Consider the following 140427-nt stretch of genomic DNA (forward strand, 5'->3'; position numbering starts at 1 on the left):
GTCCTAACTCCACTTGAAGTTTGTCGCCCCATTTACGCGATCCCCTGTTATACATGACGTTTCTGAACTAGTACATTTCGACAAAAAATATACTAAAAATATTACTTGAAGAAAAAAAACTGTAGTTCGGAGAGAAAATCCAGTCGTAGATTTGAAATCAGAGAAACGAATGTCTCTAAGATCTGTTAAATAATCTTATTCAAGAGAAAAAAAATCCCCAAAGCTATTAATGAAACTAATCTACACGTGATTGACTATCATAAAACATACTGTACATAAATTTGGTAAAACAATTAAATATTGTGTTAATTGAGGCTAGATGAAGTGTCACTACTGTCTATTCTAATATTTCTTTTTTTTTATTTGTTGAAAAAATCCCTTCACAACAAATTAAACTAATATTTTTTTCGCATTTATTGAATAAATCCTTTCACAGTAAATTTAGTTGAGAAATTGCATATTTTTGTAAAATGTTTCATTTTTGCTGAAAAAATTTTTTTATTAACTTAATTTATACGTGATTCATACCCTTATTTTTATTTAACTTATTAAGAGTAAAATTCTTCTACAAATTTTATATTTATGAGTTATATTTATAATAAATATTCTGATTTTTTTTGTACTTTTCCATGATTAAGGTATAGTCGTAATTGTTAAGGGACAGAAAATATCTAGAAGTAAAACTTTATTCAACCAGCAATTAAATTTTGCTCATTTTACTCTTTTTAAGATACATTATTAACGACGCTTTTGAAATTCTTATTTCTCAAAAATAAATTGCACTGATTATTTTAAAATAATATAATTTGAAATACCTGGCTGTGGGAATGTTGATGCAGCAATTATGCAAGAAATTTAATTTCTCGGTTTTTCTTGCTTGTCTGACTCAAAAAGTGAATAAAATATCTTACCAGACCTTCTAAAAATTTTATTAATTTATTCTTGTTAATATTTTAATAAGTTTTGGATAGCAGAGATCGACATGCCTCATTGCTCCTCATATTTCAATTTTATCATCATCAGCACTGTAATTATTAGAACTTGATGGCTTATCTATGGTGCACCACATGTACACCATTGTACCACGTCCATATATAATAATACTTAGAATTCTAGTACAACAAACTATGTGTATTGATGGAAAATTAATTACTCGGTTATTTCATTTATTTCCTTAATTTATTTTTGTGTTAAAAATATTTTATGTTAAAAAAAATCACTGAAAAATAATCAATGTCAACGTTTCTCAAACAATCGCAACTATCCCCGTCATAAAATGCTTTAAAGCGTCTTTAAAGTTAATCCTTGAAAGGGTCGTAACTTATTATAAAAGCACAATCAAATATCGAATGTGGAGACAGTAGGGACCCGTAATAAAAACATTCTTACCTTTATGCTGGTTTTAATGCGAAATTAACTTGCAGTATGAAAATTAACTATATTTTGCATGTATTTAAAAAGAAAGAGGCAAAACTAATATTGTATTCCTGTTTGGTTCAAATGAGAGGCTTTTTAGTGGCCATATATAATACTTGTACTACTTGTACTTGGAGGCGAAAGTGGCATATAAAATACAGGACAGCAAATATGATAAAATTAGAAAATATGAAAAGGCTAAAGGAAAATATATTATACACTACTGGCCATTGAAATTGCTAAACTAGGAAGATGTCACGTCAAAGTCGTGAAATTCGCATGATAGATAAAACACGATGTATTATGCAATCGACTAGATGTTCAGCACATCCATGTAGTACCAATGGCAGAGGCGGCACCTACAATGCTTATAAAAGCAGAGGTTAGACAGAAATTTTCTCATACTAAATTTGCATTTGAAAGTTATTTTCGACTTAAAAAGTTGTTGTAATGCCTCGTACAAAAAGAAGAAATGTCTACCTGCACGAGTTTAAGGAAAGATTATAGCTTACCGACCTTGTGGTTTATTGTACTGCAATATAACTGCTCATGTTGCCCGAGATCACTTAACTGTCCACAGAATATGGGAAAGGCCATACAAAACATCGTGCAGTTTTTCAGGGCTTCCTCACTACAAACAGTTAAGAAGACAGACATTTTATCCACATGACTACTAGAGAACACACATTACGAACCATGTGTATGAAAATGGAGTCCTTCGTGAAACAACTAGTTTGTGCTCAAACAGTTCAACAATGTTTGCAGTGGTATGAACCACCTGCATGGCTGCCAAAGCTTTTACTATCCTCGACGCTGCATCTGGGATAGGAGCACCTTCAATGGTGAGATCAATGACCAACTTTCAAATCTGTAAAAACGTAGATGTTAGCTTATGTGTAAAGTTGTTAGCTCTGTATACTAAAGCATGATGGCCACATCCATGTTTAACAGCATCATGATAAACACAACCATGTCGCCATCAAACATGGCTCCAACTTGCATCGTCATACTGGTTCATTACCCACTGTCGTTATTTTGGGTGTTATAGGATACGTTAGTTGATCATCTCTTGCTTGCATTCCAGGCACTAAACACCAACCTTTACTTTTAAGAATTGTTAAGACCAGGGGTTCCGCTCCATTTTTAAGGTATCTCTAATGCTATTTTTCAACAGAATAATACACGACTGCGTGTTGCCTGTACTCTCCTGACTTATCTCGATACAAAACATGACCGACAGTCACCATGGCGAGTTGTTTAGTTACACGTAGTTAATGGTTGCCGAGAGACTGACTCACCCCCACTCACAAATTACTACTGTCAATAAACTGTGACTTAGTCATAGAACTGTATTGATTTAAGCCCCTGAAAATGCCATACAATCTCCGTTTGACTCATAGTGCTGGTGGATAAAAGCAGTATTTTTGCTTGAGGTGGCAATTTTTGCTACTGACTTTTCAATATTCCCCTAGCTTCCTATTCTTAAATTAGAATTATTTCTATTCTTTATTTGTTTTAAATTAAATCTAGAAATACTATAAATGAAGTTAAAAACTTTTAGTTATAGTATTTTAAGTGATAAGTTAATATTTTTTATTAACTAATCAAAGCTTTAGATACTTATTTATCTAAATATAATTCGGCAAGCACTAAAGTTCCTAATATAATAGTGACGAAGAGGTTGCTAATGCTGACGCCTGGAATAATTCTGTTATTAATCAATCAAAACTTCTCGGTAAATGTTGACTGATTGGAATAACTGTGTAACACTTTCATATGCAGTTGAAGGACAACACACCTAATTGTTAAGAGGTCCTTCCTCTCCAGACCAATTCCAACTGTCAAGAGGGTGTAGACGAGAAGAGAAAATTCTAAATATACATTTAATACTTTTTATTTAATTTTCACAAATAAACTAATGATGGATATTTTCTCCATTTAGCAGTATATTTCTAAGCATGTAAAATACTAAGCCACCACCAAATCATACTTTAAGATATAAAGCTTGCGATATTTTAGATTCTCTATTTTTTCTGACAAAATTATGCCAATACAATTCTGAAATCAATATTTTGATAGGTACCTTTAGATTTGATTTTAGATTTTTGATAAGTATTTTGATATGAAATTAATGTTAAAAGAATTTTTTATTGTAATCCAAATCGGTTTTCATGAGTTTTAACGTAATAAAATTAGTTTTTAAAAAATCTGAAAACTGAGAAACGTGAAGTTTTAAATTACTGACTGAAAACCACAAATCACTTCATTTTGTTGCTTTAAAGTTTTGAGAAAAAATTCAATTCAAGTTCTAGAAATTATCGGGTGATATTTCTCCTAATCAAATAAAGCGAAACTTTTATTTCCTACCTTTTTTGAAAAGTATTGTGTTGTCTAATAATGCTATATCACTAAAAATTTGTTAATCACAAAATATATCAAGAAAATACAAAGTAAAGTTTGACTTAAAATCCAAGGGAGTGAAGGTAGAGGCTTCTTAAGTAGCTTCTTATAAACATAGTTTTATAATGAAAATATTAATTCTCAATTTACTTTTTTAATTACAATTTTTATTTATTTTTATTTATTTTGTCAAATAATAGACCATTGTATGTTATAAATGCATATACTTATTTCATACTTTACTATTCAATTTTGATATGCATTTTTTTAGCTAACCAATAATAAGCTTAAATTGTAAGTTTATAAAGCTTATATAAATCTATACGGTTATGTATGTGCCCCTCTTGCATACGGTTATAGGCCTAGTGTGAACATGTTCATATTATGCTTTCAGGAATAAAAATGTGGATCAATCACTAACACTTCATTTACCATGTGCTAACCTTCATTTATTTTGAAAAGTATTTAATTTATTTACTATAATTTGACAAATTAAGCTTTTATTCAAATTAAATTTAGTTTTGCACTGTTAAAAATTTAGGAAAAACTAACACTTTAACTACCATTATTTTATCATTCAAAATGTTAATAAGCTATGGAATTTTATTATTCCTGTTTTATTATTGCTTATTTTATTCATAGTAGCCATAAAATGCGTACTTTAGAGAATGCATGTACTATTCACATAGATAATTAATATCGCCTGCTTCAAAGAAGACATTTACTGTTGAATTATCATATGCATATGCAAATTAGTGTATTAGTCTAATTTACTTTAAATTCAGAAATAGAAAATATAAATAAAAAAATAATTCTTCTTCAAAAAATTTGAACAAACACGTTAATTTGTCATATGCACATACAAATTAGTATAATTGTCTAATTTGCTATAAATTCAAAATCAGAAAATACATTAAAAAAATAATTCTTCAACAAAACAATTAAACAAACCCATTAGTTAGTCATATGCACATACAAATTAGTATATTAACCTAATTTTCTATAAATTTAGAAATAGAAAATAAAATAGAAAGAAATAATTTTTCAGCAAAATAATTGAATCAACACATTAATTAGTCATATGCACATACAAATTAGTATATTTGTCTAATTCAGAAATAGAAAACATAATTAAAAAATAATTTTTCAACAAAAAAGATGAATAAATAGCTAATAATTTAAAACTTACAGAGCCACGTTTTAGATACTTATCAATTTAAAACTAATCAAATAATCACGGTAATTTGCATTATGCAATATGTATAAATTAAAAAATCAGTCTTAATTAGTCTAACTTCCTTTAATTTTAATCAGTCTAATTTCCTTTCGATCTTTGAGAGAGACCTTATAATCAAATTAAAATATTTAAAAAAAGACGTTTTTTGCAATAATATTTAAAATGATCAGCTAATAATACTAACTAAGCAAGGTCCATATATTTCTAATTTAAAGCTAATTGAATAAATCAACCAATACATAATAAACAGAACATATAATACAGTATAATAGTCCCATTTCCTTTTTTAAAAAAAGTTTTAATTTGATATACCACCCGATTTAAAATCTAAAACAATAAAAATGCAAAATTTATATTTATAAAAACTTCAATGTTCAACGAGGCAGCAAATTTTATAATTAAGATTTAAAAAATTTGAAGTTCATACTTGTAAGCATAATCGATTGGTAAGAATAAGCATTAATTATGTTTTTCTTCGAATATAAACCAGTGAGTAATCGTTCGCGTGAACAGTAATTTTGTTATAAAACTTGTCAAAATGTCAAAATCTTTATAAATAAAAAGGGGAAATATAAATAATAAATAAAATAACTTTTTGTGGAGAACAACCGTTCAGCAATTTTATAGGAAAAATAAAAATATGAAAATCAAATTTGTCTGAACTAGCATCAAAGCATTTAAATAAGCGAGGTAAAATAAACTAAAAATAAATTGCTTCACGAAGGATTTTTGCTACGTAAACCACTTTTGTTCATTAAAATTCATATCTGTCATTAACTTATAAAATTTTTTTCAGTTTTAGTTTATTTACATCTTTTATCTGTGATATTTTGTTTACTGTCATAATGTTATAATGAAATTAATTAATTTTCTTAATGTTTCAAACAAAGAGCTCACAGGTTTTTTAAAGTTCTTTTTTTTCTTTTTGAAAGATCTTTATTTTTCCTCAATATACGTGTCTGACATTTAAACTTTTCATCTTATCTAAAAGGATAAGGAAACAAAATATTTAAATTTTATTAAAATTGGCTGCTTTCATACGTAAATTTTTGAATATAAATGAAATATATGTTAGCTATATCACAAACATCACCACCAACAAAAATTAATTTACATATAACTTCGTATTAATTTATCTTAATTTTTTATTTTACACATTTTTGGGTAGTTATGAATTTTTTTTTATTTTTGAGAAATTGATACAAAAATATCTGATTTTCATTTTTGTGAAATGATTATTTGATGGCTTAACGGAAGGAACAAGAAAATTTTTAAAATCCCGATATTGTTATTTTTACTTGATTCGAAATCTATGCAAATTTTAGAAACTTTACTAGCAGATAAAAACTTTTGCTCATGAAAACGACAAAGATCCAGCTCTTTTTACAATGAAGAGACTTGGTAGTTTTTTTAATCATCAAAGAATAAGCATTTTTATCTCTATTAAGAAGGAACATTAGTATAAAATTTTCAAAAACAAAAAAAAAACGATATTTTACGCAATTTAACTTTATGCAAATTTTAGTATGCTTTCCTGTAAGTACGAAAGCTAATAATGAAAACTAATAATGAGGTAAGTATAAAAGCTAGTAAAAATCGCAAAAATGGCAAAAATTTAACTCATTTAATATTGAGGTAATGAATTAAATAATTGAGGTATTTGATAATTTCCACCCTCATAAAAAATAAAAATACAAATATTTCATCTCTATTGAAGAAAACCATCGCTATGAAATTTTCAACAAAAAACTGTATTTTACAGAATTTAGCACTGTGCCCTACCTGCAAGTAACCGCTAAAGCTCAGGAAAATTATAAAGGTAGACATTTTACATCTATAAGATTAATTATTTACTAACTTTAAAGGCTAACTTAAAAAAACTCGATAATTCCTTCAATGTTCATTCGACTTACCTAGGATTCAACGCCACACAATATAATATGGCCAATTTGGTTAACCGGTTACTATTAATTATGACAGCAAGTTATTAATAATTACCTAACAACTAGGACTACCTAACATTTAATGACATACATATGTTAGGATCAGTATGATTAATCGATATACATTTATGACTACCTCAAATTTTTAATAATAACTAAATAGCCAATATTGCTTAAAATTTAATAGTATAGATGGGCTAAGATCAATATTGTCAATCGATAGTTATTAACCAACAGAAAATATTTATAATAGCAAAATATTACAGTAAAAGTGATTAATTAATGAGTATTTCTCACATTGACGGATTATTATTAATAATGCTAATGAAGTTGACTAAATGTAATAAATTTCAACTCGTTTGGCTTTAAACTATGGGATGAACATCTTAACCTAACTTTAACTTATTTAATCCATTATCATAAGTTTAATTTGAATTTTAAAAAAAAGCAGAATAACAAGTTGAAAGATTTATTTAGATTAAATATACTGATTAAGCATTTTCGCAGTTGTACTATTATTAAAAATAAAATACTTGTTTTATATAGATTAAGCTTTCTTGGTGAAGCATTCCTTACATTGATGTTTCTTCAAAACGGATGAATTTCCACGCATGGACTGAATAATGCGTGAAAGAATTATCGCGTATCATTCGATTAATGTAATGTTACTGTATAGGACGGGGTTTCGATCCCCGGCGTCGGCTTGAATTCTAATATGCTTTAGATCGATGGATACCAGCTTGTCCGATAAATAAAGGTGGTCATCAAGCACTGTTGACCACATTGTCTCGCTCTTGACATGGCTCTTGACAATATGCTTGCATGGAATATGCTTGATTATAATAATGTTTTACAAAACGTCGAAACATGCACAGCAAATATTGATTACTTAGCAGAGAAAGAATAAAAATATGCTATTAAAAAAATACCAATAACAATTGACAATTAGTACCTATTCAAACACTTCACCCAGGGCCCAAGTTCCATAAACCCCAGAGAAAAAAAAAATACTGACTCGGAATTATTAATAATAATAAAATAAGCCGTTGAAAGTGAATTGTTTATGAGAGTTCACCACATTAATGGATCATTATCAAAAATTTCCGAACTTAATTGTTAAGTAAGTACTAATAGTGACCAGTTAAGATTAATTTTTAAACACATTTACTGAAAGACTTGGTTATTTTTAATAATCACCAAATTATTAATCATAACCAGGTTAATTATTTTAGCCAAAACATATCTATATAGTTTAGTTTCCGTCTCCTGTAGAGTTTTCTTACTGATATCAATGTAAGATTTCCTGACTGATATTAATAGGTCTTAATTAAATTTGTGTTAAACTTCAAATTTTGTGGTATTATCCAGCTATTTTGCTTGAATAAACTTGTAAAAAATCCGATTCACAATGCAAACTATATCTCAAAAGTGTGGCTCACTATATATATAGGAGAAGGCATTGTTATTAGGGGCAGTTTAAAAACGAATATTTTAATTTTTATTTGAATGAAGATTCCAGTAGAAATGTGAGCAATATCTTATTGCTTTCAAATTAAGGAATCTACAAGCACTTTAAAATTAAAAATATGCTATTTTATAAGGGCTTAATGAATTATTTTTACACCCTTACAAAGTATCCCAATGTGCAGCATCATCTTGTATCTTGGGATGCTGGGTGTTATACCTTGGATGCTGGATATTATGCCTTGGTACGAAATGAAAAATAAACGAAATATATCAAATAAATCTTATTTTAAGAATACAAAATTCAGAACATTATAGAAAAAATAAAAAAGGCTTCTTTATCTACCAGATTAGTCCATGGACATATCATATGCACTGAAATTCACTTGAAACTTCTGACGCACAGCCTCCAATACTCGAATGCCTTCACCCTGTTGCTGGGGGTGGAGGCAATTTTCATATTATTTCTTCTTCATCTGTTCCATATATAGTTTTATTTCTTGAAAGGAAAGTGTTCGTTCCCATCTTAACGAGCACAAAATTCCATTCATTCCCGTTTTAAGAATTTAATCCCATTTTTTGTTAATCCAAATCAAACTCATGATAGATTAAATGAGTTAAAACTCGATTTGCTCATCCAATAGTTAAAAGCTAAACGCGTTGAAATTTATTACATTTAATGAACTTTATTAGCAATTATTAATAATAACCCATCAATATGAGAAATATTCATAAATTAATCACTTTTACTGCATATTTGGTTGTTATAAGTGATTTCGGGTAAGGTTACAGTTGGATTTTTAACTTATGAAATATGAAACATTGTTGTACAAATAGTTTGCTTTTCGCCATAGCTGGAAACGAAGGAAATAAAAATAAAAATATGACCACCGAAGCCGACATCTTCAGGGGGTACCGGCCCCGGTAGCCATAAAACAAAACCTTTTCCATTGAGGGAGAAACAAATGCCTAAAGTAACTCCCTCAGTACTCTGAAGGTTTTGTACAGAAGTCCAGGAAAAAGCATGAAATACAATGAACCAAGTTAGAAAAGAAACTCAAACGAAATCATCAGAAAATAAAAACTCACTTTAACTTTTTTCACTTTTAAGAGAAAAATATTGTTATAAATAGTTATGTTGAAGTTTTGGATTATATTAATAATAATGATATTTCCAGCATTAATACTTTTGATTTCGAAAATTTGTATACAAGTATACCACATGGAAAGATTACTGAGATTTGTGACGGCATTTATGATAGGTATTTATTTAATGAGAAAATTGATAAGTCTAATTGGTTGGATTTATGTAAGTTTAATCTTTTTGAGAATGTTCTTTTTAATGGTTTAGATTTTTATAAACAAATTATTGGAATTCCACAAATTAATTCCTCTTCTGGTGTTTTTGCTAATATTTTTTTGCATTTTTTGAAGCTAAATTTCTTGAACATAATGAATTCAATGCTTTTAGATATATTGATGATTTGATTTTGTTTAATTGTGATAATTATAATTTTATTTATAGTATTTATCCTAAAGATTTGGTTTTGAAGAAAACTAATGAGAATTGTTTAAATAATGAATATTTAGATTTTAAAATTGATATTGTTAACAATTTCATTAAAATAGTTGTTCTTGATAAAGGAAAAGTTTTTAAAATGAAAGTTATCTTTTTCTGCAACTTTAATACTAATTTGTGTAATAAAATTTTCATTAAAATTGCACAATTGGTTTAAAATTTCACAATTGGTTAGGATTAAACATATTTGCAATAATGTTGAAAGTTTTCGGGAAGCTGTGAATAATTTTTTTGAATAATTTGAGTAATAATGATTTTCCTTTTAATTTTTGTAGCATTTCACTAGTATAATAAATTTTACGACATGAACATAAGAAATGTTTGTGAAATATTTTTTACGGCTTTTATCATTAGAAATCTTTCTGAAATATAAAAAGTTTTCTTATGCAGTGAAATAAGATCTAGATAAAAGTCACATTAGAAATAAGTCACATGAAATAATGAAGCGGTATTGTTTTTAAAAAAATCCTTCAACCAAAGACTTTCAGAAACGAAATGATGTTTTGTCGACGATCTAATATTACATTGGTTCCTTTGCTGAAATATCTCCTTTATCCACTGTAATTTCTTTTTCAAAGTGATTAATAATTCTATTTATGTATCTTAGATGAAAGCGATAAAAAACTCAAGAATTTTAAGATCAAATTATTTATGTTTCAAATTTAAAAGAACTGTAGGAAACGTCATGTTTTTATTTGCATTTGAGCCATGAAAGACGCAAACATTCATCATGATTTATAAAAAATAACTTTTAAGCTAGATATGTAATTTGCATCATGAAAAGAGAGAGAAAATAAAGGAATCATTTGATTGAAAAAGGTTTAAAAATAAAAACTTAAATTCGAAAAACGAGAAAATCATATTTGCATTTTACATTCTAAGCATTTAATTACAGCTCTTTCAGTACTTAAAAATTAATCACAATCTAGAGTTTCTATTTTATATAATATTCATTTCGTTTGATGTTTTATTCAGAGTAACAAGTATAAATTTAACACTTTTTTTAAAAACAAGTAGCTAGTGTCTTTAGATTTTAACTGAGTTGAATTAAGCCCAACATTTTTTGTGCAAATTGTGTCAATCAAATGTATTATTAGTAACAAATAGTAGGTATATCAAACATACGAAATATCCATTTGTCTATACGTATATATATATATATATATATATATATATGTGTGTATATATATATATAAAACTTTTTTTGAAACGGGCTTTTGTATTTTAAAGCAGAAAGTTGGAACTAAACAATTGTGTAATTTGTTTGTCAAAACTTTATCATCTTGTGCACCAAAAAAGTGTTTAAAATGGAGCTATCACGTAAACAGATCAGACAGATTATGCACTATGAGTTCCGAAATAAACTCAGTGCAACTGAATGCCACAAGAAAATGTGTGAAAGTTTAGGTTTCAATACTGTTTCTTATGATGATACAGTAAAAGTTTGGTTTCGAAAGTTTAATACTGGGAATTTCAACATTGAAGATGAACCACGTTCTGGCCTATTGAGTTTGATTGTGACCAGCAAATTATTGTTCAAGACAGAAATTTTTCAACATTAACAATTGCGTTAGAGCTTGACGTTTGCCAAAAAACAATAGCAAATACTCTCAAACGCATAAATCTAACATTTAAGTTTAACCGTTGAGTGACTCGCGAATTGACTGCTGAAGAAGAGCAAGAGAAAAGCGGCCTGTTTGGTTCTGGTCAGAGATCAAAGAAAAGAGGACGTTCTGGACAGAGTTGTGACCTGTGATGAAAAATGCTATACTACAACAATACTAGCCGTAAAGGATGGTGGTCAGCATCCGGGGAATCAGCAAGTTCGGTTGCAAAACGAACGCTAACTAACAAGAAGGTCCTTCTCCGTATCTGATGGGATTTTCGTGGAATTATCTACAAGGAGTACCTGAAAAGCGGGTAGGCTATCAACAGTACAATATGCAGCGATATGCTTATCAAAGTTAGCGATGCGATTCGCGAAAAACGAGAAAACGATCTCAGAAGGAAGGTAATTCTCTTTCATTAAGATAACGCTCGGTCACATGTTAGTGCAATGACCGGCATGACGCTCCACACGTTGGAGTGGGATTTGATGCAACATCCACCATACAGCCCAGACATGGCTCCTTCAGATTACTATCTGTTTTCATATCTGCAGCTGCATCTTGATGGCACAATCTTCCGTTCAAATGACGAGGTCATAAATGAGGTCGATTGCTTTCTCTACTCACGCACCCCCCAGTTCTTCGCAGAAGGGATTGAAAAGTTGCCAAAACGTTGGCAGACTATTGTTGATTTGAATGGAGATTACTATTCTCATAGCTTTGCTGATTTTGTATGTATTTGTCATTTTTCAGGATTTTTTTTTTTTTTGCGGAAAACTTTTTACTCAACCCGATATTATTAATAATAACCGGCTTCTACTTAGATATTAAAAAAGTAATAATTTCCTATCATACAATAATTTTGTTTTATAATTTAATACCGAAATGTAATAGAAAAGTAATTCAACGAATAACATAAAGTTTTAAGAAGGCATTTATTATAATAACTAGGACGGAAAAAAAAAATTTTTTAAATAATTGCTTATTTTATCTAACAAGTAAATTTTTTAATTATTTATATGATTGCAAGTTAGTAAATATCTGTATGCTAATGTATATGTTCTGCAGAAAAACGACAATGGTAGGATTTTTATTATCAAATTAAGGTTAAATAACCAGCAACAGTCGGTAGTACCAATTGACACTAATTCTTACGGTTAGGAACAATTCTTCACCTTGATGGCTTTCAAACAGTTTACAAATTCTGTGGTTAAAAACCGCTATGGTATGTATAGTTAAAAGCGATATAGTTGTATGGTAAATACGAAACTTTATAGTTTTGTATCCATTTACAACTAGCATAGTTTCAAAACCGTTAACTGGGCTTTGAAGTTAGGTTATGTAAGGCTTTTTGCTAGGTAATGGATATTGGAGTTAAATTGTGATTGAGTTGTGTTTTGTGAAGTGAACTGTGAAATGTGAACTAATTAGTTTATCTGGAGAGATAGAAAATTCTAGATTTTACTGCGGTAAACAGCTCTGTGGTGTTGCCATCCAGCGGGAATGATAGTTCCGAATTCCAGTATTCCAGAGGCACCATTTGGGAATGCGAGAAACTGTAAACTCTTCATGAGTTTAAGGAATGGCAGAAATATTGTAGTGTCGACACTAGGATAACCCCCATTCAGCCAGTTATTAGATTGTCAGATTAGCCCTCTGTATTGGCTATAGTATATTACCCAGTTACGAAAAACTATGCGACTTCATTAAACGAACCTAATTGGCACAGATCAAATTCTGGTTGTTTAACCGTATTAGGTGAAGACAGTCAATAAAAAAAATTTCTCACGGCTAAATACCATTTTGTTTATTGTTATTTGACTATTTTGAATTGAATATGATAAAATAACCGTTAAAAAATTGTTATTTAGCCCTTTTTCGAGGAATGTCTGTGTATGTGTATGGTAAACATGAAAGGTTTAACAAACTAGACATGGTTGTAATTTTTTAAACATGCTAAAAATTCCAAGTGTAATTTGATACCATTATATTACGCTTGTCATTCGCCTATAACATTATATTTAGTCAAGAATATGCTGAGTTCAACCTCTCTATTTGATGCTTGCGACCATTATAAGAGGTTTGACGTACTGGAATTAAATTTCTCATAAAACCCATGAAGCAGAAATTTAATGTTTAAGTAAATGTTAAAAGCAATAATTGTGACCAAAATATTGCAATTATTTATTTATTGATGAAAAATAATAAATTTTAATCAATACTGTTAAAGCAATTCAATTCGAATTATTAAAGTGACCTCAATGAAGACTATTCTATTGTTCGATTTTTTGTTTGTTTTTAGTGTTTTTCTTAACATTTTAAGTTTTCTTTATTTATTTCTTGTTGTATCTCTTCTCGATTTCCTGCTTAACAGTAGTCAAAACCCTTAATTCCAAAGGGCCAAAACTCCCTCACTAGCCAGTTTGTTAAAAACCTTTTAAAACACATTAAAGTAAAAGTAAACAACAACGATATTGCCTATCAGAAAATTAATCTGAGTGCACTTTGAATTAATTTTGTCTATACGTATATGTTAATGAGTCAAGGTGGTTTTGATTTCATCGACATAGCATATATGAGCATTTTTTTTCATTCTAAACTCATCAAAAATTTAACTTAAGAATCTGAAATTTTTGCATTTAACATAAACCATGTATGGCAGTACTTTTACTTTCGTTACTTGTACCGCCGATACAAGTAAAAAGTACGTAATTTTACTTATACTTCGTTACTTTTTAAATTTAGTACTTTTACTTGTACTTTCGTTACTTTTTTAGGGAAAAGTACAAGTATTTGTAACGGAAATGTCGAATGAAATCGTTACTTTTTTCTAAAACTCGGTAAACTTTCTAAAAATAAAATGCTTTCGAAATGCAATTATTTTGCAAAATGAATAAAAATATTAATTAGCAAGGTATTTTCATTCATTTTCGCGTTTTATGCATTTGTTTAATACACTTTAAATAAAAAATTTTGGATTTTGTTATTACGTTTTTCAATTTTCTTTTTGAACTCACTAATAATACACTTTTGTCTTAATACATTTTTTGCTGAATACATTTTTACCTAGTACATTTTTTAGTAAAATTATGTTTATGCCCGACCTTGTCAAACAACGCCCTGTCAAATCTCCAAGAACTTCAGAACTATTTGTGCTGGTGAAAATAATTATAATTACTATTTTAACTCCTGAAAACTCGAAGGCAGGGCCGGATTTACGTATAAGCTAAATAAGCTGTAGCTGGGGCCCTGAGATGACAAGGGCCCCCAGATCCTGCTATACCCTCTTTTTTTAAAGTTTTATTCGGAGCTGGGGCCCTCAGAAGCCCAAAATGCATTTTTTTTCCTTTTTTACATTGTCGGACATAATAAATATAAATAAATGAATGAATAAAACAAAAAACTTCTTTGTCATTAGTAGGGAACATATAATATTTCAAGAAATTTGAGTATTAATAAATTATTTATAAATAAACAATTTTTCAGTTTAAAAGGTAGTTTTTTTTTGCCCCATCATTCGATCATCAGACTATTTAATGTATCTGTTTCTAAGGATCAGGATTCCCTTTTATTTTACTTTTACTATTTGTGCTGGTGAAAATAATTATAATTACTATTTTAACTCCTGAAAACTCGAAGGCAGGGCCGGATTTACGTATAAGCTAAATAAGCTGTAGCTGGGGCCCCGAGATGACAAGGGCCCCCAGATCCTGCTATACCCTCTTTTTTTTAAAGTTTTATTCGGAGCTGGGGCCCTCAGAAGCCCAAAATGCATTTTTTTTCCTTTTTTACATTGTCGGACATAATAAATATAAATAAATGAATGAATAAAACAAAAAACTTCTTTGTCATTAGTAGGGAACATATAATATTTCAAGAAATTTGAGTATTAATAAATTATTTATAAATAAACAATTTTTCAGTTTAAAAGGTAGTTTTTTTTTGCCCCATCATTCGATCATCAGACTATTTAATGTATCTGTTTCTAAGGATCAGGATTCCCTTTTATTTTACTTTAAAATTGTACAAATGATATATTTAATGCTTTCACGTGATATGCAGCAGTTTTAAACAGCACTTTAAAATATCCAAAAAAGGACAGAAATTGTCAGTTCAAAAAAAGATTAACTAATACTTTTGAATAAGAATTTAAATAACTACACACATTTGTTTTGCTATCTCATTCTATATAGCATTATTTAGAGTAGACAGTTGCGCGTGGGTGTGATGATGACGTAATAAAAGAGGCATACAAAAAAAGCAAATTTCATTTCAGTTAAAATCCTCAATATTAATTTTTAAACTCCTCGAAAATTTAGTAAAAGAGGTAGACAAATTAACTGTCTCAAACAAATTAATATTAATTAAGAACGAAACAAAAATGCTAACGAAATATGCTGAATTACTAATGAGACCGGGATGAAAGACATCGAAACCTATTTGATTCAATAGTATAGCTAGAAGGTGTTTCTAAAATTCTGAAATCTATCGGGGTTTAATTTTTTTTCTGTCACAAACTTTATCAGTAATTAAAAATAATAAATTCGTAAGATTTCAATATTGGCTCTGTTTTTTCGTTGATTAAATGTTATGGGTGTATTTTAAAACATTTCATTCTATAATAAGATAATTACTCTACATTTGTAATTACCTAAAACTAATTGCTAATTGATATAAAGCTTTAGTGTGTTCCATTGATATGTTGAATGCTCGTTTTGTCTGGATGTCCGGGACGCGAATTGACAAAACATACCGTAGATTGCAAAGGGTTGGCGAAAATTTCTATTGGCGTTAAAAGAGCGTTCTCGCAAATCGCCAAACAGCTGTGTGCTTATGATTTTGTTTTGTTTTCGGTATCCCATAACATTCAATAAGTTAGATATGGGTGCGACATTTTAATTAAGCGGGTCTTCATTTGATTCTTCTGCATCAAATAAAATATAAAGCGTATTTTTTTGTTATAGCGCTGACATAATCGTTTGTATCTGTTGACTAAATTGTGTTTATTAGCGTTTTTTAAAAGGTCGTAATAGAACTAAGATAAAAAAAATTACACATTATTACATATTCTATAGTTTTATAACTTCCATTAAATGTATTTTGAGTAGTGAAATTCTTTTCCTACTCATCCACTAATTCGAATTAATATTTTCACAATAACCTTTAATCCTTAATAATGAAATGGTTATTGTAATAAAGTTTGTTTACTTAAAGGATTAAAAAAAAAATTATTGTTTAGCAGAGACTTAATTTCCAATTCTATATTCATTAATTAAACTTAATGGTTCTTCTCAATAACCATTAACAATTTTTTCAAAATTTTATTTAATTTTCTGTTATTATGGAATTCTATCAATAGTGCGAAAAGCTGAAATTTATAAATGTATAATATTTATAAATGTTTAAGAGAATTTTTAGTAGCTATTTTATACTAATTATTTTAATTGAAATGTTCATTATACGCAGTTTTATAATAATAATCGTAAAATTCATTGAACAATTGAGTATTACATTTTAAAATGCAAGTATAATTTAATAATTATTTCATTTTATAACTGCAAAACGGTAGATAAGTAACTTCGTTATAAAGTTTTACATGATACGAGAATATTATACGATTGCTTTATAATGAAAGAACAACAATTTAAGTTTTAAACTTTTTGTGGAAAAAAATTGAAAATTTCTCCTGTCAACGGTGTTAGCGATTAGAGAGTCTTTTATCGTTTAAATATTAAGTCAGTATTGTTCCCTTTTAAATAAAAATGCATTTTGCTTCGGAAAAAAAAATTACTTGAATTTTGTCGATAGAAATTCCCTAATTATAGCAGCAAAAACTTTTAAATTTCTAATCAAACTTTCCTTCATTATAATTTTGTGTAAATAATTATTATTAATAATATAAATGACTATTGAAAGGAGTTAATTGAGAATGTCCAATTTTAATGAATTAACTGTTTACGTAATCAGATTGATAATTTTTTTCATAATTTACAAATAGAGAAAAAGTCTTTACAGTTTAAAAGTGAAGAGAAAAATATAGTTGAGATTAAATTTATAAAGTAAGCACAACCCGAAGGAGATTGAAGTAATGGCTATAAAATCGAAATTTCAAAAGAAAAAAAATCACGTTTTAGTGTACAGTGAGCAGTAAACAAAAATCTAAAACTGACTTTTGATCTAACGATCAGATGTTTACTTTCTAGGACTCAATCTTAATGGATCGAGAGGGTGAATTCAAATATGCCGCGTAATTATAGCAGACAATATATTTTAAGTTCGGAAATCAGACACTAAAACGAGCCAACTTTGAGAAATTTTTTCCTGCGTATTCGGATTTTTGATCCCCAGTATATAGGGGTTGCCGCAATCTGGAAATATTATCCCAATAGTTTGGTCAGGAAAGCAATGCAATGTTAGAACCCCTTAGTGTTAACCTTACTTTTTGCGCATTTCAACATATCTTGGGAACTTTCCAGTGAACTTTTAAGTGAATTGAAAATTTTTTGCACTCAATGTTTTAATGTTCATTTAATTTAGAATTTCTTTCATTCCCTACCACAATTGTAAGATATTTACTTTTCACCTAACTTGTAAAATTAAAAAGTTTAGAATTCTTTACAAAATCACTCAGGCGAAGTGATTGCCTTTTATTTAATCTTATTTGGAAGGTATTTTTCTTAAAGTATTTAATTAAAAAATTTTATCATTTTAAGTTGAAATGAATGTCGCCCTGCTTTGCATAGTTCAAAAATTATTTCAAAGGAAACATAGCTCAACATGAAACACTCAGGACTTACAATTATAAATCAAACAATCACTACATTTATTTATTAAAAAACACTCTTATAAACTAATAATAAATTGATCTAAGTCCTAAATGTGAGTTCTATAATATATAATTTATTTAAACTCAGTATATACATCTGACCTCTGTTGTCGCCAATGGCTCAATTTTAAAATATAGTTTTTCTTTTACAAATTTTCGGATATTTTCATATGAAGGATAGTATTAAGTTTGAGAATTAAAAATTTTTGTTTAAAAAAGTTGTTAAAAATTATAATTATTATTAATACTTGACAACAGGAAATTTTCAATTAAAGGTTGAAGATTTTTTTAATTATGTTATTTTTTACTTCTGTTATTTTTTTAATTATGTTTTTAATTACCTAATTCATATAACAGTATTTAGGAATCTATAAATTTATGCTACGTATGATTGTTGCAGAATAACCTGCACCCAATATATGTAAATAAAACATATATTTTTAAAATTGCGCATTTTCTATTAATTGCATTTATTGTTCTTATACTAAAAGAGTATCAAGGTATCTATGACCTCCATAATAAATGAAGTATTTACGGACTTTTATATATATTAAGGAATTGAGTCAATTTTTCACGAAGTTTAAGATCTCATCCCATTGAAAAAAAAGTTATTTAATAAATATTTTTTTACAATAAATGCTTCTAGTAATAAAACAAACGCGATATAGGTCATTGAAGAAAAATCCCTTCATTTATACATTTTTCCCTTCTTGAAATTATTTCACATATTTCTTTTTTCACTAGCGAATTTCCGACTACTTTAAAATTTTAAAAATATCGATTTTTTCATTTGCAAGAAATTTTTACTTTAAAGCGTGATAACATTTTTGAATACTCCAATTTTTTTCCTAATAAATAATATGCCTTTGTTAATTTCTAAAAAAAATGTTTATGAAAAAGTTTACATTATTCTTTTATCAATACAGTTATTACATATATCATTATACATATATCATTCTTTAACAGAAAAAATCACTAAATTAAAACAGGTTATGTTTTCTTACGATAAAAGTTAAATAGAATTAATTCTTCAAAATAGCGTTCCAATAAAACATGGTATTAAAATGTTAATTTATTATTGAACCAATCACAAAAAATAACGTATTTTTATTTCTTCACAAACACAATTCTTGTAAAAAAAATTAAATCTGTTATATCAAAAAACTAGATCATTTTATAAAATATAAACTATTGCGCTTAATAAAATATAAATACCGTTTATTTGTAACGTGATCCTCAGAATAAAAAGTTTATTATTTTTTTTAATTCTCTACTAAAATGAATTAATGAGTTATTTTTATTCATCATAGCTAGTCGAGGAGGAGAAAAAAAATATCGAATTTCACTGTTTAGGTTAATGTAATTTCGCTCTTCCACCACATTTACGCGTAATCCATCGCCAATTCCACTTGCAATCGCCTAGTTTATAATCTACGGTATGTTTTGTCGATTCGCGACCGGGACAGTTGTTCCTTCACATCCTAGCCACTATACACCATCAAGAACAGAGCTGATACTTTGAACCCGTATGACATTTATTCTCTCTGATATTTAATAGACCCTTTAATAATTCCTTAAAAATGTAAGACAAAAATTTACATAAATAATGACAATTTTTTTCTTGCACTAAAATTTAACAAATGTACTTAAAATAATTAAAAACAAAATAATGAAGAAATATTATCAATATAAACATCAATTAAATAATATCAGCTTACGAAATGTTCTTCTTATTTTTACAAACAGTATTAATATAACGGCCCTCACCTGCTCCAGGGACTGCTGCATTGGGTTCAGAATGACAAGGCTATGGAGTTGAATATTAGTAGTCGTGAACTCGAAATTGGGTCGGTTGTGCAATGACTGTTATAAAATAAACTAATAAATTTGGCCGGGATAGCCTGGTTGACAGGACGTTGGACTCGTGTTCGTGAGAATGGGAGTTTGAATCCAGCCGGCAGAAGAATACCCATGTATAAAATGGCGACTGGTACATGTTAAATCTGTCGGGGTCACAAAGTCCTCCAAATTCTCATAACAAATAAATACCTCTGGGTACTAATCTAGCAGTTCCCTTGTCTTCTGGATTGGGTTCAAAATGACAAGGCTACGGAGTTGAATATTAGCAGTCGAAATTGGGTCGGCTGTGCTATGACTGTTATAAAATAAACTAATAAAAAGCCTGGTTGATAGGGCGCAAACTCAAAATTGAGTCGGATGTTCACCGGTGGTTATAAAAAAAATAAAACTAATAATCAAATTGTATTTTCTTGTTTTCTTTCTACGCACATTCAAAATTTCATGTTTCTAAGTCTTATAGATTTTGTAACGTAAAAGACAATTGAGAAAAAAATTCGCAAAAAAATCATTAAAAATTGCAAATAAAATATATTTAACAAATTTTTACTCTGTGCTTAAAATGTGCTTCTTTTGTAACTTTTTCCCCTAATTCAAAAAATATCTGCAATAAAAGAAAGGTTCTACATAATAGTCTCATCACAATTAATATGTTTAACAATAAAGTTAGTAATATTATCAAAATTTTTAATAATATAATGTTAAGTCTCAACAATAAAAAATAGTGACAGTTTACTTAAGGTGTGTAGAAATGGAATTGAACTTATAAGGGCCCCATCATTTTCAGTAGCTTAGGGCCCCACCAAGCTTAAATCCGGCCCTGCTCGAAGGTATTAATTTAGCCGCTGATACTAAAATTCGCTTACAAATTTTAATTATTCCGTTAGGCAGAAATGTTCGGAAAATTTTTTTCTCGCATGACTTCAACATTAGCCATTGTTACAAATAAAACTGCAGACTGTTCTGTTTCAGCTCATACTGCACATTCAATTATTTTTTACTAGCTCAAAGATCACAAAGCTATCTGAAACCCCGTGCTTGCTTTCTTTATGTTTGTGCTTTTAAAACGCGTTTCTATAGAGTAAAACAATTTTAAATCAATGGTAATTGAAATAAATAAAAATAATAAACTGAAAATTAAAATCAATAGATAAAATTTCTTTTTCGTGCAAATCCATAAAAAGTTTGATATTAAAATTATATTTGATTTTGAAATTATATTATACGATTATATTATAAAATTATATTATAATTTTCCTCCGAATTTAAAAATAAATTAATGTCCATAAGTTTTAAAATTAAAAATAATTAAATAAATAACAACAATTTTGCGAAAACATTAAAAAACATAAGAATATTATTCAATAAAATTTTAGGTTACTTTGAATTTTCGATTTCCTAGAAATGTACTTTTAAATAGTTACTTTTTTTGTTTAGTACTTGCACTTTTACTTGTACTTTTTACTCGTTACTTTTTAAAATAAGAACTTTTTACTTTTTACTCGTTACTTTTTTTAAAAATACTTGCACTTTTACTCGTTACTTTTTAAAAGTAACGTTGCCATATATGACATAAGCACAGACATTATTTAAAAGCAAATACTTTTGTGAAAAAATGCAAAGAACTTTTATTGTGTAATATTTTTGGAGCAAAAATTTGAAGGAAAAAAGATGAAATCACATCTTACGTGACTTCTTATAAAGCTAATGAAAACCATATTATTAAATTGAAAACATTTTTCATGGGCAGACACACATGATCTTTTTAAAACCATACTGGCTTAAAGAAAGTGAAATTAAGAAAAAGTATATTTTTAAAATTTAAAAAGAATACTTTTGTTTTGATTTTCGTAAAGCTTTTTTATTTTGGACGAAAATAAATTCTTTTTTTTTTACAAATAATCAAGTGCTAATAGGAATTTAAGCAACATTCTTTACTGAAACCAACTACCCAGTATGAACTTAATAGATTTATTAGAAATCAAGTAATCTTGTACAGCAGGTGAAAAAAAAATTTAATAGAGAAAAACAGATTAGAAGAAAAAACTTTGAATAATAAATAGATTTTAAACGAAATATTGACGATTCTAATTTAGAAAATAGATGCGTTATTTTCCGGTTCGGTTTTCAGTCAGTGTTTTTCAGTATTTTTGCAGTAACTTTAGAAATTTTTTAAGTATTACCTTTAACTTGATGTCAAATTGCTCAGAATAAAACATGGCAAAACATTTTTTATTTCAAAAAAATTGAAAATTTGATTACGAAATACCTTCTTGACCCCTTAATGACAGATGGTACATGAGAGAAGAACTTACAACAAAAAAATATTACTTTTTCTGGACAATGAAATCACATGTGATAATATCGCGTGTTTGCAAATGTCTAATGGAATGAAACAAAATAATATTTTAACAAATGAAAGAAATGACTTGAAACACTGTTACAACCAGGTGGTAATCAGCTTAATAAATGTTTAAGTATGTAAAAATAGGATGTGAGTAAGACTTCCCATGTTTCCCCCACACGACATAAATCTAAATAAACCTATTAACCCTCATTCGGGAATATACAGGCTAATTGAAAGACAGTTGTTTTTGTATACAATAAAAAAATTTAAGGCAGTAGCAAAATTTATTAATTGTTAACCACTTTCTGATGAATTAAACCACAAAATAGTTGTAGTCATAAAATGCATGACTTAAGTTTGCTGTTCGTTTGGTATAACATTTTAAAATCAAATTGATAGCAAATACGAGAAACACTTTCAGAAATAAAACTCACACTTTTGACGATTCAGCAGCCCTTGAGCTATATTAAGTTAATTTTGAGAATTATTTCGTCACGAAATCACGTAGTTTGCGACGAAATGAGAACTCTCAAATTTATGACGAAAATGTTCCTCAACTCGAAACCTCATCCAAGGGCATTGTGGGAGATTGTTAACTAGAAAGATGAAATTAAGATGAAGACTAGGTGATCGAAAATAAAATGATGAAATAAGCCGACCCGTGTGTATGGCTATCAAGGAGTGCCTGGAAGATTCCGTGTTTGAATCCCGCTACGGGCAGTGACGTAATTTATCTCTCTGTTCTGTCTTTCCTGGGTTGTTAAGATGACATTGAACCAGCTATATGGTGACTACGATAAAGATGTTAATAATTAGAAAATATTATTAATTATAATTAGAAAAGTTGGATACAGTAGATACTTCGAGGGGGGTTGAGAAAAAGTAGAATAACGAAATATTTCGTAACTTTAGACGAAATTCATTTCCTCGTAGAAGTTATTGACGATAGTTAGTTATTTCGTCACTTTGACGAAATGTTTGCTGGAAGCATATACCAGGAAACGGATTCGTCAAAAACAGAGAGTGCATATTTTTGAGTGCATATTTTTTACAGTGAACAGTTCCAAATTTTCTATTTTTTTTTTTTCAAAATTTATTATTTGGGTCTTCTCATAGTTTCTCAATAAGGTATTCGCGCTAATATCTTTTTATTTTTTGTTTCCTATTTACTCGCTGTGCAGACACAGCGAGTAACAGAGATGTGTTTTTTTTTTCATTTTAATTCGGTTGATTTGCATTAATAAACATCATTATTATTTCAATCTATATGATTTTTTAAACTATATTTCATACAGTTAATAAAAAAAACTTTAAAACCCTAATAAGTGTTGGTTGGTCACGTGAAACATTTCTAGAGTTGCATTGTGTGGAAAAAAACAGGTATGTTGACAAAAATAAACCGGATTTCTTTTGGATGAAAATTTTAAAAATTGATGTTTTTTATTTCCAAAAGTTTAAACTGGCATTCAAATCAATACATTTTCATTTCTCAGCGAAGGTACCAAATTACTTTCGTAAGAAGCATTATGGTTACTAAACTCATTAACTTTTTTCCAGACTTTTTTACTTATTTCTTTATCTTTGATAGTAGATACTGATATGTATCAATTTGCTTTTGATCATCTTTTATTTATCTTGCTTAAACAACTTGTAAAAATATGATATTTTTAATAATAATAATATCTATTTTTAGTTCATATCTTTTGAAGTAATTTTAATTTCCAAATCAATATGTATATTCTGTAATTCAATATAAATTGGGAAATTAGAAAATAACAACATCTTATAATTTTTTAATAAATTTATTTACTTTAAATTAAAAATCAATTTTATTAAAATTTTTGCAAGATTTTTTGAGTTAAGTTTTTAGAAGAAAAATACACTGAAGATCTTTGCAATTAAATTGAAAGCTAAAATGAAGAATTTGCCTACTTTTTATATTGCAATTGTTAGATAGCATGCATAAATCTTTGAATTTATATTGGAAATAAGCCAGCTTTGTTTGCCTTCAAAATTCCCTAAGTGAAAATTCCCTATTTTCTGTCTTTCAAGATCTGTTAGCTATTTGCATCTCTAAACTTATCTCTCCAGCGAGTACACATTATTTCTAACGGAAGATATGTAGTTTATATGGTTTCAGATACACTTAGGTAATTTAAAATAAAAATCATTTTTAATAAAATGCTAAAATATTAAAAATATTTCTTAAAACTCCATTTATTATTTAACTAAATAAAACCTTGAAATAATGATAGAAATATAAATAATATTTAATCAATATACATTTTTTAAAAACACAACTTTTATCAGACAAGCTTTATTTAGTTAAAAAATACTATTGGAACTAAAATTCGCGTGCATTATTTTTACATAAAGTAAGTAAAGTTAAGTTTATTTCTGCAATTATACATTCATGCGTCCACTGCATGATTATTTCGCTATTTTTTTAGACTCGCATACCACTAGTTAATCCCACAAATTTAATCAAGAAGTTATTTTTCACATTTTACATATTCATTTACCTAAAAATTACTTTTTTTAGAAAGTAATAGTTATATTTTTCCCGCAGTTTATATTTAAGTTTAAAAAAAGGGATAAGTTATATTATAAATTTAATATAATGGAAGTCAAAATAAAATGTTTTAAATTATAAAAAACATAATTAATATGTCACCTGAATGTTTATTTCACTATTGTTTGAGGTTTTCATGCTTTATTTGTTTAATCAAGCAAATATTTTTCGTATTTTAAAGATTTACCTACCTAAAAATTACCTTCATTTGATTTTAAGAGCAATATTCATATTTTTCGCTAAGATTACAATTTTTAAGATAAAAAAAAAGATTTGGAAACCTTAGAGAATACTTTATACTATTTTTTAACTCACCAAAAAAAGGAAGAAAAAGGAAGGAAAAAAACTCAGTTTGAATAATTACGCCAAATGTTACTTTCTCACATCCATTTTTGCCTAAAAACGCTTCGGAGCAGTTGTTTAACACTTTTCATAAATAAGAATATCACCACCATCTCTTGTAACATTTGAAAAATTTCCTTTCATCTTTTTTTCAGCAGGGGCTTAATATTTTCTCCTTACTATGAGCCTCAAACAGCTGCAAAATTTGTCTATTTTTTCCCAAGCTAACAAACAATATTTTTTACCAGCTTTTCAAAGTGATGAAGTAGACGAAAGAAGAAAAAAAAAACTTAGCATCGCAAGTTAAAAATTCTCCTTCTTCATTGTTTCCAAACAGCCTGGTTGTTAAAGAAAAAATTTCCTCAAACAAATATAAGCGGAGAATAGAATCCAAAGAAACGAGCCTTTGGTATGACATTTTTATAACATAAGCAGATAAACTTTAAGTGGTTCGAAGAAGAAACCGTCATTTTTCCGAAACACAAACCTTCGAAAAATCGAAAGTAAAAAAACAGCCTAACTCGCATTTTTTTCACATGACTTTACTTCTTGACCTTTTTCTCAAAAACTGAGAAATTTATCACGTCGATCACAAGCCATTCTCCACTTTTTCAAGAAATATATATATTACAAAACTGAGACAGGAGTAGTTGATTTTTTTTTTCAATTTTCTATTTTTGTTTTTTCTTCTACTTTTTTTTTGTAGTTACCAGAACGTCTCTCAAAAGTTTTTTTTTCTTTAAAATCGTATTTCGTAGATGAAATAAAATATTCTTCTTCGAGTATTTTTCGTAGCCTGTAATTTGCACTGTGTAACGATTGAAGAGAATCTCGGTTGTTGACTATTTGCTTTTGGATCTAAGCACAGTAATGTAGTAATACTTGAGGGGGCTTTCTATTAAAGAGCATTTAAGAAAAAAACATTTCTAGTCTGTTTTGAAATAATATGAAGTACACAGAAGCAATATGAGCATAATTTTTAAACTTAATTACATGATAATATGATTTACCTTACAGCGAAACATGGTTCAATTTTACTCTCTTAAAATATTCGGTTCAACGCTGAGCCATGATGAGGCCTTGGTGCAAGTGCGCTGCAAACTTAATAAGCTGTTTTCTTGAACTATGTATTTTATTTACTTTTTTTATTACTGGAGAAGTAACTTTTTTCTTTTAATTTTCTATTTTTGTGTTTTCTTCTATTCTTTTTTTTTACTTTAGGAGCTACCAAAATGCTTTTGAGAAGTTTATTTTTTTCCTACAAAATCGTATTTCATAGATAAAATAAAATATTCTTCATTCAGCACTTTTCGTACTCTGTAATTTTCACAGTACAACGATTTGATTTTATAACCGTCTTTGAACAGCCAACCAAATTTTCAGTTCACGACTACCCATATTCAACTCCGTATCCTTGTAATTTTGAACCTAATCCAGAAGACAAGGGAACTCCTGGATCAAGTATTGGAAGAAGAGAATCTCGTTGGTCGGCTATTTGTTTTTGGATATGAGAACTGTAATGTAGTAAGTAATACTTGAGGGTGTTTTCTAGTAAAAAATACACAGTAAGAAACCATGTGAGCATATTTCTTAAACTTAATTACTTGATTTAACTTGCAGCGAAATATGGTTCAATTTCACACTTTACTACACTCTTAAAATAGTCGGTTCTACGTTGGACTATAATATTGTTGCTCTGATATAAATGTGTTGCAAACTTAATAGGCTGTTTTATAGAACAATGTTTACGTTCAAGTTAGACCATGTAATCAAATTTAAGAATGGAAATAATATGGTTCAAATTAGTACCATTTCAAAAATGCAGAAATAAAGAAGTCAAATTTTTGAAAATTTGCAATGGGGAATCATAAGGTAAGGATGATGAATTTTTAAAGGAAGGATATATCATTTCGCGATATTATGCATGCCAATTAATACTAAAACGAATATTTTAATTATATTTTAATAATGTATTAGATGCCGATATACATTACTGCATAATTCGATATACATTACTACATATAAAATATAATAATTCGATATGCATTACTACATATAAAATATAATAATTCAAAATATAATAATTCGATATACATTACTACATATAAAATATAATAATTCGATATACATTACTACATATAAAAATTATTCACAAGACAGTTATCACTGAATAACAAATGCAAACTCTTAAAGTCAGAAAGCATATTACTTGCAGTTTTTTCCCCAAAATAAAAATTTAAAAAAAAATCGTCAACACCTGAACATATAAAGATTTAAATGTAAGAGAAGCTTTTAACTTTAAACATTTTAAAAACATCATACATTTTACTCGATTCTGTTGTCAAAATACTTAAATACATTTTCCGAAGCTTTTCTTTGATCACTGAGTGTAATTTTATTTTTATATTATCAAATTTTACTCGAAGAATAAAAGGAAAACATCACTTTCAATCTTTAATTTAATTTTCGACAAGATACGTACTGTTATATGTTTTAAAAATCTTTTAAAATATATATTCAATTTTCCTCTATTTCATTTCTTTAAAGATTATTTTGTAAGTTCCTTTCCGCTTAAGGTGCGTGAAAGATTTAAATGAATAATAACTTTAAATCATTTCTTAGTTATTTATTCGCAATAAAATTAGAAATTATAAAGCATATATCGCATAATATATGCACCCCTTTAACGTATAATTATTTTAAGCTTAACAATAACAAAAAAATAATTAACTAGAAGTATAATAAAACTATGACAAATTCCATTGAAATTGTTAGTTAAAATCACTTAACGGGCTTAGGCTGACAACTTTAATAGTTTATTAAAACAAGATAGAAAATTACATGTTAGTTATCTCTCATATCAAACTTGTTGTATTATATTTATCTTATATAACCACCACGGCTCCCTCCCTCCATATTTCATTTTATAACCGTCGATCCAATTTTCGGATTGATGACTACTAATGTTCAACTCCGTCGCCTTGTAATTTTCAACCCGATCCAGAAGACAAGGGAACTCCTGGATCAAGTATTAGGACAAATTTACCTTCATGGAAAGGTATGGATTTACCTTTATGGACTTTTTGGATGGAACTAACCCGCATTTGCGTTACATGGAGAGGAAGACCACGAGAACATCTCACAGTTAGCCTGACTGCAAGGTGACTCTAACCTCTGATCCGTCTGCCAATGATTATATTTCACGTCAGCACTGTGGTCGGTGCAAGCAGGATGCGGAATTCGTATCGACCAGCCATTGCCGGTACTCGAACCCGGTTCACCTTACTGGAAGGCGAGCACTCAATCCCCTGAGCCATCGCGGCTCATCCCCTCCATATTGGTGATAACGAACACTCAACTCATTCACTTCCACACATTGTAACTCCACACTACTTCGTCACGCTTTGATTCATCATACAAATCACCTGAGTTTCAAACATTTTCAAGGCTCAAATTGAACTTAGCTTTTACGAGTATATTGATAATTTACTTTCAGTAGCCATATATTTGATGAGAAAAAATATGCAGGCAAATGTCCATTTTATAGTCCTGGTAGCGTTGCAGGCATAATTTTATTTTTCGTTCAGTGATCAAAACACTTTCACTGATAGTAATCTAGAACATCTAGAAATGAAATATATTTGATTATATGTTTTTATCAATTTTCTCTTAATTGCCAGTAAAAAAATTAGGACTGTTCCTTAGTAAATATTTATTCATTAGTTCAAAGAAGTTTCAGCCTAGTTCAAAACATGAGGTACTGTTTAACAAAAGCTTTGTTTAAAAAACTTTATTATTTTTTTTGTTTATTTACTCAGATTATTTTAAGTTTTATGAGTTAAAGAAATCTGCAAGTAATTTCAATGTGCTGTTTAATTTGGTGATAATGATTATAATTTATATTTAAAAAATATTGTCGTTAAAAAATGAAAATATGAAAATAAATAAAAAAATAAGTTAAAAAATGTCTTAGCATTTTCAGTGTACAGTTTAGTTTACAACATATGAATTTTAAATGTGAAAAATATAGATTTTTCTTTAAAAAATTTGCTCAAATGTACCCCCTTTTCCCCTAAACAACTCATTTTTTCAATCAAAAATGCAACTACAGTTTTTGGATTCTGGAAGTTTATAATTATTACCATGATACGCAAGGTACTGACTTTGCAAATAACATACAATTCCTTCTTTAAAAGTCATGTAAAAATATATATTTCTAGATTTTGTTAATGATGATTTATCGATGGTAATGACTTCTAATAATGAATACAAGGAGAAAACCAAACTTTATGATATTTCAGGATTTCACATTTATCACTGCGTAATACCAGTGCTACAGAACAAATCTAGCTTTTATCTTTCATTTAAAACATTCCCAAACATTATGAAAAGCTAAAAGGCTACTAATAAATAATCTTTTAATGAAAAATTGCGAATAGAATACACGAGAAAAATGCTTTTTAAAATTTTGTATCAGATATTCAAGAGCCACCAAATATCAAATGAATAAAACCATTCCTCATTATTGAAATTCTATTCCTTAATTTCAAATTTTACTATCCAAGTTTTATTTTACTTTCCAAGATTAATTTCTCAGGAGGAAATATACATGAAAAATATTATTTTTATCAATTTTCTGCATGCATATACTCTTTTGTTCAGACAATACGTTTAGATTATTTTTATGCTAGCTATTCAAATTAAGTTCTTTTAAATTAAAATGAAGTGTTTTATAAATTACGAGTCTTATTAACGACGTTGCATTTGCGAGATAAAAAAAAGCAAGCTTGAAGGGAAGGAAAAAAAACAATCTTTTCAAAAAGATCTTCTTCTATTGAAAATTGTTTATGTATCAGAAATTTCTTGATTCAAATATTTTTGTATTATGGTAATTTACCGAGTGAATTTAATCTAGCTTTCAAACTTATAAAGCAGAAAATTACACATTACAATCAGCTTCTCTTTTGAGGGAGTACCTCGTCAATTTATAAACTAAGAAGAGAAGAACTCGGACTAATGCACCGAGAAATTTCTCGAAAAATAAAAATAAGCAAAGAAACTTGCATTTTCGAAAGCAAGAAAAATGTTCCTTTCTAGCGAAAAATCGGTTCTCTAATTAGGTTCTTTTTTTTATTTCAGTCCTTTTTATCATCAAAAAGAGATCTATGCAAATACAGCCATCGCCTGTGGAGGATGTTCTACGACGAATCGCATTGTGAGCAATTACAATTAATTACGGGGGAAGAAGAATTCAAAACATTTGCCTGGAGCTAAATCAAAAGGCGAACTTTCTTCGCTGAAAACAATAGCAAAACGAAAGAGGTTGCTAAAGTAGATAGAATAAAAAAAATTATTTCAAAATGCACTAATAATCACGACTAGTAGTATTTCTCCGCTAGCCTCTAGCGGTTGGAGCCATTCCGATGAATTGTATAACATCAGCTTCGTGAAAGCTTCGCTACTTTTGAATCTGTGAAGCAGAATTTTATACTAATTCAGTATGAAAAGCTGTCTGATATTATTTTTTTTCTTCAGGTGTAATCGACTATATGCCCCTTTCGTAACTAACCAATAACGTTTTCTAATACTAAAGAGTATAGACTCGAACTCGAATATTAGTTGTTCTACTCCTGGGAAATGCTTTTTTTTCCCTTTAGATAAACGATGGACTTAAAGCATCTATCCTAACAACAAAAATTTAGCTCAATTTAAATGTTCATTTAAAATGTAACAGATACTTATAATAAAAGTATTCTAAATGTAAAATCTGCATTTCCAAACATATATACCATTTTTTATCATAAAAATATATATATATTGCGAAAATGCATAGGATAAAAATATATAGGAAACGCATCAACTAATTCACCATTTTTTATTTCAAGTAGCTGAATACATAAATTACACACATTCACATTTTCATAAATTGCTTTTCATAAATTGCTTTTCATAAATTGCTCTTCATAAACATAAGTAAGGGAGAAAGGTTTACTAGCATGAATATCCCTTCTGGAGTCTTAGCTCTAAACGTGCTTTTATTTTCTCTTTTGTGAATATCTTCATACGTCTAGTTTAAAGAGAAAAAATAAATGCACCATTTGACTTCAAAATCAATCTTTTTTTCCTTTTTAATTGAAATTAATATTTTCCAGTTTTTTTTAAAGTGCTAATTCCTATCATTTCTTTGAAAATCCCTTTTACGACATTTATTATTCCATTATTCTGAAAATTCCTTGTAAAATTCCAGTGAAAAGTATTCGTGTTTATTAATAATAAACCATAAATAAAAGACTTTTCAAGAGTAAAATTTTTCAAATTTGAAATGTGGTAGATTTGAAAACAGTGTGAAATTGCATAATTTTATAATTTAAAATTACATTTAAAATTATAAAAGCTGTAGTTATATGCTGGGTACACATCTATTGTTTAAACTATTAGAATTTAAAAAAAGCAGACCTCATAATGAAAACAAAGTAAATAACGTTAAAAGTTATGAAATGTAGAAATTTCAAGGAAAGGATTTAAAAAATTTTATAATTAAAAATTTTTAGCTCTGATCTTATTTAAAGGTGAGCTTGGTCTTGATACCGAGTTCATTTAGGCACGGCCACTTACTTTTTTCTATCTTCAGACACTATGGCGATGTGGATCTTATGGAAATGTAGATGTGAAGGAAACTAGAAAATTTTCTTGTGCGCTGATTCCAGTTTTCTTCAAGAACTATGACCATAAACTGAAAAAAAAAACTATTTTAAAAAATAATTTGTTGTACAATGAAGACACAAAATCATTGCTTAAAGCAAAATAACTGCTTAAAAGTTTCACACATTATATTTAAATAACTTACATACTCTCTAAATATTATATACTTACATACTCACTTATATTAACTTACATACTTGCCACATCACCAGAGTGCAGTTTAGGAGACATCTCAGCGACGTCAGCAATAATCTTTGGCAGACGGGGTGGAAGAACTCAAGCAACGGTCGCCAAACCTACATCTTCTATCCAAAGGTGGATACTAAGCGCATTATCAGCGACTTCTATCTCAATCTATTTTATACAGGCCATGGAGTGTTTGGTGAATACCAAGCTCGTTTTTTCAAAAAAACATCCAGCTGTAAATACTGCTGTAAATTCCAAACGATCACACATCTGTTAACTGAATGTAATAAATTCCCAACACTCCGTGGCAACGCTTTTAAAAATTAGGGAAATATGAGGTCATGGTGTAAGACAGAAAATCAAAAACAGATTATTAGAAGTATTATCAAACTTTGTATTAAAGACATTACGACTCCAGACGACCTCATGGACCCCCTGGACACCATTTCTTAACCTTTGCTACTTTTAACTGGGAACTCCACCTCCTGTCATTTTGGCCAAGTTGAGTTTTAACTTAACTTTTAGATAATAATTTCAATTGTTTTGACTTTTCTCATCGCCGTTTTTATTAATTTTTTTTGCCCTCTGTGATTCTAAATTTTATCTCATCAATTTTAACTATACCATTTTAGCGTCCTCCGACATCTTGAACTTTTAAATTTTGACAGCTTTTTTAGCTGTCTCACTTTTAATTGTGGTGATTTTGACAGTTTACAGCATCATTTTATGATTTATTGTATTTTAACTGTTTTCATCACTGGGAATTGTCCCTATTGTAAAATCCTTATAACTTACATCTTTGTCATTTGGCAATGTTATATACACTCCTCAAAAGTGAAATTGCAACACCAAGAAATAATGCACGTAGCGTCATGCAAATTTCAGGAGCCATAGTAGTGAGATGGATATGCAAATGATTAAAAAAACAGACTAATAAAATCATTATAAAGAAATTTATTCAATATGTAATGTGGCCTCCTCGGGCAGCTATACAGGCCTCAATCCGGCGAGGCATGCTATCAATGACTCCATTGATGGTTGGTTAACCTTTGCCAAGCCGCATCCACTGCTGTGTGCAGATCATCGACGGTTTGCGCCATTGGTCCTCTGTTCATGCCACGTCCAATGAGATCCCATAGGTGTTCTATGGGATTCAGATCTGGAGAGGCTGCCGGCCAGGGAATGATATCAAATCCAGTCAGGCTGTTAAGAGTTCGCCGTGCGACATGCGGCCTGGCATTGTCTTGCTGGAATACCGTGTTGGGTGCGCCCTGCAACAAGGGCAGAACAACGGGATACACAACTTGTGTGACGTAGCGGCCCGCTGTCAAACTGCCGTGAATGTGTACCAGGGGCGTTCTGCGATCAAACATTATGCCACCTCAAACCATGATGCCCGGTGTAGGACCGTTGTGACGCTCGGCGTAATGGGATGGTTCGTAGCTTTCTCCGGGTCACCGCCATACCCGTCGACGGCCGTCATTTCTCCACAGACAGAAACGAGATTCATCCGTGAACAATACCCGATGCCATTGGATGGTCCAGGTACGATGACGATGACACCACGCCAGGCGTCTAGCCCTGTGTAAAGCGGTCAACGGTACCCCTGTTGCTGGTACCCGTGCACGTAATTGTACTTCATGCAATCTGTTGCGTATGGTTTGGGTGGACACAGATCCACCTGCTCCTGAAGGCAACCGGCTTCGGATGGCACGTGCCGTGGAGAAAGGGTCTCGAATAGTCAACTGGCGAATACGCCGGTCTGTGCGCTCTGACGTGCACCTGTGCGCACCACTTCCTCTTCGGTGTGCACGTAGACCTTCCTGAATCCATCGTGTGACACAACGTTGGATGGTACTCACGTTGTGCCCAACACGAGTTGCTATTGCGCGCAGCGACAAACCAAGTTCATGGAGTTCGATAATACGGTCACGTTCCCCGGTCGTTAACTGATGGTATTGAGCTCGCCGACGTCTCAGAGGCATTTTCTACGCTTTTTCGAAAATCGCACATGCTACGCAAAACCTCAGATGACGTTTATGAGAAGGGAAAGTTGCTGGCCTTTATAGCCCGAATATGCGTATCACGTGATGAGATGCGTGCGCAAATTTAATCATTTGCATATCCATCTCACTACTATCGCTCCTGAAATTTGCATGACGCTACGTGCATTATTTCTTGGTGTTGCAATTTCACTTTTGAGGAGTGTATTTTCATACCTATGTTATTGAGTTCACTTACTTCCGTAATAATTCCTTCTATTGTTCTATACCTTGCACTACAGCTGTAGTCTGTTTGCTGAAATGTTCAAATCTCCCACTATAAAGCAGTGTTCCATCGACCTCGGTCACATAAGAAGGATGCTGCTGGAGACTAAATTTCATTTTTTCTACGTATTTCTATTCCTGTTACATTATTGAAGTTGCAAACTGATAATTTCATGCAAATTTTTTTTCTTAAATAAATGCCATTGATGGAGCTCCGATCGGTGTTTGGGCGGCAGGGCGCACGTGCCATGTGTTCGGGTAGCCGTCTTCTCGGAGGGACTGTCGTGACGACGAGTTGTCTTATCCGAGTGCCCAACTTCTGGGTGGGGTGGAAAATACTAAATTCTTAACTTACAAACTCACTAAATTATGTATTACTTGCGTATTTTACTAACTAACATAGAACGCATCGGAGGATTTTTTTTCTTTCAAATTCCTTCCAAGTGCTGATAATTTTTAACAGCGTTTGGCATGTGAAATTAATGTTATTTAAAAAAATATATAGATTAAAGTTTCAAAAGTAACATATTTCGTACGAAAAAAAATTTTTGTTTTTACTCTTAAAGGATCTCATGTTACTGACAATAATATTATTTCTTCTTTAAAATCCTTTTGAGACTACTCTCCAAAACTTTAAGAAATTCGGTCTTCCAATTTTATAGATCCTTCAGTTTCTTTTATTCCATAAATTTGTAAAATTATTCAAAGGTTTTATATTTTAACCAAATCGCAAAAATGACAAGACTACTTTATTTTTCAAAACCATAACTTTACAACCCATAGAGTCGTATAGCTTTCTGTGTGAAATAAATTTTTAACCGAATTATTTAGATTTTGCAACGAAAGAAAGGATTAAATTAACTATTTTAAGTGAAAAAATTCAGGCCAAATTATTTTTTAAGAGTAGTGGTGTTACATTTATTACCTGTTTTTTTTAAGAACAATAAATAATAAATAATTATAAATAATACATTTAATAATAATAAATTTAATAATAATAAAGCATCAGAGTATCATACCCTATAACTTTTTTGAGAAAAATATTTAATGTCTTCAAATGTCAAGTTTTTTTTTTATTAATAAGTCACCTCTATCACACTGAATAAATTTTTTATCTGATTTTAGGTATCAGTATTCCTTTGATGACGTCACATAATGCAGTAGTTAAAACACCGGCACATCATTAGATTCTCCATCTTTGTTTTTATTAGGAAATGTGTTTACTTATTCAACAAAATCTTTATGAACCCTGTTGACTGGTAATTATGGTTGTATTCATGATTTTTTTTTTCTTGTGAACTAATTTAACCTTAATTTCATCCAGAATTGACTTTACCATAATTTCTCCTCTGCTGATGAACAACTCCTGATGAACTCTGATGTTACTTCTGATGAACAACATGTTTTGATTTTCGTTATCAAATTTCGTTTAATGAATTTCTGCATCCCCTCTTCCCCTCTAAAAAATCATTGAGAATTGAAATAAAATCTGTAGTCCAGTTTAGATAACATTAAAAATCATCAGTTTAAAACAAAATAATGACCTTTGAAAATATTACGCCAAACGCGATTAAACAATACAATAGTTTCATCAGGGGGGAAAAATATTTAACTTATAGAAAACCAGTGCATGCCATTTTGTTTAGTCATACAATTTTTTATTAAAATCTGACAAGTCATTAAGACTAGATTTTTTATTAATCAATATCATTAACATTTCGAGAATGATATTTAGGAACTTCAAGAAATCAACGTGTGTAAAGGGAAAATTTCAAGTTTTCTTCTGCAAAAAAAAAAATTGCTTTTGCAATACTATACAAGAAAAGCTAATTAACAATCACTTTTAAAGACGCAAGATTTTTTAAAAAATCTAGGAATTCGTTTTATATTATTTAAAAAGATATGAAACTAATAATTATCTTTAAAGCAATGAAAAAATAAGTTTTCTGAATTATAGAAAGAGATACGATTTCTTTTGGTTTGGTTTTCTTCCCATTGAACTTCAAGTGATACTAAAGATTTATATGGTTTTTTTCTTTCCGTGATTAATTTTTCCAACTTTTGGATAATGTATCTCAAAAACTAAGGCAGATTGCAGCGTGAAGATTGGTGAAGGCATAATTTTAAAAAAAGATATATTGACGCATTTTCAGAAAATTTAAAATTTTATTTTCGATTTGGTTGCATAAGTATTTTAAAAAATGACAAAAAGCGTATACAATTTTAATTTTAATATTTTTGTTAAATACTAATAAAAAATAACATACCATATTAAAATATTTTAATAAATAAATCTAAAATGTTAAAATAAATACTTAATATAAAAACAAAATCTATTCAATTATGTGAAAGATAAGAAAAGCTTATTTACTTATTTATTATACACACACATTTTAAATTTCAATTATTTTTTAAATGTACGAAGGTTTTTATTAAAAGATACATGAAAATCGAAAGACTCTATGCATTAAGGCAAAAAAATAAAGCTGCATGATCAAAAATGTCAACTGTAATTAAATTAAATGAGAAAAATAATTTGACTAAATGTATTAATTTAATTCATATGGTAAATTAATTCATTTAATTAATTATTATAATTTGTCTAATTGAATGTGGTAGTAAAATTTATACGGAAATAGATTACTCCAAAAATATGACAAGTACCAACCAAGTTTTATTTGACGCATTACTATTAGAAGACTGCTGCGGGCAAAACGCGATAACTATAAGATCTTTTTAAAAAGATATAAAATAGTTAACTAAAAGAGCTACAAATAATTTTATATACACCTTATACTTTCAAATTCTTAATATACTATGATATTTTAAGTAAAAAAAATTTATTTTTTTTTATTCGAAAACAAAAACGTAGCAAGTTCCTCATCCTATCTGGATATAGAGCAAGACAAGGTAGTAAGGATAAAAAATTTTAAAAACATGTAAAAATAATGGAAATGTAATTTTAAGTGTTAACGATGGCAGTCTTAAATTACTTAAATTACAGTCTAAAAGGAAAGCGTGAGATTGTACTGGTAGGCAAGGCGGTACAAGTATTAACACTGTGCAAAAGGTGGTAGTGCATTTTCTTCGAACCATGCTTAAACTAATTGAACATTTTCTTGTGATGTTGCTCACCCATTTAGTCCCAGGCACATGATTAAGCTTAGAGAAGTAAGATTACTTGCGAAATATACTTAATTGACGTTTTAGTAATCTAGAAATAATTAAACACATTTTAAGCTCTTACAAACTTTAGTTGTATTGTTAACCAGTAAGTATATCCCACATTCCTACCTTGATTACAAAAGTACCCGAAATTGCAATACCGAAGAAGTTGCAAAACCAAAACTACTTTACCTACGCTCAAGAAATCCAGGCTAAAATGAATTATTATTGTCTAGTCGTACTCATTTTCACTAGGTGGAAACAGCTCCTTCATAAGAAGAAACATAAAACTTCACTACGTACCACGTTGTGTCCGTGTTTCCCTATCAAGATTTGTCATTGATTTTTGTGAATATTAAAAAGTAATGTGTTAAGTATTGAAAGTAATGCAATCGGAAAAATTTACAGCTTTTTTTCAATTTTAAAAACATATTTTCTACTAATTACCTCGTTTTAATCCATGTTTTTTATTTTTTTTAATTATTATTACTTTTTTACACATGTTATGTTTATATGATAGTTCTCATTTATTTAGCTCTTATTCTTATTTAGTTCTTATTCTTATTTAGTTTTTATTCTTCATATTTAGTTCTTATTCCTATCTACATATTTTTGTTGTTTTAAACAATTATGCAATATTGACGAAGCAAATCATAATGTTTATTCCACAGTTATGAATTTTATATTGGCGTTCAAGATGAGCTACAGGTGGCTCAGAGCAAAGCTCTCTACCTATGGCAACGCTTCACATGCTTCCACCATAAGCGTATGGATAGTCGTAGGAGAATGAAGTATGTTAGTTTCTGTCTGAATTTTCAAACACATAACATTTTAAGTTAGGATTGTTTATGGAACTCAAAACTGCACTAAACATTATTTTTAAATAAAGCGTCTTGAAAATTTTAAAAGATATTTTTGTGAATTAAATGCGAAAAATATTATGACAAAGGAAATTTCGTAAAAATTCCCATGCAATTGAGTAGAGGAGGAGAGGGAAGGGAGGAGGGTCAAGACTTAAGAGGAGATATTAGGATAGAGATAGCCAGTCTATTGTTTGGGCTCTGAAAACTTGTTCAAAGATGAATGGTAAGGGGGTTACCTTTTTGGCGAAACTTTCATAGCTGGCGGTCGCATCGTGCAGGACTATTTTTTAAAGTACCTGAAGTTTTTTTTTTTTTTTTTTTGAATGCTTTCCTAATTTTTTTCGTGATTGTAAAAGATAAGTTTTCTAATCAAAATACATTATAATATGCATGCAACATTTAATTATTTACTTTTAATTGCTTAATCAAAAAAAGATTATAACATTAGTTAAATATGATTTTACCAAACAATGAGGCTGCGGTCAGTGTGCGGGTGGGTGACCACTTGGATCAGTCTGCGTAGGGACCGAGGGTGTGCGGTATTGGTCCTCGTTAAACTGTGCTACCGTAAAGTGCTCGACTTCGCGCGCAGATCGTCGGGCTATCGAAGCGGGGGTGCCATCCCCTCCGCGGAGGATCAAAATTGCGATGGCATGTCTTCGGATCATCCTTCGAGATGCTTCCCAGATCGTCGCCAATAGCCCATTGTGCAGCTCTAGTGCGACGTAAATTAACAACAACAACCAAACAATAAAATAAAAATAATGATCTTTTGCATCGAAGATACATTTGAAATTTCGTAAAATATTAAGGGAAAATTTCAAATGATAATATGTATTAATTATTTTTATCAAAACTTCATAAGAGACAAAAAAAAAACACTTACTTCCATAGAATTTAAGGAACAACAGGGAAATAATTAGATATCTACATTTTGTTTCAAATTATTAAAACAAACATCATCATTCTGTTTGTTTTATATCACATTATGGCTTGAACTAAAAAATATTTTTTCTTAGTCTATCTTTTTTTCTATATACTGAAATGAGAATATATAAAAATCACAAATGGGAAGTACATTGAACTTTTAAAAAACATCATCATTCCCGTTTTTTATAACATTCTGGCGTATGTAATTTGTAAAGTTAGGAAAGACATTGAATTTTTAAAAATATATCATGTCTATTTCATATTACATTCTAGCATGAATTATAAAATATATTTCTTCAGTATCCTTTTTTATTCTACCAACTTTAGTAAGACTTATTTTTAAATAGTAATTTGTTAAGATAGGAAGTACACTTGATTTTAAAAAATACATCAACATATCCTTTTTTATTACATTCTGGCATGAGTTATAAAATATGTATTCTCAAACTCATTTTTCATTTATAAATTGGTTTAAGGAAATATTAATAAAATAAAACTTAAAAAATATTGTAAAGATACAACTGTACGGAATTTTTAAAATTACATAAGGTGATTCCATTTTAAAGGGATAGTTAGGAATTATAATTTTACAGTTTTTTTAAAAGTATTAATAAAATTATTTTTATGAATTCAAATTTGATGCCAAGTTATTTCAAAAATAGTTACTTAATATTTTCCTGAATAATAAATGTACACTAATAAATGTAAGTGTAACATTTCCTAAATAAGTAAGAATATCCAATAATTCAAACCATTTTTCCTATATTAAAATTTTTCCTATATAATAAAACAATTTTCTAATTGATAAAAAAAGTATTTTTCGACTTATATTTAATAACGGAATTTATTAAAAGATAATTTTATTTTCGATCCATAAATTTATTTATGATATAAAATGTACATCTATGTATTTATAAGTTTGTACAACTAAGATGTATAATTTAATTCGCTTGAAGTTATTAAAAAAATTATTTTAATGCATCAATAAAAGTCACAGAGTGAAAATAAAAAGCGATTTATTTGCAAAATATTGGTGTAAGAAAATGCGCTAAATCCGATGCACGTGCTTCATCAAAAAAGCAGTAAAAATATCAAAATATTTATATCTATAAGAAATTTAAATGCAATAAAAATACCTACATATGATAACTACATTATAGTATGTTAATTTCAACAAAAATATAAAAAATAATAGGTATTTTGCTTGTTAAAAACCAATTAAATTAATTCCTTAACCTGAGGCGCTAACATACCAATTACAAATCAAATAAATGCTTAAAAGTGAATATAAAAGAAAAAAAATCTTATTTGTAAAATGTAAAAGGTCCTCCTTTTATAAAAAAAATTTTCAAATCCGTATGCACAACAGTAAACGACCATTTTTAATAGAATTTTATCATTCAAAACAAAGCTCAGCAGTCCACCTCCATAGTAAAAGACTGGGGGTAGGATTTACTGGAAGGAAAATCGTCCTGGAATCACGTGACAATGTTCTTTGCAACAAGGGAAAGAGGACTGGTTCCATGTAAATCACTCCTCTAAGGTCAAGACATGGAACCGATCTTCTACCCAGATAACACTTTCGAGTTTTGCGATCACGACTATTAATGAAGTACTTTTGAATCATGTACCTTTTATTCAATATTAAGAGGTAAATATAACATCCTAAATTATAAAGCAGAGATTTGAAATCAATTATTATTATATAAAATAAAATGTTCGAACTTGCGGTAGCGAATAATTCTACTTTAAATAATTTTTTTAAGCTAACTAGCATGTATTTATTAACAACGGATCCTCAAGCTGATAGTAATTATCAGAAACTAGATGAAAAACACATTTAAATGGTAAAAAAAATATTGTAAAATATAATGAAATAGTACCTGTTAAAACTTTTTTACCTGACTAGCTGAATTCTTAAATCGCCGTAAGATGGCGCATTGTAGCTATAGAACACCGATTACGATAAACTAAGGTTTACTCTTGACGTCATTGTATATGTCACACAGTTGTTCCGTCAAATAATTATCCGCTCTTTGTTTGCACATGCAATCACTTTAACCGTCGCGAGTTTTAAAAGGTAAATAGTAAACAAAAGTTTGTTAGTTTTGATATTACTAATTAAAAGTTTAAAATTTCTGTATATGAGCTTATAATATGACAGGTATGTTTTTACATTTAGAGCGTAGTGTAATCTCTTGAAGTTATATGTCATAAATCTATTATATTTATTTCGTGTCAAATAATACTTAATATCTGTGTGTTTCGCCGTGAATAAACTTTGTCATCATTTGCATTGTTCGAGAAATTAATTCTAAGATATTACCTATTGTTTAATTTAACGCTTCTATATTTGTATGTGGAGTTCCTTAAAAAGAAATCTTTCGTTAAATTGGATTATTCAAAGCATGAAGTATTTTAATAAAAGAAATATGTAATTAGAACAAGCTTGTTTCATCTTTACTATTCCATTGAATGAAATATTCCTTAATAGTTTCTCTAATGTAATGTGGATATTTTTTATATGTTGCAAACAAAAGTATTTCCTATAATATAAATTTTGATAGTATCCCACGTTTCGTCATTAATTAACAAGGTTTATTACTATTATAATTTATTATAAAAAAAATTTCCTCTTTTGATGGCATAAACTTAAGAGTGGATATCGGTGCCTGTTCACATTACTATAATCGCAAAATAGATTTTAAACTACTGTGACTTCAAGTAATAGACTTCATGTTGATCCCCTTCTGTTATTTGCTTCTTTTTTTTTCCCCTTTTTGGATTTTTGCGGACTACTGCCCAGAAGTCCCCAAGACTTTAAATAGGTTTGTTCCAGTGAAAATCATAAGCCTTTTGACAATATAATGCCCTTTTCAGTTACTTATGCTATATTTATTTCAAGGTCTAGAATGAATTCTGTATGGTCATATATGATCTGAGTTTGTACAATAGAAAGGCAAAAAAAAAAACAAAAAAAATTACAAGATAATTTAGAGACAGGCGTAATTTAGAGAGATTGTGACAAATTAAGTTTACTCTGTTTGGACGAGTTCTTATAAAGTATATGATTTGTACTTGTATTATGTAGTAATACATGCAAACATTGCTACTGGTTTTACAAAAATAATAAATTTCCTGTTATAGAGGTAGACGATAGGAATATAAACATCGCTGATATGCAACTTATATTTACATCTACTCAAGTACTTTCATTGCAATTAATAAAAAATAATTGACATAGAAATCTGATATTAAAAAAATGTACCATGGGAACTCAAAAGTATTGTGAATTCATTTAGTGTTTATTATATGATTTTTCAAATTATTGAATAACGCTTAGTATGGCTATATGCATTTCTTCATTATTTATTTTCAAGTTCGATTTGCTCATCCGTAAAGGCTGAAAACTCAGCTATGGAAATAAAAACCCTCAGAACTTCTTGACTAGGAACAGAATACACAGGTCTTAAATAAATCCAAATCTCTATGAATTCTTCATTGAAATTTTTTTTTAAAATTGCAACAGAACTCTAAAAATATCAGTATAAAGCTTGAAATCATGGATACCTCACATCACATCTTCTCTCTCTCCATGCAAAGTAACCATAGCACACACTTTGCAAACTCCTGTATTCTTCATTCAAGTTTGAAAAGAGCAGAAAAAATGAAAATCACTTTATAAAATTAAATTGATTAGTTTATCTTTTTATTGGTATTGTTACTGTTTATTGGTATTGTTTTATTGGTTTTTATTGGTATAGTTACATTGAGTTGAATAGGAAAGAAAAATCTTTCTATAGTTTAAACATAAATGGAATTTTGTTTGAATAGCTGTTTTGCAAAAGGGAAAATTACGATTATCTACCTAAGTTCTACCATTTGGAGTGGTAGAACTTATGAAGCTAAAGAATGTAATGGTACTGTGCTTGTGTGGTATTATTTGTTATGGATTTGAAAGTAGAAATTTATTCTATTATTATGGTGAATTATTTAAAATTATGGTAAGATAAAAATTTGATTTTTGCAGCATTACAAAGTTCTTAAAGTTACTCAATGAAAAAAAAATTAAACGAATTGTTCCTAAGAGTTTTACATAATTATTGAATTAAATAGTTAATTTTAATGACTAAATTTAAGGTTGGGTGATCTTAATGAATTTTGGCTGTGCAACAAGCTTTATATTGATTCAATTGCACAGAAACAAAAGCCTTTTTCTTGCTACATGTTTCGATTGTTCAATTGAATTTAACATTTCTGTACCTATTCAACCAATGGTTAAAATGTTGGAAACGTTTGTTTAATTTGTTTTTGACTCATTTATAGAACTATCCAAGTGTATGAAAAATACCAAATGTATTATTCTTTTAAAGCATTTATTTCCAAATTATGTATTTTTGAAAATTCAAAACTTTTTCACAGTTTTTAAACAACTCTAACTTCGGAACTAATTGTCCTAATTAAGGATCTAATTCAATTTTATGTCATTTTATTCAGTTTTTAATAGCATTTTGGAAAATATATAGGCCAGAATATAGCCAAATTATTGTAAAATAAAAATTTTAAGTTTTTCTGAAAAATAGATCTTATTTAACCTTTTTTTAGCAATGTGTGTGCCAAATTTTAAGGTGGTATTCGTTTTGGATCATAAAGAAAAACAATTTTCTTGGTTAACAATGATGTATCTTGCAATAAAAACACATGCACTATCTTAGGATCAAAATGAGTAAAAAAAGAAGTGTTTGTTATTATACTTGCTCATGTTACTGCTTGACTTATGTCAATGTTTAACTATAAAAAAGATTCTTTATGATCCCAGAAGAATGCAATTTTTCTTACATAATTTATCATTTATTTATTTATCATTAACATATCATGTAGATACCTTTAATCTATTATATTCTTTTGATAATTATTTTTATACTGTTTTATTTGCTATTTATTTTAAGAAATTTCCAATTTTCTCATTTTGATTATATAGACTTCTATAAAATGGAAAAATCTTTTGCTGGTATCAATTTTAATTCTTCAGAAGGACAGATAAAAGATAGGCCTTTAGATGCTAGTGAAGTTCTTGCGGCAGCTCTAGAACAAATGGATGATATCATTGCTGGTAAAAACATGAAATATTTTTATTGTTTTAATGTATGCTGTATGTTATTCTAAAAAATGCATTAATGTTATGCTAATGAAGTAATATTTATTGATTTATTTTTTACTTCTCATACTTTTAGCAATTTTATTAACATAGTTCATGCATGATTTGCTAAGTACAAGTCTTAAAAATTTTTGACTTTTTTCCCTGAGGAACTGAAAAACTTTCATAATGCGGTAATTGAAATTTTTTTATGCTTGAAAAAGTTCTAAAAAATCCCCTTGTGGAAAAGGTACAGTCTAGTGGGGAAAAAAAAAACAGAAAAATATCTTTTACTGTATTAGGAAACATAACTATTTGATCAAGAACTATTTTTCAGAGATTCAGTTTGAAAGTTAATAAGAGGCAAAAGCGTGTTAAAGTTCTTTAACATACCCTTACTTGTGATTAACAAAATTGAGTCCCTGAAATGCTATTCAATGAAATAAGGCTAAATGAATGGAATTGAAATATTCTCATGAAAGTAGAATCTTGCTTTTGAACATAGCCTCTTTGATTATTCCAAGCTGAACTTATAAGTAGCTTTTGTTTTTTATATATTTATCTAGCTAGCTTTATTATAGGTATTTCAACTAAAACTTGTTGAAAATTGTAGCCACCTCTAATAAAGCATAATTTATCACCAGTTGATAGAGAAAATAACATATTTCAAGTGCATATATTTAGAACAGTATTGCTTACATATACTTCTTATGTCAAATTGTAATGAAAGTTTTCTGCCAACAAAGAATCTTAATAAAGTTAGGGGAAAAAACAAGAACATAGTACTTATACCTTACTATTAAGTAGTAATCATCACCCTAACCTATGATTTTCTGCCATCATTTTGGTAGTTTTTCAGAGCCTTCAGTCCAAACTTGGTGGCTGTGAATTCAAAAATAAATCAACCTCATTTAGGTCATCCAGTATTGAATCGAAGATTCCACCAGTAACATGTAACTGCAGGTGAGGGAAAGACAGAGATCCTAAGGAATGATGTCAGGTTTATATAGTAGGTGTGGAAAAAGATCCCATTCAGAATCCAGCTGATGAATGTAGACACATAGTCTTGCATTATCTTGATTTAATAGTACTTCTTGCTCATGAAAGCAGATTGGCATCTTGCTGTGCGCACTAATTTCGATGGTTTTATTTTTATCCAGATAATCGTTAAGGATAATGCCTTAGCAATCCCACCATATACAAAGCATTATCTTATTTTTTTTAGTCAAATTGAACTTTGCAGCTATGTCGATGTATAGAAACGGATCCTTTCCGTTTGCGTTGAAGTAAAACCCCTTTCTTTCACAAGTGACAATCTGATCCAGAGCATTGCCAAAGGTGAGCGGATCAGTGCAGGCCTAAACAAATCTATCCTTATCTGCTTAAATCAGCTCATGCAGCTTCCAGCTATTGAACTTGTACATCAAGTTTATGTGATGCATGGCGCTACTAATGAATACGGACGCTACTAATGGATAAGGAAGGTATCTTACTCCTTAGCTAACCCTCCTAAGGTTAAATACCAATTTTCTTCCATAAGTTCTTGCAGGCAGGCCTTAGTATCGTGTTATTAAAAATCATAGTCCTTGTTATTAAACATATGGTACTAAGCCTTCACAGTGTCATATGATACAACACTAGAACCTACACCTGTACACATGATTCAGTGACATTCTCTAGCTGACTCTTTGCTATATAACCAGAAGTAAACAAGGAATCTAATGTGGTAGCATGACAGTTCAATTTTCAGACTTTGTTCTTAATGTTAACTATATTTTTTTACAGATTTCACAACACTGTGTTCTAAACCAAGTTTCTTTCTTTCAAATGCCAAAATCATTGGTCAAAATATGAGCAAGCATGTCAATGCAAAAATTTATAAAAACAGAACAGAAAGGGGTTACATCTGTAAAGTTTACCAAAGTTATGTTATTTTTAAGAGCAAAGATAGTAGAATTTTATTTGTAACACTGATTAAACCAAAATCTTCCTAAAAATGTGTACACTGGTCATATACTATTCACACTTAGTAATTATCACCTTTAATAATTATTAAGTTTTGATCAATACCTTTAAAGTTTTAAATTTTGTCTGTCTGTGAGTTAATTCATTCTTAATGTTTATTTTATTTTCAGCTACCCAAGAACAAGATACTGAGTTTATTCGAAATAACAATTCCCAACATATATCTTCTGATACCAATAATGATATGGTTAATTCACAATCTGGCTTTAAAACAAGAGCACCTGATTGTAATGTTCAAAGTGATTCCATTGCCTTAGTTAATAGAATTCTGACTCAACTACAGGACTGTATCAATACAAATATTGATGCAAATGATAACATTCCAAATGATAAGCTTAACATTCCAAGTGCCAAATTTGTCCTAAACTGGCTTCAAACGCAATGCAAAGAAAGTCCTTCTGATGTTCAGGTTTGTTTCTTTACATTTTATTAATTTGATTTTTAGCTTTTCTGATTGTTCATTGTCTTTATGATGTTATATTTGAAAGTCTTATAAAAAATTATTTTCTATAGTAATGTGTCGAATGTGAAAACTAATTTAATTTAGATTGGAATGACAAATACTTCGACTATTGAAAAAAAAAAAATACAAATTAAATTTAAAATTAATAGTTCTTACTTTTACATTAATTGCAGTTTTGCAAAAATAAAAAATTATGCGTAGCCTAACTATTTAATAATAATAAAGTTCATGTGCTCACATCCTTGCTAATGATAATTTCTTTAAATGTTTATAAATATATATTCAAAAACATAGTTGCAATATTAAAATAAAATGTGCTTTTGGAAATTATGTTTATAAATTAATAGTTAGTAGTATTTTTGAGAATTTCTATTTCTTAGTGACCACTTTTTATAGCTGTATATAAAAATCAGCATTTAATTTCCCTTAGTTCTTATTATGAATTTTTAAGAATCAGATAACATTCTAAGATTTTTTCTTAATGCTATTTCTTAAAATGCTAGAATTTATCGCATTCCAAGTATCTGTCATTTTGGCTATAAAAGTTTATCAATAAAGCATTATAGTTAAAATAAATTTTTAAAGCTGTAAATAATGAAATTTTTTAATTATTATTAGCTTTGTTCTTTTTTTTTTCTTTTTTTTTACATTTTGGAATCTATTTCTTTCAATTTTATAATATGCCTGTTGGTTTCTTTTTTTTTGTGATACTTTTATATATATATATATTTTTTTTTACTTACCCTTTTCTTTTAAAAAAAAATTGGCAACTAAGAGCAGTTACTCATTGACCTTTGAGTGCTCTTTCTAGTTGTTGCACTGTTGACAAGTTTCAGACAAAACTATTTCTATTTTGTGATAGTTTATATGTGTGGAAATAATGATTTATTATGTGACTGTAAACCAAGCAAATCGAGAACCTTAACAACTTTTATTTCTGAAGTTCTGAGGGACAGACTATTTGTGATAATAACCATTGAACAGATATGATTGCACCTAATTTTCATACCTAAATTTTCATGCTGTTGCTTTGATGTTAAGTATTACCTCATGAAACATGGGGAAATTGGGTTTACTGTGCCCATCTCTTGCTAACTACCACAGAGTGTAAAAACAAGTATGAAATCCTGATCATAGTAGAATGGAGGATGCTACTTGTTATTCAACCAGCTATAATAAAGTGAAAACGCTTTAAACAGAACAAAACATTCAATTTGGGAAAAGAAAAAAAAAACTTTAAAGTATTGCCTGCAAAAATTTTAAATAATTTTGATGATGGTGACTTGAAAGTTTGTTTATCTGAGAAACAAAGAAAAAAAAATCCATTTCTGAGAAAGTGGATATATCTAGCATTTCTCAGGCTGACGTTTTCAGAACTCAATCTCCTAGGGAATGATAGGGCCCTATTAAAGAAATCTTGACATTTGTTCTTTTATGTATTTTTTTTTCTTTTTTTTTACCATTTTAGATAACAATTATCTGCTAAAATTTTATTTCAAGAATGTAATGATATGACAAATATATAGTGTAAATACAATTAATAATTATGATTATTTTTCAACTGTTCTTGGTTACTTTTTACTCATTATACCACTTGTCCCTTGCAAATCGGAAATTCATAAGAAGTCAACTTTCGAGAGAGAAAACATATGATGGACAAAGTTATTTCAGTTGTCTGGGATACTTTGCCGAGCGGCTTTTTTGAATTTTACTAAAAGAGAAAGCAATAAAAATGTATTGGTACACCATATATCAATTCTTAAATAAACCTTTGTATAGTCTCAAAATTAATGTCCTCTCCAAGTAATAGAGCAGTAAATAGATTTTTCATTTAAAATTGGGTTAGGTAACCTCAATTGATAGTATCCTTTTTAATTTCCCTTTTTCATAGACACTCTTAATGGACTACATTTTTGTTTCTCAAATTTATTCTTTCCACGTTCAATTTGACATTTATCTACGAATGATACCTTGCCTAAGAACTTGCATGGTTCCTTCACCATGGCACATTTTGAACATTAACAACTCAAAATCTACTGTTAATGAGATTTTTCTCATGAAAAAGCATTCAGCATGCATTATTTCCACTACATTTGTAAACTACTAAGATCTAGGATTCCAAATTTTTGGATCCTTTTTTAATAAAAGTGATACATATTTATTTAAAATGATACATATCTCCCATTTTAAGATATTGTACATAAAAATTACATATTTTAAGATAAATAAGAATTTGATTAAATAATAATTCAACAAAGAATTAAAAACAAAATCTTCATTAATTCTTCTTAAAAGATGAAAATCAGGTGTTCTTTTCAAAAAAATATACCATACGTTATATTCTTTTTGATGTGTACTAATTCATTATGCTGATAAGATCATTTAATATACTGTTTTACTAAAAGGTAAGATAAAACAAGTATCACTGAAAAATGAACGAATATTGTTATTAAAACTTAAAAAATTACTAAGTTTTATGTTAAATAAAATAAATTTGCACTTCAAATTATACTTCAAAAATTAAAACAAAACTTAGAAAAAGGTGGAAAGAAAATGCCCTAAATGAAGAAAAAAGTAAAAAATGATCTGTGTCATGAAGCAGATCATAAATTCTTAATCTCTTTATCCATCTATTAATAAGCACATTTGTAAACGAGGTGCAAAGCCTTTTTGAAAGGTGCTTTCTTTATTGGGTATTTGTAAAAAGTGCTCAATTTTCTCTTTTTCAATATGAAGTTTCGTTATCAAGATGATTGTTGCCATGAATTGTGCAAAAAGTGTGATTTTGACTATGTTCTATTCAACATTTTCACTATTTGTTCAACCACAATCCATTTCCGGCATACAAAAGTGTCAATTATTTATCCTGTTAGTTGAATTACTCAAGAGTCCGTATGCGGGTACACTGAGCTAGATTCGTCAGGAAGGATTCTTATACTCCTATGTGCAATTCTGCTCCATTTTGTGTGAGATTCTCGATTTCAGGCTTCATCTCTCGAATTTTTGTTAATTATGGCAATCAATTAAACATTACCGCAACTTTTTTCCTCAATAGCAAAGAAAAATTTATTTGTCTTGTTAATTTTTTCGTTGAAGCACCATCAATGTGTCAGTGACAAGTCAATGACATTCTTTACTGTTTTATTTCTGGATCAGTACAGTACCACAATCCTTGAACTTGACTTGGGGATCATTCGCTAATGGCGATAAATGATAAATATTTTCATGTAGGTCCATAACACTTAGTAATCACAGAGCTACATTAACTCAGCAACAAAACTGAAAAAAGCTGTAAGAAATGGTTGCATCTCTCCTGAACTACTGAAAACAGGCATTTCAACCAGTTCCATATGCTTACAAAAGCTTTTACTTTGGTTGTTGTTTGTAATCACTACAAAACTTCGTAAATCTAGCCTAAATATATTTATAAAAGACTAGTTTTTTTGTCTTATGTTTTTTTTTTTTTATGTAACTTTAAAAATATTCAGTAAAAAAAATATGAGAAATTTGAAATAAATTACAAAATTATTGTTTTAAAATGTGAAAAAATTTTTTTAAAAGTTTAGATAATGGCGACAAATGGTATTTAGAGTAGTTCTTTTATGCTGCGTGTACTCAGGAAAAAATTAAATTATTTTTTCACCATTTTGTAGTGAATCATATTTAGAAACTAATGGAAAAAATCTTATTTAAATTTCTTAAAAACATAAAAAGTTTCAAGCAATTTTCTTATTGCTGATTGCCTGAAACTTTTTACGTTTTTACGATATTTGAATCAAAATTTTCCCATTGGTTGCCAAATATGATTCACTATAAAATTATAAAAATATTATTTTTAATTTTTCTTGTACATGCACAATACAAAATAACTACTTTAAATGCTCATATCTTTCTCATTTTTTTACAAACTATTTTCAAATTTTAAAACAATTTTGTAATTAATTTTAAATTGTTCAAAAAAGTTTCATTAATTTTTTATAAAAATCTATAAATATTTAAACTAGTTTTACGAAATTTTATGCAGTTATTGCAAATAACAGCTAAAGTAATCTATACAAATTGCAGCTTATGTCTTGATTTTCTGGCATGAAGTGTCTAAAAATATGTGCAATTATTGTCTGTATAAAAAAAAACTTTCGCAGTTTATAGCCTATCCCTTTAACCCCAAAATTCTTTAAAATCTTATTGCAAAGTTTAAAAAGTGCATGAACTAAACGCTTCTAAAATTACAAAATATTTGCTAAGCATTTCTTGGGAAAGTCAAATAAATATTAAAAACTGAAAGTGTCTTTTCCATTATTGTAGGGTAGTATGTGTATATATATATAAAGTTCAAAGTATAGAGAAAACATGGATAAAATTACAGAATAATGAAACGAGAAGAAGAAAATTATTAAAATAAAATAACAAAAAAAAATTTGAAATAAAATTTTAATTTGAACTTATTTTATGAGTTCAATATATTTGTAGCTTATACACAGTCTTATTAATTTTCATCAGCTTTCTCTTTATCCTTTTCATATTTATTGTTATTGTGCTATATATATATACACACATCTACAGTGGAACCCCGGTTTTATATAATCTGTTTTGTACATTATCCTGCTGCCTATGTCATTTTCTGCTGCTCTCTGAAAATTCCCTGTACTGATTATGCTAAATTATCCCGAATTTTACAACACCCTTCTTAAGAAAATTCTGCTTTTTGCATTTTTTTTCTTTTAAGAGGTGAAAATAATTTTTTGTCTACAAAGATCACACAAACAGAATCGTAACTATTTTGTGTCTGTATTATAATTCTTTTGCTTATTTGGCACATTATATGGTGTAACCAGAATCGGAATATAGGATTTTCAAAGCTATGTGGAAATTAAAAGTAATAACTGCAAAAGAAAAAAAAATAGAGCGAAACTTTCTGTAGAAGAGAAAACAAACTTTTTTACTTCATTATTCTTTATTTTATTTTTCATAAATGAGAATAGAAAAATCACAAGCATTTTTTTCCCACTCAGATGCACAAGAATGGCATCTTTTGGATATAGTATCTAAGAAAGGATAAAATTTTTCGAAAATTTCTTCAAGGAAAGAATAATAAATTTTTTTACTTCTCAAAGGAAAAATTTTTCTGCAAGAACTCCATAACGTTCTGTTACAATGTTGCCACGATTCTGCCATGGGGCTATTCATTTTTCTGTAGCTACATCTAGAATCATGTATTTATATCAAACGTTTTTTATATTCTTTTTGTATAGAAAAAAATATTTTTTAAAGTTTAATAAATAATAGTTATTGTAGATTATTTAATTATTTCTATATCTTTAAAAATATTCGAGAAACAATTTACGATGTTGAACTTCGTTATTATGGTGCCCTTCCCATAAACTGACAATTTTTTCAGTCCCAAGAATGTCTGCTTAACTGAGATTTCACTGTACTTTTTATTTATTTTTAAGGACTGTGACCAAGAGATACATTTTATTTGTTGATAGATAACAATTTTTATTAATTTATCTGGGCATGTTATATAAAAATTGAATATAATATATATTTAATGATTTTTTTTTTTTTTTAAATTTATAAATATTAGTACTCATTTGGAAAATGTCACTTTTTTCTAATTTTAGATATTATTTTTTAATTGTTTGTTATGAAAACTTGGGGAAAAAATTTGTTAGATGAATTTTTAACTATTACTTTCTATAAACTTTATAGATGAGACAATAATGAAAAACTAAGTAAAAATCTTAGACATGCTTTCTCTCTCTTTTTGAATAAAATATATTATTATAATTTTTGTTTTTATCAATTAGCAATTTACTTAAAAGCATTGAAATAAGAAAAAGACTTTGATGTATTCTTCACTTACTTTTTTAAACTGTTGAGATATAATTTTGTATTTAATGGTTTATGCATAGATTCCCTTTTCTTTTACATGCGTTCATAAAATAGAAACAACATCTTTTTGTTTTTTAAATGCAACTTGTCATAAGGTTGCCTAATTTTTATTATTGTCTTTACGTTCCTTTAAGTATATTTTAAATGCAATTATTTTCAATAATTTTAATTTTCTGAGATCAACAAAACTTTTCCTTATCAGAAGTTAAGTTTTCAACTTTAAAATCATATTTATTGTCAAATATTTTATTTAATGTGTATTAAATACCAATATTCAAAGCTTCTATTACATTTAAGAGAAAAGACCATTGTATATTTCTTTATTAGTACTTAATTTTGACTTTTTATTATCTATTTTTAACACTTAAGCCACCTATACACTTGACAACTATACTTTAACACTTAAGCCATCTATGTATCAAAATACCACCTATGAGAATAGTATTTTCTCGATTTTGATCCTTCTTAAACCATTTAAGAGAAGCTAATTCCAGCTGAAGAAAAAGCACTTGTTGTCTTTCCTTTTTTCTTTCTTTTCATAGATTTATATAATTCGAAAATAATATAAATTTGGTTCAATTTTAAGAATGAATGTTCTTTTCATATTTTCAAATGAGTATTCATTGTATTGTTTAGCTGTCATGAGATAAGCTTCTAGCAGGGTTACTTTCAGTGATATCAGGGGCTAATCACATGATTATGAGACGTTATTTAATCTGTAATTCTTCATGGTTAGGTTTCTATCCACATCATCTGTAGGATTTTTTTTCTTCCAAGCTAAGAGTTTTAAACTTTTCCTAAGACAGCTTAAGTCATAATACCTCTTCTGAATGTGTTGGATTTAAAATGACTGAAATAAATTTGTATGCATGCGTCTACATTAAATCAATTCATTTTTTAAATTCTAATGCAATGTTGAGTGGTATTCATTCTACAGGCAAAAGAAAAGACTCATTCATTGCCTGCAAGTGCTGTGTCTTTTTTTCCACACATTATAAACTGCAAAAGAAGAGGCAAGACATTTTTACCTTATCTGTTATGGTTAATATGTATTTGCATTTTCTTTAAAGAAATCAGTTTAAAGGAGGGAGGATCAGTTAAAGTTTAAAGGATCAGTGGAAGGTTTTGTAAATAAAGTAATTAACACGAAATTAAAGACAAAAGGGACGGAAACTAATAAAAAAAAAATCAGATTTGGTTTCTTTGAGTTTACTGTGTTTATTTTTTATTAGATTGCCTTTGAATTTTTTACTATAGTATTGCAGAGAAAGAATTACTAAAGCAAAATTTTGATGAAAATCATCTCTGCATTAAGATTACTATATACTCCTTAAAAGTTATCTTCTAAGATTCAAATGTGCAGTAATAATTTGTAATTGTTTTTTATTAATGTTGAGGTAGAAGAAGTTAAATGACTACTATTATGCTTAAAAAATATCTGTATGTATATAACAAATTCAATAACTGGCCCAAATTTCTATGCATGTCATATGCTTTGACGTTGTCCTAAGTTTAAGGACTGCTTTACTCTCTTGTCATCAACAACACTATTGCCACTAGAACTGTGCGATGTAAGAAATTTATATCGTGTTGCATCGTCTGTTAGAAATCGCTATTTAGCATATGTTAAAAAATTATCTATCGTAAATCTTTTAATCCATCAAAAATAAATAAAAGTAAAATCTATTACAAAAGAAAATGTTAGTTCTAAAAAAATGTTTCTATAACATCAATAGCATTACTATATTTTTTCAATTAAAATATAATAAAGATGTCATAAAGTAAAAACTAACCCAAGCTTTATTATAATTTTTTTAAATTAAAAATGACTTAAGATTTATTGGTTTAAAAATAATAATAAAACTGTAAAAAAATATATGTTACATTCATGCACTAAATATTAAAAGAAGAAAAAAAAAGAAAGTAAAAAACAAACCATAGAAATGTTCACTCTATTTAAATATTTTTTGAATTATTTGTTGAGAAAACCCATGCTTTTGAAATTCGTTAGACCTTTTATTTACTTATTTAAAATAATAAAATTGTATTAACTAACTGTCAAATTCTCCTGCTTAATAAATGTAAAATTTAATTTAAGGTTTTTATTTATTTATTATTATTTATTTTTTTGAAAATTAAATCAACTTGAGATTTATTTGTTTAAAAATGATACTGACTATCTAACAAATTATAAAGCTAACAAGTATTTAAAGAATTTTTTGAAAAATACTTCAAGTACTATTGTTAAATTATTAAAAAGAGTCAAAACATTTCTTAGCTTTTTATTTAATCAAAAAAAATTTTTTGTTTTAACTAATTGCCAAATTTTTTTTAAAAGCAATAAAGCAAACTTTGTTTTAATTTTCTCAAAAATAAAAGCAAATTAAATAAATGTAGGCTTTGTTTCAATTTTTTTATAATTAAATACGACTGCAGATTTATTGGTTTAAAAATAATCAAACTTTTATACTTACGTGCATTAAATAAACTTTAAAAAAAAACTAACTTTTTATAACAAGTTAAATACAAAATACCCCAATTAAATTGTATCGCTTAAAATGAAAAACAATAATTAAACGAAAGTCAATGAAGAATCTCTCTTTATTCATATTTCCTTTTTTTAATTCATAGATTGAGTTCAGAACAAAAATTGATGATATCAGCGATTGCGCAACGATCGAAAGTAACAGTAGGTCAACTAAAAACAATTGACAAGAATCGTTAAAACCCGACAGACAATAAAATAGTCACAAAATAATGCACAACGAAGCGATCGCTAAGTAGCAAAAGACTCACTGAAAATAATTTACAAGAAACGTTAAATCCTGACGAAATAAAAAGCACAGCGATCGCAAAATAACGCAAGTCCCGCTAAAAATAATCTTTAAGAAACGTAAAATACCTAAGACAAAAATGGCGCATAAAGAAACTATGCATAGCGTTCTATATTTCAACGCTGACCCTCGCAATTCGCTCTTCATCATTCAACGCCACGAACTATACGCTTACAACATCTCTGCAGCTAGACGATATATACGTTAAATAGATATTTCGCGATGATATCATTAAATCTATTAAACTAAGTTGAATGAGATGGGCCGGGCATGTAGTGAGAATGAGCCCAGAACGAACAGCGTTAAGAGTCTTTAATGCAAATCCCACCAATAAAAGGCCAAGAGGAAGGCCCAAAAAGAGATGGAAAGACTGCGTGGATGAGGATTTTACCATCCTAAAAGTAAAGAACTGGAAATCAATTGCTGGGAGAAGGGCAGCATGGGAAAACCTTCTGAGGAAGGACCAGGCTCACAAAGGGCTGTCGTGCCAATGCTGATGAGATATTTCGCGATACATCGATTTATCGCCCAGTCCTAATTGCCACTTTATGTAAAAGACACTGACTTCAAGATTACGAAATCCGGAAGATGCTATATCTCATTCTTTCATTTTATTCTAATTTTATTGTAATTTCATACATAACAATATTTCAACTTTAAAAAAAAAACGATTTAAAAAATATAAAATATGCCATATATATAATTGTAGAAGTATCCACAAATAAGAATCTTAGCATTTTAAGCAAATAATCCTAACTGATCAATGCGGCCATATAAACGGGATGATTCTTTTACTTATTGGTTTATTAATCAGAATCATTTTGTTTTTAACATTCTTATTATTATATTTACGATGAATTTAATTACAATCAAATATATAATTTTAATTACATGATTGATTAATAGAATATTAATACATTTTTACTAGAATATAAAAGAGAAATTCCTATGCTTGACATAAAAATTTCACAGTTTCACTTAGTATGAAATATAGTTTGGACCTAAGTAAACTTGAAACACTAAAGCGGTAAGGATTAAAATCAAAAATTTTCCTTTTTTTCTTTCTTCAAAATCTGTTTTAAAACTCATTTGTAAGTTAATAGGCACTATTTTCGGTTTTAAAACAAAAAATTTTTATTTTAAAATAAGTAACAAAAAAATCCAAAATGTCTATTTTCATGGGTTCTCCAACTGAAACCGCTATTGTGTTATGGTTTGATAAATCACGAGAATTTTTGAAAGAATGATGTATTTCATAAATCTTCGCATTTTCAAGATTTTATAGCTTTGACATTTAAACACAGACATAACATTTCAAGCTAGCACAAAGAAAGCAATTTTTTCTGCTCTACTGCGAATACTATATCAGGTACTTAGATTTATATAAACATAGATATTTTTTTTTTTTTTAAATCTCTAAATCGAACATTCTGGTAGGCTCAGATTATTTCTTAGCTGAAGAAGTTTTCGATTACATTTAAAGGGGATAAATATAATATTAAGATATGAAGACTATTCGGAACTTATCTGTACTTAAAAGATATATTGTCAATAATTATTTATAACCATACATAATGAGTTTAAAATATGGTATATTAATTTATAATCATCAATTTTACATATTTTCGTAAAACGCAACGTCTCAAACGTTAATTGGTCTAGAGACGTCTATTACTCTCTCATTGTTATTTTACAATTAAAAAATTTAACTTGAAACTTCCACAATTTTTTCTTTTCTATATACTTGAAAATAAATTATGGTTAAAAAAAAAGCATTAAATATAGTATCAACATTTAAGTTTTTCGTGGCTTGTTTTCTTTAGAAATTTTATTAGTTAATCTATTATTTGAAAAGGTCGGAAAAAAATATTTATATTTTAAAATACAATAAACTTAAGTATGCACTATAAAGAAAAAGATCAACGTTTATGCATTTAGGCATAGTAAAAAATTTTGTTCAGAAAGGGAAAAAAATATTACGCAAACCCTTGTTAACTTTTCTAATAACCGTATTTCTACATAGTGCCATTTTTTATGATTCAAAGGGCTGACTGCAATTGTTCTAACAATTAATTAAGTTGCGAATTGAAACACAAATACGTGCTTTCTTTGAATGAACTTACCTTTTTCGACACTTTTATATTCTTGACCATCAAAATATGGGGGTTTAACTGCAACCTGGAAGATTTGATCCTTTAGTCAGGAGAGAGGTCGTTTATTTTTTTGTGTATTTCGCCTTATCTCAGAAACTTTTGTAGTCGGTCAAGAACTTTTTGCCCACATCTATAAAACTCATTTTTCGAAGATAATTCCATTCAAAATATAATTTTTATTATTAATTATTCTTTTTTTTTTCGAATAAATATTTTTAATATTAAGATATTAAATTTTTACATAATTTTAAATTTTTTATTTTTAAATTTTAAAAAAGAATACAAAATCTGAGGATTATTCAAAAATTTTCAATCTTAATAAAATAGAATAATAATAGTTATAAAAAACAAAATTTAGTATAGAATTATTGGATATGTGAGTTTTATAATTGTATGGAAAAAGTTTTTGATTTATTCCAAAAGTCCCGAGTAATTGCGTAATACGCAAAAAGTGGAATCCAAACTTTCGGCTACTTTCCTGATCCGTATCTTCTAGATTGAAGTTTTGAAGTTCCCCTCGGGACAATCCTCATTTTGATTGTCCCGAATCCTAATTTATCGAAAAATGATGTGTTTATTCACTTTTTTATTTCTGTTTCCAAAACTTAATCACTTCCAGTTAATTAACATATTTGTGTTTAAAATTGGCATTTTGTACGTGAAAATAGTATCTTTAGAACAAAATTTGTTGAAGATTTTTTTTTTTCCTTAAAAAAAATTTTAACATGATTTGTGGTTCGTTTTATTTTCAAATTTTCATCATTTCGTATCTTTCATATAAAAAGCTTTTCGATTGCATATTGACTATTTATTTGTCATTCCTTCTACTTCTCTAGGTTAAAACATGAGACTTTAAGTAATTAATTATCTGTAAATTTTATATCATGAAATAGTGTTCGACCCTTTCTTACGTTTTTTTTTTTTTCATCATTTCGTATCTTTCATATAAAAAGCTTTTCGATTGCATATTGACTGTACCGTTACCCCTTTGGCTGTGATCTCAAAATTTAAATTTAGTAACGGTTACCCAGGTTATTTAGTAGACAAATATCTAATGAATTACAGAAAACTTTCAACATTTAAAACTCATTTTTATTGCACCTCTAAATCTTCAAAAACATAATTTCACACATTTCCAAATGCCAACATGGGAATAAACATTTATACATTAATTAAAACAAAAATGCAACCTTAAAACACTCAAGCATAACCTTCAACTTCTACAGTTCAAAAAAAAGACATTTATAAAATAAAAACTTCATTTAACATTTCTAAAAACCCAGACTTGGTTTATGATATCTATAAATTACACTTAAATGCTGATTGTTCTCCTACACAAAAAAANATGTGGGCAAGTTCATATCACGTCCGCAGGTCGTTAATGAGGGGACTTATAAATTATCGACTATGTCAACCTTCATCTATCAAAAGGTACCTCATGATAGAATCATGTTAACATGTCTTATATACTAGTGAATTGGTATTTAATATTTATAGTGGTAGTTACGCCACACTATCAAGGCGGACACTATCACCGAATTTTAATTTTCTTCTTTGAGCAGTATATTATTAAGCAAATCAACTATTTATTGTGGACCATCCATCAATGTGGGCAAGTTCATATCACGTCCGCAGGTCGTTAATGAGGGGACTTATAAATTATCGACTATGTCAACCTTCATCTATCAAAAGGTACCTCATGATAGAATCATGTTAACATGTCTTATATACTAGTGAATTGGTATTTAATATTTATAGTGGTAGTTACGCCACACTATCAAGGCGGACACTATCACCGAATTTTAATTTTCTTCTTTGAGCAGTATATTATTAAGCAAATCAACTATTTATTGTGGACCATCCATCAATGTGGGCAAGTTCATATCACGTCCGCAGGTCGTTAATGAGGGGACTTATAAATTATCGACTATGTCAACCTTCATCTATCAAAAGGTACCTCATGATAGAATCATGTTAACATGTCTTATATACTAGTGAATTGGTATTTAATATTTATAGTGGTAGTTACGCCACACTATCAAGGCGGACACTATCACCGAATTTTAATTTTCTTCTTTGAGCAGTATATTATTAAGCAAATCAACTATTTATTGTGGACCATCCATCAATGTGGGCAAGTTCATATCACGTCCGCAGGTCGTTAATGAGGGGACTTATAAATTATCGACTATGTCAACCTTCATCTATCAAAAGGTACCTCATGATAGAATCATGTTAACATGTCTTATATACTAGTGAATTGGTATTTAATATTTATAGTGGTAGTTACGCCACACTATCAAGGCGGACACTATCACCGAATTTTAATTTTCTTCTTTGAGCAGTATATTATTAAGCAAATCAACTATTTATTGTGGACCATCCATCAATGTGGGCAAGTTCATATCACGTCCGCAGGTCGTTAATGAGGGGACTTATAAATTATCGACTATGTCAACCTTCATCTATCAAAAGGTACCTCATGATAGAATCATGTTAACATGTCTTATATACTAGTGAATTGGTATTTAATATTTATAGTGGTAGTTACGCCACACTATCAAGGCGGACACTATCACCGAATTTTAATTTTCTTCTTTGAGCAGTATATTATTAAGCAAATCAACTATTTATTGTGGACCATCCATCAATGTGGGCAAGTTCATATCACGTCCGCAGGTCGTTAATGAGGGGACTTATAAATTATCGACTATGTCAACCTTCATCTATCAAAAGGTACCTCATGATAGAATCATGTTAACATGTCTTATATACTAGTGAATTGGTATTTAATATTTATAGTGGTAGTTACGCCACACTATCAAGGCGGACACTATCACCGAATTTTAATTTTCTTCTTTGAGCAGTATATTATTAAGCAAATCAACTATTTATTGTGGACCATCCATCAATGTGGGCAAGTTCATATCACGTCCGCAGGTCGTTAATGAGGGGACTTATAAATTATCGACTATGTCAACCTTCATCTATCAAAAGGTACCTCATGATAGAATCATGTTAACATGTCTTATATACTAGTGAATTGGTATTTAATATTTATAGTGGTAGTTACGCCACACTATCAAGGCGGACACTATCACCGAATTTTAATTTTCTTCTTTGAGCAGTATATTATTAAGCAAATCAACTATTTATTGTGGACCATCCATCAATGTGGGCAAGTTCATATCACGTCCGCAGGTCGTTAATGAGGGGACTTATAAATTATCGACTATGTCAACCTTCATCTATCAAAAGGTACCTCATGATAGAATCATGTTAACATGTCTTATATACTAGTGAATTGGTATTTAATATTTATAGTGGTAGTTACGCCACACTATCAAGGCGGACACTATCACCGAATTTTAATTTTCTTCTTTGAGCAGTATATTATTAAGCAAATCAACTATTTATTGTGGACCATCCATCAATGTGGGCAAGTTCATATCACGTCCGCAGGTCGTTAATGAGGGGACTTATAAATTATCGACTATGTCAACCTTCATCTATCAAAAGGTACCTCATGATAGAATCATGTTAACATGTCTTATATACTAGTGAATTGGTATTTAATATTTATAGTGGTAGTTACGCCACACTATCAAGGCGGACACTATCACCGAATTTTAATTTTCTTCTTTGAGCAGTATATTATTAAGCAAATCAACTATTTATTGTGGACCATCCATCAATGTGGGCAAGTTCATATCACGTCCGCAGGTCGTTAATGAGGGGACTTATAAATTATCGACTATGTCAACCTTCATCTATCAAAAGGTACCTCATGATAGAATCATGTTAACATGTCTTATATACTAGTGAATTGGTATTTAATATTTATAGTGGTAGTTACGCCACACTATCAAGGCGGACACTATCACCGAATTTTAATTTTCTTCTTTGAGCAGTATATTATTAAGCAAATCAACTATTTATTGTGGACCATCCATCAATGTGGGCAAGTTCATATCACGTCCGCAGGTCGTTAATGAGGGGACTTATAAATTATCGACTATGTCAACCTTCATCTATCAAAAGGTACCTCATGATAGAATCATGTTAACATGTCTTATATACTAGTGAATTGGTATTTAATATTTATAGTGGTAGTTACGCCACACTATCAAGGCGGACACTATCACCGAATTTTAATTTTCTTCTTTGAGCAGTATATTATTAAGCAAATCAACTATTTATTGTGGACCATCCATCAATGTGGGCAAGTTCATATCACGTCCGCAGGTCGTTAATGAGGGGACTTATAAATTATCGACTATGTCAACCTTCATCTATCAAAAGGTACCTCATGATAGAATCATGTTAACATGTCTTATATACTAGTGAATTGGTATTTAATATTTATAGTGGTAGTTACGCCACACTATCAAGGCGGACACTATCACCGAATTTTAATTTTCTTCTTTGAGCAGTATATTATTAAGCAAATCAACTATTTATTGTGGACCATCCATCAATGTGGGCAAGTTCATATCACGTCCGCAGGTCGTTAATGAGGGGACTTATAAATTATCGACTATGTCAACCTTCATCTATCAAAAGGTACCTCATGATAGAATCAAGTTAACATGTCTTATATACTAGTGAATTGGTATTTATTATTTATAGTGGTAGTTACACCACATTACTCCCCTTCCAGAATTTTATCTGTGATAGAATTCGATGAACAGATACCAGTAGTTGATTAATGCTGTTTTATTTATTAACTTCAATTTTTGCTCATTATATATATAATTTTTTTTTTTTTTCATGTTAGCAAATCAGTTTATTTCTTTACCTTACCTTCACCAGTGTGATTCAAAAACTGCTGCTATTGTTAATTAATGCAAGTATTTTTAGATGAAACATTAGTAAGATACGAAACTTAAAATGTTTAGTGGTATTAATTCGATATTAAAATTGGTTTTTCTTTAACATATTTTTATTTATGTATCTATTTAAAATAAAAATATTTTTTCTAACGAATCAATTCAAGTGAAAATTAGACAATTTATTTATAATCCTAATATCAATTATTTTAAATGTTTTATTTTTTAAAAGTGTAATAATGATTTTATAAAGAATCAAATTTTGAAATAAAATGCTATAAATCATTTCATTAACTTTTTTTTTTATCAGAAAAGTTATTAAGTTACACATTATCATAGTATTAAGTTATATATTTTTATGGTATGTCTACGTATAGGCTAACGAAAATATTTTCGGTGATACTGCTTCCGAAGTTTTTCGTCTTTTTTTTCTTTTTTAAATAAACAAAAACTTGTTTTATCGTAGATATTGGATTGTTATTACCGTAATTTGCACAATTGCTTCCTTGCGTTCTTTCTGTGAAAATATAATTTTTCAGCAATTAGCAATTATTTTATTAAAATTCGAAGTCGTGTCATTTTTTTTCAGCAATATTTTTTTACTGGTAAATATGATTGTTTTTAAATATTTTGAAATATTACATGTTACTTATAATATCACTACCAGTTCTTTTTTTTTCTACTCTTTCGTTTTCTGTCTTTAAATGAAAACAATTAATATTTCAGGAAAGTGGGAATAGGTATAATCTGTTACATCGAGTTTCTTCTATTTAATTCTATCAATGTCTATTTATGACCTTTTTATTTTTTTCTTCTTTTTTTTAAAAAAAAGTTTAAAAAAACATTTTTTTTCTTATAGATAGCTTAGCACAAGAGTTTTTCAACAAGCGAAATTTTTCTTTTTTCTTTATGTTTGGAAACGTGTTTGAAAAAAAAAGTCATGCTTGAATAATGGGAGAAAAAAATTATAAAGAGTTATCTTTACAACTTTCCAAAACTACCATGCCAGAATTTCTTTTAAATAACAATGCAACATGTTTACATAGAGAGAGGTTTCTTCTAATGCACGATTCATAAGTTCCCATGTCCTCTGAGATAGTCTTATTATTTACATGGTACAAAAAGGAATATAGATATATTAAATTTTCTATTATTTATATATATTTTTACTATATAAGTATTTTTAACTTTATTGTAACCAAATGGGAATAAAATTAGCTCATTTTTGTTTAAAAAATATTGTCCATTTTAAATTTAGTAACTAAAGTGAGTCTGTGTTATTCTAAGTAAACATTAATAAGTAATTTTTAAATGTTTATGTATCATTGTGTTTCTGTAAAAATCAGTATAAAATAAATTAATGTGAGCAAATTTAAAGTTAAATTATAAAATTGCTTGAAATAAAATAGACCATCACTACCTTCATATTCTGACAGTTTTTAAAATTAGTTAAATAATATTAAATTCAAAGTTACGATCAAAATATACTTACAGCTATCAAAAGCATAAATGAGAATAAGGTGCTATTCTGAATTTCTTCTATTATTTTTTTTTTATTTCGTTTAAAAACAATTCTTCTAAGAAAAACAACAATTAGGGGTCACAAATTAATATGTAAGTGACCAAAAAAAAACGCTATCGTAGTCAGACAAGTCACAAACACTGCAGGACGGACATGATAATCAACAGCATAAGTTTATTTCCGGGAAAAAACAACGAGCAGTTAAAATACGATTGATTATTAGAAACTCCTTCAACCTCCAATTAAACCTGTCTTGATGTTTATTACCTTCGCCTTCCTCTACTATAATTTGTCCGATTGCGATAGCGTTTTTTGCTTCTTCCTCGTTTCAATATTAATTTTCAACTTTTTCAATGTTTATACTTTTTTGTTTTTACTTTTGATAAGGATTCACGAAATACAATTAAGGATGGTATTTACGGAACAGTTTGCATCTATATAAGTTGATATCTGGAATTGAAATTTAAGATTAATGTTTTCTTTGCTGAAAAAATAAACTTCAAACTAAACAAAAAAAGTCTTAAAATTGAAGAAAAAAAATAAAATGTTAACAAGAGTAAAAGAAAATAAAGTTTTTGAAAGTTGATTCAGTTGCATGTTAGTAAAATTAAAGTTGACCATTCTATTAACTCTTATTTAAAGTAGTCGTAACTGCTTTTCGAAATGTCACCTTTTGTGGCATTTGTAAAAAATTTACAAATTTGTGATAAAATTTAATTAAAATAATTACATTAATAAAATTATGGTTCTATAATCTATCATCTGTTTAATGTTTTTTCTAATGAGGTTATTTAAGGAATCTTATTGAAAGAAATTATCTCTTATACGCATACATCCTGAATGTGATTATTTAAAATTGATTAAATATAACAAATTATAAATATATATATGTATATATAACTCGCTGAACAATCATAAATTTATGATCTGCTTGAATGTGCATATTTTAAAAAAGTGCAAATGTTTTGATGAAACGAAACGGTCAATTTGTTATCTAATAATCTTTAAATTCATAAATTCTTCAATCAGATCTGCCTTCATATCTGACCCAAGAATTTTCAAAAGTAAACATTTCGAGCATCTTGTCAGGCTATGATGAAAGTTGTATCACTCTGTCGGTGTTTACTGGGGTTAGGGGTCATAGATATGAAAATGATTGAATATTTCCTTTTCGGAGATCTTTTTTCATCTTAGCTGCTTCATATTAGGCATTCACTTATTTCAATTTCGCCTACCGTCTCACTCTTATAAATTAGAAAATATCATAAACTGATGTTTTGTTAAAAAAAAAAAAATTTATATCTTTGACGCATCATCTTCGATTTGTTTGAGTTATTACCTTCCACAAAGAAAGTGCTTTTCTTTATTTTTCGCGAATATTTTTCAAGGTTGCCAGTGTTTTTGATTCATGTGTTCAGAGCCTCTTAAAACAACCGCTACAGGTACGCTGTGGAGATCAGAGCGCATACATTTGATGGACATAAGTCGTGAGCCGGACAATAGAGTCGTAAGAAGCGATCGCAACTGGAAAGAAGATGACAACAGAGCACATAAATTTCATCGAAACGAAACTCCTCAGCGACGTTACTATCCCGATGGAAATAGGCTGCCAATGGTGGACGGCTCGAACGAAAGTGAAATGAGTGAAACGATTTTTCCGCCTGTTAGTTCGTATGTCAATGACGGATCAGATTTTAGTGACACTTCTGCCGCGTGTAGCACGTCCACAGCTTCTCTACTAAGTCCAAGAACGAATGATTACCCTAGTGGTTATTGTTACCAGTGTGCCAGTTCCTCAACGAACGCTTGTTATACCCCCAATAGACGACGCAGAAGACGAGTAGTGAGCAAAAGTTTAGTTTTGGATAATTCTAAATTGGATCAATATCTGAAAACACCCCAGCACAATAAATTATTTAATGGATTAAGTGATTCTGGAATGTTTATTCGCGCAGATGGACATAATCAAATTGATTCGGACTCAAGTAGCTCTAGTTGTAGCGTAGCACCTGTTAAATTGACTCGTAGGAAGCCGAAATCCAATAGAAAAAGTTTACCACCTGGTTATTGTTATATTGGATATAATAATCAACCTCTTTATCCTGAACAGATTTTTGGGAATTACCACTCTCCGTCATCTTGGGTAATTATGAGATTTCATTCAAAAATCGAATATAATTATTTTTTTCATTGTGTCGTATTTAAATGTTAGCATTTTAACTAAAACTGCTTTATATAAAATTTGACAATTTTAATTATTTTTAAAGCCGACCAGGTGGCCGAGTGGTTAGCGTGCCTGACTGCGGAGCCGATCGTTGCTGGTTCGAATCCCGCTCAGGGCATGGATGTTTCTTTCTCTGTGTGTGTGCATGTTCTATGTCCTTTCTTCTGTGTGATTGTGTGAATGTAACCAGCCCTATAAACGGGTTTGTGGTTGTATGACGTGGGCGACGCTACTCCTCCATAGGTGCTCACTGGGTAACGATAAGAGGGTAGCAATTCTGGCATTTCTGAGGTCAATGATAAATAGACCCAAGTGCCCGCCATTAACCAAAGAAAAAATTATTTTTTTACAAATTTGCATATTTTTCTTGTTTACAAAAGTGAGAGTAACGATTTTAATAACTGTGGTATGTATTGCTTTTTATGTGTTTGTGCTAACGAAGTTTAAATTCAAATTACTTCTCTAAATAAAAGACCAAGCGGGGCTGAATCGCCGTTTGAGTTCTCACCATTTTATAATGGTCTAATCGAGCAAAACAGTATCCACAAATACTATTTTTAAATCTATTTTATTGTTTTGCAATATATTAGATTATATGTAAATAGCGCAAACTGTTGATTATCTTTAAATAATAGTGTTATAATTATTTGTTATGCCGTTTGATTGACCTGCAATTACTTTTAAAATGTTTTATGTTTTAACAGTGCCGGATTACCCACTAGGCCATGGTCTGGGGCCCCCAATGATTAGGGGCCCCTTTAAAATAGATTTTTTGAAAATAAATTTTTAAAAAAATTAAGAAAAACAATGATTTTTTAAAAAAAATCAATTTCAAATATGTATGTTATGATTATTTTTTAGTTCTAATTTAACAAAATAAAGTAAAATTTAATTTATTATTATTTATTTTTATTTTAAATATGCTTTCTTAAATGAATAGATGTATAAATACTTTTATATTTGAATAAATAAAAAATATACGAGAAAAAAAATTAATCTAACTGCCCTAAAAATTTGAATGGCCGAGGGCCCCCGCTTACGCTTAATCCGGCACTGTGTTTTAAAACGTCCTTGTTAGACAAGTGTTCGAAACAAACTTGATTCCCTTCTAGTCCTGCAAGTAAAAAAAAAAAAAAAAAGAGAGAGAGCAAGAGAAAGAAAGAAGGAAAGCTATTCATGCCTCCATGTAGCAAACTGTAAGTTTTTAAGTTTTTACAAATTGAAGCGTTTAAATCTTTCAGAAATTTTTAAATTACAATCTCAGTGCAGGAAGAAAAAATAACTGTTTCTTAAGAGCCCGTAGTTTTAGCCAAAAACCCGTTAGAACCCATATTTTTAGCCCCGAAAACCCTTTAGAACCCGTATTTGGTATTTGGGTATTTTCTTCAGTGCGATAAAATAAGAAAAAATCACTTTTAGTCTACTGATGAGATTTTCACAAACTTAGTGCTAATCTAAATGGTTCAAGCGAGTGGTCTCAAATATGCAAATTAATTAGTGATAACTGTTCCGTTAGGTCCCGTATTTAGTATTTTCTGCAGTGCGATAAATAAGAAAAAATCATCCTGAATGACTCTTATTCTATGAGATTTTCACAAACTGAGTGCTAATTTAATTGGTTCAAACGAGTGATCTCAAATATGCAAATTAATTAGTGATAACTATCAAGTTACAGAAACAGACACGGAAACATTCTCTGACTAAGAATAATATTATTCATTGAATTAACTTAAAATAAATATCAATGTAATTCCCTTTTTCTAATTTCGTATTTATTTAATTATATTAATTTAGCTAAATTGGTTTTCAGCGTTAGATTTCTGAATTTGCATATCTTTATACTAAACAGACAACCCCCCCCCCCCCTTAAACGAACATATTTTTTTATTCCAAAGGACCGGAATTAAAATTCTGCATTAGTGTAAAATCTGTCGTGTCAAAGCGAGTTATTTCAGCTTGATTATTAAGAAACTATGAAACACATAGATTTATCACCAAAACTGCAATTATTTTTATGAATAGTTTTAAGATTACTATAAATTTGGGAGGGGAGGATATGGTTGTGACGATCATAAATGAGTGTTACCCGAACCCTGTAAAATTGGTCGGTTCCGGATAATTGCCGGTACATCCTTATTTGATACCTTAATTTTGAAATGTTTGTTGTAAATACATATCTGATCACAACAATAATAACGGCTCAACTCTGAAATGCAGGAATTAGAGTTTATAGATTGATAGATAGATAGATATATCAAAAATGAAAAGGTATATTATTAATGAAAAGCACATTAGGCGTATTAAAAATTAATATTTTACGAGGAAAAAACAAACAAAAATTATGCAGATATATAGAGATAGTGTTATCACAATTAAAGACGGTGGGTGTTAGAAACAGCGAAACTTATTTGATTGCAAGAGGAAACAGAAAGGTTGAAAGACAATTTTTTGAAAGCTTCATCCTGCAATCAAACAGGTTTTGATGTTCTGTCCACTCTCCTACCTTAATTGTGATGGTCAGATTTTGATAGCGTTTTTGCTTTTCTTCACTTAAGTATTAATTTGTGACTCCCAATGTGTATAATATTTCCTTTTTGATAAAGATGTATATGTTAAGGATAATCTTTAAAGATCACATCACTCTGTATAGTTTTAAAATTGGACAAAAAATTATTTAATTTTTGAAATATTTTTGTTGAAACATCTCTTTAAATTCGACTGTAAATTTAATTTTTCGTTTGTAAACTTTTTATTTCATCTAATTATGAAACTTTCTTTTCATTTTTTCCGTGTCTATTGTTCTCCAAAATGTTGTAAATTGTATTATATTTTCTACTGTTCTCTTTTTTTTTTTCCTCAATGAATAAGTATAAATCTTTTTGTTGGTTGTAACCGTTGTTTTTGAATTTGTCTGTTACTTCAACTTCAAACAAAAGGTCGCGTGCATCGCTGTCATTTTGCTATTTTATAACTATTTTTATAGTTTGCGTGACTGAAACATTTTGTTTCATTTTTATTTCTAACTGCTGGAAAGGAGAAAATAGAATACTAGTGGCAGATGTATCCGTTTTATGTGATCTGTTGCTCAAATGTTACGCAATCATCTTACAAGAATAGAATGTACGATATCTAAGCAATTATTTATTATTTTGTTTATTGTTATGTTGTCTATCGCTTACTTAATCAGAAATTGGAAGGGCTGTTATTTTTACGAGGTTTGGGTTTTTCACATAACAAGCATCAAAAACTGGTTAAAATCGCCAATGAACTAAGCCGATAGTGAAGTTTTTCTAATATGTTTAAAACATCAATTTGAAATACAATTTATACTAATGAATAAAAATCAGCAAACTTATAAATATAAATATATAATGAGCAATAATTATATTTAGATGAAAATTACATCTTTGAGCAAAAGAAAATTACCTTTTTTTTCTCTCTTTTATAGTTTTATTTTATTTGAAAACTCTAATCTTTTTAAGCAATTTTATTTTCTGAAATAGACTCATTGAAATTTTTATACATTGCAGTTGTAATTGTAGTTCCCATGTTATTAAATTAAAATATTTCCTTTCGTTGTAAAAGAAATCCCTTTTTTTTGTAAACTTTAAAGTTTTAACAAAACTGAATTAAATTCAAATCTTAACATTGTATTATTTAATGAGCAGAATTGACTAAAAAAAAGTAATCATAAAAGCGTAGATTTTAAATACAGTAACAATAGATTCTTAGCAATTTGGACTTCTAATAATTTAACTTTAAAGTTTCGCAGTGCTTGTTTTGTTGTTGTTTCTAATGCCACTTGCCAATACTAGCAAGTCTGCTTGGTGAAACCAAGCGAATTTAAGGCAGAGGTTGTGTTTTTTGTTTCTCATACAATTTCAGCCACACACACTTCACAGCCCGTTCATAGAGAGGACCTCTTCATGCAGACATCCATTCATTCATTTAGAGATGGTAATTTTGTCCTGAACCAGGCAACGATCAATCTGTCAATCAATCAACTGTCTCCAATTCAGTGCCCCCAGAGGTATTGATTTGTTATGGGAACATGGAGGACTTAGCGACTCGACAGATTTAACGTGCACCAGTCACTATTTGCTACACAAGTACTCTTCGGTCGGCGGGGATCGAACTCACTACCTCTTGACCATGGGTCCAACTCCCCACCTGCCAGCAGGCTATCCAGTCCTGCTTTTTTTCCCCATGTTTTCTTTCAAGCAACTTTACATCTGTGAAGCTTGCAACAGATATTTTATTAAAATATTTTGTTCTATATGCAAGACATTTTCGTTTCAAAGTATGTTAATTTGTTTTAGAATAGTAGCAATTTAATATTTAACATCAAATGTAACAAGCAGGTTTTTGACATGACAGTTTTATCCATGGTTAAAACCATCAAAAACTGGCGCGTGTCGAATTTCACTACCCTGATTCTAACTATATCTTCGCGTTAAACACTTCCATAAATCTAATAAATCTTCATTTATGTATATAAATGCCTTGCTTCCGTCAGTGGCTGGCATTTGTTTAATAATAATGCTCAATTAATTTGTTTATTTGATTACAAAAGCTTTCCAAACTTATTAAATATGCAGTTATTGTATTTAAATAACGATAAATGACTTGTTCTACAAAGAGTAATTTGAAATAATTGAATTGTTTTATGTTTTCTGGTTTAATTAAATTTACTCTTCATTTGATATATAAATTGACGAATGAAGGTTGTTTAGTTTGTTTAAAAGCAACTATGTTTTTGTTTTTTCAATGATTATAGTTTATAAACGTTTAAAGACATTATTCATTTTTGTAAGAATTATTAAATATATTAATTTAAGTACTGTTGTTAAATAATAATTAGCGATTATCAATGCATTTAGTCTCAGATTTAATTAGTAAAAGTAAAAAATCTGTTTTTTTTTTCGAGTGAAAAAAAAATCATGATTTTTACCAACCCTGTTATACGTGAATTCAGAAAAAAAAATTTCCTCTCATATATTGACGATTCTTCGAAGTGTTTGTTCGGAAAACTAAATACTTTCTACCCACTTAAACAAATTCCTTTCTTCCAGAAATTGGAAACACTTTCAAGTTTGCAAACACTTTGAAATTTCACTTATAAGTCTTTAACAATAGACGGATTGAAATGTTTAATAAATCTACAATTTCTTAAGATTTAGCTTAATACTTTAGTTCAGGGAAATGGATTATTCTTTTAAGATTAGTTTTTTTCTCGCAGTTTTTAAACGTTAGTGTTTGGGTGGGACCCAAAGTAAGTCAGTTGTGAAATGGTGCATGTACTACATAAATAATTCAAATGGAAAAATAAAACTTTTTTTCTTTTAATGTTAGCGAGATACTTAAAACGGCAATGCAAATATTAGATTAGTTCGAAATGGAAAGGTAAATTTTATTTGTTTTCATTTCATTTACATAATACAGTAAAACAATCATATTATTTAATTTAATATGTGAAATTTATTCATTCGGAAAATTTATAATTTATGTTCCTAAAATAATACTTGAAATGATAGAGAAATGTTGCGTTTTCCTCATACAAAACTCGTGAAACGATATTTAAAATTTGAAACGGAATGTTTAATTCCTCAGTCAATTTAGTTGATGCCTTCTTAAATGTTTGTACTATGCTAGATTATTTATTTATTTTTTATTATTATTATCATTGATTTTTTTTTTTACTGTACTATGTCAAGAAAAAGATTTTGAAAAAGCTTTTCTTCAGTGAAGGATGTAATATAAGAAGAAAATTTTGTAATTATTGTCTTTAGAGTATTTCATTTGTATCTTCTCATATATCACTTGACACTAAAATACAGTGCCAAAAAAAGAAGCTCTCTGAATAAAAATCAAATGCTAAATGCAAAATTTGAGCGAAATCGGTCGAACAATTCCGGTGATATCGTATTTTAATAATATGACTTTTTAAATATCGATTTCTCAAGGACAATTCGACCGATTTTGCTCAAATTTTGTATTTTGCTATGAAAAAATTCATACTTTAAAATGGTTTGAGAAATTGTATACCATACAATTCATAAAATTTCCGTCTATTTAATAAAATAATAAAAAAAAATTATTATTGTCATTATGAATTTTTTTTTTTTTTTGCGTGGAATTATCTTTGGATAAACAAATTTTATAATTGTGTGCAAAAACTTTTGATTCACTTAAAAAGTTCTCGAGGTATGATGAAATACATAAAAAATAGGGGTCAAAACTTTGGACCGCTCTTTTGACCTAACTATTGGACTATATTTCCCAGAATGCTGCTATCTCCTGCATTTTAAGGGTAAAGAATACAAATCCGTCGAAAAAAGGGTATGTTTTTGTGTTTGATTACGTAACTTAAAACAGCATCTGCACTAACTAAATAGAATATTTCAGACCACCCCCATGAACTGTAAATATTGTGTCTTAAAAAGTCCGATCTTTAGATCAAAACTTATTTAAAATGATATCGTTTTTTTTTCGCACTGTTTATACGTTAATAAACATTGTACACCGATACTATCAGTGAATAAATTAGGTTCAATTCAATTTATACCCATATATACAATACTGAATTGAATTTTTGAGAGCTCAATTTTTATTATTATACTTTCAATTTACCTACCTCTTCTAATTTTTCTCTTTTTCCGAATTTTTATTTTAATGAAATAATGTGTTTATTACATTCTTATTCCATTACTTATTCCACTCACTATATATTTTGGTTTCCAAATACACTTTTGACAAAAACAATTTCTTTAAACGAATATTCTAATAGTTTATTAATTAATTTTCTATGACATTTTTACCAAAAGGATTTAAATTACGCAAAACAGTTTTTCGATTTATTTTCAGTTTGATAGCTTGATTTTTCATTTATGCATCATAATTTATTATAAAATTTTAAACAAGCCAATCATGAAGCTGAATTATGTGAAGTATTTTTACAGCTTGAATACCATAAATTATCTTCAAAGAAAAAAAGTGTATCAGATTTTAGGTGACCCTCTCAAACGCAATATTTTAACGATCCCTATTAAGTGACTTGGTGTCAGACTTCAGTAGTATCCTCCAATTTGTAGAAGGAACTATTTTTTCCGCCAGTGAGCGCCTGTTTAGTTTATTTTCAGTTATAAACACAGAAGTGTTGCAGATAAGATTTATCTGAAGTTCATTCGTCCTATAAATTTGTTTCCTACTCTATTTAAAATATTTTGTATACAAAATGGTGTGTGAAATAATTTATTATTTTAAATAGGTCCGATTTTTGACGTAAAAACCTGGTTTTTGGCATGACAAAGGCAAAAACCGTCGAAATAACCCTTTTTCGTTACGTTATGGTGCAGCAGACAATAAATTTTTAGATGAAGTTTTTTTTACAAATAATTTTGCTATTATGCACATATATATTACATAACATTTTTTTTCTGTTGCATGATATTTTTTTAACGGATCTTGGATATTTCCATGTCGCTGATTTCAAATCTACAATTGGTTTCTCTCTCTAAGCTGCAGTTGTTTTAATGACTATTTGGTCTATTTTTTTGTCGATATTTGCAAATTTAAAAACGTTATATATGTCAGGGGGTCGCATAAATGTTGTGACAAACTTCTCGAGGAGTTAGGGCACATCATCAGAATTAAAATTTCATAAGAACTCATGCCCGGAAATGTCGTCATACGCCACAATGGGCGCTGCTCTGTTGTGAACTTTTTTTCATTTTCATCTGCTTCTGAACAGTTCATAATAATGAAGCGCCACCTAGCCGTGTCCGACGACATTGCAGTTTTAATCCTGATGATGTGCCCTAACTCCCCTTGAAGTTTGTCGCAACTTCGAGTTATAAAAAACTTTTTTAAATTTTTACGTTTTGACTAAAAATTAAAAATTTTCAATTTCAAAAATTTTTTAAAATTATTTAAAACATCTGTAGCTTTAGGAGCAAAACTAATTTCTAATTTGAAATCTCCGCACCCGAATTAGACAAGATTAAATATTTGTATAAATGCAACAAAAAATTTATTCCCCAGTGTAATTATTTTAATGTAATGCCATGGTACAGTCCGCAAAAAAAAAAACGAATCACCCTGAATAACTTTCGTTCTAATGATCGGATTTTCACGAACTAAGTGTCAATCTTAATGGTTCCTGGGGGTGACCTCAAATATGCTAATTAATTAGTGCTAACTATTAATTAAGTTACGAAATCAGACACAAAAACGTACTTTCTCTGAATAAACATATATTTTTTTTTACATATTTGGAATCTAGACACTTGAATTAGGGGGGGTAGACAAAATTTTAAAACAATTGGGTCGTAAATTGGGTTGCAATAAAGGTTTATATATTTGGCGATAGTCCAGAAAACCGCCAAAAAAAGTCGCCTGCGCAAATAAATATTTTAAGATAACCCTTGACTGATTCAAAAGAGAAACGCTTAATTTTACTAGGTTGCTAGGCAACCAATTTCTGACTGTAAAAAAATTGAAATAATGTTTTGTGATTGCTCTGAGAGGTTTAATTAATAGTTAATAGAAAACACCTCGAAGTTTCTAGGCAATAGACAATTTTTAAGTTCATTTATGTCCAAAAAGCAAAAAAAATAAATAAATAAATAAAATAAAAAATTATTTTAATCTCTTTTGAAAAGAAAATTTGAATCGATTTATAAGTTTTCAGAATTTAAATACATGAACTTTTTATCTGATATTATTTAGATTATGCTATTTTTGCTATGTTTATTCGAGGATTTCATACTAAAATCAAATTAACATAACTTATAATAGCTATATACAAAATTTTAGGGATAATGATTTTTACAGCTTTAATCGAGTCTTCTAGGCATGAAAGTTTGAAGGAAAAAAAAGTGCATGAAAAATAAAATGTAGATTGTATAGTAATTCTAATGCACATTCACAAGGTTTTCTGTAATTTACGATTTCTTTTTTCTATAACTCAATGAATTGCTGAATGTTTAGTGGCATTTTAAAAACATTGAAATATGTTATGTTTAAGAATAAGATATAGAAATAATATGTTGCATATTGTATGATTCATTGTTTAAAAAATTGCTTCATTTTGCTAGATATTTACGTTACATGGTTTTCTTTGGATAAAGATGATTAGCAAATAGCATCCACATGTTTCGATACATTCTGAAACTTACGTTCGCAAATTCACCATAAAATGTCGCACAGCATATTCTTCAATTACGATAAGCTACATTTACCACCAAATACTGCTACTATGATTATTTTTGTTTTCTTATATATATCTGATACTCTCTTTTTAAACAGAGCTCGTAAGATCCTTAAGATACTGAAATGGGGGCACAAAAACTTAAGAGATAAAATATTTAATTTCATTAACTCAAAATATCTGGTGTCAAAATGTTAATTTTTAAGTTAAATATAACTTTTACAATATTGATGTTCTTACATTTTTAAAGACCATATGAATCCTGATAAAATATTAAAATGCATATGTTTACTTTAACTAGTGTAAAATCCTTATCAAAATAATGATCAAGACCCAAATGTAAAACAGTATAATTGACGATAAAAACTCAACTGGCTTCAAAACATATGAAGAGGGAAGTAAAAGTCGACATGTTTCGAGTTTTCAAATATAATCGCCCATTCTCAAGACTTGTCAGGCTTGGATAACTTGTGACTTTTATTATTGGACGCTCAAAACATGTCTATTTTTATTATCATCTATTATTTTTTTAAATCAATGAAGTTTTTATATTTTCGATTCAGTTTCTTGGGATTATCCATTTAGTTACACAACATATTAAATTATTTCACTCGATATTAAAATAAGTTTTACATATGTTATAGGCACAGGTTCTTAGATTGAAAAAATAATAATTCACTACTTTGTAAAAAAATTAATGCAGTAAAAAAAAATTTTTTTTTTTGCTGCAAGCCTTAACATTTTAGTTTAAGGTCATAAAAAAATTCCGTTTACAATTGAAATTTCAAAAGTCGAATGTGAAAATGGAATGTCCCCTAGTACCAGGAATCGAAATTAAATAGTAACAAGGACAACTTTTTTAAACAAGTTAGCGTTTCCGTCCTACTCGAAGTTGTTTGAAAAGGTATTTTTTATATATCGATTCCAAAGTTTATTCTACATATATTTCAGGGTATACTTTCGGAGTATTTCGATCGAGTTTATTTTTACACCCTTATTTGCTTAAAATTATTAAATAATTTACTTAAAATAAATTATTCAAGCTACATGATTTAATGCATTTATAGTATAATAATAAACGGAGCTTCCGACGCATATCCTTAACCTTAATACCGCTATCATTAAATAAATGGAATAAGCTTAGATAAATAATAAAAGTTAATTTTTCCCTCGTGTAATTTTCAAGGAATAATATGTTTCGATCAAACAGATTTCATTCTGGAAATAGCGAAATTATTGAGTAGGTCCCTTGGAGCAATATCATTCTTATCCTCTTTTGACGAAATATAGGAAAAATTAGTTTTCACAGTTTCTGTAAAAAGTATGTTAGCCTACTTGCCACGTTTTTTTTTAAATTTTTTTTTATTAAAATAAGGTCGGAAATTGTGTATTGTGTGCACAGCTTCGGAATCCTTACAAATTTCAATTTTTAGTATTTCCTGATTAACAAAATAAGGCATTTTCCTGATAACAAATTATACTACAATAATATCTTGGAAATCATGCTAAAGTAAAAAATTAAACAAAATAGTTTAGTATATTATCAGAAAAAAAATCTACTTGGTATCATAAAGAGTAAAAGATATAATGAAATAATTAGTGAATCACACGTGGTCAGATAATTAAAAATTTAATTTCACAACTAAGATAGTAGGACGACATTTAAGATACTGAGATATTTTAAGACACTAAAAAAATTGGCTACGTATTCCACAGCTTTTTATGTTCGGTATCTTTATCCTCTTTGTAGTGACTTATAAAACATCAACACTATTTTAGATAATCTAAGTTGAAGTCACAAGAAACAAAAAAAAAAAAAAATCAATAATTTATATTCTTTTTTCAAAAAAAAAATAGTATGCTAAGTAAATAATCAGCTGTTTTGCATTAAATAATTTTAAACAGCTGAATGTTTTTAATTTCTTAACAAGGTTTTATTCTTAGCTAGCAGACAATAATTCTTTAAAAAAAACTTGACTATAATTTGAAAAGGAAACCTAAATTAAAGAAAATCTAAATTAAAGTTCTAAAAAAATTATTAGTATATTAATGAAGAAATAATAAACGTAAAATGGAAAAGAATAAGAATTTTAAAATGTTAAAATTTTATTAAATAGTTGGTAAAATAGTTCTGCGATACACTTCCGGAAATTTCTTTTAAGATTAGGATGATATAGGGTAAACCAACAAATGAAGGAGCATTTCATAGATATTTCTTAGAAATAAGATTTTAAACGTTTTAATTTAGATTGATTGGTAAGAGTAGCTTACTACCTAACAATAGGAAGTCCTTTAACAATGCATTTAGTTATCTGGTCTTTGAGTCTTCTCTGGAAAAAGTTTTGAATTTGTTAGTATCTGTTCAACGCCTTGTTTCTTTGACAAAATTATAAGGTCAGTGTTTGTTGTTATCCGTTTAAACTACAATTAATTGCATATAATAATGCTTTTTCTTTTCATTGTGAAAAAAAGAATTCAAAATATGGTCATTGAAGTTACGTTTTATTTATTTTAAGCATCATAACATAAGCAAGTACTGAGATTAGGGGGTGTTTATTAACTGGATTACAGAACGATGAAAAACCAATGTATAAACAAGTGTTCCTTTACTGGGATTTTTTCAAGTTAATGAAAATAAAAGAAAAATTTTAATTTTCTTGTACCTTTTGTCATATTATAAATCAAAATTATGTTAAAAATAAAAAAAAAAAACTTCTAACCAGTGAAGGAACAGGCATGTTCCTTCACTGAGAATAGATTTCCCAGTGAATGAATAGTATGTGTGAAATATGATTTTACTTGGATAATTAGTAGTTCAGCGACATAGAGGACTCCTAAAATTCAGTTAAATGTTGTATGAATAGTTCCTATAACTATTTCATTTAAATATGCAAATTTAATTGCTAAATTTATTTAAAGAATTATAATAATAATTAATTTATTATTTATCTTTATAAATGTAGTGATTAGTTATTACATCATACCTTAGACTCCTTAATAAACTATGTTTATTAACTAAATATAACAACTAAATATAATAATAAAAGCTTGAATGGAATCTTTGCAGGATTTTGTGCCAATAATTAGCTAAATTATTATCCTATTGCCGTCTTTAATGTCCTAACGGGAACTGGTAGGAAAAATCCATTTAAAGACAATTATCTAGGTGAAAAATGGGTGAAGTTTTTTTAAGGTGACATCCACCGATAACTCAGTGCAATGCGAAGATAATTTCAAAAGGCAAAACTTCCCTTAGAGAATAATATTCGAAATACTGGTTTTAAGAACTTCAGAGAATCTTTAGGAGGGAAGTAGCCCTGGCATCCTTTTATAAAGTGATTGCATTTACAATGCGAATGAAACAAGAGTTGAATACTGCCCTTAAACGGGAAAAATCTGCGGCCTTAAAAATTATAAGGATTTATATTCTAAAGTACCTAGGAAAGAAAAAGTACCTCCATTGGTAGTTTTTCCTTACAGAAGAATTCGTAGAGATATTACAGAATCAGTCCCTGCTACATATTTCATTGGAAAAAGCTATTCATGAAATGAAACGATGACCGCAGCAACATTTTACAAATATATTGCAAATGTTTCTACCCATGGCTAATTAAAAATGCAATCAAATTCCTAATTTTGCTTCTTCTGGATAGGTATAAATCTCATATCAATTTGAAACTGAGCAAGTTTTGTTCCTCAAAACAAATTTTCTGGTTTAGTTTTCTACGTAATTCTTGGAAATCTCGTTAGATCTTGAAAACAAAAGAATTGTAAAACAATATGTCTAGAAAATTTTACATCCATTTTTAAATAAGATTTGAGGCATCAACTGATGAAGTTAAAATGCTTTTATGAAATGCGATATTTTTTCATTCGATGTAGAAAACGTTGACTGTAACAAATGCATGCAAAACAGACACCAAGAGTTAATGAGCAAGACAACTTATCAACAAAACACATGCTTCGAGAGTAACGATGCGCTATTTCTTCAGAAGCTTGAGAAGGAAATCTCACAAGTTATGTTGCAAATTTTTAAAGGAACATTGACAGAAAAGTTTAATCTCCCAAATATCCAATAGCCTGCGCTTTTCTCAATATTGAAGAATTTATTTCAAAAAGAACAATTGTATAATCAAATTTTGGCTCTGAAGCTGAGACAACTAACATTAATAATGAAAGTATCTTGAAAACCGATTTTGAGATAAGTCCTCTTGAGGCATTGTTAGTTGCAAAAACGATTGGTTTCATAAGTAACTACTAGATATAAGTCAATGAGAGATGGGTTTTACTCAAACTTCGAAACTCCTTTTTCTCATTTATTATCCAGTGAGGAATTCTGGAAATGGAACTGGAAAATCAAAAGAAATTTCGAAGATACATTTACATTGGCCAAAAATTTGGAAAAAAGAGGAAGGTTAAATCAAAAGAAAAAGAAATAAATTACTCATGACGAAGAGAAAAAAAATACTTAAAAAGATTTAAAAAAAAGCTTAAAAAATATGAGGAAAAGATTAAACAAAAAAATGATCGAATTATAATAATAATAAAAACATCATCAGATTACACAATGATAAACATTCATAATTTAGAACGGACTATTAAACTGTGAGAAAAAAATGAAAAACATTTTTTTAAAATTATGTATTCAAACATATTTTACTTTCCATTCCATGACTGAAAAAAAAGTAAAATTTTCCACATTAACTATGGTTATATGTCGTAATTCCAAGAAAAATCTTGTTTTTAGACATTTGTGTGGCCTATGGATTCCTAACGAGCATCAAACATTATCAAAATTAAGTGTTCATTCTCTGGAAAATTTAGTGTTTATTCACTGGTAAGAACTGTTCCTTCACTTGGTCATCTTACTACTTATTATTTAAACCACCAAAAGCTTAAAACAATATTATGTAAGTTATCTAACTTTTTTTACATAATTTGCATTTAATAACAAATATGTCGAAACCATCATTTAGCTAAAATTACAAATTTTGAAATTTTTATGAATTTTTTTTAAAGGCAAGCTAAGCTTAAGTGTTCCTTCATTGTTTAGTTTACCCTATAAGATGTTGAGAAATTTGCGATGTTGTGAGAGATGTTTAAAAATGTTGACTACGTATTTTTATTAATATTTATAAAATATATATTCAAGAAATTGATAAATATATTATTCCAAATCTATGCATACGTATGTATATTATTGAAATTGTATCAGTTATTGAAAAACAAAATAAAAAAAATAAAAAATAATCACATTAAATAAGCACAATCTGGTGTATTCTATCAGAAGCACGCTTTTTTAAAACTAGACATTTGTTGAATAAAGTGTTTTTTATTCAAAATTCTTTACTAAATTGCAAATAAATTATTAAATGACTAAAAAAGAAACATCGTATTTTATAGTGTGAAAGAAATAAAAATAAAAAGATTAGCAAACGATTATTAGCGAAAAAAATATGAATGAAATTTTACGCTACGCGCGCGAAGTCAAGTTCCTCCCAAGTTTATCACATTTTAATATTAATCGCCCCAATTAGTTATTTCTTTATTGTCGCCAAATTATTTTTTTAAAAATAATTAATTTTAATTTTTCTCAGCTTCTAATAAATAAAAACAGTTGAAACTTTAGATTTTTCAATTGAAAAATATGTAGATTAATATGGTATAAAAAAATTCATACCTTATAATTCAATATTTTTTCATCCTCACTTTAATTAAATAATAAAAAATAATAAATAATTATTAAAAATTATTTTTTGCATGAAATTATCTTTGGGTAAATGAGTTTTATGAGTGGGTGCAATTTTTTTTGAATTGCTTCATTAGTTTTGAAAATATGACTGAAAACGCAAAAAGCGAAATTAACATTAAGGGGTACGAACTTTGAATCGCTCTCCTGACCAAACTATGGGGACCACATTTCCCAGATTGCGGCTACCCCCTATATTTTGAAGATAAGAAATCCAAATATGTAAAAAAAAATGCATGTTTATTCAGAGAAAGTACGTTTTTGTGTCTGATTTCGTAACTTAATTAATAGTTAGCACTAATTAATTAGCATATTTGAGGTCACCCCCAGGAACCATTAAGATTGACACTTAGTTCGTGAAAATCCGATCATTAGAACGAAAGTTATTCAGGGTGATTCGTTTTTTTTTTTGCGGACTGTACATACCTTTAAGTCTTGGTTTGCGACGAAACTATAAAAAAAATATATAAATAAATAAAATAAATTGCACTTATAAAGTATTAAAAATATGTTCAAAAAAATTGTGTACCATACAGATCTTATTTTGTTCTTGGTATCCATTCAGCACCTATATTTTTTACAATACACCTGGATATCTGTAGATAATCTTAAAATATTGTTCCAAAATTTGTAACTGAAGATAAGATAATTGAAGAACTGCTGCTGTTTTATCTAATTTTTTTAAACTTTTGCTTAATTTATAACTCAATTTAATGCAAATCACAACTTGAAAAATACGCTATATTTTTCTCAATAATATTAAATCATTTTTTTGTCAAATATCTTATATACTTTTTTTTTAAATTCGATGCAATTATTATTTCAATTTTAATTAATTGAAATAAAATGAAAATACAATATCACCAAAGACCTGAATTTTTTATCGTTTTTGACGAAAAGGTTTTTAACATTACGGTAAGAACCACGGTAAAAACTGATAAAAATCGCCATGCGTCGAAAACTTGTCAACTGTAATTTTAACAATTTATAAGTTTAAAAATAAAATGAATGCGTATATTTTTTTTACAAAAATTTTTTATCCTTTTTTGGTATTTTTAATGCTGGTGAACAAAAATGATCTTCAGAAAAAAACTTTACAACAAAAAAAGTCTTTGCAATATTTAATATAACCAAGCATTTTATGGCAAACTTTACACCCAGTTACCCTTAAAAAATAATAGCTAAAATATGGTGCCTCTCTGTGGCTCTTCATTATTTCTACATCTTGTTTTTATAGATAATTTGTATTTCGATTATTTTAATTTTCTCACGTTGCTTCATCTATTACCGTATGATTTGGTTTTAATGTTCGTTAATTCTTTTTTCCTTGTGCTTCTGAGGCGGGCAGGAAAAAAAATAATTTGTGTGACATTTAATCTTGTGTGATCTTATTTCAGGGAAGTAATATGCTATATTAATGATTCATCATATAACACTACTCTTCAAATATAGATTTTCTAAATAAACTTGCCCCTTTGAGGGTTCAATTCTTCTTTCTTTTCTTTTCTTTTTTTTTTTTTTTTTTTTTTTTTTTTTTTTTTTTTTTTTTTTTTTTGCAAAATGCTTTTATTGAGCAATTAAATGGAGAATTTCATGTTGCAAATTTTAGACAAACCAGAATTTAAAAAATGGCGTTTTATATTTTATCTACGAGAGTGATCACAATTTTTATTTCATTTGAACTTGGGTTGATTTATTTTTAACATTTCGCGTTGAATCCTTGAAACCAAGTGTAAGTATCTTAACATTTTTACACCTAATTTTAAAACTCGTTTACCCAAAGACCATTTCATGTATAAAGTCATTCTTAATAAATTTAGCGCAGTATACCCGCATCCATATCTTGTGCCATTAAACCTTACATTCGATACAGTCCTTAAGTATTTCAATTTCCTTTAAGCTTTCCTTTCTAGATTTTTTTTTCTTCCATTTTAATAGAAATTCTTTTGATAAAAAGGAGGGGGGAAATTGACATTTTTGAAAAACTGATATTCTTTAATTTTTTTAATAAATTTTATTTTCTCTATTTCGTTTGATATATTTTATTTAAAAAAAAAAGGCGCGTAGTTCGATTTCTTTAATATTGGTTTTAACAAAAGTGAAAGAAAAGCTTGTTTTGTACTTTTACTTAACTTACAAAAAGTGCTTATCTGAAACGATACTATCGAAAAATTGAGGAATTATTTAAATTGTTATTCTTTTTATTTATTGTTTTTTTAAATAAGAAGCTCTTTTTTGTGATATTAAAATGTGATACATATCAAATAGTTTCTAAAATGGATTTAATTAAATGTTTAGCTTTTTATATTTGTTTTAGATTATTTAAATATTCAGCAATTTTTATCGTATAATTTAAAATATTTAATATAAATACTCAGTAAGTAAAAGTTAGTACAAAAATTGCAGCGTTAAAGTTCCTTCTATAGCTTTGTATCACGTTTTTTTTTTTTTTTTTTTTTTTTTTTTTTTTTTTTTTTTTTTTTTTTTTTTTTTTTTTTTTTTTTTTTTTTTTTTTTTTTTTTTTTTATTTTTTATTTTTTATTTTTTTTGTCTTGGAATGTTTTAAATTTTTAAGAAGCACTAGATACATACTTCCGGAGTTTTAATAAAGTAGTCTACATTCGTAGACAAATGGAAAGCTTGCCAGTTTTTTTAATGTTTTTAGAGGGGGAAGATTAATAGGATGTGTTGTTTCCAATTTGCCATTTGTTTTTATGTCGAAATAAATTTTTAAAATAAATATTCCCATTCTGTTTATAAATAACTATTTCTGAAAAAAAGTTTTTTTTTTTACATTATTTTTTAAGTTACCGTTACTATTCAAGATAATTTAAAATATTAAAATAAAGTATTTTTATAGTTATTAATATAACTGTATACGCGGTTTAATATGTAACTTTCCACGTTTTGTTACAATTAAAATTATATTGATTTTTTTTTCATTTGTTATTGCGCCATTATCTGTCTTTCCTGTTATAGCTTCCTTTGTAAATAAAAAATAAAGATTAGAATAACGCTGCGTTGATGTTCGTCATTCAAAATTACGTAGGCAGGTTATTTTTAAAGCCTGGGAGAAATATTTGCCAGAGACAGCGAGGGGTTGAAAGCCCTTCACTCTTCCCATCATCTACCCTTCCTCACCCCCATCTCTGTGTTCCAATTTTACAGACACTTTTCGACCCGCGCCCCGCGATATAACTCATCTTCGAACGAAAACGTTATTAAACGAACTATCGGAAAATGAATTTTAGCCAAATAATCATTTGAAGGGTGATGTAGCTGAGTGTTGAGGATGCTTGGTATTCACACAAAGACTCCTCTTTACTCTCTGCGGCATACGTTTTTTAAAGGTCTAGGACGGTAAACCAAAAAAGAAATGTTAAGCTAGTGTGGCGCCGTCCGCGATTGCTGCAGCATCATTTCCTAGTGCTCTCTTTAAAGTGGACTCTACACTGGAGCAATCTTTCGCGCTTCTTTTCAACTGATATTTATAGGCATGAGCGCAATACAACATGTGCCAACTGGAAATAATAATACACCTGTCTTATTCAGATTTGTTTCGTTGTTGGAATTCTTAGTGTTTAAACTTTGAATCATTGGTAATGAAGAATCAACCCACCATGGAGTGTAATTTAGCAGATAAAAACGGATTAAATTCTTCTGTTGGAATTCCGACCGAAAAGCAGAATGGAGATGACACAGAAGATGATGAGGATGACGATCGCAATGATTCCACTGCCGTTACTACTTCAGTTGCTGACCTTTGCTCAGCGTCTCACGAGTTTGAATGGCTGAGTCCAACTTCGCAAGGAATGTCTGCTTATTCTCACCATGAGAAACAAAACGATTCTAATATGTATACAGAATTAAGTACGGAACATCAGCAAGTATTATCTGCTGATGAGTCTGGAATACCGTCTTGCCAAGCTTCACCTGCCCGATCATCTCATCATCGTCACAATAAACCACCAACACCTATTTGGCCGCGAAGATCAGCTGATATGGCTGATCATATTAGAATGACACCTAGTCCATATAATGAGCTTCATGGATGTCGCCGCCATTTGTCGCCAATGCGTTCATCTTGGTGTTGTCCATCTCCTCCACCACATACAGTGTGTGTTCATCATGGGGGAGTATTACCAAGCATGGAATTGGTTCCTTACAATCATGATTGTTGCGGTGGAGATATGAGCTTTGTACCTTATCAAACTTGCTCTTGCCTACCACCTACAGGTTTACCACACTCACCTCGTTACCAAGAATCTCAAACTTGGTGCCATAGTACTTCACCTCATCATGAAATACGTAGAAGGGAGTCTTCCTCACCCTGTGCAATGCACAGGTCTTGTCAAGGCTTTGGTGGATCTCGAAGGTCTCGCTCTTCTAGTTCTCGTAAAAGAGATTGTTCTCCAGCTTTATCACCTCGTTATTCACCTGTGCAAAGTGAACAGGTTGCACATAATCGTCAGTCTAACTCTGATCAATGGCAAGTATGTATAGATCTAAGGTTTATTTATTTAAGTTATTTTTGCATCTGCTGCTTTGTTAACTTGCGCGTTTTATTTGATATTATATCTGTCTTCATAGGTTACGAACCGGAAAAAAATAACTATTACAAATGCATGACAATTTAGAATAGTTAAGATTTTTAAATTTAGTTAAGATTTTTAAATTTAGTTAAGATTTTTAAATTTTTAAGTTATGGACTTCTACTTATATATTTATCTTTTTTCCTCTTTGACATGGTTCGATACGCTTACTTAGAATTCGTATTGTTATATATATTTGGTTTTAGCCAATTTCTGTTACTGTACTTTTAAAATCTGCACTTAATGCAATTTCGAAGCACTTCAGGAATTTATTTATTTATATATATATNTTACAAAAGTTACTTACGATGTTCGTCAACAAATAGCCACACAGACTAGAAAAAATTATGAAACAACGTTTTCTGCAACATGTTAAACCATTTTTACCAAAATTTTACGTACACTGGTGTGCAAAACTTAAGCAACAAGTGGTTTTTCGGCCACAGCTCCCCAACAAAGTATAAGATAGCCATGAAATTGTAGTATTATATGCACGTAATTCAGTAGAAAGATTATTTGTATGCAAATTTTAGAAATAAAACGTCGTAGGTGATGTAAGTGTACGTAAACCGTGTGGATCGGAGCACGCAGGTCATATATATATATATAGGTTCAAAATGAAGATTAAACAAAGGAAAATTACCGACATATGAAAAAATATTTTGCGGATATAATCGTGTGGGCTGATGAAAAGATTATATCTTTTATTTTCCGGATTTTTTAAAAAAATTTTATCCTTTTTTTTTTCCAGTTGTTTGTTATTTTTTATTATTTTTTTCTCCCTCCCCCCCCCCCTTTTTTTCATATGTCTGTAATTTTCCTTTGTTTTATCTTCATTTTGAACCTATTCTGTTTGAGTTCTGTTTACTTGCAGCTTATGCGCAATAAATTATACTTATTGTTTTTCTTAATTTTCTTCGTGTATTTTTGTATTTATTTATTTTGTTTTATATATATATATCTATAAATTATGCTTTATATTACCATTTGCTCTTCACTATGGACTGCTCCATATTGCCCACCTCATAGTATATTTATATTACTTAATTTCTGCTAATATTTCAGTTTAAATAAATTTTTAACTAAAATTTTATTTAATTAAAAACGTGAAGCAATAAGTTAGCAATATTTTATTTGTTTCGTGGTTAGATATTTCAGCAGCATAATGATCTTAAGCACACCTCCAAAATTTTGGCAAGTTGCTTTACAGCTAAAAGGGTTAAATCTTCGAACTAGCCGAATCAATCACCTGATCTGAATCTAATAGAATACCTTTGGGAACTCATCAGAAAAAAAAAAGTTTCAGCATGGAAACATTCTTCAAAGAACAGAATTCACGGAGACATTCTCAATTCACAAAAATATTCTCTTCCACGATCTTCAGCCATATACAGTAAAAATGTGTTAACACTAATGACAAAAAAAAAANAAAAAAAAAAAAAAAAAAAAAAAAAAAAAAAAAAAAAAAAAAAAAAAAAAAAATCTAAAAATAAATAAAATAAAATATAGTGAAATATAAAAGTCAAAGTAGCACCTCATAACCATTTATGTTTTTGTTAGATGCTGGAATAATGTGTTAAACATGATGAAAATCAAGGAATCTTAGCTTGTTCTATACATACATTAGATAAGTAATTTAAAAAACTATAAAAATTAGAAGTTGGTGATGGTCTGTTTTATGTTAAGCATTTTTCAGAGACATGTCTTTACTTTAGATTTGCTCACATTAGTTTTATTTATCCCCTTCCTTCTCGCTCCCGTGAAAATGACAGGGTGAAGTTTCGCCCTCTATTTCTCGCTCCCGTGATATTTCCGAGCTGGAGTGTTCAGTAGTAACGCTCCAATAAAAATAAAACTAATTCATTTCTTTTGCCCGGAAAACATTTTATTTCTCATTTTACACACCAGATGGCAGTACCAGGATATTTTTATGGTAATTGTAGATAGTTAGCTCCAGAAGAGATGAAAATAATCAGAGATGTAGGAAGGAAACTCGGTACTACTGTTCAGATTGTGACGTTGGCCTCTGTATCTCATGCTTTGAAATTTATCACTTAGGAAAAAATTAATAATCTTTATTTATATTATATGTAAGTTTAATAAAATTCTTTTTTAATGCTTAAAACACATATTTTAAGCTAAAAACAAATTAAAAATGAATATGTATATTGTTCATACACATATTTTTATATAAGTTTCAGGGATAAACAAAATAGGCACTTTTATGACCGTTTTCTTGAAAATTAACCGATCGTTAAAGGGTAAAATAAATATTTTGCTTACGCGTAATGATATGTAAACATTAAAAATAGCATATTAATGTTTATTTCCAGTAACACAGATTCACATTAGCAGTTAAACTCAAAATAAAAAACATTTTTGTGAAAAAAAGGTACTATTTTTCATTTGGCTGTAATATAACTAGTATATATGCAATAGAAAATTATATTACAGATATAATTTTTCTTTCTAAAAAACTAGTATTTATTTTTTTTTAAATTTATTTATTTATTTATTTATTTGGAAAAAAAAAGACGTTTAGTTTTAACCAGCCGATCCGACTGATTTATTCACAATTTAAAAAATAACTCAGTAAGATCAAAATTGTGTATTTCAGCAGTGATGCCAGCTGCTCCGCTTTAAAAAAAAAAATATTTAATTGGTTCAGACGTTCATTTTGCCAACTTTCGAAGATTCACCACATGATGATTGTAACAATGTGGCATTTCATATGAACTTTTGAATAATTTATATGAAGTGGTATGCAAATTCAGATTAAATGAAATCCTACGTTAAAACATAAATTTTGCTACTACTAGAAAAATTTATTCTCACTTTGGCATCTCTGGTTCGATATTATTTCTTGTGTCTAAATCCAAAACTGAAAAATAGCACATTAATGTGAGTTTAAAAAATTTTTAATTTTTTATAGAAATAAAATAATCAAATTTTTGGTAAAAAAAGAATTTGTTTTATTTATTTTAAATAACAAAAACGCCTATGCAACGGAAAGTCTGTGTCAAAAAATATATGGATGAAAAATTTCTCATCATTTATTTAATCTAAATAATTTGTAGCATTTATTTTTTTTTAAATTTAATTTATGGAATTAATATTAACTATTATATTTAATTATAGTTTAGATAGAATTAATCTATTTTAATGCTGAAAATAAAACTATTTATGAACACACGTTTTTCATGCGAGCAAAAAAGAAGAAAATAATCGCTGTCACGCCTAAAACGAGAAACTGAACGCTTTGTTTCGAAAAACGTCCGAGAATTTTAGATGATGATGGAAGTTTATTGCGTAAGCAATACGTTTATCGTTTTTAGTGTGACTTAAATAATACTTTATTTATTTTTTATTTATTTATTTGAATTCTCTTCATAAACGCCAATTTAAAAAAAATATATATTATTTTTGTTTCAATATTTTCTTCAAATTAGGTTTTCATCTGTTTGTTTGTTTATATCTGAAAGTGGTCAAAACTTTAATTCGCAATAATTTCTATTTTGCCATTAAATGAATATAAAGCCTGTTTTTAGTGTTCGGGAAATAATTAAAATGTTTATTATGGTGCAGCACAAAGAGCCATTTGAAATTTGAGCACTATAGCGAGTGGCAAAAGTGGTCGAAATTTCGATTTCATAGTTTAGTCCTCGCTAATAAACAAATGGAATTAAAAGTGAGTTAGATAATTTGAAGAAAAAAAAAATTTAAATATTGCCAATTTAAAAAACTTATAACCTTTTTATTAAACTCGTTTGTTCGAAGGTATAGGTAATGCAAACACATATTTTCAATAAATAGTTATTAATTTTTATTGTTAATAATGCAGTGTTACCTGTCTTAAAAAGTCCCTAAAAAGGATTAAATTTAAATATGGTTTTATAGGCCCTAAAATTACCTTATTTTTCTCTCAAAACCTTCGAAAGGTCCTAGTTTTAATTCGAAAAACTCAAATTGCATTTAATTCTTGCTCTTTTTAACATTGTTAGTGGTGTTAAATTTTAACGGTGATTCAAGTTAAATTAAAATTTTCTTCTAATGTATATAAATTAGTTTTTAATATGTGTATCCAATATTAAGAACTCATTTTTCATCGTCGCTGAGTTCACGTTGACGCGCTTTTACGCAGAAACTTCGGCTAATATATCCAAGGGATCCTAAATTTTAAAATGACGATTTTTACGCGCTCAACGTAACTATTATATTTTAACATTTTTTTACTATTATAGTTATGATTATCATTGATATATTTTAATAAAATATAACGGAATAACTCTAATTTTGATTGACGAAAAAACAGTATGACGTCATCCAGTAGGGCAACAAAGGTATAATTAAATGAGAGCGTATTTGTTTTTCCTTAACTATTTTTTTTCTGGCTGAAATAAAATTTAATCGTGCGATTACTCTATAAAAAAATACTTGAAAAATAAAAAATTATTGCGACATGGAAATTTGTAAAGTTGATTCATATGGGTAATCACAGTTCAACGCATTTCATTAGCTCCTTAGTAAATCCATGAAGTTTTTCTATTGCTTTTTCGGCAGAAATTGCTACTAATTTCCACGTGAATGATATGCTTAATACAATATGCGTGCATTTCGAATCACATGTTTAAGTAACCACCTTTTAACGCTCTCACTTTTTTTATTTATTTACTGATTTTTTTTTTTTTTTTGCCGATTTCATCTTAAACAAAGCAGCTTTTTCCATCGTTTTTTCAGCAGCTACTGTTAACTACTACGGAATTGTATATTATTTTTAACAGCTCGATATTTATTATACGGTTTTATTGTGGTTCGTGACACGTATTATGTTATTGAGTTATCACTGTTTGTCGAGCTCAATTTGCATCTATTCCATCGTAAATCCACGTGACTTTATGATAGACTTTTCAGCAAATATTGCTCCGGATTTCTATGTTGTTGTTGTTTGCTTTTTTTCTATCCTATTTTATTACGACTCACAAAATTCAACAATTGAATCAAAGTTTTTATTTGCGAAAATTACACAATAATACGATTATCGCTTAAAAATTAGGAGAGTCAATTTTTTTCCTGCAAAACCGTAATTTCCCTCTTTTTGTGAGTTAATGGGACTCGGACTGAAGATGGTTCAACCCTCGTTTTCCCTACCCTTTGTTTTATGTTTTAAAACACAGTTTGAAGTGTAAATTTATTTTATTTTGTATAGAACTTTGTTACAAAATTTAAATTTTTTAAACTTAGTTTGCACGATCAATATTTTTTCTTTTTTTTTTTAATGTGGATTTATTTTAATAAACTAAAAAACAATTGAAATCAATATTATTATTCATTTTAATTTTTCTGATACAGACTTTTTTTTCAATAAATGTTTTTAATGATTTTTTTAATAAAATTTATTTTTATATTCTTTCTTTTGGTAGTGAACTTATTTCAACACATAATGTAGTAATCGACAATATTTCCTATTTAAATCTGTGAATCTACAAAGTGCAACATTCATATATTTTACAGCACACTCAGCACATAAATTTTAGACTTTCTTCAAAAAACGGCAGATCAATACAGAAGTTTCTGATACTGGACTAGTGACTATCATAAAAATTGCACCTCACACTTTATTTCTGTGTTGCAATTTTCTTTTCTTTTTTTTTAAAAAAAAAAGGCAGTCAATGATAAGTGTTTACTTTATTGAAATATTTGCGTTATAAGTAATGATGCAATGAGCACGTACAGAATTTATTGAAAAACTTGCTCCCAGGAGCATTTAATTTTTTGAGGATTATATTTCTTACCACTAACCATCTTTAAAACAACACCACGCACTTTGCTTCAGAGCTTTAAATTCTTAAAAAAAAAAGGCAGTAAAGAACTCAGTTCTTATTTTGGTGTATAAAAGGCCATATGATTTAATGAACAGTTAGAAAAAGCATTAAAAATTTTTGTAAACCGGAACTTGTAATTTTTTGAGATAATTATTGACATTAGAGAGATTTTGCATATTATAGCATTGCATAGCACCCTAAACCTTAATGCTACATCTATTTTCACCACAGGATGCTTCTGGGTGTGCAAAAATGGTGTTACTAAGTGTTAGTGTTGACAAAGTAATACAGTGAAACCAGTTGAGTTGACCGCTATTATCAAGAACCAAATTTATCCTATAAAAAAGTAGAAAAACCTTTGTTGCTTGACCACCTGATCTTGTATATTGACCACTGGAATAAATCAAATTTGTCTATAGGTGTTTTTAATGCTATTCTTTGAAAGTAAAAAACCTTCATTAGTTGACTGGAAAAAATATATATTTTAGAAATTTTTTTCAACCATTTACTTTTTTAATAAAATTTTACTGAATTAGTGAAATTGTATAGAAAGCTAACCTAAACCTGTGTGTGATTTAACCATATTTGAAAATATTGAGGACTTTTTTATGACAAATGAATATAACAAAATATATTTTGTGTAAATATAATTTATGCTTTCCAATTGCAAATATATTCTTGTATATTGATATTTTTAGTTAAATAACTGGCATGCATAACTAACTAATTATGTGTATCGTTTTATTTCAATTGATCAGTTTAATACTAAATTAAATAAACTGTTGTTCTTTTTGTAATCTTATTTCTTAAGATATCTGGATTATTTAATAAATAAAATTTTAAAGTTATGTTAAAAAATTAAATTTTACTTTTATTTTTCTTATGGTTGATAATGTATAAGAAATATATGAATAACTTGAGCAACAATATGATAATTAGTCATAGCCAGTATTTTCTATAGGGAAAATTTCTTAAGATATGATTTTAAAAAAAAGTAAAAATGACTCTATAAGTATCCCCCTCTATAAATAAAACACCTTTCATGTTGACCAGTACAATATTGCATCACAAGTGATCAACTTACACAGGTTTCACTATACTTTCACCTAATGCTATTGTTCACAGTTATTCAAACAATGATTTTTTATTTTATGCAATATTTGAATTTTTTTTTTATTGAAATACTAAAATGTAAGCAAATTTGCCTGTTCAATCTTGCCTTCTATCATCACTAAATCTAAAGCAATTTATTAATATTGTTTAATTGCACTTTAAGCAATTTAAATAGAAATTAATGCTTTAAAAATGTAAAATAAAATCGTTACTCAAAATTTTATTTGATTGTTTTCTAATTTTGAGTAAAAAAATTACCCTTTTATTGTTTGTAAAATAAAATTGCACCCTAAACTTAATTTGTTTATTAAATCAATTATTTTACTAGACTCTAAATTTTTATACAAGTGTACTTCAAATGACAATAGTGATATTTTCAGAAGTTAAAATAAAAAGATATTTCTTACCTATCACAAAAATAATTTTTAAAATTTTTACTCAATTTTGATGTCTTTTCTTATTTTTTACTTACATTATCTTTTTTTATCAACTAAAGTTTCAAATGCTTTTGTCTATTTATTTATTTATTTTGATATAGTAACTGAAACTTCAGATCTAATAGATGAAGAAGAAAACATAAAATTAAGGCCTTGCTCCAATTGAAATAATCTTTTGTTGAGCTAGCTACGTAATCTAGTATTAGGCATATAGTATATGAAAATATTTACAATAGGTATGAGTACAATTCATGTTTGTATTTTTCTTCTTCAGGTTCCTCTGCAATCAGAAGATGTAAATAATTTACACAAGGTTCAAGAACTCGAAAGTGACAAAAAAAATTTAATATTACAGGCATGTGCATCAGATTATTTTTATAACAATTTGTTAGTTATTATTATAATATGTCAGCTTTTAAACACTCCATGTATTACTAAATTTGTTTTGTTATTGTTTAGGCTAGTGTTTTAGCAGACCAAGTTGAAGCCCAAGCTGATAAAATAAGCGAGCTTGAAAGAGCTCTGAGTCAAAAAAAGGATGATTTAAATCAACTGGAGCATAATTTGCACCAAGTATGAATGCTTTTTTATTTTTGTAGTTAATTTTTAGAAGGGCGGGGGGAAGCAAATGAAATATATTTTTAGATATTATAAACTACTAAGCATTCACCACCTCGCCAAATGCAATAAAAACGTACATTCTGCGAAACAAACTACGTTTTGACGAAGATATTGGGGAACGACTTTTTAGATCAGCAAAAGAAAGATAGATTTCCCTTGATCCTGAAAATTACGTAAATATGAATTTTTTCTGAACAAATCTTCTAATTTTGTTCTATTACAGTAATTTGGGTTAGATACATCACATAACTAATTAGAATTATATGAAGCCCAGATCATCGAAGCAACAAGAGAGATTATGTAAGCATAAAAAACCCGTAAAATTTAGATTAGCATGTTCGAATTTGAGACACGCTATTGCTGAACGAAACTTCTTTGTACTATTTGTGTCAATTAAGTAGTAGCAAGATGCATATTATGATCCTACTATTTTTTTTCAGAAAATATGTTTTCTTGTGACAATAATACTTTGTTTACTAAAATAAACTTATTGCAAAATTTCAAAACTGAAATAGTTGATAAAATAAGAAAATTTGACTTTGATTTTATCTTTATAGATTATCACTTTTCAATGATAAATACAGTAAAACCACCTGCACTTGACTGGCAATGAACGTGGTAAACTCCCGTCTAAATTTCGATTAAAAAAATTTCTGTGCCTAGTAAAAAGAACCATAAATCAGAATTAAATTATTCAAATAACATATATCCTACAACGACTCTGTTTTTTTTTTTTTTAATTATTACATCACGACAATAAAATATAAGCGAGACAATTAAAATTCTTATATTGAAAAATAAGACTTGAATGAAACGTTTTATTTAAAATTTATATGTATTTAAAAGAGATTTGTAATCTAATAAACACAAAATGTTCTTTTAGGTTTCTCCCTATATTACTGATCAAGTCTTAGAAGTTATTAAAAATTAACCACAACCTATTCTTATTTATTTTTCTCAAATATCGGAAAACATCTCTACATTTTTCATCCTACCTCCCATTCATTGATCATTTACTCCTCCCTAACTGTAAAATGACTGTAGTTTTAATTTTATAAAATGGTAAAAGTTATGAAATAGTAGTTATAAAATAGTTGTGTAGTATTTATAAAATTGTAAATTTAAAGTAAATATGTATTTTGATTTGAAGTTTTCAATGGGAAAAAAATAATCATAAAAAATTGTTAAGATTTGCCTGTGGCTAATACTTTTGAAATTTTGGCTAATACTTTTGATACTTGGCTAATTTACTGCTAATAATTAAGTCCTTAATGCAGACTTTATATATGTTATATATTTACAGAAAGACAGCAATATATTACTCAGTAATTTATCAAGATAAATTAAACTTATTTATGCTTTGCTTTTTTAGACACTTGATGATTCAAAAACAAGTTTAGCAGTAAAATAATATGTATCATTTCTCGTTGTATGTCGAAAAAGAATGTTAAACTTTTATATGAGTGTCGAAAGAAATTTTTTAAAATCTAAAACTTCAGTGTTTATTTTTACTTTTAAAAATAATAATAATAATTTAAAGCTCATTGAGATTTTATAATTACTGTTATGTATGTATTAAATGTAAAAGCATTCGTAAATAATAAGCATGCAAAATTGAAGTTAAAAATTAAACAAAGTAATGTAATTTAAAAGTGTAATTAATGTAAGTTAAAAAAATTTAATGTGTTTTGGTCACAAAAATAACAGATTTATTCATATTGTTGATAAATTTTCATTTTTGGAATTAGGATATTTTTAAACAGCATTTGAGTTTTGTAAGAAAGTATAAAAACATTGCTTATACAAGGTTTAGATGAAATCCAAAAAGCCTTCTTAAATTGATTATCAAATGAGAAATTCTAAACTCACACATCATATTAATTGATATATGTTGCAGAAATATATTCAAATGTAAATGTAATGTAAAACTCATAAATATTAAGTATTCTGTGGATAGAAGTTGTATTTTAGTGAGCCAACTAAATTTCAATGCAAGATTTTAAAACAAAACATTAAATAAAATCAAAAATATTTCTTGAAAAGAGAAAATTCAAAAGAAATTCAGCAGAAACAAATTTGAAGGCTACATGTAAGCTCTTGTATATTTACTTTACTAAGAATAATATCCTAACTTTTTTTTAACTATGTTTCAGGAAGTCTTAGCTCGATCTGCTGTTGAAAATAGCAAACTTGAACTAATTACTGAACTTTCTAATCTGAGATTAAGGCTTACTGCTGCTGAAAGAGACCGTAAAGAGAGTGATGAAAAATGCAGAAAATTAGAAGTAATTTTTAGTTTGTTTTTATTGTGTTTTTTAAAGAAAAGTTTTTTTTATATTGCTTTAAAATGGTTATAAAAATTTAAATATAGCAATTGTTACTTTAATTTTTAAGCCTGATTTTTAATCTTAAAATAATTATCTCTCATATTCTTAAACTAGTAAATTTTAAAAATTTTATAGGAGGAGTTTTGTGCCTTGGGACATTAACAACTTTAGAATTATTTTTATATCTTATTATGACCTTAAATAATCAATAACAGCAGAGCAAAATTTGCACCCAGTGGAATGAACTAATGTATTAAAGAAAGAAAAATAATCTCTTAGAATGAAAGAGAGAAAATTACTTTAATTAAAATTAATTTTCATTTTCTGATTATGAATTATGAAACTATTCAGCTGAATTTCATTTAGAGATTAAAGAGATTTTTAATGTTTTAGTTATGAGAGAAAATTATAGTTCATTTAAATTTACAATTTTTATTTTATTTAAAGTTGATGATTTTACGATAGGAAAGCAAAGCATGCTGTACCTTGAGATATGTCCTAAGATACAATTTATACATAGTTTTTATTTGTTTCAATATCTTTAGGAATGTGTTCTAATATTTTAAATGCATTTAATGTTATATGCTGTATGTATATTTCAGTTTAATGTATTTTATAATATTTTTTTTATTTATCTTATTTACATATTATGAATTTGTTAGTAGTGAACTTGTTCTCCAACATTAAACTTTAATCTGTGCATTTTAGTTTACTAATTTATTTTCTGATGCAGTTCTCTTCTTTCTCCTTCAACCAAATTAAATTCCTTAATTTAAGTAGCGTCCCGCAGTGGACTGATCGTTAAGACACAGTTTGCAGCAGATCACCGAAGTCAAGCATCACTGGCTGCGGTCAGTGTACGGGTGGGTGACTACTTGCATCAGTCTGCGTAGGGACCGAGGGTGTGCGGTATTGGTCCTCGTTAAACTGTTCTACCGTAAAGTGCTCGACTTCGCGTGCAGGTCGTTGGGCTACAGCAGCAGGGCTGCCATCCCCTCTGCAGAGGATCAAAATTGTGATGGCTTGTCTTCGGATCATCCTCAGGGATGTTTCCCAGACCGTCGCCAATAGCCCATTGTGCAGCTCTAGTGCGACCTAAAGTAACTACAACAACAAATTAATTTAAGTAACTATTAATAAATATTCCATTTAATTTAAAACACTTTTAAAAGTTTCAGCTATGTTCTTCTACCACTAAGAAATAATAATTTCTGCATTATTAATATTCACCATTCTTGTTGCAATAAATTCTAAAGGAACTTATACTAAAGAGCCAAATCACTATAACCACCTACTCAATATCATGTTATACCACCTTTTCCTTAAAAAAACTGCAACTTTCCTTGGAGCGGATATTGCAAGTTTGTGCTAGATAACTGGAGACAGATTGTACCAAATGTCTAAGCAGCGGTCATGCTAAGTCGAGATATTCTGGCATGGTGGTATTTTATTTCTGAGCTGCTTTTCTATAACTTCCTAATTGTGCTTATTGATTGGAATTCATCATTATACTCTCTGAACCACTCCAACAGAGTATAAGCCTAGTGAATTTAGGCATTGTCTAGCTGGAAGACTCTATTTCCAGTTGAAAAAAACAGATGCCAAGTATGAGTATCATGAAAGAATGCAGCAATTTTTGCAAAAAAAATTTTTGGGGTATTATTTTTGTCCAGTGGACCATTTTACGATTAAATGTTCGCGTCATATTTTTCAATTTCAATGTATTTGATTCAATATAGTGTATCCAATGTTAATTCTGTCGCTAAGTTTCACTTTATTGTTTAAATTGGGGTTGGGAGATTTTAGATGTGAGACAAACTTTGGCAGTTGTAGCGATGAGCTTTATGCTTTGAAAATGAATATTTTTTCTCAATTACTTCATTTTAAGCCATAGAGATAACAGCTAAAACTGTCTTAATATGCCATGTCTCTAATATGTCTTTGAGTTATTGTTAGGCCATGATACAGCTTGGACTATATTGCTGTTGAGTAAATATGTTGTAATATTTAGTACCAAATGGAGCTCAAAATATCACATTATTTTAGATTGTTTTATAGATAATAAATAAAAAGTGTCTAATTTTTTGAAAAATATCTTTTGATTGGTATGTTTCATTTGGATTTTAAAAGTTTCTCAGAATTTGGCCTTCAGAATAGCTTTTATGAAGTCAGATGCAATGGTATTAACTTTATTTTTATTTCAATACTAAATCAGGTTTGGGTAATTTTTACTGATTTGAATTTAATTTTAAAAAATGTCTGTTTTGTTTGCTTAAATTTTAGATCTTCATTTAATTTTTAATTACAATTCTGTATACATTTGTAAATGTATGTTTTGGTTTTAGAGTGAAATTTATGCTACTAAGGCACGTCTTATTGAATTAGAGACTGAGTATGCTCTTTTAAAAGGAAGAATACCAAAAAATGGACCCACTATCTCTATTGATGACAGTAAGTAGTAATTGTGTTTAAAATTTATGTTTTTTAGATTTGTATATTGCAATTGAAAATCATAATATTAAAATTCAAAAGCATTGAAAAAATATTTTAAATTGCATGTACATTCATTGTATTTTTTGCTCTAAAATTTAATGTTCCTTAATATCATGTATGTAACAAATTTTTAAAAACTAAGAAATCCTTTCTCTTTTTGCTCTTGTCAAATCTTGAACAGTTGCCATTGTGCATTTAAGCTCTTTTTTGTACTTCATACCTATTTATTAATTTGTGTTTACCAATAAAAGTTACACTCAAATATTTATTTATTTATTTTGAAAAGCTTGTGTTTTTTTGTTAAAAAAGTCAAACTTTAGGATATTTTTATAAAATTGATTATTTTTGTATTATTTAATGTAGTTTTATACAAAATTTTAATTTTTTTTTAGTAGTTTACATTTTATTTCGGTTTTAGTTATCTGTATTTTCCTAAATAAATGTATACATTTATATCTAAATTATTTGTACAAATATTATTTATAGTTTTCTGAGTAGTATTTTAATTTAAGGATAGGGTTATTTAAAAAAAAAGAAATATTTCTTTGCAAAATATTAATTTAAAAATGCTAATTTAAAAAATTATTTCACCTATTACTTTCTTTGAATATTGATTCATAGTAAATTTGGAAATTAATTTCGCTTTGAATACCTCCCATAATGCAATAATTTCTTAAACTGTAAAATTTAATAATAAAATAATAACTAATATTTTACACTTAAGTTATCAAAATGTAAAGAATGAACAAATTACTTTGTTATAAAATGTTACACTATTGAAAATTCATAAGGCTTTATCTTTTTCGAAATTCATAAGTCTTTATCTTTTAAGGTTTTCAATTATGAAAACCTTATATTTCAAAGTACACTTCCAGTTAAAAATGTTGAAAAAGCTTTATAAAATTTTTTAATTGTATACAACTTTTTATTAAACTGCATATGATACTTTATTGAATTGTTTATAATGTGGTATTAAATTTTGTATAATTCTAAATTAATTTATAAATCAAGATTGATTGTAAAAAAAATTCTCAATTGAAAATTTAGTTTTTTTTCCAAAAATTAAACTAATAATTTTGTGATGACATATATAAAAATAAGATATGCACTAAAAATAATTTGGAAATACCTTTAACATATTACCTGAGAGCTGTCTTGAATATTCATACTATTTCATTCATACTTGAGTATTCATATTATTTTATTGTGAAAATTAATATGCTATTTGTAATTGTGAATGCCATATGTTATTTGAAGTTGTGATTATAATTATTGTGTAATTTGTTAATTCAATTGTATTTTAAAAATATGATTATGATACTTTAATAGTTTGTTATACAATTCTAACTACTTTACTTTTAAACATTGAAAGAAGCTATTAAATGTTCTGATTTCTTAAGAAATTTATTAAATTTATTTTTCTTTGAAACTGCTTTTTCAATTTTTATTTGTTTAAAAAATAAGTATTAAATTGCTTCAAAATTAATACTGTTACTTAAACTATATTGAAATGTTTGATTATTTTTAAAAAATTATTTTAATAACAGTTCTTTATGAAAATGAGTTTCTTCCACTTGTGCTTGAAAAAAAACATTTTTCTCCCACTGCAGTTTTTTCACTCTGACTGACACTTGCCTTCCTTATTAATAATACTTTTAATTTATACTTAAAATTGAAAGTTATGTTGTTGCTAATGTCATTTTTTGCTAGTTATTTGATAATAGACACACTAATATATTTTTTATTAATATGCATTTAAAATAGATGTTTAGGTTTGTCAAAGTATCATTTGGACATATAATCTTATAATCTATATATCTCTTAATAAAGTGCCTAACAAATCATGTAAAAAGTTTAAGATTTTTTCGAGGCCTTATGTTTTTACTGCTAAATTAATTTAAACCCTTCCTATTCTAAAATTTAATTTTCTTGTTCAACATACATTTCATGGGCTGTGATGTAAATTTATTTTGGATTAAATTTTTTTTGCCTTATTAATAAAATTTAATGTCAGACTTAAATACAGTCTAGTCCTTTTCAAATAATGTCTGAATAAAATTATTTTTGTGTAACATTTTGCATAATTTTTTTTTAGTTAGTGATAACAAGAAATACAAGACTGTTCTTGATTCCATAAATGTATCAAATGAAGAAAAGGTATTTTTAAAGTTTATGTTTATTAGAAATATTTCATATTAAATGTGCTAATATGAGGACATATCAATACAGGGTTGGCTTTTTGTAGGCCGAAACTGGTTTTTGCCATGCCCGTGGCAGAAACCGGCAAGAACTGGCAGAAACTAAAAAATGTCTATATCAGTTCTAGTAATGGCTTAATGACATTTTGTTTAAGTAAACTGAAAAATTTAACTCCATGTAACTGTAACAAACTTTTTAATTCATTGTTTGTAAATATATATTATTTTGTTTATATTAAATATAAAAAGTGCAGTATATCAAATATTTATATAAGATAAAGAATAAAGTGATGTAATAATAAATATAAATACTAGATTTTAGTTTATTTTATTAAACTCTGAAATTCAGTAATTATTATCATTTAACTCTTAACATAACTGAATAGAGCTTTTATAAATAGTTTTTTTTTTCTTTTCAAGACATAATTTGCATTCCAACAATTCAATTATTATAATAGTAACGGTTTTAATCTTTGCTGTATGTAAGAGAAACTGCATCAAAACTTGTCTTTTGTTATAGATTACTGCAGAGTGCAAGCAATGCAATATTTGTTTTAAATAGTGATAATTTTGTAAATAAATTGTACTTTGTTTAACATTTAATTGTTTTTTCTATGAATTATCTATTGTATGTCTATCTCAGTACTTTTATGTCATTTTCTGAATTTCTGCCAGTTTCTGCCACAAATGTTGCTGAAAAGGGTTTCTGCCATACCAGTTTTAACCGGTTTCTACCAGTGGTTGTAACCACCACGGCAGAAACTTGCCAGCCTTGTATCAATAAGTAATGCACATCTCAATTTTTAAAGTGGGAAAAAGTAAAACTTAAAATGAGTGGATGAGTTTAGTCAAAAAAGTTTGATCTAGAAGTCCAGCGTCTTCAATCTGTGCATTTGTGAATGAAATAAAATGATATTGGAAAATTTTATATGAATCTTCATGGAACATTATTCAAGAGAAGCTAGGGTACATTAAAATTTGCTGGGTATAAAAATAGTTGTATTAGAACGAAACACTGGAAGACCAGAATTTTTAAATTGATCTATTTTTGCAACAAATACTTCAACTGGCATGGCAGTCATGCAAAAAAGCACGAAATTAGCAATATATTCATTTATGTTTCCTCTTGGTTAAAGCTGTTCTTTCTATTTTATTTTTCATTTCAGATTATGTGCATTACTTAGTAATATGCCTTGTATTTTTTAATGATTTTTTTAAAATTAGCTTAACTTTTTTCTTACCAAATTGAGATCTGTATATTTTTTTAAAAATATGATTCATTAATTTATTTTTCAATAACGTAGTTTATAACAGATATATGCTCTAAACGAATAATCAAAAAAAAATCTGTCATGAGTTGTACCAGAATGTCATTAGATTTTTTAATAAGTTTTTTTATTGTCTGGTCAGATAACAGACTTTAGACTTAAAAGTGTTTTTGTTTGTTTTTAAACTGTTTCCTATTGGAAGCATTAACCATTCTTTTGACTGGAGCATTCCAGAAATTCTATAAACATTCTTCATACTGATGATAGTGTGATATATATATATATGTATATACCAAATGATGGATCTTTTAAAATATCAAATTTGTAATTAGTACTAGATTCATTTATTTATCAAATTTAAAGTGTTTTCAATATCTAAAGTAAAGTTCATACATTTAAATCTTAACAATGTATATGTTTTGTTTGCATTTTTTTTCCTTCATAATTAGTGGTATGTGCTAGATTTTATAATTCCAAAATATATATTAAAAAAATATTTTTTGTATTAAAATTTTTATTTCAAAAGTAAATTTATGTTTGAAATAATATTGTAATTAAAATTTAATAAAAATAGACATGAATATCTTTGAATTTTCTGGCCAAATAGGGCAAAGTGGAATATTCACTACAGGAAGAACAACATAAAAAATGTAAGAAAATGTTATTTTGTCAGGTTTGATTTTTATGCTATTTTAAAAAGCATATTTTATTGATGATCCCTATGGACAAATCAGAGTACTACCTTTTAAATAATTTAATGACCTCAAACATGTTTATGCTATTTATATATATTTTTTAAGACAGAGGTAAAGCATATTGGACACTAGATTTTTAACTATAATTTTTATTTTCATCTAAAATATAACATGATTTATTTCAAAATGTTAAATTTATGAAGTTTTTTTTTTTTTTTTGCTATCAGTTATATCGATATAATTTTACTTTATGTATTATTTTCATCATGGGCTGTATTTTCCAGTAATTTTTTTTTTCTCTGTTACCCACCTATGCATGCTCATTGAACTTTTAGGAATTGTCCTTCATTTTATTTAGCTGTAAAATATTTAGTTTATGAATATGAAAACTTCTTTTGGTCAAGGTTTGAAATTTATCAATACATTCAAGTTTTTTATTATTTAATGTGTAAAGTATTGAAAACTTGTTCGATATCTAAATAAATGTATATTTTTACTCTTGGAATGGGTGAAATTATCTTACAGCTTGATGAAAAGTGTGTGCGACAAAAGTCCATTTGAATTCCCACTCTAAAACAGATATAAACATAATGTGATATAAACCACGTTCATTTGTAAAATATTAAAGCAATTTTAAGTAACTTTTTTTATGTTATTTATGTTTCTTTGTATTATGTTTATACTATGAGTCTTGTAATGTATATTTTATAGGACCAAAAATTAGATGACTTGCGCTCATCATTGACAAAATACAAAAAATTGCAAGATATTGTGCTTTCTGGTCATACTAGAAAAGGTTTGCTTATTTTAAATAATATTTCTTCTAAAAATTTATCAATATGATTTTTAATGTGTTCTATAAATAATAATAAAGTTAGAATATCATTAGAATTTGTTAAAAGAGACTGCTTTAACTACCTTCGAAGTATTTCTATTTTTAAAATTTCTCTATATTTAAGAAGTAGATTTTTTAATTATTCTTTAATTTACAGTTGCTGATATTTCATCACATGAAACCCATGGACTTTATCCTGATTCCATATTATGCTCACTTAGTAATGACAGCTATAAAGTAAGAAACTATTTTGCTCTTGATCATATTTATTTCATTAAACAATGTTTCATTCCTTAAATAAAAAATGTTCTTCTAGAAACATTTGAATGATATCAATAACTTAAATGCTGGAAAATACTCTACATTGCCTTCAACTTCTTCTATTCCAAAGCATATTAATCAATCAGGTCAATCCCAGACTTTAAATTCAGCAAATGTGTCATGCCTCTCTCCCATCTCATCTTCATTTCACAAGTCTAATAGTTTAGAGAACATTAGTTCTACAACGGTAAGTAACCTATTGTGAAATATATTTTTATAAAGTTAACTGCAGTTTTGTTTCCACATATGTTTATTGTAATGTCAATTTTTCAAAATGCTCTGAAAACAATGTTAATAATTCAATGTTACCTAATAATAAATGCATGTAATTTTATACTGTAAAAAAAATTAGAAATAATCTTAATTTTAATTGTGTTTAGCTTTTCAAATTATTGAACATAAAAGAAATTTTTTTTAAAGTAAACAAAATACTATGTGAATTAAGTTTGAAACATTCTAAATTTTTGAAAATTATACAATTCTAACTGAAATATAAACTTGCACTTCAAACGATGTTTAAAATTTATAACAGAATGTAGAAAAGAAATTGAAAAACCTCCAAAATAAAGCAAGGAAAAAAAACTATATGTGTATATTAAGTAGGTGATAAATTATCTGCTTCCATCTGTTAATATTTACATTTATAACTTTTTTTTATTGATAAATAAAACAAAGACATTCAAAACAAAAATTCTAGAACAATTAAAGCTTTGAATTACATATGATATAACACCTGCACCAAGTAAAAGTGGTGACCTAATTTGATATCCTTCCTCTTTGTATAATGCAAGATGGGGGGGGGGGGGATTTAACCCCCTTCCCCCATGGATGATTACATGTCCAAAAGGACACCTCATAATTGTTTTTTTATCTCATTTATGATTTTGGCATATTTGACATGCAATAATGCATTAGCAGAATTGCTGGTTCAATTTTTTCCTTTATCTAGCATTTTCCTAAATTTAAATATAAGTATATATGAGAAGTAATAAATGTAAAGAATTGGATTTCACAGATATTGCTCTTTTTTTCCCTTACTTTTTAATTTATGTCGAACAATAATTAAATCTTAGGTTTCCATGAATGTAGACTAATTTTATGTATTTTTCTTCTGCTACTTAAAAAAATCTTGAACTGAAATAATATTGTCTACTTACACTATCTATAATATACCTACATTAACAAAACAAACACATTTGTGCACATTACTTTCACAAAAGAAAATTCTAAAATTTCTGAAAGATAAACTCATTGTTTACTATCTCCAGGGCTTCTATTAATTATTTCTTGTAACCTTTTCAGAATTTTCCATATGTTAATCAATATGATACTTTACCTCGTCAAACAAGTCCTAATGTCTTGCAAGATATTCAATCTCATTTACATGAAGTTGACTTACCACCATTGACCTACCAAATAAATCCACTGAATAAATCATCTGAAAGAGAAAAAGATGATTCAACAGTTTCGTCAGTGCATGAAACAAGCTCAAAATCTTCCAACAGAGGCCGAAAATCTGGTAGTGGCACCTCGAAGAGCTCTGGGGTATCGTTCGGTAAAGGCTTTTTTAAATTAAAATCTGGAAAGCGAAGTTCAAGTGAACCTTATCTAGGTGATGGTTTTGTTTCTAATGTATAGCAGGTTGCTTGCTTCTAAAATGCATGCTGCTCATCTTCAGCCTTAACCGCAGATATAGCTGTAATAACTGCTAAATTAACCTTGTCTATTTTTCTTTTGGCTGCTTAATTATTTATTAGCTTACATCAACAATTTCCTAGTTTTATTTATAATTTTCGAATTATTATAATTTTTTTGTATGGTTTGTTTACATGAAAAATAATCACTACTGTTTTTGTTGTTACAGTAGTATATTTTTATTATTTTTCTTTCTAACTCTCACTCTTAAAAATGAAGAACTTGAATTAAGTACAGAACACTGCAACTAATTTTAAATATTTTAACAATATACTCATGGGAGAAGACTGTTTCAAAAATTTTAATCTAAATAAAAAAATTATATTACTTTTTCTATAGATGCATGTATGATGAAATAAGATTTCATGACCTTTAAGTAGCATATCTCATTCTTGCAAACAAGATATCACCTTCAATTTCATTCCAGTTCATGTGTTAATTTTGAAGCATGTATCCAACTGATGCAATCGTAGTATTTGATTGATTAATTATTAAATACTAACTTTCAGGACCTTTTATAACATGTGCTGCTATTTTGTTCAAAAAAGTTTTTTTTTTTAAATCTACAAGCAATGAATTGAAACTAAATGAATGCTATTTAAGCTTAACCACGCTATTAAGCTCTCTCGCTAAGCCGTGGAAAATTAAATCGCCAGATAGGCTACACCAGCTGATATAAATCTTGCTAACAGTTTTTTAAGCATAAGATCAGGAAACTATTAACAAATTATAATTCTAAATATGCTAATTAGAACTTTCTATTAAAAAATTGAAATCTTAAGGTGAAAAAATTGTGTATTGCAAAAAATTGTTACAATAATGAATTTAACTCTAATAACGTATTTTTTCTAAAAATACAGTTATTGAATTTCTAAGCCTAGGTACTGTTAATTCTAACTACTATTCTAAATTTATTATTTTTTTAGATGAATTCATCATATTACTTATTTATTATATCATTTCAATAAAAGCAATGGCTCTGGCTAGATCTGTGGTTAAAGGCATTGTGCTGTCATTTCAAATTACTGGGGTTTGATCCTCAGTAGCGGTTTGAAGCCCAGCCAGCTTCTGGTCAATGAGTGCTAGCTTATCTGGAAAGTAAAGGCTGCCTGTTTGATCACATTATCACAATCATACAATTGGTCTCTAAATTGTGTGGCCTTAACCTCCATGACCCCAACTCATATTTTTTTTTTAATATTGTAACTCCTTTGCTAATCATAAGGACCTTCAGTAGTCATTAAGCTCACATTTAGTTTCTAAACGATTGTGTACTCTGGATTTTTTTAAATAGGAATGGTTTACTTGACCTGAATTTTTTCTCTGAACAGAATAAAAAATGTAAATTTTTAAAACACAATACATTTTTGAATGGGAATGGTTTACTTAACCTGAATTTTTTCTCTGAACAGAATAAAAAATGTTAATTTTTAAAACACAATACAATTTGGTAGTTCTAGAAAATCTAGAAAATCTAGACTTTCTAGAAAATTAATCTTACTTATAATAAAAAATTTATTTATAAATAAAAGTTTTATTACTTAGTCTAAATCATGCATGGTTATTTATTGAATTTTTAGTTAAAACAATGACATGATGATTTTTTCTTTTGACAACTGTGTGTTAGTTCTGATTTCTGCCAAATTTTAAGCTGGTAGCAAATAGAATGGTTTTCTTCATGTTGTATTAGTAATCAGTGTATAACAGGGAAAATTTTGTACAATTTTGCTGACATGGAATTGTAACACCTGGAGAGTTAAAGGAATTATTTTCTAATATGTAATTTTGCAGTATCATTCATTCTTAATTTAAGATCTAATGTAAAAGTATACAGCAATAGAATTAAGCTAAGAAATATATTAAACTTTGGTAGAAAGATAATTGAAAATGTATTCTATTTTTTTAGAATAAAAAATTTAATAAAATTAATTTCATTTTTTTTTTCGAAAATCATGAGTGTTTAAACTCCATAACATCCCCTTGGAACCTTTTCTCCTAGAAACTTTTAGACTATAAATGAAAATGTACATAATTTAAGTCTGAACAAAATTCTTAAAATAAGCTGTGGAACAAATATTAATTTGATTAATGAAATTCTGAGAAATTCAGCATGTTTTCTGTATTGTAAAATTTATATTAAGAAATGTATTTGTTAGCAAATATGTGATTAAAAATTAAAAAGCACTGCTTCTAATATTTACTTCAGAATGTTATTTGCTTATACTAATAAGAACAATGCAATCTCTGCATCCTTTTTTATATTTTGTGCTATTGCTAATGCAGTAAGCTTTGATATGAAGTTACTCAGATACATACCTGATGGTTTCAGCATCTGAAGAATGTGTTACTATTCCTTCAACAGAAAAAGAAAATGGCGATTACATTGCTCCTCTTACACCTCAGCCTTGCATTATAAAATCAGATAAGGATAAGAACAAGGGACTCTTCAAACTATTTTCAAAGTATATTTTTAGTAAACTTTTTTCTTACATTTTCTTAAAATGCTGATGTTGTAACAGTTATTTCTATTTAGGTGGAAAAAAAGCGGATCTCAAAATATTGATAGGTTAGAAGGAGACTTCAAACGAGGTGGTATCCGAGCTACTGCAGGCCCACGATTAGGTTGGACAAGAGAGGTGGCACAAGAACCAGAGTAAGCTCCTCTTCTGTAATGTGATTGAAATATCTATTAAAGTTTATTTTTTCCTTATTTATTTTATTTAACACTTCAAGATGTGTCAATTAAGTTACTATTTTCATCAGAGAGAACTAATTTCCGAGTCTTCTTAGCCCAAATCTCAACTCCTTGACATATAAATCATCTAATTATAAACACTTGCAGTTATTTTAGTTATTATCTATCTAACACATCGACTGATAAGTTTCCGGTCTGACATACAGATGGCTCCCTAAATGCAGAATTAGTATTTTGTTTAGCAAGTATTAACCTTCAAATAAAAGGTGTCAAAATTTTATAACGATCTGCCAATTGATTTTAAAGTCACAGTGATTTTAATCGAACACCAATTTATAAATTTATACTATTGAAGCAATGGATGAAAAAGAATTTCGTGTTCTTATTAAACATTGTTATTTAATGGAAAAAAACACGGTAGAAACTAAAGCTTGGCTCGATAAGTGTTATCCGGGTTCTTCACCAGGAAAATCGACCATTATTGACTGGTTTGCTGATTTTAAACGTGGTCTTACAAATGTTGAAGATGTGCCATGCTCTGCACGCCCTAAAGATGTGGTTAATCTAGAAAACATAATAAAAGTCCACAAAATTGTTATACAGGGTGGCCACCCACCTTGAAAACCTGGAATTATCAGGGAATTTTTTTTATACTGGAAAAAACCCTTAAAATTCTGGGAAATTTGGATAAAAACCTGGAAAAATCAGGGAATTTTAAAGAAAAGCTGGAAATTTTTTTTTAATTTCATTAATATAAATTATTTGCTAATTTTCTTAATTTAAATTATTTCATCCATTATACCCACTTTTTTTAGACGGAAATGTATCTCCAAGCAGTTGAAATATCAACAACTTAGCAATACTTTGCTTGCATCAAAATTTGCTCCATTACTGCTCTGTTAAACTAGAATGCCACATAAAATTCTCCCACTGTTGCTAAGCGAATGTGGAAACCTTTGACCGCTATGGACTGTTCAATTTAGGAAAGATTGTGGTGGAAGTGGAAGAAGGGATTAGGATATTAGCTTCTGTTTTTAAATTCTGTCCTTGGGCTGAATCCATTTATGGCTTGAGTTTGTTCCAATGATTTTGTGGGAATTTTTTTCCATTTTGACAAAATGTTTTTGTATTTTTAACTTTATAAAATTCTCCAAAAATTAGTTGGTTATAGTTTAATAATAATAATAGATTTTATATTGCACTCTTTTTCTGAAAGCTTTTGTATTCCCATTAAAAGAAATCTGTGAATTATTTTTCTCAGCAAACCAACCAATCACACATTTTTTTTTACAATCGCTAACAGCAATGTTTATTGACAAATTGTTACAATTGTTGCATTAATGCTAATTTTTTCTATTTCATTTTAACCTTTTATAACATATTTTAATTTTGAAAAAAGATTTTTTATAAGAACTAACTAATATTTAATTTAACTCTTTTGTTAGTCAATATATGATTTTTGATTCAAAAATTTGTACCAAAACATTAAAAAATGAATAAAAAATCTTGCCAAATTGTCAAAAAAAAATTTTTTTTCAAGATATGTTAAAAAAATAACATTTTGAATAAAATATTTTATAATATATACACTTTTCTTGCCTACACTTTATTAGAATAAAGAAACTGAAACCTGGAAATTTTAAGATTTTTATCTGGAAAACCTGGAAAAATCAGGGAAATTTGAAATCTTATTTGAGTGGCCACCCTGTTATAGAAAACCGCAAAGTGAAGTTGCATGACATAGCTGATACTCTAAATATATCAAAAGAGCGTGTAGGCTTTATTTTGCACGAACGTTTGTTTATGAGAAAGCTGTTGTCGAAGTGGGTGCCATGTGTGCTAACAGTTGACCAAAAACAATAACGAATTGATGATTCCGAGAGCTGTTGGGCGTTGTGTCAGACACCGCCTATTCACCCGCACCCACCCTATTCACCAGATTTGGCTCCTATTGACTTCGACTTGTTGCAGACTTGAAAAAAATGCTCGCGGGTAAGAGATTCTGCACGATTGAGGAAGTAATTGCCGAAACAAGCGCCTATTTTGAGGCCAAAGATGGTTCTTTTTTAAAGAAAGGTATAGAGATGTTAAAGAGGCGATAGAGTGATTGTATATCTCTTAAAGGAGACTATGTTGATGAATAAATTTGAATTTTACTAAAAAAGTTGTGTTTACTTCATTAGACCGGGAACTCATCAGCCGATGTGTTATTATCTACGTATCGTCACCAAACAGTAAGAATATGAAACTTTTAACAATAATATAAAAAATAAAACAAAGCAAAATTAAAAATTTTTGGGAGTGCTAGATACCAATCTATACTAAAGCAATTTATACTTATAAAGTTTATTTTTTAATAGTTTATTTTGCAATATTTAGGTAAAATTTTTGTTAAAATATTTTCTTTTGTTTTTGAGATTTTTTACCAAATATTAATTAACAATTTATTCAAAAATTAAAATTTTGTTTTAAAAATGTTATAAAGTATAAAACTTCTAACTAGTATTTCTGAAAGAATGTTAAGAAATATGATAAAGCTCTTCTGCTTAAAGATGACATATGGTTAAAATGGCATATAGCTCAGACTTGTAAACTATTTCTTATTATATATTCATAAATACCACTTTCTATATCTCTGAATCTATTATTCTCTGTGTTATATCTTTGATAATACCTTTAAAGATTTCTACTTTATGTCATTGAATTAGGATACCTTTTAACCGTTGGAATACAGATATGATAGTTGATTGGCTTAACAGATTAGGTCTTACTATGTATATTAGTGAATGTCGACGATGGATGTGTAATGGGGATATGCTCTCTAAAGCTTCTGGCAATGATCTTGAAAAAGTAAGTAAAATTTAGTTATTTTACCCAATATAAGTAAACATTGTAGTAATCATGTTTGTTTCACATTCACTATATCTTGCATTTAAATTTTGTTGTGTAATTTTTATTAAATAATAGTCCTGGTTTTTATTTAAAATCAACTATGTAAAGATGCAATCAAATAATAGTAATTCTTTGTTTACATCACTGTAAAGCTAAAAAAATTAATAAAGCTTGAAATAAGCCATAAAATAAGACCTATAAGAATCATTAGTATTGTATTATATAATTTGAGAATATTTAACTTTGTAGCAAAGTATCAAAGCAAAACTATTTTAAATATAATGACGAACTATATCAAATTGTCTAGTGAAAGAAATGATATGACTCTCTTGCCACTACATCAGACCTATTTACTACCTAACTAAAATTGTATAAATGATGTAAAGTAAGTGAGTAGAAAAACTCTAAATTTCTAAGATATTGTACTTATGATAATTTTCTATAAATCATCTTTTAGTAATAGTATAATAAGGAATATTAGATTTTTGCTGTATGGATATTAAAAAAATTATTAAGTTATATTAACAATTGCATAAAGTAAAATTCTTATGCTAATAATGTATACACTTAAAAATAATCTCTCTTTATTCATAAAGTAATTTTTCTTATATGTATTTTTCCTTTTAAATTATGAAAGCTTGTAGCCTTTAATTTGCAGCATTTGTAGTTCTGTTAATATTTATATTGCTTTAAGTGTATCTCTTGGTCTATTTTGTATTTATTATTTTAATGTGTGTTTTAAAAGTGTTTTTAATATATCGCCTATATGTAATAGTTATCTTTTTATCTGTATTATGTTATAGTTATCTGCTGTAAAAATGTGAATAACATAAAAGTCTTAAAAAAATATTTAAAAATTTCGAATTTTTCTTGACTTTATGTGAAAACAAAAATATTTAATTTATCAAAAAATATAAATGTAACGAAATTGTAAATGTTAGGAAATGTTTTAAGAAATGGGATGGAAATTAAAGAGATTTATTGACAAGTTTTGGAAAACACTATTTTCACCATTGAAACTTAAAGAAGTCTTCTTATTTCATATATTAGCAGGACAATGCAATGTAGTCTGCATAGATGCCAAATATTATACTTTTTAAGAAAGACCTTAATGTGTTTAAATTTATTTTAAATTATTCTTTATCTATCTCATTTAAATGAGTACCTACTAATATTTTTAAATAATGTTCTCAAATATACATATAAATGATTTATTTCAAAATATTTTTTAAATGGATAATACTTTTTCAAAAGATTATTTTGACAAATTTTCAATAGATCAATTATTCTATATAAATTTTTTTTAAAATAAATAGCATTACAGTGGAGGCACATATAGTATTTTTCTGTCTACCAACACTTCGAAGTACATTTTATACAATTATAATGTATTTTTTTGAACAAGAAATTTTATTTTCCTTTAATCTTTAGTTTTCGAACACGCTGTTAAACTTTATATTTTTAATAATGTTTAACAAATTATATTAAAGGAAATATAAATGTTTGTATATTTTATTTGTCTCTTCTATGCTATGAAAAGTTTCAACATGAAATATTTTCTCTGGTTTTATGAGACCTTTTTATTTTTAGGAACTCAGCATAAAAAATCCTTTACACAGGAAAAAACTTTTGTTAGCAATTAAAAGCATGTCATCTGCTTCTAGTAATTCACCTGCCACTATAAATAACTTAGATTTTCAGTGGGTAGTGCGTTGGCTAGATGATGTTGGTCTTCCTCAATACAAAGATTCATTTGCAGATGCAAGAGTTGATGGAAGAGTGTTACATTGTCTTACAGTAGTAAATACTAATTTTGATGAACCTTTTATTTTGAAGTTTTTTATCTTTTGCATTTTTAAAATCTTAAACTGTCACAGATTTGTGTAAACTAAATTTGTATTTCAATCTTTAGGATGACTTATTATTCTTAAAAGTCACTAGCCAACTACACCATGTCAGCATTAAAAGAGGCATTCAACTGTTACGTGAAAAAGGGTTTGATCCTCATTGTCTTATTAGACGTTCTCTACCAGATGAAACCGTAAATATGGTTTTTACTCTTAATTATTTTTAATATAATTTGTATTATACTTTCTGTAACTTATATGAGACAATGTCTACACTTTATATGAGACAAGAAAATAGTTTTGTTCTAAAAGTTTTAAATTTTGTGATGCAAATTTGTAAATTTAGGTTTTAAATAGTTTTTTTTTAAAACTAAGCACTTAATCTCATTTCCCTCTGTAAAGTTTAACATTTTCTTATTTGTAAACAAAGGTTATGGTACCATTTTGAAAATTTAATACTTGTTGAAAATATGTTTTAAAAACGTGCCAACTTGGTTAAAAGTATCTTAGGACAAGAAAATTTTAGCAACGCTTCATTTTATAAAACTTGGCCATTTACAGCTATTTGTGAAAATTCATATCTCAAATGCAAAGTGTATGGAGCCTTTTTGTGTTGGACAATTGTAATTGAAGCAAATTTGTATGATTAATTAATGAAGTTTTTATCGTAGCATTAAAAATTTATTCCTGAATTTCCTCCTATGAAAATCAATATTCTACTGCCATTTGTGAAACAATTTACAGTTCAAATGCATAGTGTATTCTACCTTTTAAATAAATAATGAAGTGATTGTCTATATTTTTTGTTTTTTAAGTGGCAGGTTGTACAAACCAGTAGTATACTAACCTTGACAGATGAGAGTCAATAAATTCCTGGAAGTCCGGTTTTAGAGCATTGTTGGAATTAATTAAAAAATTGTCTGAATTGAGGAAGAAGTGTTAGTTATTTGGGGCTTTGTTCTCTAATGAACCATAATTACTTTCACTTTTCTTTATCCGTTAATCACATTTTTCATTAAGTGAAACTTTTAAATTGAAACTGAAACCCAGAATTGGGAACTCAAGCTAAAATCTGTCTATCAAAATTTTAATCCAATAATCTAATTTCTCAAATTAAATCTAGCATATCACTGCACGTTAAAGGTGTGGCTAATTCATTTCTCTGGTGCGATCCAAACTGAACACATCATCTTTCTCTGCAAAAAGACGTGCAGTCCTAACTCTTTATTAATCTTATTATTTTGTGATGTGGTTAATAAATGCTTAATATTTAACCTGAAAACCTTCTGATACTTCAAGTGCACCTACACACTCAATCCCATAGTCTGATGACTATGAATGATGCTGGAAAAGTTTTAATTCCAATTCTTGTAGTGTTCCTGCAATCATTTATGCAGTGCTAAATTATTATGTTGAGGTTGTCATACAGTAAGATAAGAGTTGATCTGTTGACTGATTTAGTATATTTCTATTGTGATCATCTGAGGTGGATCAGTCTGAATGGTGACATTTAATTTTGTGGCAACTTTGTAAGATCAGAGTTGTCTGTACAAAATTTGAGTAAAAAAATTTACACTGTCTGCTACATTAACACCAGAGCCAAATACATTAATGTTTTGTGCAGTTTGCGATGCCATAATTCTATATAAGAAATCATTCTTAATAATAACATATTTCTATCCATTCCATTCGTAAACAAATTAATTTTCAATAATATTTCATAGAGCTTGCAATAATTTTTTTCAACCTATTAACTGGGCATGCCCATTGCAATACTAGTTTGTATATGATGCAATATTTTGTCACACACAAACTACTACCGCAATACGCATGGTGACATTTTTCTTCGTGGAAATTGCTTGATGTGTGAAGATACTGCTTATAACTATGAAGAAAAAATTCTCCATTATGAAGAGGTTGAACAAAAGTGTATTCCTTGGTTAAGCAAGATAAGTCATTTAACCAACAAAGAATAGAATGTTAAAATATTAAGCTAATGTCTAGTAGTAAGCTGTTAATTTTGGAAACATTACTAAGAAAAATTTCTTCATTGATGACCAAATGATATTTTATTCTTAAGTTTATTTTCATATTTAATAAGTCATAATTCTTTTCTCAGTAAACAAAACAGTTAATTCAATATCACAAAATTAGCAGTTGTCAAATGCCATTTTTATAACCTTTCTTTCCATAACAGCTAACTTTTTATTTCTATGCAAGATTGTAACAAACTCTTATTCATTGTCATGACAACCAGATATCAGAAATCTTTTTACTTAATTCCCTTTTGTATACGATATGTCTTATTAGGTATCGTACGATTATCTTAACTTATAGCAAAACTCATTATTGAAACAAATCACCAGTAATTAATCTTGCGCTATGTTCTAAGGCTTTTATACTTTAACTTTGATACTGTAGCTACAAGGGAGCTGATTTGCCTGGTTCCTCAGTCTGACTGTTAAAAGATAATTTAAAATTTAAGCTAGCTTATAAAATCATTCTTGATTATTGAAAGATTGCCACCTGCCATCACAAATGTTTATTTTGTTATCTCTACCAGAAGTAATGTGAATATTTTGTGGTACTACCTATATTTTCTTCAAACTTAGAATGAAATTTTCCTCTTTATCTTGTTAGACTTGTTAGAATTTTTTAAGTTTTTCCTTTATCAATATTTCCAATATAAAGAAAAACAGCTTTGATATCTTCATTTAAAAATCAGTGATTAACTCTTTGAAATACTAGCCTTGACTCAATAATAAACATACCTTATGTAAAGAAATTGTAAAACTGATATGTACTTATGTATTAAATTTTTAATCTTTCTGTTCACTTGATTTATAATTTATAAATCATTGAAACAAAAAATAGGAGAACAAATCATAAGTGAATTATTTTTATCTTATTTATTAATAAATTGTCTTTATTAGTAACATTATTTTAAAGTTTAAAAAATTGGCATTTTGCATTTTTATTACAGTACCAACTTAATGTCTTGAATAATGATTGTAAAAAAATTTAGAAAATAGCGAATGTTAATTATCAATTATTCTCTGTAAAAATCGCATTTTTTCCAGTAACCACTTTTAAAAAATAATGAGAACTTTTTAAGGCTCATAATTAAAGTACAATGTTTTAGAATATATATTTTTTATTCCAATAATTTACTACGAAATTTTGTTTTACATAAGTAGTTCTAATACATGCCTGAAAAGTGGTTATTTATTATAACTTAAGTGCAGTATTTCAAATTAAATCACTGTTAAGTGAAATTAAAAAATGAGACTAAAACCATTCCTTATAGAATTTTAAAATAAAGACATTGAATACTTATGTATATAATCTTTCTAGAGCAAATCTTACACACCTGAACTTGTAGCTTTATGGAGTAACCACAGAGTCATGGAATGGTTGAGAACTGTGGATCTATCAGAGTATGCTCCTAACTTACGTGGTAGTGGAGTTCATGGTGCACTTATAGTAAGTGTCCTTTTATGTTTCTTCTTTTTAATTATTTTCTCATTATCTTGTTCATAATACTCTATTATTTTTTCAGGTATATGAACTAAAATTTAATACAAACTTATTTGCCACACTTCTTAACATTCCACCCACAAAAACTCTTTTACGAAGACATCTTGCTACACATTTTAAGCATATAGTAGGAGATGAATTAATGCAATTGAAACGGGAGAAAGAAACAGAAACTCCTCTTTCTCCTAGTGTTAAAATTAAGGTAGTAAAGTGAATTTTTCTCATGCTAAAGAATGTTTTAATATAAACTAATGTTAATTTAATGCAATTTTTGTAAACTTTTTTTGTAGAGCATTCGTAAGCCACAGTTTGCATTAAAGAAAAAACGCAACAAATCTGATTTTGAAAATGAAGAGTATGTATGTCCTATGGATGTCCCAGTCAGCACTGATGCACCAGTCATTAAATCTGATGGGGATAAATTAGTTGTCCGACGTAATAGTGATCCTTCTCCACAAGAACAAAGGCACATTGAAATACAAGTAATTTCATTGTAATAGAGTAGTTTTTCCAGTTTGCTTTGAAAAATTTTCAATATTATTTTCAGCTTTAGTGGATTTAAATTTACCTTCTTAATATCAGTGTAAGCATATATTTTATAAAATACAATTCAAACCCATAAATATGACTATGTATGTTTCCTCTTTAGTATGAGAAGCTAATAAACATCTCTTAATAATATCTGTCAATCAACTACATAGTGTTTAGGCTACACTAATATTTTATCATTTATTTATAATATTTTTATTATTAAAATTCACCGCAATGACTAAACTATTACATACAATGGATTGTATTGATCACAAAATAATTTTAGATGAAAATATTTTAGTTCTATTGTTTACATTTTATTTATTGAATCATTATAGAAGAACTCCTTTGCTTTAATGACTAGTTTTAACTATTATTTAGTAACTAATGCAGTTGTTTAAATACAGCAATATTCAAAACATGAAGAAAAATGTAAAAATATATGTGTTAACGTTTTTACTTACACTACAATCAAAAAATCAACTTCAAAAAATTAGCCTTTTTTTTAAGACACCCATGGGTATAATCCTTAAGTTCTCTTTAGTTATTGTTGTTTGAAAAACAACATTATAGCCGTATTTGTAAAATTATATTTCCTTTGATCTTTGCAAAAAAATTACTAACTGCAAATTATCTCTACAGGAGGAAAGTGAAAGAATAGATGCAGTCTCTAAAGATATATCTTCCCTTACAGTGAGTAACTTTATTTTGTTTTTCAGAAATTATAACAAAAAATACTTAAAGTAATTTTTTTAATATTCAGTTTAACATGTGTGGCATGTTTTAGTTTTCTTTGGTTATTTTACCTAACTTGTGCATTGTACTAGTATTCATAAGTGCAGTTTCGCGAGGAAAAAATGGGCGTTAGCAAGACACATGGTGCCATCCCAGCAGTTATATTCAGCAACTTGATCGTATTCTTTCAGCCATTATCCAAGATCTTGATTCAATTCTACAGAAAAGCTGGATGGATATCTAATGTGTAGTGTTTTTAGATATTCTGGATCTAAGCCTAGATTCCTTCTTAAATTGCCAGCCAGCTCTGATCCAAAACCCGGCGCCTCCACCAAATAATGTCACATAGAATTAATCTAACGCAGTCTAGAAAGTAAAAGAAATTTATTAAAAAGCTTCAAATGTATAGGGAGCAAAGCATCCAGCATTTTGACTTGAAACACCTAATCTTTTATAGAACTAAATAATTGAACAGGAAATGAGGAGTTAGTACAATCTAGAAGATACAGAAATAATAAATAAAAGCTTATATTATATTTTCATGGAGCTCTAAGGATCGAACTTGGTATCTCTGTCTTGCCAGGACAATGACTCCTACCATTCTGCTACACTGAAACACTTCAATATTGTGGAAATTAGCTTAAAATAACTTCATCTTTTGTGTTATTATTCATAATAGCTAGAAATTTACTGCATTTGTAAAAATTGACTAATTAAATTACTGTTACAGTCACACATTTTTCTTAATTTGTTTAGTTATTAACTATCAAACTGTTATTATTTCATTTAAAGGCCTCATTTGATTATTAATAGTTCAACTACTCTTATTAAAAATGGAGTTAGATTCTCTTTGTTATTTTATTTTATTGAAATTACATACATTTGCTGCCTTGTGTGCTCAATATAGGCTGATAAGTCATTGTCAAGTAGAAAATACAGATAGAACAATTCAGAGAAAGACATCACAAAGAATACATCCAGGATTACAGCGGGATTCGAACCCGCTACCTCCACGCTTAACAGAGCGTTTGGACCGGCGATACCGCGCGGCCAGGGAGGCCCCTCTCTTTGTTCATACAAGTCATTTCTATCTTGTTTTACTCTTCCCCTCCATCTTATTTTATTGTTCAACTTCAGTTTATATCTACTGCCAATTAGAATGCACCACAAATCAGGCGAAATATAAAAATTAATACTCATCAGAATTTAAGACTAAATATCTCAAAATCTCCCCATCTCATTTATCTGAGGTGGAATATGATTTTGATTAGAATAAAGCCTTGTTTTATAGCACAAAATAATCTAAACATTTTTCAAGATTAAGCTATTTTAATTAAAAGTATTATTTATATTTAAGAAATGTGAACTAAAAACAGATTTTACTTCTAGGTTATTCTTCAAGATGAAAATTTGAATGAAGCTCCTTCAACAATAGTTTAAATTCCATTTGTGCCTTCATGATAGTCATAAAAATTTGTTGAAGTGTGCCTTGTGAATGTGTCGGAAAGTATTATATGGATTTTAGTATCGAAGTATTTCAGGTTTTGTCTATATTTGTAGTAAATTGGAATTAAATGTATTTTTAATAAGAAATTTTCATATAAAGTGCAATTATTTTGATAGTCAATGTGCGCCAAATTTTTTTTTAAAAAATTTAGGCTAAAATATATTAATATTTTTTAAAGTAGTATATTTTATATTAAATATTATTGCACATTTTTGCTTTAAAACATGTTTTTAATTCTAAATGAAGGAATGTTAACATGTGGTTTGTATTGGTGATATTGAACTTGTATATTTTTTTAAAGAAAAAATTGCCAATACTTGCCCTAATTACTTTATATAACTTTTACTTGCATACATACTAAAATGAATTCATTAGTCTAATAATTTTTGAGAAAAATTTATATTAATCCTCTACTTTTTTACTGAACTTAATCTTTTACTGGTATCTAAATGAATTTAAATGAATGGATAATTGTTTTTACTTCTAAACAATTTACAGTATGGTTTCATATCTTTATATATGTGTGACTGATAGCTATTGTATTTGATTATGTTATATAATCCAGGGCACTTAAATGAATTTAGCATATATTTGTGTTCATTATCTGTGGTTTTGTTTAGGATTGTGTATTTATTGTGTAACAATTTCTTATATCGATTTTATATACTAAAACTATGTCTACTTAGTTTTAACAAGTGTAATAAACATATCAGTACATTTTTTTATTTTTATGACAAAAATGTATTTGTAAAATTGTTAGTTTTAATATGTGTATTTATCTGTCAATTATTTGACTCTTATGAGAATATAACAAATCTAGTATTTTATTAATCAATAAAATTTTTTGCATTTTTATTAAGATTGTTATTTAATTCCACTTTTATTAAATCTTTTTTAATACTTTTCCTTTATAAGGTTTAGTTTTTTTTAACTAAAGAAATATACTTTGTGAAAAAGTGTTTCTTTAGTAAATATTTAGTATTTTTATTCCAGCAGAATGCTAAGGCTCTTATATTAACTATCATATATTATTTGTTTATCCCCAATTACACTGGTATGCAAAACTTAAGCAACAAGTGGTTTTTCGGCCACAGCTCCCCAACAAAATATAAGATAGCCATGAAATTGCAGTATAATATGCACGTAATTCAGTAGAAAGATTATTTGTATGCAAATTTTAGAAATAAAACGTCGTAGGTGATGTAAGTGTACGTAAACCTTGTGGGTCGGCGCACGCAGGTCAAAGCTGTGATAAAAATTTGAAGAGCACCGTAGTTAAAGACATTCGCTGCAAGTGATTTGTTTTGTGAAACATGTTTTCAAGAAATCATTTAGACGACTTTACTCGAGGAAGAATGATTGGGAAGCTTGAGGAGGGGCGTAGTGTGACCAGTGTCGCCGAAGAGTTCGGGATCAACAAAAGTGTTGCTTCTCGTGCTTGGAATGCCTTTAAAACTACTGGTACAGCTGTTCGGAAGGTTGGTGGTGGCCGTCCAAGAAAACAACACCAAGAGATGACCGTTACATTGTCCTCAAGGTGAAAAGAAACCGTTTTCAGTCAGCGAGCGCCATATCTCAGCAACTGTGCACAGCCACAGGACGACAAGTATCAAGATTTACAGTGGCCAGACGCCTCCACAAAGGTGGTTATTTGCTAGACGTCCTGAACGCTGCATACCTTTAAAATTTAGCCATCGGCGACACCGTTTAGAGTGGTGAAGAGAACACGAAACCTGGACACCTCATCAATGGAGTCGCTTCCTCTTCACAGATGAGAGTCGTTTTAGTGCTACAAGCGATTCTCAACATCAGTTGATCTGGAGAGAGGTTGGAGCTCGATTTCATCCCAATAACATCGCGGAAAGAGATCGTTACGGTGGTCGTGGAGTTGTCGTCTGGGGTAGCATTATGTTGAACGGGCGGACTGAGCTTCAGATCTTCGACCGAGGTTCTGTAACTGGAGACCGCTACTGCAATGAAGTAATCCTACCCTCTGTTCCGAGGGGCCATTGGACCAGACTTCAGTTTTATGGATGACAATGCCCAGCCACACCGTACTGTTAATGTTCAAGAGCTTCTGGAAAGTGAAGATATCACACGAATGGATTGGCCAGCTTACTCTCCAGATCTAAATCCCATAGAGCATATGTGGGATGCATTAGGGAGACGTCTTGCGACGTGATAGTATCCTCCTGGTAACACCCATCAGCTGAAAGATGCGTTAAAGGAGGAATGGGGACGTTTACGCCAAGAACTCCTGGATAATCTGGTGCTTAGCATGGAGAGACGATGCCGAGCAACAATTACAGTAAGGGGAGAGCATATCCCATACTAGGGAACATCTTCCAGTTGTACTTACGCTTCTTCAGGCAATCATGTGTAACGCCACTATATGTCAAATAAAGCCTTTTTTTGTTCCATACCTTAATTTAAGCTTTATATTCATTTCTGCGCCATTATTCTTTTACCATCGTTTAAGTAGAAAAAAAGGAACATCATATTCAAATTTCATGTCAATCGGATGATTTCTTGTAGAGTTATGACAAAAAATGCACTTGTTGCTTAAGTTTTGCACACCAGTGTAAGTACATTGTAATGATTAACTAAAATGTTCTTGGCCTACCCATGACCTTCTAGTCTTAACACAAAATTTATCTTACTACTAACAAACCATACAAAATTTTAGTCATCTGAACCTATACTTATCTTTATTGACCCAAATAAGCAATCAGTTCTAACAGCTGACACTTTTATATATGGATTGGGAGAAACATGGTTCTACAATCGGGGTAGTAGCTTATGCATCCAGAACACTAACTCCTACTGAGCAACGTTACTTCCAGATAGAAAAAGAAGCCCTTGCTCTTACATCGGCATCTGAAAATTTTTCCAACTACCTAATTGGTTCCAAGTTCCTTTTGGAGATAAATCATAAACCTCTTATCCATACTAACTTTAAAATTTTTGGTTGATTTAACACCTCGTCTCCAAAGTCTCAAAATGAGGCTTATGAGATATTCTTTTGACGCATTTCATACTCCTGGCAAAATCTTTGTGTTGCAGATGCACTATCTAGAGCACCCCATCAACAAAAAGTTCCAAATTTAGAATTGGAAGAGTAGGTTGAAACTTCTAATAATCAAGTCATAGAATCTGTTCCGATGTCTTCAGAGAGACTTTCTTAAAGAAAAGTAGAACAAGAAACTGACTCTGCATGTAAGATGTTGATCAGTTGTGCTTCTCGTGGTTGTCTGGAGAAAAACAAGATAGTACCATCATGTCTACCCTTTTGGCCTCTAAGATATGAAATCACCATTCAGAATGGCTTGTTAATCAGAGGAAACGGAATTATCATGCCAAATAGGTTATGGCGAAACTAGTTTTCCTCAGAGACCATGGGAAATTGTAGCTATGGATTTATTCAAACTTCATGCTGAATGGTATTTATTAGTAATAGATTTTTACTGGTGTTATCCAATAGTGCCAAAACAGAGAAGGTTAATGTCAATTGAAGTAATTTTACATTTTAAATCGATTTTCACCAGACATGAAATTCTAGATATTATAAGGTCAAATAATGGACCACAATTTGAAGTTACTAGAACAGCCAAGTTACAAGACTTCGCAAAAGTGTGTGGCTTTAAACATATTACTTTAAGTCCAAGGTATCTTCAAAGCGATAGTTTTGTTGAAGCAGCATTGAAGATAATTAATTTAAGATTCAAAAAAAGAGTCTAAAGATCATTACTTGGCTTTATTGAGTAATAGAACGACACCTATAAAAATGGCTACAGTTCTGCTGAATTGTAGATTGGATGTTGACTGCAATCAACCTTACCTTTAGCAATTTCACTGCTTCAACCAAAGTTAGATCAAAAGGAGAAATTATAGGGGAAAAAATAGAAAGGCAGGAAAAGAACTATGATCGAAGACACGATGCCCGTGAATTGAAACTAATACATCCAGGTAATAATGTGTATATAACTGATAGAAAGGCTGTTGTTACTGTACAGAGAAAAGGTCATGTTTTATTAAAGAAGGTAAACAGGCGCTTCCAGGAAATAGAAAGCATTTGATTCCAGGAACTAAGCTACAGATTCCTCCACCGAAAGATTATTTGGAAGAAGCTCTATCTGATGAAGATAATGAAAGAAGCAACGAATCCAGATTCAACAGTCTTGTCTCAGAAGAATGATAAATCTCCAAAAGCTGTTCTTCCTCACTCTGGGAGAGCCCAGAATAGACTAAATCTTTAAAGGGAGAGATGTGGCAGTAGCTGTAATTAACTATGAACTGATATGTGTTAACTCTAACTTTATATTGGAATATGTTTTAGTCTTGTATCTCATCAAGCATTGTCATTAAATGTTTGCACTTGATGTTAGAAATTTCTCATCTATATTAATTAATAGTATCAAGAAAGAAAAATAACCTCACACTCTTTCCAACAGTAGTTACAGGAAGATCTGGTTTGTCATTTGTCATTGCTTCTGTATTTTGCTAATTCATGTTTGAGAGTTGTCTATTCTCTCTTTTTAACTAAAAATTTTCAGCTTTTAGTCTATTGAAACTTTGTTGAAGAGCTTTCAGTTGCACCATTAGTTCATTGTTTCTATCACTCTGTTGTTGGGATTGTTATTGTAGGATTAGGAAGTGTCTGAGAGACTAAGCTAGGAGTCATTAGATTACCACTAGCTGTTTCAATTGCAGACATCGTTTACGGTATCTACTCTTGTTTAATATAGAGGAGTAACTTAACACACTCAAGTTCGTGGTTAAAAAATAGCACTTTTAATATTGACCATGATTAATTTGTATACTATAATACTAAAAAGCAAAAATAGCTCCATCCGAACATTCATGTATTAAATAATGAAGAACAGTTTTGAAAGTGCTAGTCACTAAAATAAATGTGTAAATTGCATAAATAAAACTAACTTTGATAACTTGGCATATTTGTACTTTAACACTAGTTCAAAAAGGTAACTCCCCTAAGAACAATAATGTTTGCACATCACATATTGAAAGAAGTAGTTTACGTATCACATTTCTAAAGCTACTGAGGAAAAATCCTGGCCTAGGTACAAGTAAGGCAACTATACATTTATTCGTAAATTTAGTATAAAAAATTTTCTAAAAATTGCTACAAACCAACAAATGTCCTAAATTTGCTAAAAAATGGCAACTTTTTATTAGTCATGTTTAAATAGTTTTAATAATTAACCTTAAATTCTTCAGAAAATTATCCGCAATTGCTACAAATCTTTGGCATAATTTTATTTCAAACTTGGACAAATAAACTTGGTTTCATGAAGTCTAAAATCTTGTGGAACTATCTCAAAAATAGATAATATGCTGTAATAAGGAGTAGTGTTTAAAAATGTAATGAAAAGTCCAAAATAGACTTGCACACTTTGGACTATTCTTTACTTTCAAGCTTCTACTAAATCATAATAAAAGATTCAGTCTCAAAAATATGTTCTGCAAATTTCAGTATATTTATATTCACACAAGATTAAACAAATACAGAATTTTGAAGTGTATGTAAAGGCAGGAAAGTGTGTGTAAAACTGGAAACATGACCATGCCAGTCATTTTAGAAATTATGCACCTGGTATTTGAAGAACAATTTAGTACTCAAACAATCAGCTTAAATTTCTTGTAGCAGTGCAAGGAAGGAGCTGTTGAATCTATATACTGTTATTTCATTTGTCTTAGTTTTAAATGCTTTTCAGGCCTAAATTTAAGCTTTTATTTTGTCATCTTTTACTCTGATCTGACAAATTTCTCTATGGAGACCATTGAGTTTCATTCAACATTCATCTTAGTGGCCTTACACTTTCTGAAAATATTGAAATTTCACTTTCTTACTCTTCCGGGATGGTCACTATCATGACATAACTTTATAATTTGATTGTTTTGAAAAAAGAATATCGTCGGGAAATTTTAGCATTGAGCAACATAACACTATTCTCTGTGGCACATCAAATATATGTTTATATAAATCAACATAAAAATTAGGTAAATTGTTTAGATAACCATAAAAAATTTAGGTTGAGTTTTAATACATTCCCTGTAACATTCAATTAATTTACTTGACATTTCTACACCATATAAAGCCTATAATAAATAAACCAAGATTTTTTTTCAACAAAAAATGACAAAATTTTCCAATAAAATCATTTAATATACACTCAAAGAACTGACATGAAACATATAACAAGACAACTTATTTTCAGTGTTTCTAATAAAAATCAGTGCATAAATATTTATTTACTTAAGTAAACAGGAACATTATGCATGAACAAATACTGCAAATTTAAATACATTCACAATGCGCTTCTTTTTAACTCTAGAAGCAGTTCTAAATAGTAAAATTGTATGTTACAAAACTGTAGTAATTGCTAAACAAATTTTAAACTGATGAATTTTTGGTCAGAGATAAAATCTATTCATAAGTTGGAATCGCCATTCAATGAGATTTATCTACAAATTTATAAACAGCACATTTTTACAATTAAAATAAATAGTTATTAAACGATATTTAAATAACAAATTCAAATACACATTTATACAACCACAAATATAACATTCAAATACAATTATATTTAAGCTACACACAAATCTATATCTAAGAAAAATTAAAATGTCAATGATAGCATTTTACTACTTTGAGTTGTTCCATGTACAAATTGTGCTAATAAGTTACCGATGAGCCATAAATAATTTTTTACAATAAATATCTTTAAATATTCTACATTATCATTAGAGTAAAAATTTAACATCTTCTGGAAAGGCAAACATTGCTGTCATATATACATTGATAGTTTTGGGACGGGAACACCATGATTATTTGATGTGCATAGATTACTCTTTTTGTAAATACTTGTTATACATATTTCATGCATATAAATTTAATGTGTGATTCATGTACAGTACATAAAACATTTAATTACAAATTATAGACATTGAATTAATTTATTATATGTATTGTAGATTTTACAATGCTAATTCGTGTTTAATATTAGCAATACACGATTGCTTTGCATATTTTTATTAATTACTGAAATGGTAAATAGCATATCACTGGTTTTGATTAAAGCTAGCATATATCAAACTTATTAGACTTAGACTAGTTTTGATCATCATCAACAATATTAATCTTTGCCTAAAAGCAAGGTATCATTTTTGTCTCTTTACATCAAAAATATACGTGGAAAGAAATCTGTGGTCATAAAAATAGTTAAGGAATGTTTGTCTTTCCAATATAAATGAATTTTTAACTATTGCAACATTCACATAAATATTTGTGATTAAAGAACAGTGACTAAATTATATTAGTAACCACGTAGAAAAAAATATTAATTAAAAGCATGAATCATTTTTAATAGAACACTGCTTTTAAATACTTCATCTTAAACTGTGAGGTGCTCAGTCACCGAATCATTAAGATAGTAAATTCTAAAACTGGTGAGTTATTTGACCAAACATTTTGTTGTGGTCCACTTGCAAATCCAGCATAAATGCATGTAGAACTACTTTCAGCACTATTGTAAAATAATACTGATATATTGAATGCAATTTTAAAATTGCATAGTATTAACGTTTCAAGACAGACCTCCGCATATCACACAGTAGTTTAAACTTTTTGTTAACAAGTTATGAAAAATGGAAGCAATGGCAACAGAACATGAAGGATATTTCGTATGTTAAAGGTTTGGGCAATGTAAAAAAGGCACTTTTGGAAGGAAAACTGAAGAACTTGTCTGAAAACAGCTAATATTAATTTTTATAACTTGAATATCAACGGTAATAAATATTTAAAGTTCAAACAGTTGTATTCAGCGAAACCAATTTTAACATGGTAAAAATCGCTCTTTATTTTGATATTTATAACAAGATTTATCACTTTACATGGAACGGATATTATGGTTTTTCTTTCTTTTTTTTTCTTTTTTTGAACAACGGTGTAATACTATTTTCGGAGAGCTCTTCAGCAGCTGGTTACATTGGTAAAAATCATCAAGTCCATTTTCCTTTCTTTAAATTAAAATGCTAAGACATGAATTTGATATATTAACATATGATTCAGATTTGTTAGTATGTCTAATGGCAAATTAAAATTCTATAAGTTGACACAAAATTAGGGAATAATATACAAATGTGCATATCTGAAAATGTTTGAATGAAAATAATGTGCAAGGAAGAATGGTATAACTATACAATTATTGTTCTGAGTAGTTTTAATCTAGAGTACATTGAAAGCAAGAAAAATGGTTTGATGTTGCTGACTGTAAAAACTGCTCATGGTCTTTTTTTCTTTACGGATGGCTGCTTGAAGACGGGAAGGAATCTCAAAAATGTTAAGTGTTCCATTCTGACTTCTTTCATCCACACGCATGCAACACACTTCCAAAAATGGTTTTACTTGATAAGACAGAACAAAGCACAAGATAGGGCCATGCCAACAAGCTGTAAAAAAATTTTATAAACCTCTACAAATTGTTTTATCCACTGCTTTTACAATGAAACTCAAATTCAATAAATGGAACGTACTATGAAAATTCTCCTATTAGAAGTGACTGTCAATGAGTTGTTAATGTGAAAGATATTAACTTTACATTTCTTTTTTACTTTAACAAATATATAAAGAAAAGAGCATAGCTAACCATATTATAACCATTTTTCCTATTTTTTAATTGAAATCCTTTGTGTTTCTGAAATTATAGTGAAAACACTTTTAGCCAACCATTTTTTCTAACTCTAATATAAACCAGACATTTTCCATAATCTTAGAACATTTGGTGTCTTACCATTTTGGAAGAAAACACAGGTTGCTGCTCATAACCCTCCACCTTATTTTCTCTATATTTTTTTTTATTAGATTCGACATTATTTTTGATTCAGTTGTTAATTTTTTTTTATAATATCGTTAATGCTTTTATAGCATTATTTAAATCTCATAAAATTTTAGAATTCTTGAGTTTTAGTGCTAAAAGCAGGGGAGTAAACTGTAATTCAATATCTCGGGTAGTACAAATCTAATCTAACAACAAATATAATTTAAAATTTTGTTAAATGTGAAAAAAATGTCTTATTGAAAAGTGAAATTGCAAAAGAATCCACACTTTTCCATGAGGTGTATTGAATGGTATTTGACTTTCTTTCAGTAAACTTAAAATATAAAAATTAACTTTAGTAAGTTTTAAATAAAAGAAAATAAGTAAGTTTTAAATAAGAGTAAGTTAAATAAAATAAATTAACTAAAATTAAATTCTAAAAAAAATAAAAATTATCGTTTGTTCCGTGGTATTATTTATAGAGCTTAAAGCAGAAAGTGCAAAAATTAAAGATAACAATAAGGAGTTCAAACTACTCTTTTTAGTTTGAACTGGAGTTATGGTTCTATTTGGACCATATTTTCTAGATTGTAACTAACCCCCATATTTTAAAGGTTACTAATCTGAATCCATCAAAAAGATAAAATTTATATTCAGATAAATGGGTGCTTATATCTGATTTAAACTTAATTCATATGTAGCTCTAATTTGCTTAGATAAATTTAACCTTCAAATCATTATGGTTATGCATGAAAGTTATTAATGAAATCTAATGTATGTGTAAATTATTTTTTTTTTCGCTAAGTTGGATATAGCTTTTTTATTTATTTATTTTTACAATTCGATTTTCAGGTAGTCTCATTTTTAAAATATGCAGAAAGTTTAGTCACAGTTAACCTTGTGTCCTTGTTGAAAAATCAAAGATCATCTACATTTTACACTATTAACTAAAAAAAACTTTATAAAATAAGGTTTTAAAAATAGTCAATATTTGTACCTACTTTTTGACGCAATCCAAAGGCAAAATTTACATACATCTGCGCAAAAATTTTAAATGGAATGGTCTGACATGTAGCAGAAATAAAATCTAGTTTCCTAAGAGAATGGAGAATAAGAATGGAACTAACCATACTTTTCTATCTCTTGCCAGCATTCTTTAATAGATTTTTCAAATTATCCATGATTTTAGTAAACCCTGTATAAACGACACAAACTTTCATAACTTGATTTTTTTTTTTCATATAATGGAAAATTAAGCTGTATTTTTATGTGGGTAAAGCTCTTCACTCGCTTTTTTATTGTATGTTTCAATTCTCGGAACATCAAATTTGTCATAGTTCATGTGGAATTTCTCAAAATCATAAAGTGAAAAGCTTTTCAGCTGTGGTTTGAAATCCTTTCTTAGAAATTCACTAGAATCACCATATAGAGTTCAAGAGACTTTTCCTATATTACATTATTTACTTAAAAAATTATTACTTACTGCATAGTAAGCTATTCCAACTCCAATCTTTCCAACAATTATGGAATATTTCTCGAGAAAATCTCTCATTTCCTCATACTTCATACATTTTTCTGGTAAACTTCCGACCTATAAGTCAACTTCAAAATTTAAGAGTTAGGTGTAAATTCCTTAAATGTCTGGTTGCCTGAAATATTCATTTTAAGCAAGAGCCCTATTCATATGTGTAATGACTTGGTTGTTATGATGAAATCTGGTTTTAATAAGGTGTTTCTTATTATGGGTGAATAACAGTTTTTAATTTAAAATGCTTTATTAAGAATTATTTTATATTTAACCATGCATTTACTGTCACTTGTCTCTTATAAAAGCTGAGCAGATATTCAATCACTTTGTTAAATTTAAAGGAATAAACAGTTTCTTGAACTGAAATGTTTAAAGAACAATAGAAATTTTTAATATCATTCAAGGTGACCCATAAAGAAAGTCTGTATTCTTTTGCAATTTCACTTTTAAACAGGACATTTTTTCACATCCAAACAAAATATGAACTTTAGTTTGCCTAGGAAATGACAGTTTGCTCCCATGCACTGACGTGTTTCATTAAACGTGTTTTAAGATTTGTATGATGTGTAAAAATATTAGTAAGTGATATAATGAACAGATATTTTGAAAGTAAAGAGGTATTGAATGGTTGTTTAAAGTCACTTCTGGCTGAAGTAATAGTCTAAATTTTTCCCTTTATTGCATATTGCAAAAGAAAATTATACAATATTTGAAAGGTAAACTGATTGCTGTTTCCTAAAACAACACTTAACTTAATTGTTCTGAGGGTTCAAGATTTTTTTAGATTTATTCCTAGACACTTAAATTTTATTGCCTAAAAAGTATTTCTAAACAAAAAGTTATTTTCTCTATTCTTAGAACACTAGTGCTTAAAATTGTCTGAATAACAAATTGAGTATTAGAGTTTATTGCAACTATTCCAGAGTGTACTTACCAGTACCTGTTATAAATGTTTTGCTTCAATTCAAAACTTTTGTACACTATTTATTGCTCACCCCATGAATGACAATATATTGCCTAACACATATTTGTAAGGCATTATTTACATCATTGACCAAGTGCTGGTATATTTTATAATTAATATTTTGCTGCAATGTTAAATTGACTAATTTTCATCATTTCGCTACTAGTCTTGGTGCGAAATGAGTTTTTGCCATGTAGACAAAAATGCTTTAATGCTCAATGCACATTTTAGCCAATTATGAAAATGATTTTGAAGAGTAATATCCTATACAGCATTGAATACTTTTCCTAATATACAAAATATCGAAATAATTTTTTTAGTGATTTAGAATCACTAATTTAGAATTTGAATTTAAGATTCAAAACCAGCTGTATTTTTAAATTATTTTCTCAATGGCCCCATTTGCACAATCTTTTTTTTAAACTAGCTTTTTGGATTATTAGAATTTTCAACAAGAAACAAATTTGTATACCTGCAAAAATATAAACAAACCAACGGCCAAAAAAAGAAAGAACTTTTCAGCCAAATTGTTCATAGAAATTCTTCTTACTCCAAAAATACCACTTTAAAGCAGCTTCCTACTTCAATAAATACTTCAATATTTAAAAATTGTTTTGTGCCTTTTACAAGTCATTTAAAAAGTATTGCTACAGTTTTTTTTAACTTAGTTTATAAAAGCAACTTTATAACCACCCATGTCAAATCATCCTTATTAACTTATTATTAAAAAAAGGGCCCATTTTATTATAGTTTTTAAATTTCCTGTGCCAGAATAAAGAGGCTCTAGTACATACTGCCTTCGTTATTTCCCCCTCATCAAGACTAAAGGAAAAAACGTAATATATACAAATTTTTGACAAAGGACTCTATGAAGCAAAAATAAAGACTAGGTTTATTAGAAAAACTTTGTTGATAAAAACAACAACAGTAATAACTCTTTCTTTTATTTTTACTTTAATGGTATCTAATCATTAGAAATCTCGATGCCCATTGCTACCTTTCAGAAGAAAAACATTTTTTTCAAACATCATGCAATGAGAGGAATTCTGGCTCTTAAATTGCAATGAATTTATGGAAAAACCTTTGTAATAATGGCCCATGAGAAGTTTCAGTTAATGTATATTTTCATGCACAGTTAATAATTTAAAAAAAATTTACTTACTAATAAGCAAGCTATTCCAACTCCAATACCTCCAACTATTTTGGCATGTCTTTCAACAAAATCTTTCATCTTCTCATAACATCCCTATAATATAATTCACAAATCAAATTATGAGCACAAGTTTTATTATGTTTTTAAATTCAAATTATTATTATTAAACAGACTGACACATTTCAGAGCTGCCAACTTTCTAGACTTTTTATAAAAATTGATTCTAGTGGTCTATGTTTTGCATTGTTTTTTATTCATTAAAACTTATTTTCCTCACCACTACATATAAAGGATTTAAAAGTTCATATGCAACATCACTTTATTTCATCTCTATCGTGGTGAAGCTTTTTAAATGTTGGCAAAATTACCAGAAAAATTCTGAAAGCTTTCGTTTTTGAATGTCTACTAGTCTGTAAAATATTTTGCAAAAAGTATTTGGCAGTCCTGATGTTTAACTATACCACTATTATCATATACTGCATCTTTACAAATAATTTTAACCAAAATTGTTCTGGCATTAAAAATTGTTTTGTGCCTTTTACAAGTCATTTAAAAAGTATTGCTACAGTTTTTTTTAACTTAGTTTATAAAAGTAACTTTATAACCACCCATGTCAAATCATCCTTATTATCTTATTATTAAAAAAAAGGCCCATTTTATTATAGTTTTTAAATTTCCTGTGCCAGAATAAAGAGGCTCTAGTACATACTGCCTTCGTTATTACCCCCTCATCAAGACTAAAGGAAAAAACGTAATATATATAAATTTTTGACAAAGGACTCTATAAAGCAAAAATAAAAACTAGGTTTATTAGAAAAACTTTGTTGATAAAAACAACAACAGTAATAACTCTTTCTTTTATTTTTACTTTAATAGTATCTAATCATTAGAAATCTCGATGCCCATTGCTACCTTTCAGAAGAAAAACATTTTTTTTCAAACATCATGCTATGAGAGGAATTCTGGCTCTTAAATTGCAATGAATTTATGGAAAAACCTTTTCCTTTTTTTACTTAAAAAAATTGTGATAGATTTTGTTGAAGTGATTTTTTTATTTAACAAAATAAAACTTAACATTTTTTAGAATTTTAAGCACTAGAATTTTTTTTAATCATTGTACATGCGAGACATAAAAAAGAGCAATAAATAAATCTAACTGGGAAATATGAGGTGACAGCACATTGTTGGGTGGTAAAAAATCATTGACATAAAATTATGCTAATATATTTATAATAGTGATTCAAAGTATTTATGATAGCAATATAATTAAAAATTGTTTATTGTGTTATCAAAGCTCAAATTTAGTTCTTTCATATTTTTTTGTAAAATTTTTTTGTCTTATTTTTTTATAAAAGAAAATATATATAATATATATAAACAGATTTTACAGTGAGTTAGAGAATGAATAAATTTGAACCATTTTCAAACTAATAAATGCACAATTTATTCTACTGTGGTTTGATTCATGTAAAAATTAAGTTTTAATAATTTTTTTCATATTTTGTAGATCTTAGCTGAAATTCAACAAAATTTTAATATTATAAGTCACGAATGAGACTGAAAAAAATTTTCTGTTAATTTTAAAGAAAAATGCATTAAGCATTTGTTTTTAAATCAAGTTTTTTACCAGAAGAGTCTAGTAAAATAAGGTGCTTTATGTTTTTTTTATTTAATAGGGATTTTTATTTAACTGTTCCACATTTATTTATTTTGCTGAGTCTTTATATTCTGTAGATGTTAATGAATGAAGGCATGAAGTGACAGTTTAATGATATTTTTAAGATTTAAAGAAGGTTCTAAATGCCTATTTGGTTTAAGTAACTTGATCAATTTTTCTTAAATTTCTTTCTTGTTGTAACTTGATTAACTCTTAAGTATTTCTGTTAATTCCTCTGATTGCACCTTTTTACTGATGATGGTATTATTGTACTGAAAGGATTGTCTGTCTTACATTATCTATGCCCTTGCACATTGTTACTCTGCTTTACCTCAGTTTAGTTCAAATGAGTATTAGGAGTTATCTATAGTCAATTGGCTGTTTGTAAATAAGAAATAAAGGTTGGTTAGGTATAATATTCATTTTCTCACATACTCTGAAATTTATTAATAATTATGTTTTGAGAAAAGCTGACTTCTTAAAATGTTTTTTGTTCATTTACAGAAGAAAAATTACAAATGTTACAAAATTAAATTTTTTCATACTCTTAAACTATTTTTTATTTACAAAAATTTATTAAACTCTCATTAGAGTTGTTTAACAAACTTTCTCTTTATGAATTTATTTTATTAGGATTTCTGATTGTAAGTGTGAATTAATATTCTTACATATTAACTCCAAACAGAAATTTTTCCATTGTTGATCCTTGCCCTGTAAATTTGTATTCAACTATTTAATTCAAATTAGGCTTACTTTTCTGAGATTTAGGCATATTCCTTCATTTTTAGATTAAACTTCAGCTTTTATTCCCCCATATTTTAACATGCAAGTCAACCTCATAATTTATGACGAATAATCAAACTAATAAACTTTTAATTCAACCTGATAATTAACTTAAATTCACTGGAATATAGTTTAAATTTTACTTCTACTTAAGCTCTTAGTTTACAGTTGCCTACTAGTATATTCACAAAAAAAATTGATTCATTTAAAAGTTCTTGGCAACACAAAGACATTCTGTTTTTTATCAGACATAGATAATCAAAAAGTGTATAAATATAGAAAGAAAAAAAACTCTTAATTCGGTATAATTTATGAAGTTTCTTATTAAATCAGCAAACCTCCAAATAAGCATTGCTATCGTTGGGATCTTTTTGGCAGTTATCTCGCAATCCCTCATCTTTGGTTTTGCAGCATGTAGCTGGTATCTTGTAAATTCCTCCAAAGTGAGCGTTGCGCTTTGACCATATCATATAGCCTGGATTTTTTTCTATCGACATGCCACAGCACTGAAACTGAAAAAAAAAGTTTGATTGAATTTTTTATATTTTATTTTTATTACCTGTAAACATTTTTTTACAAGCATAACTATTTTCACACACATTCTACACAAAGAATTTATTTTTAGAGTAGACAAACTGAGAATGCAATTTTTAGTATACGAAAATTCAACCAAATAGTAAAAAATTATTTTGGGTGCTTTTTGTCAACAGAGAGTTTAAAATTTTGATCACTTATGTTATTTTTCTGCTCTTTTTAAGAGTTTGTTCATGCTCTGAAATTAATTGAAGGAATTTAAAACATGAACACTAACCTTTAATGCATTTTTCCTTTTGTTCAAAATAAAATTTTAAAAAATATTTTATTAGGTAAATAGCGCAATTGATTAGTTTTTAAACATTTATAGCTTTAATTTTGTTGAAAAATGTATGTAACAAGTTAGAGCTATAAACAAGCTAATCCTATAAAAGATTAAAAAAGGGAAGAAGTATTTCTAATGACAGTGCAGATCATAAACATAAATGCTAAAACATAAATTTTGTAAAAAAATACAAGATTAAATTTAGGTAATTTTCTTACTAATGTGGACCAAGAGCTCGCTCTATACATACACATATGTTCTTAGAACCTGGGAAATTTTAATGAAAAAATGCCTTTATCATTAGCTCTCCTTTATTGTAAAATTTTCCAGATGCTTCAAATAGCCAATCTAGATGATCTGATCATCCTACATCAAGTCAAAAATTCGAACATTTAATCAGTGGTTGAAATAGAAAAATTGGGTGAGCTGGGAAATTTTGTAATAATCTTAATATTGCTCATTAATCTCATATGGCCAATACAGAGCTTACCAAATTTAACATTTTATAAAGGCATACAAAAAAATTCAAAAACATTAATACTAGAGACTAAGATTGCGTTTTATTGTAAAAAATAATATTTTTTCTTTTTTGGCAGCATGACAGCCTGATAAAGGGCAGATCCACGTTAGCAAGTCATCACCTGTTGGTTCGATCAGATGCTAGGTCTCTTAATCTATTATTGCCTTTATTTTCCAGGTCTTTTTCTACAGAGACAATCCATCTTATAATCTATCTAACAAATTTACCAGTGGTCAATTTAATAAATAGATCAGCAACATCTTTTTGTAAATGTTTATTTTGTTGGATTCGATGACGTTTTATTGTTAAAATTTTTTATATAATTCATGTTTAGATCATGATTAGAATTTACTAAAATCATTTACATTGACAGCCACAAAAATGGATCAAGGTATTTTCTTTCAAAAATCAGTAAATAACTTCAAAGACCAACAGTAATTTATATAAAATTAATGTGAGTTTAAGATATTATGTAATTTTTTATTGGTGATAAGCTTTCATTTAAGATGATTTTTATAACTTAAAGACCACCTGTTTGCCATTGACATCCTATTTTTAATTTCTGTTTTGATATTATTGTATGTCAGGATAGTGCCTAAAGATTTGAACTAGTTGATACCTTAAAAGGTATATTCATAAGTTTGAGAGGTAAAATTTATTTTCCTTAGTTACTTATTATGATGAATTTGATCATTTCTTTGTTTTTTTTTAAGAAAAAGAAACATTTTATGAATATCAAATCTTTAAACACAAAAAAGAAATTTTTTTGATATCATGCATATTTACGATGGTATGCACTGCATCCCAAGCATCAGTGACTTGAGTATCATTCTGATACAGCTTGATGGTCATCAGCATCTCGTTTGACATACGGTCATCTACCTAAAATAGAGTATTTGATAATCACAACTGAAACCATAATTAAATATCAATATTAATGTTCAATAATATATTTCTAATGCAAGCTATATCTAAGGGGTTTTGTAAACAAGTTAAAACTGAATTTAACTTTTACTAAAAGAGCTCACAAATTTTATGCTGTTAACATTTTAAAGTGTTTTAACAGACCTTCAATTTTGAGAAGTAACTTGTACAGTGTATCCTAGTTAAAATGATGGAATGATAGAAATTTTTTAAAAAAAAGAAGCATTTTTGTTATGATTAAATATTCAATTCTCAAGATAATTTTTTAAATTTATGTCTATATTCTTATTGCTTAGCAAAGACTAGATTTAAAATTGCAGTTTTGGGGGGGGGGAATAAAAATTGTAGTATGTTTTAGAATTTTAGTGATGGAGTTTACTAACATTGCATAAAATTTTTATGAAGTTCGCAATTATAGTTATCAGAGATTGATTTAAATTTTAACTTTTTATATTTAGCAGAGTAAAACAAAAGTATTATGTACTATTTTTTACTTATTCCCTTATTAAGCACAAACAGTAAGAAAGGACAGAAACACTATACTGTATATTTCATTTCATATCTACATTTTACAAGGATTTTGGCAAACCTGAAAATATTCTGACCAGATCTAACTTCTTTTCTAACAAAAGTTCAAAAACTATTTATTAAGGGTGGTGATTTAAAAACACTCTATGTTAACTCTGAATCAAAAATAATTGTTTTCATAAGGAAAAAAAAAGTAAATTATGGTAGTTATGTTAGAATTGCTGAGTCCGTACTTACTTCGCTTCTAAAAACATATCCCAGAATTCCTCCTACAAGCATTACAATGAATATCATGAAGAGAATGATGAAAAACTAAAAAAATAATAATAAATTGATTTGTATTGCATACAAAATATTATCACCCTATTACTTAAAATGAATCATGTACTAAGAGAAACTTACCGTTAGTAGCATACATTTTATTTCTTTAAATGCTCCCACAAAGCCAAGGAAAGAAATTATACTGACAATGATCCCAGTTGCAATAAGTATTGATGCTGAACTTACATACAAGTCACTTCCTAACAGTCTTTCCATAAATGACCTGTCTACGAGCGTCCAAATTCCCACGCTGAATACAACAATGCCTCCAATCTACAATAAATGTATTTAGGGAATTATGTAAGTTGGTATGAAAATATAGCTTATTTAATTTTTTTTAACACAGTAATATCAAATTAAAGCAAAACAATGGAAATTATAAGCTTTATATAATAATAAATCTTATTGATCCAAAAATGAAAACTTTCCTAGGGCCAACGTAGCAACTTGGTTCTATGTTGAAGAAAAAATTCTCATAAATGAAATAAAATATTTTTAAAAAAACTCCAATTATTACTTTAAAAATTCTAAAATTAAATGTTTTGCATATTGTGGGATTTTTTACTGTGTATCTTCAAATTTTGGTCATGAAACAAAATCAAAAGGTTATTTGAAGTTAGATTCTTATCTTTCTCATAATTTTTCCTCAAAACCTCCGACCAGCAAACGCTAATTCATATATACTTTTATATATAAACTCATTTAAACTTACAAACAGGAAGAAGAAAAAATCTTTAAAAATTTTCTACTTAATAAAATTGTGCCAAATGTTGTTTAATGATTTGCACGCGGGAAGATTATACATAGACACTCCAATCTTTGACCTTCATTTAAAATCTATGTGTCCCCCCCCCCTCCCAGGTAGAAATGAATCTAATTCCAGCATCACAAATATATCTAGGTCCATTTTCATTTGTGAAAAATCTAGACACTCTAATTTTGATCCCTGCGCTCCGTGCATGATCTTTGTTGCACGTTTGTTGAGCCAGGTCAAGTTGTTGCTGAGAGATTACTTTAATATTTTATTAAATTTTATTAAAAAAAGAAGGAAATCCTATGTTAATTTAATTTACGTCCATTATAGAATTTCTCACATGAAAGAAAGCAGGAGTGTTAGGCTAACAATTTTCATATAAATTAAAGTTTTAGTTTATAAAATAGAAATAAAAATGTGGACACACAGAAAAAGTATTTTCTTGTGAAAAGACAATTTCATGAGACGAGTACATGTTGGAGAATATCTTTTGTAGTTTGTGAAATAAAGTATTAAAATGATTTTTCTGACATTCGAATCATTAGAATTGTGTAACATGCAGCACATAGAAATCAAAGTTCAATAAGTTTTCTTGGAAAAATATTTTTCAACCTTTACTCATCTGTTTCTCCGAAATTATTTTTCATATTTCCATTTTGTTTTAATGTTATTGTAGATAATTTAATTCTCATACTCTCATTACTCTTTTTGCGGAATCGATTGTCTGAAATAGAGAAATACAATTGCTGGAAAATGTTGTAAATCTTAGAAGATTCGTTGATCTGCAAATACTGTTCTTTATTTAGATACGGTAAATCCTCAAAATGTAGAATTTTGTAATATTCTTATAAAAATATTTTTAATTTCTAATAGAAGTATTGTGAAATGTTTTGTTGATAAATAAATAATTATTTTCAAAAATGAATAATAGGTTAGGGAAGAGAATGAACTTGATTAAATCTTCTCTAACTACATAATAGTTATATCTGGAGTGTGATTATTGCATGGGAAGATGGGGCACTTGCCAAAGGTCCCACATTTTAAAGTTTCACTGTAAATTTAAAGTTGTATTTTTTTCAAAGTATTTAAAGTTTCATTTTAAAGTCATTATAAAGTTTCCTTTAGGTAATAATTTTAACTTATATTTCATAAAAAGTTTCAGTATTTTTGCGGATGCTTTAGAAGTTTGTACCTTACAGGTTCGTGGAATTATAATTAATCCTAAATTATTAAAGTTAAATTAGAAGTAATGCTTTTCTTTTAAATTAATGTTTTTTTTAATATGGATAGATTTTGACATTAACTATGTAAATTTTTATAATTGATTTAATTTTTAATGTTTTCTTAAACTATCCTGAAATAAATAGTTCATTAGACCTTTACTTTCATTGCTTTTGTATTTTTTTTAATGAATTATTTTTTTCTTTGGAATAAATTTAGAAGTCAAGAAAATTTGATGGCCTCCAAACAAGTATTCTGCCCTGAGTCTCGAACTTTCTTAACCTGGATTTTTTTCTAATTTACTGCAATTAATATTTTTCTATGGTGTATACAGAGTTTATAAATTATAATTTTCGAATTCGTAAAATATACAGTTTTTATAAGGGTCATTCTCACGAAAACTGTCATTTTTCAGTTCATAAAATCCCAAAAAAGTAAAGTGAATAAAAAGCTCTGCCCGAAAATGGATGAA

General features: G+C 28.3%; 2 protein-coding genes across 17 annotated transcripts in view; one reads left to right on the forward strand and one right to left on the reverse strand.

The window, feature by feature from the left end:
* The first annotated feature begins 41753 nt into the window (after positions 1-41753).
* LOC107447993 (liprin-beta-1) lies at positions 41754-120758 on the forward strand. 9 transcript variants are annotated; one of them, XM_016063064.3, is made up of 22 exons: positions 41754-41867; positions 44685-44816; positions 46976-47274; positions 93981-94061; positions 94166-94279; positions 96481-96612; positions 99000-99105; positions 101243-101304; positions 104020-104104; positions 104301-104380; positions 104460-104651; positions 105767-106076; positions 108489-108621; positions 108693-108812; positions 111563-111704; positions 113337-113546; positions 113659-113787; positions 116948-117076; positions 117153-117332; positions 117421-117612; positions 118304-118354; positions 119786-120758. In XM_016063064.3, the coding sequence occupies exons 1-22, from the start codon at positions 41861-41863 to the stop codon at positions 119834-119836; spliced, it is 2937 nt and encodes a 978-aa protein (XP_015918550.1). In that variant the 5' UTR covers positions 41754-41860; the 3' UTR covers positions 119837-120758. The 9 variants fall into 9 exon arrangements, with proteins under 9 accessions (XP_015918550.1, XP_071043608.1, XP_071043609.1 ...); XM_071187507.1 differs by having other exon boundaries at positions 108522-108621; XM_071187508.1 differs by having other exon boundaries at positions 105767-106019.
* Positions 120759-126069: 5311 nt separating this feature from the next.
* The window catches only part of LOC107447991 (CD151 antigen), a 161508-nt gene continuing 147150 nt past the window's right edge, over positions 126070-140427 (reverse strand). For all 8 annotated transcript variants that reach the window (XM_071187513.1, XM_071187511.1, XM_043051760.2 and 5 more), the window contains 6 exons: positions 138062-138253; positions 137897-137971; positions 136994-137089; positions 135167-135340; positions 132398-132481; positions 126070-128375 (listed from right to left, as the gene is read on the reverse strand). In XM_071187513.1, coding sequence (XP_071043614.1) covers positions 128328-128375; positions 132398-132481; positions 135167-135340; positions 136994-137089; positions 137897-137971; positions 138062-138253 — 669 coding nt within the window. In that variant the 3' untranslated portion in view covers positions 126070-128327. The remainder of the gene's footprint in view (positions 128376-132397; positions 132482-135166; positions 135341-136993; positions 137090-137896; positions 137972-138061; positions 138254-140427) is intronic.

The sequence above is a fragment of the Parasteatoda tepidariorum genome, chromosome X1, assembly GCF_043381705.1.
Source record: "Parasteatoda tepidariorum isolate YZ-2023 chromosome X1, CAS_Ptep_4.0, whole genome shotgun sequence".
NCBI lineage: Eukaryota > Metazoa > Arthropoda > Arachnida > Araneae > Theridiidae > Parasteatoda > Parasteatoda tepidariorum.

Bases quoted from the DNA above. Each gene is read 5' to 3' on its own strand.
- LOC107447993 (XM_016063059.3), top strand. From the start codon at position 85,345: ATGAAGAATCAACCCACCATGGAGTGTAATTTAGCAGATAAAAACGGA. The intron at 86,236-93,980 runs GTATGTATAGAT...TTTCTTCTTCAG, and splicing joins CTAACTCTGATCAATGGCAA to GTTCCTCTGCAATCAGAAGA. The intron at 113,547-113,658 runs GTAAATACTAAT...TTCAATCTTTAG, and splicing joins TGTTACATTGTCTTACAGTA to GATGACTTATTATTCTTAAA.